This window comes from Anolis carolinensis, chromosome 6, assembly GCF_035594765.1.
Source record: "Anolis carolinensis isolate JA03-04 chromosome 6, rAnoCar3.1.pri, whole genome shotgun sequence".
Taxonomy (NCBI): domain Eukaryota; kingdom Metazoa; phylum Chordata; class Lepidosauria; order Squamata; family Dactyloidae; genus Anolis; species Anolis carolinensis.
Genome location: NC_085846.1, coordinates 10,624,248 through 10,751,658, shown reverse-complemented (window position 1 = coordinate 10,751,658; position 127,411 = coordinate 10,624,248). Strand labels below are relative to the sequence as shown.

Below are 127,411 nucleotides of genomic sequence, written 5' to 3'. Positions count from 1 at the left end.
TTGGATGCCACCATCTCATCCCAAAAGCTGGAAGGTGGATTGGGATGCTTCTGGAAAGTTGTATAATGGGACATCTTTTATATAGGAGAGGACCGCCTATGGGGCTTAACCATCTCTGAAATGAGAACAATGGACAGCCCAAAAGAATATAACAGAAGTCTGTGTCGCGGTGAAATTGATAGGGTTCTGTATGAAGCAACAGAAACAACCCCTTTGCAGTAGAAACGCTCCCCCTCCGGTTAAGGAGAATACTTACACAACTTGTCTTTGTAGTAGATAGATAATACTTTATACAAGGAATATTTACAGTATAGCAGAAGACTGCGATTCTTCTCAAGTTCTTTCAGACACTCCCAGGTAGCTGAAATCTTCTTACTTGAAAAAGGCTCTCGTTGGTCTTGTTTTCCAATTCTTCTGTGTCTTTGCAACTTTCTCTCCAACAGCAACTCTTCATGAAAACAACTCCTTCAACAACAACCCTCTAACATAGGCATGGGCAAACCTTTTTGCCTTGGGGCCACATTGCGGGCTGGCCTGGAGGGCCGGGCTGGGAAGGAGGTAGGTTGTTCGAAGGAGGGGGCAGGGCAGGGCCTGGGTCACCAGCATAAGGACGGGACTGCTTGGCCCATCCTTATGCCAGAAAGAAGGCAGGACACATGGCAGCTGCCCCAATCCTCCTCCCCTGATGCTCAGACTATTCTTTTGACATTATGCCAGGAGAGAGTGAGACGCAGTGGCCAAGAGTGCTCCGGAGGGCTCTCAGCGACCACGTGCCTTCTTTGCGCTGTCCTCCCAGCAGGGGACCTTGCACTGTCCTTATGCCAGGAGGAGGATGAGACATGCAGTGGCTGAGAGCACTCCAGAAGGCTCTCAGCTGCTGTGTGCCTTCCTTCTCCATCTTTTTGCGATTAGGATGTGGCGGGCTGCGGTGTCCTTATGCCAAGAGGGAAAATGAGGAGGGCCTGAGGTAATCCGCATCCGGCACCCGGGCCTTAGTTTGCCCATGCCTGCTCTAACACCAACCCTCAACAATAAAGCTTTTTACTACTTTAGTAACTTTTCAGCTGCACCATCCTGGCCGTCGATTACACAAGTGGCTTGATTCTTAATGCCTTACATTCACTTACACCTTCTTATTGCTACTTAAGAAATGACATCCTGAATAATTCTGACAGTCTCCACTTTTTAATTTTCATCCCAAGCCAAAAAGAGGTTACTTTTTCATTGCTTAGCCCTCCAGTCAAGAGTGGGCCAGCGGAAGGGGTATATGGGTAGGTGGGGAAGGGCTGCGGGTGATCTTAAGCGCCCGGCAAAACAGGACGGCTTCTTCGCCAAAGCCCAGCCGGTAATGCCACCAGTAGAGCTTCTGCCTGGGTTGCAAGATCACCCGGAGAGGTTCCCCTTCTTCGGCCACCGCCTCCCATTCTTCCTGTTCGGTCTGCACTCTCATCCCGCCATAAGCAGCAGGGAGGGAGAACTGGGCTTGGAGAAGGGAGATGGCCAAAGAGTCAGAATCGGCTGACCCACACGCCTGGTACTTTGGGCCGAAAGCCGACTTGAGGTAGCCAACCCGCCGGGTGATTTCGTGGCTGCTGGGCATGGGCATGTCAGTGGCGTTGGAGATCAGTTTGATACATTCCCAGGCACCGAAAGCCGGCCCATGGATGAGAGCCAGGCCCCCAGGGAGGAAAGAAACCACATCAGGGTGGATTGAGAAGGTCTCCTTGTCTCCCGTTGTGGCAAGCAGGTGGCCACAAAGGCGGCTCTCGTGCATCCCAAAGCAAGAGATCTGGGTGGCGCTGGCACCGTAATAATACAACCCATCCAGAAACGGGCCTTCCAAGGGGAGCTCCTTAGCTGCAGTCACAGTGGAAAGGTCAGCCACGGAGAGAGCCACGCCACGCTTGAGAAAGAAGACGAAGAAACGGCCCTCGCAGGAGGCGTAATGGTCACCCCCTTGACAGCTGGGGTGCAAAGGCACGGCGTTGGAGGGAGGCTCCGAGTTCAAGTCCAGCACTTTGCAAAAGGAATCCCCATCGAGGAGGTAGATGGCTGAACTGGTGGGGTCCCCCACATAGTGGCCCTTGCCGCGGCAGGCCGGGTGCAGATCCCACACCTTGATGTCCTGCCCTGAGGAGAAGTCCAGCACTTGAAGGTAGCAACCCAGGTCTGAGCGAACGATGAAGGAGCCGTGGCGAGTGGCAAATACATCCGTACCGGGACAAATGGTCCGGGGAGCGACAGCAGCCATGACACCTATGAATGATAAGGATGGAGAAAAATGTTCCTTATTTATATAGAGTAGACTCTCCATTGAACAGAACTTAAGCAATCAGAAATCTCAAGCAACCAGCAAAAAACAGAAATAATACTTTGAATTATATATTAATGGAATTGCAATTTGTCTTTATTTGGTCTTAATTACTGTCATCATCATCATAAATGATCCCTCGTATCCGAATCTGATTGCCTTCCAAGTGTTGTGGCTTGGCAGTGGGTCTGTAATTACTGTATTTCCATATTCATATCAAACCAATTCAGAGTTGGCCACGTATGGCCATGTCCCAGAAGCATTCTCTCCTGACGTTTCATCCACATCTATGGCAGGCATCCTAGGCAAGGGAGGTTTATATATCTGTGGAATGTCCAGAGTGGGCGAAAAACTCTTTTGTCTGTTGGAATATTGCAATTAATAAAAATAATAATAACAATAATAACAAATTTATTTTTGTATGCCGCCTCCATCTCCCCAGTAGGGGACTCGGGGCGGCTCACACAGGGAACAAGCCCAATATAATCACATAAAATCATAAAATAACAATTTAGACATCAGACAACACAATTTGAAAACAATTTAAACAAGTCATAATTAAAACTGACATAGTTAAAATGTTAAACAATCATCCAGGCATTAAAGGTCCAATATGGGATAACATCTGGGCGATAATCAAAACTGATTTAGGGAATGTCTATTACAAATAGGATATACATCAAATAGATACAACAGGGAGGGAAGATAAATCTGAACGGAAATCAAACTAAAAAGTAAGCAGGGCAAGTTTCAGTGTAGATATGGACCAGGTTATAACGGACTTGTCTACTCAAAAGCACAACAGAACAGCCATGTTTTTAATTGCTCCCAGAATTAATCGCCTTGATTAGCCTTGTAGCGTCAAGGCCTAGCTGATTCCTCCCAATAAAGGATTTCCCCCAGGCAGGAATCAGTCAGGCTTTGAAGCTGCAAGGCTATTCAATGATAATCAAGCTGGCCAGTGGCAAAATTCGCACCTGCGTCCAACAGACTAGAGTTCTTTCTCTCATCCTGGACCTTCCACTGATACCGTTTTCCCTAAAATAAGACATCCCCAGAAAATAAGACCTAGTAGAGGTTTTGCTGAATTGCTAAATATAAGGCCTCCCCCGAAAGTAAGACCTAGCACCGTTTGTGTTTGGAAGCATGCCCGCCGAACAGAACACCAGCGCATGCAGCTTTGGTAAATGTACGTACCATAGAGTGTTGTACATGGAAATAATGGTAGTAATAGGAAATTCTTGATAGGATTCAGTTTGTCTGGTTCTGCTGGTTTGTGATGACAACTACTGTACAGTATATAATAAATGTTCATTTTTTTTGTTCAACAATAAATGTGAATTCTTCTTCATGGAAAAATAAGACATCCCCTGAAAATAAGACCTAGAGCATCTTTGGGAGCAAAAATTAATATAAGACACTGTCTTATTTTCAGGGAAACACGGTATCTAAACCTCCCTTGCCTTGTTTCCAATATACTTCACAAACTCGGAGGATGCTTGCCATAGATGTGAGTGAAACGTCAGGAGATAATGCTTCTGGAACATGGCCATACATATAGCCCGGAAAACTCACAGCAACCTAGTGGTCCCGACCATGAACACCTTCGACAACGCAATACAGAGTTGACAGTATGGCATAGTATGAGGCATACCGTGTTTCCCCAAAAATAAGACAGTGTCTTATATTAATTTTTGCTCCCAAAGATGTGCAAGGTCTTATTTTCAGGGGATGTCTTATTTTTCTATGAAGAAGAAATCACATTTATTGTTGAACAAAAAATTAACTTTTATTATATACTGTACAATAGTTGTCATCACAAACCAACATAACCAGACAAACTGTGAATCCTATCAAGAATTTCTTGTTACTACCATTATTTCCATATACAACTGGTATGTACATTTACCAATCCTGCATGCTCTGGTGTTCTGTTTGGTAGGCGCTGGGCATGCTTCCAAACAAAAACTTTGCAAGGTCTTACTTTCGGGGGAGGCCTTATATTTAGCAATTCAGCAAAACTTCTACTAGGTCTTATTTATCGGGGATGTCTTATTTTCAGGGAAACAGGGTAGTATTAGGCTTACTTTTAATAATAGGCATCTTGGAGTCCAAATAGATGCTGGTTATACATGAGTTGTCATGGCTTCATTCAACCTCCAGAGTGAGAGGGAATATTTTATTTATTTAGTTAGGAATTGTGGGAGATGCAATCCAAAACACCTGGAGGGCCCAAGTTTGCCCATGCCTGTTCTATAGTGTAGAGAAACCCATAGATCTGCCTTCAGTCTTAAAAACTGAAGTTTGTGTTCAGAGCAGGAAGGTGTTTAGAGTCTTTGATGATCTAGCTTTTGCAGCTAGATCTTGGAAGCTGTAGTTTGACAAGGTCGTGAGCCTTCCCTGCCAAAAGAGTGCAGGTGCCTCGCCAAACTACAACTCCCAGGGTTGCATAACCTTTTTTTTTTCTTGGGAGGAATGGAGGGAGGGAGGGAAGGAAGAGAAAGTCTGCAATGCAAGCCAACGCACCTCTTCACCCTGAGATCCAGTCCTTGCTTCCTCTCCAAAGCAGAATCAGTCCCTCGATTGCGCATGCGCGGGGTGGTTGCAAACAACCCTCTATACTGGGCTCCTCCTCTTTGCAAGAAGGGCCTGGCAAAAGCAAAGCGAAACTGGTGTGTGTAGCAATGGCTGCAAGTTCAATGCAACGCAGGGTCAGCCAAGATCTCTGGGTGCAGGAAAAAGGATTCCGACAACACATTAGGAGCTGTTCAGCAATGGAACATGCTGAAAAGGATGCTATATAGCAGGCATGGGCAAACTTGGGCCCTCCAGGTGTTTTGGACTCCAACTCCCACAATTCCTAACAGCCTACCGGCTGTTAGGAATTGTGGGAGTTGGAGTCCAAAACACCTGGAGGGCCCAAGTTTGCCCATGCCTGCTATATGGACTCTGTGATCTACACTATAGAATGAATGCAGTTTGACACCACTTTAAAACTGTCAGGCCTCAATGTTATGGACTCCTAGGGGTTGTAGTTTGATGAAGCATCAGCACTCTGGCAGAGAAGGCTCAAGACCTTGGAAAACTACACTTCCCAGGAGGTTCAGTAACATTTGACTCTGCCGTAGAATTATTTTGGGGACTGCATTCCACAGGATCCCCCAATGTTCCCATTGTAGTGAGAATTGTCTGCAATAGAGTTAAAATAATAATAATAATAATAATTGGGTGCCGTGCCAAAAGATCTCAGCCGGCATTTGGAAACAATAGACATTGACAAAATTACGATCTGCCAACTGCAGAAGGCCACCCTAATGGGATCTGCACGCATCATCCGAAAATACATCACACAGTCCTAGACACCTGGGAAGTGTTCGACTTGTGATTTTATGAATCGAAATCCAGCATATCTATCTTGTTTGCTGTGTCATACAATTAAATAATAATAATAATTATTATTATTATTATTATTATTATTATTATGCTTTATTTATAACCCACCTTCATCTCCCCAAGGGGACTCGGAGCAGTTCATGTGGGGACCGAGCCCAAGAATCAGCAAATAAAAACAAAACACAATAACAGCCTATATAGTTAAAACAATTTTTAAAAAGTTATTTGGAGATTATATTGTCCAGAATTTCCCAAACATTGTGGCCTTGTTTGGTTGGCGGGAGGGTTCTGGTCCATTTAATCCTTCCAAAATAATCCTTTCCAAATTGTTATGATGGGTGCACAGCACTGACATTGTTGGCATTGGGTTGCTGTGGGTTTTCCAGGCTGTATGGCCATGTTCCAGAAGCATTCTCTCCTGTCGTTTTGCCCACATCTATGCCAGACATCCTCAGAGGTGTGTGGTATATTGGAAACTAGGCAAATGGGGTTTATATATCTGGAATGTTCCAGGTGCGAGAAAGAACTGTTGTCTGTTTGAGGCAGGTGTGAATGTTGCAATTGGCCAGCTTGATTAGTACTGAATAGTCTTGCAGCTTCAAAGCCTGGCTGCTTCCTGTCTGGGGGAATTCTTTGTTGGAACGTGTTAACTGGCCCTGATTGTTTCATGTATGGAATTCTCCTGTTTTCTGTGTGTTGTTATTTATTTACTGCCCTGATTTTACAGTTTTTTTAATACTGTTAGCCAGGAAGCAGCCAGGCTTTGAAGCTGCAAGGCTATTCAATGCTAATCAAGGTGGCCAATTGCAACATTCACACCACCCTCAAGCAGACAAAGGTTCTTTCTCCCACCCGGTACATTCCACAGATATATAAACCCCACTTGCCTAGTTTCCAACAGACCTCACGACCTCTGAGGATGCCTGCCATAGATGTGGGCGAAACGTCAGGAGAGAATGCTTCTGGAACATGGCCATACAGCCCGATAAACTCACAGCAAACCACTGATTCTAGCCATGAAAACCTTCGATAACACACTGCTGGCATTCTTTGTAGTGAGACTTGCTGGTACAAAAAGAGCCAATTGGAGAATGAAACTTTGTAAAAAGCACTTTATTTATGGTAAGTTTTGCACACTGAGACACACATGAAGAAGACACACATGAGACACACATGAAGAAAATATTTTGGCAATAATATTCCATTTTTTTGTATCAGGAGCTACTTGAAAAACTGCAAGTTGCTTCTGGTGTGAGAGAATTGGCTATTTGCAAGGACGTTGCTCAGGGGACTTCCAGATGTTTGAGCTCACCCACTCTCTCCAGATTTGAACCTCAGGCCTATTGGTCAGAAGTCCTGCCAGCACAAAGGTTTAACCCACTGCACCACCAGGAGCTCCATTAATATTCCAATGCGGGAAAGGGTAGGCAACTATAGAATTGAGCAACAATTGGGTTAAAATTTAGGAGGAAGGAGGCAAAGGGATCCCACTGGGAGGATCGTGGCTGTTGGTGATTTCGATTTTTCTACAAAACAAAATGACCTCTTTCCCAAGACCCATCTGGTATTGCCACACATAGGAAACTTCATTGGGTTGCAGTGTGAATTGTAGGCTCATCTCGACCTCGCGGGCTTCTTCCCATTTCTCCTGCTTTGTGTCAAGACCAAGACCTCCGAATTGGATGGGTAACGCAAACTGGGCCTTGGCTATTGCAATGGCAACAGAGCCAGGGTCCGGAGAATCCAACAGCGAGGCCATCCAGCTGGTCCCAACATTGGCCAGTTTCTCCTTAGCACAGCCCACCTTCACAAAGATGCCCTGCGTCCTGGTGATGGGCTCATCGGAGTGGTGGTGGATGGTGTCCACCAGTTCCCAAGCGCCGAACGCCGACCCTTTAAGGAAGCCAAGACCACCCGGCAAGAAGCTGAGGAAACTGGGGTGGAAAGAGAAGAGCTCTCCGCTGAAGTTGTCTTTCAGTTGCCAATAGAGATAGCTCTGGTGGCTTTCCATCTTCTCCTTGGACCACGAATGTTGTCCTGGAACAGTGGCAGGGTCTGGTTCCCCCGTGGTCAGGTCTTTCACCGCTGTGACACTGCCTGGGCTGAGGATGATGCCAAAGGATCCACCAGAGATGGCAAAGTAATGCTGCCCATCACAGCAACTGGGGTGCAGGAGACGAGGTTCTTTGCTGGTCCCAGTGTGGAGGTCTTCGGCTTCCAGGATTTTGTTGTCTCTTATGACGTAGATGGAGTTGTGCCATCGGGAGCCGAAATAGTGTTGGCCACCCCTTAAAGAAGGGTGGAGAGGATGCAGATCGGCACAAGGCGAGGTCGGCAAAGGAGGCAGGAGCAGGTAACAATTCAGATCCGGGCGGACAATCACATCTCCAACCCTGGTGCTGAAAATGTGGACGTTGGGTATGTCCTTCTGTGGGGCCATTGCATCCGAGGCCTTTATAGGACAAAGGATGGAAAACAGAGATGGAGAATAGGAAAATAAGTTATTTGAGTTGTATAAACTTTTGTCCTTCCCCCAGTATACAAACTCTCTCTGCTACCGTCACAATGAAAAATAAGAACCAGAGACTCTTCTCGATTTAACGTTTGGTCCATGGGGATTCAAAAGGGTGAGGTATGTGTTTGTCCTGTGTAGGTTTATTTGTAAGAAAACATTGGACAGGAATGATATCCAGCATATTCCTAGTAAGGTTGTATCTACACTGTGGAATGAATGCAATTTGATACCACTTTTAACTGCTATGGTTCAATGTTATGAAATCATGGGAATTATAATTTGGTGAGGCGCCAGCACTCTTTGGCAGAACAAGCTAAAGATCTTATAAAACTCCCATTATTCCATAGTATTGTGCCATGGCAATTAAAATATTTTCAAACTGCCTTAATTATGCAGCAATAGTCTAATCAGTTTTACCTACCCCCATTCCTTTGGAGTATAATAGGAGTATAGTGTCTAGATCAGTAGTTCTCGACCTGTGGGTCCCCAGATGTTTTGGCTCTCAGCTGGTAAACTGGCTGGGATTTCTGGGAGTTTTATGCCAAAACACCTGGGGACCCATAGGTTGAGAACCACTGGGCTAGATCCAGGAAAGTCATGCTACCTCTCCCTTCCACCTTGGCCAGACCACAACTAGAATACTGTGTCCAGTTCTGGGCACCACAATCTAAGGGAGATGTTGACAAACTGGAATGTGTTCAGAGGAGGGCGACTAAAATGATCAAGGGTCTGGAGAACAAGCCTTATGAGGAGTGGCTTAAAGAGCTGGGCATGTTTAAACTGCAGAGGAAAAGGCTAAGAGGAGACATGACGAGGGCCATGCATAAATATCCAAGAGGAAGTCATAGGGAGAAGGGAGCAAGCTTGTTTTCTGCTGCCCTGGAGACTAGGATGCGGAACAATGGCTTCAAATTACAGGAAAGGAGATTCCATCTGAACATTAGGAAGAACTTTCTCACTGTGAGAGCTGTTCAGCAGTGGAACTCTCTGCCCCAGAGTGTGGTGGAGGCTCTTTTTTTGGAGGCTTTTAAACAGAGGCTGGATGCTCATTTGTCGGGGGTGCTTTGAATGCACTTTTCCTGCTTCTTGTCAGGGGGTTGGACTGGATGACCCATGAAGTCTCTCCCAGCTCTGTGATTAGCAACCTGCGACTATAATGTCCTACTTTCTACTTAGGTCAAACAGTTTTAGATTTGCCAGGAAATTTAGTATTTTGCCATGCAATGCTAGAACTAAATTAATATACTAAGGATAGTGGTATACTCATTATCCAATTAAGGACTTAATTCTTCCAAGGGGAATAACTGAAGGCACCAGATCCCTTCTGCTCTTGGAAGTTAGGCAGGGTCAGCTTTGGTTTGTACTTGGATGGGAGACAGACAACGAATCCCAGGTGGTGTAGGCTATATTTCAGGGGAAGAAATAGGCAAATCCATCCTTGAATATTCCTAAGAAAATTATGAAATTCATGGGGGCAATTTGAAGACAACACACACTCAAACATTCTTTCACATTTTCTAGATGCCATACTTCTTTTTTTAAACAAATATACTCTTTTTCGCCTTTTAAACAACCATATGCAATTAGGTAAACATGACACAGATACAACCTTTGCCCACCTAGAACAATGAGTTACCAGCCAGAGGTAAACGTTTACCTATTGAAGTTATGCCTGATAGCACACTTGTGAAAAGGAAAGAGATTTCACCATTAAAAATGGAAGACACCCTGTGTTATACTATTTTCAACCTGATTAGCCTTTCCCGGTAATTTGCAGCTTTTGAAAAACCCCTCCATTTCCCAAGCTTATACAGATTCTATCCACCCACCCTTCTATCCCCAATTCTTACACTTGTTAAGTTGCACGCTGGTTGTCAATGTTCTTAGTCTATGCCAGTTGAAACATTTTGTTTCCTCCTTCCAGCTTTGGTCTCTCCTCTTTAACCAAAAGTGTCTTCCTTGGGTATCTTCTCCTTGTCTCCGGCAGTGCCATGTACTCTTTTCTCTTCACTAGTTGTGACTGAAGGATACCAACTTATCACCTTCATGCCCAAATTCTCTTGAGATGAACCCCCCCCCCCCTTTATCTGCTAAGTCCATAAGGCAAAGGGCAGCTATCAGTGTTTTGCACAAGGCTTATCTGGATGTTCAGCAGAATTTGAGAAGAGGCAAGAGCATGTAAACTTAGAAGAACTTTCTATTGGGGAACTTACAGAAGAGTTGACTCCATCGAGGAAGGCACAGTCCTACATTTACAAGGCCTGAGCAACACAACAGATTTTTTTTCATGTCAGGAGCAAACAGAGTTGCTTCTGGAGTGAGAGAATTGGCCGTCTGCAAGGACGTTGCCCAGGGGACACCCGGATGTTTTGATGTTTTACCATCCTTGTGGGAGGCTTCTCTCATGTCCCCACATGGAGCTGGAGCTGAAAGAGGGAGCTCATCCACACTCTCCCCGGGTGGGATTCGAACCTGGCAGCCTTCAGGTCAGCAACCCAACCTTCAAGTCACGAGGCTTTTATCCCCTAGGCCACCGGAGGCTCCAAGACAACAGATGATTGAAGATCTTGGAGTACCATTTGTAAGGTTGCCGTAAGCTGAACCCAACTTGAAGGAAACAACAGCAAGGGCTGCCTTGCTTTACCCCATGATTAAAATTACACACATAGGGTTCATCTATGCTGTAGAATTAATACAGTTTGACACTGCTTTCCTGTTCTGGAATCCTGGGAGTTGCAGTTTCATAAGGTCTTTAGCCTTCACTGCCCCACCCTGCTACAACTCTCAGGATTGACCCATAACATTGACCCATAGCAGTTAAACTAGTGACAAACTGCATTAATTCTAGAGTGCAGATGCACACCCAGTTTGCTTCATCTTGTTCCAATCAAGTGGAAGGCATGTCTTATGCCATCCTCTTTAGTCCATTTATGAGAATATGTGTAGTAAGTAACTTCCCAACCTTTATGCACTATCTAGATCAGATTTCTCCAGGAAGTTTGACCAGCTATAATCAGTAAACCCAGACTTCCCCAACACCATACTTCCTTCATATGTCTTGGACTACAGCTCCTACCATCCCCATCCATCTTGGCAATCTAGAGGGAACATTGATTAATTAATTAATTAATTAATTTACAGTATTTATATTCCTCCCTTCTCACCCCGAAGGGGACTCAGGGTGGATCACATTATACACACATAGGGCAAACATTCAATGCCCATAAACACATCAAACAGAGACCAAGACAGGCAGATGCAGAGGCAATTTTAACTTCTCCTGAGGGGATGTTTGATTCTGGCCACAGGGGGGAGCAGCTGCTTCATCATCCACTCTGACGGCACTTCCTCATTCCAGGTCGTAAATTAGTTAAACTTGCCTCCCCACTTTTTTTTATAAGTGGTACCTTATTTCCTACTTGATTAAGGAAGACTGTCCGTGTCTCAGTTACAGAACTGGATTGGAAGAGATCCTCAAAAGATCATGTCAGAGAAGTTACTTTTACAGATGACAGTGCTCAAAATTATCAAGCCTGTATGGCCAGTACGAATTCTGGCTGCCCATACTAACCAGTTGATTTGTGAGCTATCCTTTAAAAAGAGTGATTTGTCTATGCTCCAGTATCGACCAGCTCCAAAATCTTATCACAGTATAACTATATTAACAATTTCATTTCTCATCAAAAGTTTTCCTCGGGAGGAGGCAGAATTTGTTCATCTTTGGGCTTCAGGGTCTTCTCGAGTTTGATTCCAAATTTCTCACTGAGTACTGCTGGAATCTCAGAGCCATCCAGGGCGGTCTCTGTACGTTCTTCTCCTCTTGTAGCAATGAGACGCCAACCTATGTAGGTCAGGCGCCCACCATCTTCCTTGTGCAAGGAGCAAAAGGATTTGCATGGGAAAATGGAGCTGGGTGAAGTCTGGTGGTAGAGGCACATGTCAGTAAAGTCATCCAGTTTCTTCTCTTCAAGGGTGAACTGATATAAGGGCCTCCCCTCTTTTCCAGACAGAGCCCGTCTCTCCAAGACCCAGATGTTCCCTGTCAGACCCAGCTGGAAAATACCACCATCCTGGACTTGCTCCACATTTGGTTTCAGCACTAATGGATCCATGAAGCCTTCACCAAATCCAACATCACAAAGTAGTTGGCGCCCGTCCAGCTGAACCCAAATCACCAAGTGGTCCAAGGGAGGACCGTAAAGCCCAGTGAAGCGGTTTCGGACACGTCCAGACACACCTTTGGCCTCAAATCCCAAGGCTTTCAGTAGCCACAGGAAAAGACCATTCAGCTCATAGCAGAAGCCGCCTCGGTGACGCCGGACAATCTTGTCATAGATGTGGGGTAAATCCAGAGTGATGGGCTCTCCACAGTGGATGCTGAGACTCTCAAAGGGCACCGAGAGGAGGTGGCAGCGGTGGAGACGAAGCAAGGTCTCCCCAGATGGCTGGGTAGGACCTTGGTACCCGATGCGTTGCAGGTAACAGCCAACATCCATGTTGAACTGGACAAAAGCAATGGAGGAGGCGAGGAAGAAGTTGAGTCCAGATTTGTTTCAGACCTCACTTTCAACTTCTTCAGTTGCTTAATGGATTTCAGTTCCTTCGGTGGGTTTCAATTCTTCTTGAGCAATTTGGCAAAATGATGCTGAACCCTGGAATTGTCAAATGCTGGTTTGTTGACCTGATTCCTCCTCCCTTTCTCTAGAAATCCTGGGATTTCTGGACAGTTTTTGCTCTGCGGTTACAGCTGTTAGTTTTTGCTCTCCAGGAAGGAAATGGGAGAGCGCATGTGAGCACAGGAGTTAAACTCCACCTCTCTCTACCTTCGTTCCCAGCTTTATGGCAGGAATTTAACCCTTTTGTAGTCTCCGACATCCTAGATTCACGAGTGAAGAAGATCAGTGGCATAATGGCCAATTTTAATATCTGCATTTTATCAGTGGATTTTAACTTGTATTTTCACTCTGTGTGTCTTACTGTATGTCTTTTAATAATGTTTTTTCTCTTGTTTAATGATGTTATGTCCTGCCTTGAGACACAGGAAGAGGTGGGTAATAAATTTATTATTATTATTATTATTTTATTTTATTATGACACAGCAAACAAGATAGATATGCTGGATTTCATATCACAAAATCACAAGTCGAACACTTCCCAAGTGTCTAGGACTGTGTGATGTATTTTCGGATGATGCGTGCAGATCCCAGCAGGGTGGCCTTTTGCAGTTGGCAGATTGTAATTTTGTCAATGTCTATTATTTCCAAATGCCGGCTGAGATCTTTTGGCACGGCACCCAGTGTGCCGATCACCACTGGGACCACCTGCACTGGTTTCTGCCAGAGTCTTTGCAGTTCAATCTTGAGGTCCTGATAGCGGCTGAGTTTTTCCTGTTGTTTTTCGTCAATGCGACTGTCACCTGGGATGGCAACATCAATGATCCAAACCTTTTTCTTTTCCACAACTGTGATGTCTGGTGTGTTGTGTTCCAGAACTTTGTCAGTCTGGATTTGGAAGTCCCACAGTATCTTTGCGTGCTCATTTTCCAATACTTTTGCAGGTTTGTGATCCCACCAGTTTTTTGCTGCTGGCAGGTGGTTACTTGAGGCATAAGTTCCAATGGATCATTTGGGCCACATAGTTGTGCCTCTGTTTGTAGTCTGTCTGTCTGTTGTTATTGTTATTATTATTATTATTATTATTATTATTATTATTATTATTATTATTATTATGACACAACAATCCATCTCTCTGCGCATTTGTATGAGTGAGTGAATGTGTATGAAAGACAAATGCATGAAAGAAGCCAGATATGTGCGCAACTAATTACAAAGACTTATTGGGACTTGTTTGGAGAGAAACTCATTTGGATACAAAACAATCTGTTTTGTGGTAACCATAAAGCAAAATAAAACAAAGCCGTCTAAAGAGTTATACTTTTAACAGTCAACCAAAATGCACAAACCATTTTGTGCAATCTTTAGAAGCTCCACTGGCTTCTTTATCAGGAAAAATATATTTTAAAAAAAAATTCAAGAGAAGAAAAATGTGATGGTCTTTAAGTCTTTGCTTTTTAAAAATGTAATGAGAGGGCTTTGAGTGAGCAGGCACACATGCGTAGTGTGTGTTCCGCGAGTTGCATGGAGCTGTAGGGAAAAGCCCAATTTGGCCCGCAGGCTGGGGTTTGCCCATACCTCATATAAAACATGGTATCAGAGCCCTTACTGCATTGCACTATCATCTTGCAGACCTGGGAATGCATGCCCAACTCTGAGCAAGGACAAGTTTTCAGCCATATAATACAGTTCCCAGTCGGACTTTGAGAACAAATGACAAATAACATATATTTTCAGCCTATCTTGAATTTTCATCCCAAATAACTTATATACTCATCTCGAATAGACTACTGCAATGCGCTCTACGTGGGGTTGCCTTTGAAGACTGTTCAGAAGCTTCAAATAGTCCAATGGGCGGCAGCCAGATTGCTCACCAGAGGAACACATTCCCCGTTACATTGGCTCTACTGGCTGCCAGTCTGCTACAGAGCACAATTCAAAGTGCTGGCTTTAGCTTATAAAACCCTAAACGTTTCCGTCCCAGCTTACCTGTCCAAACGTATATCCCTCTATGATCCACCTCGTAGGCTAAGATCGTCAGGGGAGACTCTGTTTTTGATCCCACTTCCTTCGCAGGTGAGGCTGGTGGGGACGAGAGACAGGGCCTTCTCAGTGGTAGCCCCTCGACTATGGAACTCCCTCTTAAGCAAGATTAGATCAGCCCCATCCCTCCTGACCTTCAGGCAAAAGTTAAAACCATAGCTTTGGGGCCAAGCCTTTGGCTAGTAAATTTGAACAGTGCAATAAAAAACTACGAAATAACACAATGAAGAATGGAATGGCCCTAGAATATGACTTGGATTGTGTGATTTTAACTGATGTTTTAAAATTGTTTGGCTTTTAATGTGTTGTTTATTTACCAATATGTGTATGTGTGGCATCAAATCATTGCCTTTGTAAGGCCGTTCTGAGACCCCTTCAGGGTGAAAAGGGTGGGGTACAAGCGTGGTAAATAAATAAATATTTGTGAATAAATATTTTTTCCTTCTATCTCCTAGGTTGGTGGGCATGAAAGCCCATAATGGTTGTGGCCAAGACACACAGAACAATGGTTAAGAATACGATGCCAAACATGGTTTGTCGCAGAATACGAATCACCTTCCCAAATCTTCCAATGGAAAGGAAGGGGCAGAGAAGGCAAAACAAAAGCAAGACGCGCAAAACAAATGTAATGTTCCAGTTATTAGCCTTGACAAGAGGAGTATGACAGTGACAAATATAGACCCAGGTCACTAAAATGGCAATTGGAGAAAACAAAAGGGCATAGCCAGCCAAAGCTGCTCCATACGTTGACTATGGCTTTTGTTTGGATGCTGCTCTGTTGAGTATTTCTCATACTGATCTACAACTCAAATCGAGGAAAGAAATCTTTCAGTATTTCTACTATGGAAGTTCTAGATTTCATATGTTATCACCACTACTTTTGCTAGATTCCTCACCCTACCCCTCCCCAAACACCTCTATTTTTGTAAATTTGGTGGAGGTTTTTTGGTTTTTGGAATTTGCATATAATGCATAATCTTGGAGGTGGGTCCAAGACTAAACACAACATTGATTTACCTTATGCACATAGCCTGAAGGTAGATGCATACACGATGTTTTTAATAATGTTCTGTATGAAAAAAGTTCATGTACACAAAATCATCAAAAAGCCAAAATGTGACCCTCTCAGCTAGCCATGCAGACTGTTTTGGAGAATTTTGGAATTCTGGATAAAGGATGCTCAGTCTCTACTGTGAAAGTGCTTCTAGTTTAAATGTTTTGTAAAATTCATTCTAAGGAACTTGGCAAACCCAATCTGGCATGCAGCCGGAACAGTTGTTTCTGGATAATTTACCATGCCAGGACACAATCTTTTTTGATCAAAGGCCTCAGGTTGACAGTGAGAGATCTCTGCAGTCCCAGAGTTTGCATTTGCTCTCTTGGAAATGTGACATTCTTCCGTCCAGGCAGTTATTTGTAGAGGCCAAGGGAAGGGCTGTGGTAGAAGCACATGTAGGCATCACAGAGCAGCCGTCGGGCACAAGCGGGCAAGGATTTGGGGTCCAGGCTCCGAAGCTCCTCTGGGGACATTTCTAAGTAGTCTGCCACCTCTGAGCAGGGTGTGACACGTGGGATGTTAAAGCCATTCAGGCCACCTGGAAAAGAGTGAAGACGGGATAAATACAGGATGAGAAAAGGATAAATACAGTTATACACTGGATGTCTTCCTCTGGATGTCAGACTCAAAGCGACTGAAATGAAATGCTTTAATGAAAGAGACTATATCGCTCTATACATTTGGACATACTAGGGCAGGGGTGTCAAACTCATTTTCATCGAGGGCCACATCAGCTTTACGGTGCCATTGAAATCCTAGATGGGAGAATCTGTGGATACAGAGGGCCAATTACAATTTTTTTAAACATAGTGATCAGTAGTGGTGTGCATTCAGGAAAAAGCTTGCCTTGTTTCATTTCTGGCTTTTGTTGTGGGGCACGATTTATTTTCGGAAAGCCTCCCAAAATTGGGAGGGCTGTTTTTTATTATTTTGTTTTGGGGGTTTCCCACCCACTGGCTCCCCTTCCTGAGGCATTTGGATGCCTGGCGAGCATTGCGCTTCTTCTCTTCCTCCTCCTCCCTCCCTCCCTCCCTTCCTCATGCCCGCAATGCCCTGCATTAACTCACAGGAGTCATGGCCAGGCAGCCCCACATCCAGATCTCAGCAAGCAAGCAGGAAGGAACCACTGCCCCTCCCTCCTTTCAACCCGGAGAGTGTGGTGGGCATGGGAATCACAGCCGTGCAGCCCCACATCCAGACCTCAGCATAATGGTGAAAGGAACCACCTCTTTTCCAGGTGTGTGGGTGTGTGACTGTGCCAGCACTCGGCTGCAGGCAGGCACTGAGAGGTGAGTGTACGCTTTCCGGCCCTGCCTGTGCCCCGCCACACACACACTTTCTTTCCAGGGAGAGTTTGTGTGGGGTGTGGGGTGTGCAGGCATGCCTGGAAAGCTTGTGTGCCTCTCAGTGCCTGCCTGCAGCTGAGCACCTGCACAGTCACACACCCACACACCTGGAAAAGAGGTGGTTCCTTTCACCATTATGCTGAGGTCTGGATGTGGGGCTGCACGGCTGTGATTCCCATGAGTGAATGCGGGGCATTGTGGGTACGAGGGAGGGAGGAGGAGAAAGAGAAGTGTGCATGCATGAAATTTCAACTCCACACGAAAGCAGTCTTTTATGTCAAGCTGAGTTTCATGTGGGGAGGGGAGGCTTTCTGTTTCGTGCTTCCAAATAAACAAAAGATACGAAAGACACAGAAAAAACGATAAGAACGAAGTTTGTGCACATGTCTAGTGATCAGTGCTCTTTAGTGTACTCTGGACGGAATCAGTGCTTGCCATTCTTCACACCACTGGTTTGGGGCCAGGCTTGGTAGGCTCTTCAGTGGTCCTCCTTACACGCCACAAGAGTAGTGTCTTCACTCCATACAGAGTTCTATCCATTAAGGCAGTAGTTCTCAACCTGTGGGTCCCCAGGTGTTTTGGCCTACACTCCCAGAAATCCTAGCCAATTTACCAGCTGTTAGGATTTCTGGGAGTTGAAGGCCAAAGTATCTGGGGACCCACAGGTTGAGAACCACTGCATTAAGGAGAGAATGTGTGGTACCTTACCTTCACGGTCAGCCATGCTGTCGAAGAAGAGCCATTGGTGGACATCTGGGCCTTGCCGGGTAAAAGCTACATAGTGGCTGGTCTCGATGCAAAGGACACCAAAGAGCTGCATGGTCTGCCGAGGAATTATTTCTGGCAGGGACCCAGAGGGGGAGAGTTCCTTGGGCAGATGCAGAGGGCGCGGATGGTGGCTACGGCGGGCACGGTGCTTGTGGACCTGCAGAACCAGCCAAGGGGTAGAAGAAAGAGATTTTTCCTCAGTAAATAGAAAGCTTCCCAAAAGACCACCACAGACACCACTTTTTCCAAAATACATATATAAATAAAATATCTCTCTCACTTTCCTGATATTATTTATTTATTTATTTGCTTTCCTGTTTACTCAATGGAAGTCAAAATAGGTTAAGAACCATCAAAATACAGATGGCTTTTGCAGCACCTTCCAAACCTAAAAGTTTGGGGTTCTGTCAACTCTGGATGGAGTCAAGCAGAGTGTTGTTAGACTAAATGTCTTGCAACAGTCCATCCAATTCTATGTGTCCATGTTCAGCAGAATTCTCCCTTGCACTAAGAAGCAGAACCAAGCATACCTGCTGACTGCAAACCCTGCAGAACTGTTTGATGCGTTGAATGCCAAAGCTGGGGTCTCCATAGCAATCCAGACATTCATTCACAGCCAATTCTTGGCAGATTGAGCACTCCCGAGGCGCTGCAATGGATTAGTGAGATATACTTTGTTCAGTCAAAGAAGTAGACAAATAAATGAGTTTGAGGGCAAATCAAGCCCAATGCCTTTTGAGAAGCCAAAAGAAATAAACTGAGGTTGTTGTACTTTGGACAGCTCATGAAAAGAGATGACCCACTGGTGAATGCTCTGTAAATCTCAAGACAATAGGTAACAAAGAAGACCATATTGCAAATGAACTGATTCAACCAAGGAAGCTGCAGTGTTGAGTTTGCAAGATTTGAGCAAAACTGTGGATGACCGCAGCTATTTGAGGTCTCATGTTCATTTGTGCAAGCCTTCAAGTCATCTCTCAACTTATGATGACCCTATTAATTTCATGGTATTCTCAGACAAGAATGACTGGTTTTCCCGGCTATCTCCTCTGAAACATAACCTCCAGCATTTGGTATTTGTTGGCTGTTTCCCTTCCTGCTTAGCTTCCAAGACCTGATCTGGTGCCTTTAGGGTATATAGTAGCCGTAAGTCAAGACTAAATTGATGGCAATTAACAACCACAAAGAAACGGAGATCTGGAGCAAGGAGAAGAATGACCATGGATAACCTGCTTTCCTTCCAGGAGAGCTAGAGATAGAAGGTTTTTGCAAATTAAGTCTAATTTCTCATTCCTTTCTCAATATCCTTCTAGTCTACTCCCTCTGTGCTACCCCAAACAAAACATCAATGGCTTTCCCTTCTTTCAGTTTCAGCCCTTACTTTCTTCTAGGAGGTCAGTGAGGTCAAGTTCCAGGCTGGGCTGAATGGTGCGGAAGGCCTTGAAGTTCTTTCCATTCCGTGGCATCTGGAGGATGAGGCAGGAGGGGGCCTACCAAAGGTGAAAGCCAGAAGTGAGTAGGAGAATGGATACGGTTATTATGGATGGGGCCTCCTCCACAAAGCACCCCTTTCAGGTTATTTAAGACCTTCTACATTCCCCAGAACTCTTCTTAAAATGGCATTCAGAAGTGACACACTATTACTCTTAACTGAGAATTCAGATAAAGATAGAAATGCTTTGGAAAATGAAAGGGGGTGGAATTGGAGGGTGGAAAGTACCCATGTTCTCATTAATGACACAAGAGTTGCCCTGGCGTGATAAGTCATGATGGCTTTGTTCACTTTCATTGAGAAGGAAAAGGGTCAACAAAGTTGTCTCCCACAAGGGACTAACAGGATTGGGAGTGTATCCCCAATGTCATCATGACTTCGGAAAACTAAGGTTATAGTATCACCTCACTGCAAGCTCATATGTAAGAGCATGAGGGGCAATGGAAATAGAGGCAAGTTATTATTTAATATCTTTATTAAACAGAGATAAATATTTGAGTTGCAGTGAGTTTTCCGGGCTTTATGGCCATGTTCCAGAAGCATTCTCTCCAGAAATAATCTGCCCCGAGTTCCTTTAGGGAGATAGGGCAGAATAGAAATAAAGTTTTATTGTTATAATTATTATATTATGACGTTTCGCCCACATCTATGGCAGGCATCCTCAGAGGTTGTGAGGTCTTTTGGAAACTAGGCAAGCGGGGTTTATATATCTGTGGAAAGTCCAGGGTGGGAGAAAGAACTCTTGTCTGTTTGAGGCAAGTGTGAATGATGTAATTGGCCACCTTGATTAGCAGTTAATAGCCTTGCAGCCTTGTTTCATGCCTGGAATTCCCCTGTTTTCTAACTGTTGCTCCTTATTTACTGTCCTAATTTTAATTATTTTTTTAATACAGTAAAGCAGGGGTCCCCAAACTTTTTAAACTGGGGGCCAGTTTACTGTCCCTCAGACTGTTGGAGGGCCGGACTACAGTTTTTTAAAAAACTACGAACAAATGTATATGCACACTACACCTATCTCATGAGCCTGCTTTTGGCTAATAAGATGGTCAATGTCCAGTTCCATATTTGATCCCCCAGGCAGGAATCAGCCAGGCCTTGAAGCTGCAAGGCTTTTCAATATTAATCAAGGTGGTCAATTGAAACATTCACATTGGCCTTTAACAGAGAAGAGTTTTTTTTCTCCCACCCTGGACCTTCCACAGATATATAAACCTTCCTTGCCTAGTTTCCAACAGACCTCACAGCTTCAAAGAAATTTAGCAATGTGTTTCCTTTAGGAATACTGCTGTATGACTACTATTACAACAGCAGCAGCAGCAACAACAAAAAATACTAATAATAGTATTTTAAATGTATGATAAAGCTCAACTCAGTATTTCTCTTTTTTTTCAGAGGCCCCTTCCACACAGCCCTATATCCCAGAATATCAAGGCAGAAAATCCCACATTATCTGAGTGTGGACTCAGATAACCCAGTTCAAAGCAGATATTGTGGGATTTTCTGCCTTGATGTTTTGGGATATAGGGCTGTGTGGAAGGGCCTGTAATATGTGAAGAAAGGTGACTTAGGCCCCTTCCACACAGCTGTATAAAATCCCACATTATTTGCTTTGAACTGGGTTATATGCCAGTGTGGACCCAGATAACCCAGTTCAAAGCAGATATTGTGGATTATCTGCCTTGATATTGTGGGTCACATGGCTGTGTGGAAGGGCCCTTAGTGGCTAAATGCATTGCGTAATTATAGCAGAGTGATGTCACTTTACCTGCCTTGGTTCCATCCTATGAAACACTGGGATCTATAGTTTGGTTTATAACCATTTCCCATGTTGATCACCTTTGCCTGGACACCTCCACTGTGTCAATATACTGCATTTCCTGGGTTGACTTACTAGAAGCAGCTTTGTTTAACCCAGTCTGGGAAAGACGCCTGTGGCTTTTGTGGCTTTCCCCCAAAAGTTTGATTTCATATTATTTTGTTTTATCCTATTTTCCCTTGCAGTTTTTATATTAATTTTCAACTTTTAATTTCCTCTTAATCTATTGCAGTGTGGGAGGAGAATTGTATAATTATGTTATACAACCAATTTTAAATTACTTTATAGCAATTTTTGACATGCTAAATGCCCCTAGTTGATTCCTGTCTGATATGGGTTGAAATTCTGTGTTCTTCTTGAATTTGAAGGCTTTTAGTGATTGTTAAGAAAGGTTGTTGTGAGTTTTACAGCCTGTCTGGCTATGCTCCAGAAGCATTCTCCCCTGACATTTCGCCCACATCTATGGCAGGCATCCTCAGAGCCTCTGAGGATGCCTGCCATAGATGTGGGTGAAATGTCAGGTCAGAATGCTTCTGGAGCATGGCCAGACAGCCCGGAAAACTCACAGCAGCCCAGTGATCCCAGCCATGAAAGCCTTCAAAACAATGTTTGTCTTGATGACTGAAGCAGCGGGCGGGGGAGGGACTTTAGGGGCCCACTCGCCTTTCTCCTTTTCCTCTCCTTTCTTCCTCATCTTCCAAAGCGGCGGGCAGAGGAGGGCCCGCTCGTCGTTGTCCTCCTATTCCTATTCCTCTCCTGCCTTCTCTTCCAAAGCGATGGTGGAGGCTGCTTCGGGAGAAGAGGAAGGAAGGCGAGGAAAAGGAGGAGAGCGAGCAGGTCCTAAAGTCCCTCCTCTGCTCGCCTGCTGCCAAGCCAGCAGAAGCAGCACCGCTTAAGAAGAAGCAGTACAGTAGCAGCAGCAGCCTTCCTCCTCTTGGCTGTTCCTCCCTCCCGCCCAGGGTAGGCCGCGGGCCGGATAGATGGCCTCAGGGGGCCTCATGTGGCCCGCGGGCCTTAGTTTGGGGACCCCTGCAGTAAAGTCTCACTTATCAAACATAAACGGGCCAGCAGAATGTTGGATAAGCGAATATGTTGGATAATAAGGAGGCATTAAGGAAAAGCCTATTAAATATCAAATTAGGTTATGATTTTACAAATGAAGCACCAAAACATCATGTTAGACAACAAATTTGGCAGAAATTTGTAGTTCAATACGTAGGTATGCTATGTAGTAATTACTGTATTTATGAATTTAGCACCAAAATATCACGATATATTGAAAACATTGACTACAAAAATGCGTTGGATAATCCAGAACGTTGGATAAGCGAGTGTTGGATAAGTGAGACTCTACTGTACTAGTAGACAGATTTTGTTCGTTTTCATGGTTTCCTCCTTTCTGTTGAAATTGTCCACATTCTTGTGGATTCCAATGCCTTTTCTGACATTCTCAGGGGAATTCCAGACAGGAAGCAATCAGAGCCAACTAACACTTCCCAACAAAGGATTTCCCTCAGGCAGGAAGCAGGCAGGCTTTGAAGCTGCAACAATTTTTAAAAAATTCTGAATGCCACCTAGTGGCTGTTTTAGTCATTTACACTAATCTTTTAGCAACAAATTGCAGGGTTTACAGTGGACTCTGCAGAAAATGCTTTAGTTGTATTTCATAAAAATGAAAATCGGCTAGTTAAGACAACTTTACAGTCACTGATTTATTATCACCAAAGGATTGTTTTCTGTATCTATTTTATATACAACTGAGATTGCGTAAAATTTTCTTGGCGGAAAGAGGCCGAAAGGGGTGGAAAAGGTTTGAGAAGTCCTGCCTTTGCAGAGCAGCTAAGGAACACGGACACATGCCACCACTGCTACCACCTTGCCACATCTGACTCTCACCTCTGTGAACTTGAGGTCTCCAGTGACCAAAGACCCCTCCAGAAGCTCTTGCACTGTGGGCACTACTTGAGGTGGGTGGTCCTCAACAAATATTTGGTAAAAGATGCAGCCGTGGGGATCTTGACCAGCCGAGCTGGGAGGGAAGGGGACAGAAAATAAAGTCAGAAGGAACAACATCAGAGAAACTAGGTAAGTGGCAAAGCGAGGGTGAAAGAGATCTGTGAACAAACATAACTAAGTTATAATCCACTGACTTTCAAATTCATTTTTTTTCTTCCACACAGTCCTGAGCTCATAAACTCATTAATTTATTAAAACAATGCTAAACTTTTATTCACCCTTTCATGCTCTATCAGTATGGCTAACCTTGCAAAACTGTGATGAAAACAATGCAAACTCCTCTGAAAGTTGCCAAAAGGAAGAAAACAACAGAAGACTGCCCATTAAAATTAATCATCCAATTTAAATGCCTTAAAACACTAGAGGTTTGGAGGTGGCAACAAAACATTTTCAGTGTTGATGCCGGTTTTCTCTCCATGGGGATTCCTGTAATTGCGTCTTTCTCATGTGGATACAGAGAACACCTGCGGTGATCTTTAATTATTTCTGTTTTGTCCATCTCCCCCATCACCAGTTTGATCACTCTTGGATCAAACTGCACATTACTCTTTGTGGAAGTTTCAAGTTTTTATGGTCACAAAGAAAAGCCTGAAATTGTGCTGACAAGATAGATAGATAGATAGATAGATAGATAGATAGATAGATAGAGAGATAGAGAGATAGAGAGATAGAGAGATAGAGAGATAGAGAGATAGAGAGATAGAGGGATAGATAATTATGGAGATAGATAGAGAGATGGAGCACTTGATGAACCAACCTGGACATCATATTATTTGAGAATACAGAAATGCTGGACCACTCTAACAACCACCATGTCAAGCTACTCAAAAAAGCCACTGAAATCCACATTGAGATAGAGATAGAGATGGATAAATGGATGGCTAGTCCGACTACAAAAGCTAAGGCAGGGGTCAGGCAGGAATTGGGAAAGAGGTATTAAATAGGAATTGAGGCTTGGATAACTCTTCGGTCCTCTGTACGAAAAGCAGAGGCAACAACAAAGAGATAAGCAAACACTATAAAGGTTCAAAAAATAAAAAGCAATGTGACATGTAAAGGCCACAGAAATAGTCAGGCCTCTCTGAGTATAGAGCTATCTTCTTTCTATGTGAAAAAGATAAGCAAATACTATAAAGGTTCAAAACATAAAATGCACTATGTAATTTAGAGCATCATGTATAAACATTATTACCTGAGAGTTAACAACAATAATGAAAATAATAAGTACAGTCAACTGTTGTAATTCACAGTAGTATCTTCCAGACTGTAATGTTTAAAGGAGACTGTAATTATCACATAGAAAGAAGATAGCTCTATACTCAGAGAGGCCTGACTATTTCTGTGACCTTTACATGTCACATCTCTTTTTATTTTTTGAACCTTTATAATGTTTGCTTATCTCTTCGACATTGTCTAGTATAGACATTTGTGTGTATTTATCACAACAACAAATATATAGCCTGTGTCCTTCCATATCATATGCACTTAAAGCAGGACGAACAGCCTTTAGGTTTCAATATGTTGTTGTGTGCCTTCAAGTCATTTCCCACTTACAGCGACCCTATAATAAGATCATTTTTTCCAGAATTGGGGGGTGTCTTTATTTTCTCTGAAACTGAGAAAGTGTGACTCTTCCAAAGCCACTCAATGAGTTTCCATAGCTGAGCAAGGAATTGAACCTTGGTCTTGACAGTAGTAATGCATAGCAGACTACAGATATAGTAGTAGTCTACTATATCACACTCTTATGTACAAGTTGAAATTTTTATTCCATGATGAACGTGGTCTTAAATTGTGGAATTTTCTGTTTTGTTTTTGCATGGATTGAACACACAATCCTATACAGCAAGCATGGGCAAACTTGGGCCCTCCAGGTGTTTTGGACTGCAACTCCCACAATTCCTAACAGCCTACCAGCTGTTAGGAATTGTGGGAGTTGCAGTCCAAAACACCTGGAGGGCCCAAGTTTGCCCATGCCTGCTACACAGCATGACCCTTATACCCACAGCTTATATTCTCTTTAGGAATTTTCTAAGTCCTCCACGTGATTCTGCCAGACATTACCCTAGAGTTACCTAAAAAAAAATCTTAATATAGCATTACACATAGAATCCTGCATCTGTTGTCCATGAAAAGTTATACATTACTATTTATTTTTCCCGCTTGGGCTCAAAGGTGCTCCTGAATGTCTTTAGGCTAAAACAGTCTCTCTCTCTGAATACAATCCTGTATATACATCAAGGAGCAAAGGAACTTTAAGCTCACCGGATCTGAAAGAGTGGCTCCATTTTCAGTACCCGGAACAGAAGGGTAAGAAATTCTTCTGGGTCTACAAAGGAAAAAGGGAGATAAAATGCTGTAACAGGAGGAAGGCTGATACTTGGAGCCTCAGTCCAGAAAAATCCCCCCAACTTAACTATCACTCTGAGGTTTTACATTGTAATCCTATATCTTCTTTATGAACATTGATGGGACGACAGCTTCAGAGTCCTTTTTTTGTTAACTTGGTGTATGACAAAATGTAAGTACTGTATTTTAATGTAAAAAAATACATATTTTCTCTATAGTTATGGGCAGGATCCAGATTCAGATCTGCACTGTACAATTACAGAAGTTCGCCACAACTTTAATTTTCATGGGTTGGTAGCAAAGAATCCTGGAATTTGTAGTATAGAATTCTCTGCAAAGTATGTTTCATTCTGCTCAGTTACAAATCCCAAGAACTTCTGAATGCTATAAAACTGAACTTTTCAAGGCAGCTGGGCATCTTGGAAGCACACTATGCATGTATAAATCCCTGGATTCATTCGGATAGGTTCATGATAATTTTAATTATATGACAATGATAGAACGGTGTGATATACACCTTTAGTCAAACCAAGTAAATGTCTGTTAAGTCTTCATAATGCAGAATCAGGCTGTGGGAGATGCTATGGTTTCACCACATCTGATTTTCCTTCAAAATTGCTCACATACCTCATGCTTGAACATAGACAGAGTTCACAAACCTTTTTCCTCGCTGGTGAAGCCTGAGGAATGCCCAGCTTTTTCCAAAGCCTTCCGTAGAGCCATGATTTTGGTAGCACAGACGTAGCCGTTCCTGTTCTCTCACAAACACAAAGAAACAATGAATGTGTGGTCTATAAGTTTTTCTTTTTAAAAGGAAACCTATTCCCCCCAAGTATCACCATCACAATCTTTATTTATACCCCCTCCCACAAACCCACACACAATTTCATGTAGAGTAAAGTCTCACTTATCCAACATAAACGGGCCCGCAGAATGTTGGAAAAGGGAATATGTTGGACAATAAGGAGGGATTAAGGAAAAGCCTATTAAACCTCAAATTAGGTTATGATTTTACAAATTAAGCACCAAAACATCATGTTATACAACAAATTTGACAGAAAAAAGTAGTTCAATATGCAGTAATGCTATGTAGTAATTACTGTATTTACAAATTTAGCACCAAAATATCACGATGTATTGAAAACATTGACTACAAAAATGCGTTGGATAATCCAGAACATTGGATAAGTATGTGTTGGATAACTGAGACTCTACTGTATTCTAAAGTTGCATGTAGTTCAAAATATGGCCTAAAGATGCCCATTTAGTCTGGTTATTTGCTACAGCATCAATAGATAAATGGGATCAACAGTGTAAATCAGAGCTTTACAAACTGTGTTGTCATGACACGTTAGTGTGCCGGTTGCATTGTGTCGCACAAACATAATGAGAAATGACAAAAATCTTATATAAATCACATATTTTAGGCACAAAGCAAGGCAACTGAGGGAAGCTAGAGTGGTATTACAGACCACCCATTTCCAAAAAAAGTAAAATCCATATGCTTTTCCTAATTTTGAAGATAAAAAACAATGGTATCTGCTGGGATTTATGTTGGACTCACCATGGATACCAACATTTATAGATGCTCAAGTTCCACTATATACAGTGATACAGTAAAATGGAGTATCTAATATAAAACTAGCTGTGCCCGGCCACGCGTTGCTGTGGCAAAGTGGTGGTGGTATTGGTTAAAAATTGTTGTGTAATTTTTATTTGACGTTATTTGTATTTTTAAATTAATTTTATTGTAAGATATCTTTTTATTTATTATATTTTATTATTTTCTTGTATTATTTTTAGTTATTTTCTGTTATTATAGTATTTTATTGTATTAATTTTTTTAGTGTTTTTAATTATTTTTTTAGTGTTTTTTATTATTTTTGATTGGGTTGCTAGGAGACCAAGTTGGAGGAGCTTAGCCTTCTAACTGGCAGCAATTGGATAAAAGCAATTATTCCTCTCCCTCTAATTAGGACTTTATTTTTCTTTTCTTTTTGTTGTATCAACCTAGAGCTGTGGATGATGGGTTGTGTTGTCAAATTTAGAGGTTGGGGGGCCTGTAGTTTTGTTGTTTTGTGGGTCGCCGTGATGCCATCACTCTTTTATATATATAGATGATTTTTTGGGGGGAGGGGGGAGTATTTTCAACTCATAGATATGTTGACACAAAATCTATGACTATCAAATCGGAAGAGAAGTTCCTTATTCAGGAGACAAGAAGTAGCTAATTATTATGAATTTTACGTAGTTCCCTTTTCGAGCATTAAAAATTCAGACACGGATATGTTGCTTGAGTGTCCAAAACTCTCCATGTTGTGTTTCTTGAAATAAGGCTGAGAGAATGTGACTTTTTGCCCAAAATAACTAACAGGGTTTTCATTGTTGAATATGGTTTCAAAGCACAGTGCCCCAAAATCCTAGTCCAGAGATGCTTAAATATGCTGGATGATCTTGGGCATGTCACACTCTCTTAGCCTCCATGGAAGGAAAACAAATTGCCTCTGAACAAATCTTACCCTGAAAACCCTTGATAGGTATGCTTTATGGTCAAGATATAACTTGAATACACACAACACAGTAGTCAGGTGTTTTAGCACGGAGAAGAGAAAACACAGACTCACTTGCGCAAAGGGTTGACTATCTCTGTTCGGAGCAGATCTCGAGTCTCCGTGTAAGATTCCCCGTCGTTTTTGTCTGCTGGGCGGAGGAGCATCGAATCCAACACAGAAGTAAAAGTGAACATACTGTAAATGGAAAAAGGATCACTGATGTTGGGATGTCAGTTCAGTTCTTTTCAGTAATATGTTCCCCAAAACATCAGACTGCTTGCCATCAGCCACAGAAATTCTTTCCAACAATTAGGATTTTCACGATATCTGGTCACTAAAAATGGGGACCACAAGGTCATATTGCTGCCTTCTGAAGCTGCTGAAAAGTGATCCAGATTCCCACTATCCTGGTCTAATGGAAGGATTAGCATTATTAGCAACACTTTCCCCTCACTTTCATCTGGTTTTCCAGTGTCTTATATCTGAGCCTCTTTAGGATTTATTGTCTTAGGAGTCACAAAGGACAGCCTTACCAGAAAAGAGTGGCATCCAGATAGCAGGAATTGCAATGCCCCTGAATGCCCTTCTTCCATCCCGAGAGATGCTCCAAGGCCTCATCGCCCAATGGAGGTGGAGGTGTGTCTTCTTCCACTCGCGCACTGGCATAGACCCGGAAATCTGGGTGAGGAGAAGGGAGCAAAATGACGCAGGATAGGGATGGAGCCACTTGCCCCCCCCCCCCCCGCCCTCCATGTGGATCCACCCCTTACAGATGTCACCATTCACCAATGAACACCAGGTGGTTGGGGTTGGTGGCATGCCCATCTCAACAACATCTACAGGACCACATGTTTCTCCACTCCTGGAAGAGAACATGCTAGCTTCATTTCCCAAGTTATGCATCAGTCAGTCTTGAAATCCAGTTTGGGAATTGTTGTGCGAAACAGACACTTTGTGGCTGTTAAAGTGGTAATAGCTATCAGCCCCAAACAATATTATATGAGGGTTATCCAGAAAGTTCAGTACGTTTTGGAATTAAAAACAAACAAAGTATAGGATAAAACATTTACCATATTCAGTTGAAAGCCAGACCCAAATACTAGTTTTCACCATAGTCCCCACTGAAATCTAGGTAGTTATCATAGCGATAAAAGTGTTTGAAAAGCCCTCCCCCCGCCCCCAAGATTTCCGCCTGGCTTGCGTCCTGAACCAGGCTGGTTTCCCTTCGCTCAAATGGTGGAAGGTTTTTTGGGACATGAAAGGTGTGCTTCTTGAAAAACCTTAAAAGAGCACCTTCTTTGCAAGCATCTGCAAAACAAAAGAGCGATCGGAAAGCTGAGCGCACCATTTGACAGCTGAGAGAAGGGAAACCAGCCTGGTTCAGGACGCAAGCCAGGCGGAAATCTTGTGGGGGGGGGGGGCTTTTCAAACACTTTTATCGCTATGATAACTACCTAGATTTCAGTGGGGACTATGGTGAAAACTAGTATTTGGGTCTGGCTTTCAACTGAATATGGTAAATGTTTTCTCCTATACTTTGTTTATTTTTAATTCCAAAACGTACTGAACTTTCTGGATAGCCCTCGTACCCTTGTTTAACAATATGCCCTTGTTTCACCCCAGAATAACACATTAAAGATAATAACATTACACTTGGTGTGCCACATTTGTGGGTTTTACTTTGGAGGATCTGATTACACTTTTTTTCCCGTCAGAAGCGACTTGAGAAAATGCAAGTTGCTTCTGGTGTGAGAAAATTGGCTGTCTACAAGGACATTGCCCAGGTTATGCCCTCATGTTTTGATGTTTTTACCATCCTTGTGGGAGGCTTCTCTCATGTCCCTGTATGGAGGTGGAGCTGATAGAGGGAGTTCATCTGCACTCTCCTCGGGTTGGATTCAAACCGACAACCTTCAAGTCAGCAACCCAACCTTCAATTCAGCAGTCCTGCCAGCTCAAGGGTTTAATCCACTGCACCACTTGGGGCTCCAATCTGATTACACTGGTCAACACAGATTTTGGTGCCTCAAATTTTAGCCCTGTTTCTAGGTATATTTGACCCACTGATTCCAAAAATGGTACCTGTTTTCCCCTATCAGCTCTAGTTTTTGAGATACAGAACATATTCCATCTATCAGCTGCCATCTACTCGCCTGCAGAAAACCATGACAACCATATCTAAGAAACTAGAGCTCTGGTTTATGCCTTACCCAGGGAGTTGCATCGCAAAACAGGATTCTCTAGATGCTGCACAGCACCAAACCGAGAATCGGGACGACAACGGCGTAACTTGATAAACAGTGCTTTGTTTGGCTGGCAGTGGAAATAGCGAATCCCTCGGTATTGCCCATCGGTACAGCCTGAAGACAGTGGCTCCTCCTGGAAAGTGTAGAAGGCACACTGCATTAGCGATATGCTATAAAGTCGATATGCCTTGCCTTTTTGAATGCTTGGAACGGGAAACGGCAGTGGTGCCCTAAGGCGTCATGGGTGCTTTCTCTTCTCTGTAAAATGAACCTCCGGGCATATACACTAGTGTGGTATATACCCGAGGTTGGCTTATATATGGTACATACCATTTACCATATTACTATTATCACTGCAGAAGGCAGATTTGAGGCAATTCAACTCTTTGCTCCTCTACTGCAAACCTTTTTTTAATCTGGTTTGCAGGACTGAATGTCCCATTGCCTCCCTATTGGCACAAAGGCATGTGGAAATATAGAACAGTAAGATATCTCCAATTCATCTAGCTGTGATGAGAAGCTGAGCATATGCAAATTATGCAAGCATATGCCAATTAGATTCTACAAATTCCACCTGGACATATCCTCATTCTTACCAGCTCCAGCCCAGCAATGGTCTCGGCTACATCAGGCAGCTTCCCAATCCAGCGGATCACCCCATAGATTGGTGGGTTGTTAACCTCCACCACGGAGTTGATTTCTAGGAGATGGTGGTTATACTGTTCATCACTGTCATCATCATCATCCTCTTCCTCCTCTTCTTCCTTTTCCTCTTCATTCTGTTCCAGCTCTGAAGTTCCCACTTCTTTCTTCTGTGGATCATCAGAAAGGATTCCTCTTGGGATTTCCTTTGGAGAACACTCCTCCATCCTGGGAGGGTAACGGATGGAGGACAAGGACAAGTGATCCTCATATTCCTCTGAGATGGATGGAGATGAACGGTTGGCCAATATCTCAGGACTTCTATCAACTTGTTCTTCAGGGAGGCAGAGATGGTAGGAGGAAGAGAATGGAAACACATGAGATATTGCAACAACAACAACAATATTATAATAATATACTTTATTTATATTCTGCTCTATATCTCTGAGGGGACTCAGGGCAGATTACAGAACACATATACAGCAAACATTCAATGCCATTATACAATTAACAAGGACAGATAATACATAGACAGAGGTAAAGGCTTTTCCCATCTTTTCCATTTCCAGCATCTGGAGGCTGTGCTTGGAGGAGGGGTGGGGGTGGCTGTTGCTCCATCTTCCATGCTGAGGAGTTTTGTCATCCTTAGATGTCCACTGAATTGCCTTATGAGCACCTTTTGTAACCTCCCCGCTTTTAAAGGAGTATCTATTTATCTACTTGCATATCTGCTTTCGATCTGCTAGGTGGGCAGGGAGCTGGGGCTGATGACGGGTGCTCAACCTGACCCGGGCTTGAACTGCTGATCTTTCGATTGGCAGGATTTTCTGCAGCTTAGCGGTTCAGCCCACTGAGTTAAGAAGTAGAATACATAATACTACTCGTGTGACCGCAATACGCATATCCACAGTTTCACTCATCCATGTCTGGAAAAACAACATGTCTAAGAACTTGCTAAGTGCTCCAAGCAATTCTGTTGTAAACCTCTCACAAAAGCAACCCCATAAGAATTATATCTGCCTAAAGCAGAATTAATTTTGTCCCAATGTGACAAAAATCTGATGAAATTAAAGAAGGTGGGAGCCATTTATAACCAAATTTACTTTGGAATTTGGGGGTTCTGAAAAACAAGGGGATCTGAAACATCCCCCCCCCACACACACACACCTCAATTAAAGTATTACCACAATGGAGCACCACTGTTGTACTGCTGGACAAGCAACAAAACAAAATACGGGATGATCAAGCATGGTGGCAAGAACAATCCCAGCATCTGATCATTTGTGGATAGAATCATAGAATCATAGAATAGTAGAGTTGGAAGAGACCACATGGGCCATCTAGTCCAACCCCCTGCTAAGAAGCAGGAAATCGCATTCAAAGCACCCCCGACAGATGGCCATCCAGCCTCTGCTTAAAAGCCTCCAAGGAAGGAGCCTCCACCACGGCCCCGGGGAGAGAGTTCCACTGTCGAACAGCTCTCACAGTGAGGAAGTTCTTCCTGATGTTCAGGTGGAATCTCCTTTCCTGTAGTTTGAAGCCATTGTTCCGTGTCCTAGTCTGCAGGGCAGCAGAAAACAAGCTTGCTCCCTCTTCCCTATGACTTCCCTTCACATATTTGTACATGGCTATCATGTCTGGATAAATGGGAAAAGTCACTACCAAGTGAAATGCACATCTTGAACTTGTCCCAGTTTTTTTGCCATAGTCAATTTACTCCGCTGTTTTAGGAAAAGGGTTCACAACCAATGCACACACCCCCTCCATTCAAATACAAACCCAACAATAAAAAAACATTGTGTAATATATACATTTGCCAGTAATGCAAGCAGAAACCCAAACGGCTTTTCCAGAACTGCAGACCTGACTGGGCTCACCTTTAAATACTTTAGAAATTGGAAGAAGCATCCCAAACTCTGGAGACGGCATACGGTAGAGGACGTGGTCTTTGAAGTGGCCATCCCATGAACCCACTGGCTGGTCCTAGAAGGAAAATGTAAACGTGGCTTGTAATTCTCTAGTGTTGGCTGTTGGCATGGGGAAATATAGAGTTTGGAACTATCTCCATGGGCAATGGGGACAGTATCTTGGAATGCATCCTCTGGGGTGGACAGTGCAGATAAATGTCCCAGGTATGAATAGTTTTCAGTTTCTCACTTCTTAAAATGCTAGGAATTTGGAAAAATTTTGTTCTGGGGAAAGAATTTGAATGGGGAGGGCAATACTCTTACGTGCATTGCTCCACATCAATATCGATACCAATCTTCTTACCAAAAGAATCCCTACGAAGACCCCGGTTTCCAATTTCTTGGGAAGATGGTCACAGTACACCACGGTGCCGGTAGGGGTGCTGTCCTCCATCCTGAAGAAGACACGGTCCCCAATCTCCAACCCCGGAGAGGACAAGGGGTCTCCTGATGTCAGCTGGATCCGAGCGCATTCCCGGGTCCGGTCTCTCGGAGGTGCTGGTGGGCTGCCCTCTGGCGAGTCGTCTGGCTCAATTCGATTGGCAGGCACAAAGACGCCGCAGTTTTCCCGGCAAGAGAAGAACTTCTGTCCTTTGAAGGAACCATCGGTGAAGCCTCTCCCAGCAGCAGAACCCTACCATGAAGGGGGAAAAGACTTTAAAGGTGTTGACGTCTTTTTCTTAAGCTGCATCTAGACCAGTGTTTCTCAGACGTTTTGGACTTCAGCTCCCACAATTCCTAATAGCTGGTAAGCTGGCTGGGATTTTTGGGAGCTGAAGTCCAAAACATCTGGAGGAACACAGTTTGAGAAACACTGATCTAGACTATAAAATCAATGCAGTTTGACACCACTTTAGCTGCCATGGCTCAATTATATGGAATCATTGGGCGTGATGTTTGATGGGCCTTCAACACACTTTGGCTAAAGACCTAAAACTGCAAATACCATGATTCCATAGCATTGAGTCATAGCTGTTAAAGATGTCTCAAACTGCCTAAATTTTGCAATGTAGATGAACCTTAAGACTCTGGAGACCATGGAAACATATTAGATAACTTTGGGCAAGTCACACTCTCTCAGAATGAATAATACTGTATTTGTTCAATTCTTTGATGCCATTGATAAGACACACAAAAAAGGCCATGTATATATGTATGTAGATATAGATATAGATATAGATATATATGAATGAGAATGATCCACAATTATAAGACACAGCCTATATAAGATGTTTTTTATGGGGGGAAAGCACATCATAGGCTGGATCACTGCCCTATATCCTAGGATCTGATCCCAGATTATCTGCTTTGAACTGGATTATATGAGTCTACACTGCCAGAAAATCCGGGATAATCACATAATCTGAGATCAGATCCTGGGATATAGGGCAGTGTAGATTCAGCCTTAGAATCAAAGAAATACAATATTCAAATAGCAATAGGATATTTCAGGCGCCGACAATGTTCCATTGCTAGTGGTGTCCAACTGCATTAATTCTACAGTGTAGAAGTACCCTTACACTCACTCACAGGTAAGTAGGTTAGACTGGGGCCTCTTCTGCACTGCCATATAAATCCAGATTATCTGCTTTTGGATTATTTGCAGATAATCCAGTTCAAAGCAGATAATATGGATTATTTACTTTGAGAATCTGGATTATAAGGCAGTGTAGAAGGGGCCTGAGACACCTACAACATTTGCACACAATGCTATCTGGATGAGCAGAGAGGTCCTGTCCTCATAAGAACTCACCACCAGCTCCACTCCAAAGATGACACTCGTATCATGCTTGCTCTTGTCGATGGGTCCCCGGTATCGGATGATGCCCTGAACTTTCCGCCCGGAGGCGGACGTGATTTGAACCTTGACCCGGTCCCCTTTCCGAAGGGTGCTCAGTCGGCGCATCAACCGCTCTTGTTTGAGGAGAGCCAGACGTTCGTCTCCATTGGTCACCGCCTCCAGGAGACCCGACTGGGACCCGCTCAGCTCCCAAGTGGCCCATGGAGGCACCCAGACCATTTTTTCTGTGTCCACAATCTTGGCCAGAAATGTTCCATCTGGGGAGCTTCCTTGGGCGTCTTCTTGGCTCAAGAGGCTGCCTTTGGATACCTTCACCTCTTCTCCTGCAGTTGTTTCTCCCATAAAGCCTTTCATGACAATGAAGAGTCGGCGGGGCTTCATCACTATAAAGGAAGAAGAAACTTACTATTTATTGGGAGTTGTAGTTTGGTGAGGTGCCTGCATTCTTAGGCAGAGAAGGATAAAGACCCTTGAAAAACTACAAAACCCAGAATTCATCAGCATTGATCCTTGGCAGATAAAGTCCTTTCAAACTGCATTACGTCTACACTCCTAGTCATTCCTAGAGATGTATATCCTCAGATTAAAAAATAGCCATTTTGAATCGCCACCCCACTTTCATGGAAATCCTATGTCCCTAAACCTAGCAAACATGGAGGGCTGGTTGCATAATTAAGAAATGTGGAAAAGTTGCTCCTGAGTGGAAAATTGGCGGAGTCAGAAAAGTGAATTTTCCTTAGTGGTGATAGTTAACTACAGGCAATTCCCAAGTTTCAAACATCCAATTTACAAATGACTCATAGTTAACAGTGTGTGTGTGTGTGTGTGTGTGTGTGTGTGTGTGTAAAACAACAGAAAGTGAGAAAAATCTACTCTTCACTTCATTCCAGGAGTGAAGGGAAATTCACTCCTGGAAGCATCTTGCTGAAGCTTTATCCCCAATCCTTGTTTCCACAACAACGTAATTTTGTTCAAAATCTAATTATCACAGGGAAAGTGAGGTGAAATCTTCCAATTAGGGGCACAGACAAAAAAACAAACACCACAGGGGTGTTAACTCTTCCCTATGCTATCCAAAGTGCTCCTGAGGTGATTGTTTTGCTGTCTGTAGGTGTGTGTGTGTGTGTATGGCTGTGTGCGTGTGCGTGTGTGTGTGTGTGTGTGTGTGTGTGTGTGTGTGTATATATACACACACACACACACACACACAAAAGTATATACAGTATACCTGTTCTGGCTTACAAACAAATTCACCTTAAACCTAGCTAAAAGTAAAGTTTTTCCCCTGACATTATGTCTCGTCGTGTCCAACTCTGGGGCTTGGTGCTCATCTCCATTTCTAAGCCGAAGAGCCAGCGTTGTCCGTAGACATGTAGCCGGCATGACTGCATAGAGTACCGTTACCTTCCCACTGGAGCAGTACCTATTGATCTACTCACATTTGCATGTTTTCAAACTGCTAGGTTGGCAGATGCTGGAGCTAACAGCAGGAGCTCACGCTGCTCCCCAGATTCGAACCACTGACCTTTCGGTCAGCAAGTTCAGCAACTCAGCGGTTTAACCCACTGCGCCACTGGGGGCTCCAAGAACAAGCCTACAGAACCTACTGTCAGGTTTGATACAAATCGCAGGACCATTAAACAATTAAAAATAAAAACATTGCAAAAACAGAAAAGGAACACTTAAAAATATTTTTAAAGGCCAAGTTAAGAAAAGGCCTTGTGACGTATTTGCTAAAAGCAGTGAGAGAATTAGTCATAATTCTGTTTTCCAGAATCTGGAAATAACACTCGGTAAAAAAGTCCTGTCAAGGCTGCTAAACAGTTTTTTATGAGCAACTGTGTCCTTGAAATAAGTTTCTTCTTCAGAACAATTAAAGTGGAGCAAAACTGCATTAATTCTACAGTGTAGATCAGGCATGGGCAAACTTGGGCCCTCCAGGTATTAGGAATTTTGGGAGTTGAAGTCCAAAACACCTGGAGGGCCCAAGTTTGCCCATGCCTGGTATAGATGCACTGAAAGTGGAATCATGCTGCTGCATTTGTGCAGTGCAGACATTCCAGATTATTTCCCAGCACGTAGGTGGATCTGTGTTGGTTTGTGAGAAATGAGAAGCACTAACATTCATTTCTGCTCCTGCATTACCAGCACTCAAATTTGTTTAACCCACAAAGAAATGGGAAGGGAGAAGGAACAAATGAATACCTTCATAAGGAGTGATGAACCCTCTCAATCCTTTCTTCTTCTCGATCACTTCTTTTAGGCTTTTGATATACACTTTATCTGAACATTAAGGAGCCGCAGTGACGCTATGGGTTAAACCCTTGTGCTGGCTGAACTGCTGACTTGAAGGTTGGGTTGCTGGCCTGAAGGTTGCCGGTTCGAATCCGCCAGATGGGGTGAACTCCCATCTGTCAGCTCTAGCTTGCGGGGACATGAGAGAATCCTCCCAGTTAACACATCCAGGGGTTCCCTGGGCAACGTCTCTGTAGACGGCCAATTCACTCACATCAGAAGTGACTTGCAGTTCTCAAGTCACTTCTGACACAATAAAAAAAATCTGAACATTTTGCTTTGCTGTTGGTACAATTATTTACTCCCCCTGCCTCCGTACTTCTGTGTGGTTATGTTTACACACATACATTTTAGATTGTACACCTCCAAACACTTTAGATTGTTTATTTTTAAAGTGACACATATTTTGGATGTTGCTATATAAATAAACTGCAACAGAAACAACATCCATAATATTTCCCTTGCAGGACTGCTGACATAGTATCAATACCGCCACTTTGTAGCAGAGCTCAGGAAATAGATAGCTTCCACTCAAGTACAGTAGAGTCTCACTTATCCAAGCCTCGCTTATCCAAGCTTCTGGATTATCCAAGCCATTTTTGTAGTCAATTTTTTCAATATATCATGATATTTTGGTGCTAAATTCTTAAGTACAGTAATTACAACATAACATTACTGCATATTGAACTACTTTTTCTGTCAAATTTGTTGTATAACATGATTTTTTGGTGCTTAATTTGTAAAATCATAACCTAATTTGATGTTTAATAGGCGTTTCCTTAATCCCTCCTTATTATCCAAGATATTCGCTTATCCAAGCTTCTGCTGGCCCGTTTAGCTTGGATAAGTGAGACTTTACTGTAGTTGTGTTGGACTACAACTCCCACCTTAGCCATGTTTCCAAGGGTGATGGGGTTTGTAGTCCAACACATCTGGAGAAGCAAAGAAAAAAAAATGTATTTATTTATTTGCTACATTTATATGCCGCCCTTCTCACCCTGAAGGGGACTCAGAGCGGCTTATAAATTAAATTTACATACAATATTATATTAGCATAGTACAATACTGGTAATAAATTACTATATTGCACAGTATCAATATATATAAATGAAAAACAAAGGCAAATATATAGCATTTCTCTTATCCAGAGGACTAATTGGTACAATTAAGCTGCCTCTTCCTTTTGTACAACTTACCTGGCAAAGTTGGCTCAACTTTTTTGGGGTAGCAAAAGCAAGTAGTTTCCCATCCAGGACAAAACTTGCTTGACTAGAGGAAGTGGCTCGTGTGTTTTGCAGAAGCGGAAGGCGAAGAGAAGCCACGCCAGGAAAGAAAGAGAGAGCCAATCAAGGCGAAGAGGTGGGGAGAAAGGAAGAAAGAAAGAAAGAAAGAAAGAAAGAAAGAAAGAAAGAAAGAAAGAAAGAAAGAAAGAAAGGAAAGGGAAAGGGAAAGGGAAAGGGAAAGGGAAAGGGAAAGGGAAAGGGAAAGGGAAAGGGAAAGGGAAAGGCAAGAGCAAAGCAAAGCATCTACATCAGGCATGGGCAAACTTGGGCCCTCCAGGTGTTTTGGACTCCAACTCCCACAATTCCTAACCGCCGGTTCAGTTAACTCTGTGGCTAAAATGTTCAATGCAAATCTGCAAATTCCATCCTTCTATATTATTTATTTATTTTATTTTATTTACATCACTTTTACCCCGCCTTTCTCCCCAAGGGGACCCAAAGTGGCTTACAATAAATAGGCAAAAATTCAATGCCTAAAAACAATGTAAAAACAACTATTCATATAAAACAATCTACAAACAACAATTCATATAAAACAGGTACCATTGCAAAATAAAATCACATTATATAAAATGATGTGATTATGGCAGTTAAAACCCTTGGTGGGCAGCAGGTTAAACCGCTGAGCTGCTGAACTTGCTGACCGAAAGGTCAGCGGTTCGTGTCCAGGGAGCGGGGTGAGCTCCCGCTGTTAGCCCCAGCTTCTGCTAACCTAACAGTTTGAAACTATGCAATTTCTAAAAGATGACCAAGGTTCCTTCTACACTGCCATATAATCCAGATTGTCAAAGTTGATAATCCACATTATCTGCTTTGAACTGGATTATATGAGTCTACACTGCCATATAATCCAATTCAAAGTAGATAATCTGGATTTTACATGGCAGTGTAGAAGAGGACTAAGGGTGCCTCTAGCCTGTTGGAATTTGATGCAGTTTGACACCACTTGATTTGCCATGGCAAAATACTATGGAATCCCAGGAGCTGTAGTTTTGCCAGGTTTTTAGGCTCCTTTGACAGAATGCTTGTGCCTCACCAAACTATACATTGCAGGATTCCATAATTTGAGCCATGGTAGTACAAGTGGTGTCAAACTGCATTAATTCAACAATGTAGATCCAACCACCCGATAGAGAGAGAGCGAAAAAGAGAATTATAGTACGTCACTTTCTAAATATATGTCATGGCCCTTGCACTATGTAATAAATTTATTTTGGGCAGTCTGGTGAATTCCAGCAACAGCAAGTTGCCCCTGCGCCCACAGAAGTCGCCCACGCAGGAGGTGTGATTCAGATATACAGAAATAGCCAGGAAAGTCACTTCTTGTAGGAGGGGAATCCCTAAAGGGTGGAAATAATCCCTAAAGTGGGCCAGTGAGAATAGCGCATGCTCAGCGATAGCGGAATAATGTCTCAATGTGTGCAGAAATGCACCGTAGGGCAGATGGAAGATCGAAGGGCATTCAGAAGGATATGAATGAATGCATTATGGATGGCTGTATGCCACTCTTTTCACTAGATGGCAGCAAGGAATAAAAAATTGGGCAAGGTGGGGAATTTTCCCATGCTTCATTTATGACAGCATAAATGGGGGAAACCTGTGTCACTTCTAGAAGTAGTTGGAGTCCAGTTCCAATCAACTTTTTTGCCACTGTCCGGTATAATGATGGGAAATGTAGTCCCACATCTGTCAGAATGAAAGTTAATTTCTCTTTTTTTTTTTAGCTGCCCACTCACAAGTCTTGCTAACCTAGACTGTTCTAATAATGGCCTGAGATGAGCAATTTGGATTCCCCCCACAGTTTACATGTCTATATTTACTGGGTAATTTTTCTGGGCTGTATGGCCATGTTGCAGAAGAATTCTCTCCTGACGTTTCGCCCACGTCTATGACAGTCATCCCTAGAGGTGATGAGGTCTTTTGGAAACTAGGCAAGTGGGGTTTATATATCTGTGGAAAGTCCAGAGTGGGAGAAAGAACTCTTGTCTGTTGGAGGCAAGTGCGAATGTTGCAATTGGCCACCTTGATAAGCATTGAATGGCCTTTCAGCTTCAAAGCCTGGCTGCTTCTTGCCTGGGGAATCCTTTGTTGGGAGGTGTTAGCGGCCCTGGATTGTTTCATGTTTAAGCGGCTCAGGGGGAAAAGGAAGGGGCCTGAAGCTGTTAGTAATGGTGGGAATTGACGTCCAAAACTTTGGCAAAGTTTGCCCATGCCTGCTCTAGCATGACCATTTCCCACTTAGAATTTGAATAGTGCAGTAATGATTACCAATGACATGAAACATTCTTGATCAGGAGCAGTGTATCTGTGTGTAGCAGTTGCTGCAAGGACTATGGTAAAGTAGGGCTAAAACTTTGCATGTTTTGTTTATCCACTTCTTGAAAATTGCTGGCTGTCTACTGTTAGAAAGTGGAAGCCACATAGTGTCTCCTGCCCATCTCTATGCATGAACTAGCAGAAGTTGGGTTGGATGGAGTTAAAGGGATCGTCTGCTGTTAATTAACTCTGCCGGAATATAAACAATACAGCTATAGAAGGACTATGTGGTCTATTTCAGACTTCATACCTCTGAGAGAAGAATGTCCATGTTAACTCATTCTATGCATTGCAAAATATGCGAACAATTTAAACAGAGGCATTTTGACTGTCACTCCTAGTAAACAGCCCTTGTGTTGTGAAACACCATGCATAAGAGTATTCCAGAGGATGTTGAATCTATTATTGAAATTTGAGTTAATATAAAAGTAAATTCCACTGATTAAATAGGTTTGTTCTAATTGGAGCTATAATTGGGATTCAGGTCACAATGAAGTTACAATGAAGATGATAGTGTTGTTGTTTTTTGCTTTGAAAACCATCAAGATTTGTCTATTGTACTAATGGACAGACTGTTTCCACAGTTTTTTTTCATGTCAAGAGCAATTTGAGAAACTGAGAGTCACTTCTGGTATGCGAGAATTGGCTGCCTGCAAGGACGTTGCCCAGGGGATGCCCGGATTTTTACCATCCTGCGGGAGGCTTCTCTCATGTCCCCACATGGGAAGCTGGAGCTGACAGACAGAAGCTCACCCTGATCCCCGGATTCGAACTGCGACCTTTTGGTCAGCAGTTTTGTTGGCACAAGGGTTTAACCCATTGTGCCACCCGAAGCTCTGTTTCCACAAATGATCCATCTCTGAACTTATGAGCACCAAATATGGACTAATGGTTTGAATTCTGAACTGAACCCCTCACTCAGCCATGTCATGCTGTCTCAGCCTCAGATGAAAGCAAGGCCAAACCCTCTCTGAACAAATCTCACCAAGAAAACCCTGTGATCGGTTCACTTTAGGGTTGCCGTAATTTCGAAATGGTCTGAATATTTTTCCTGTAAGGAGCTCCATGCAGTCATGCCAGCCACATGACCTTGGAGGTGTCTATGGACAACGCCGGCTCTTTGGCTTAGAAATGGAGATGAGCACCAACCCCCAGAGTCAGACATGACTGGACTTAACATCAGGGGAAACCTTTACCTTTACCTTAAGGAAATCTACTGTTCTGGAAGCTGTTCAGTTAAGGGACATGTCAATGGTTAATAAATTATGTTTACGGCAGAATAGTAGTTTTGAGTATTGCACCAAGGCTCTATGAGACCCGGATTGAAATCCCTGCTCAGCCATGGAACTCAATGGGTGATCCTTGGGCAAGGCCATGGCTCAGCAATGGTTAGAACAACACAACAACAACCACAACAACATCCTAATGATGGAGAAAATGCAGCAGGCATTTCCCCCTTCTAATGTCTCCACAAGCAGAAAAGGATTAGAACAGAGGTTGTGGTTTGGTTTTTGTTTTGTTCCAGCAGATTGGCAACGGCAGAGGCTGTTTTGGGGTCTGCGTGCCAAAATTGGCCACCCCCGCGTCTCATTCGTGTGCATACTTTTCTTTGCTGGGTCACATTTGTATCCCATTTTCCCTTCAAAGAATTCAAGGTGACATCCATGGCAGCAAAACTATAACAACAAGAGCAGCAAACACCCACACATTAATTACAACATGTAGCCTTGCGGCCAGGACACCAAGGTTGGATGTGCATGAGTCAGTGGCTTTGTTTACATCGCAATCCTAAACTCCAAGAGAGCCTCTTGTGCTGGCTGAACTGGCCGGCTGATGTTTGAAGGGCAGGGACAGTCGGTGTTACGCAGGACAGACTCAATAACCTCATTCAGTGCTTCTCCACCTTCCTAATGCCGCGACCCCTTAATACAGTTCCTCATGTTGTGGTGACCCCCAACCATAAATTTATTTTTGTTGCTACTTCATAACTGCAATATAGCTATTGTTATGAATCATAACGTAAACATCTGATATGCAGGATGTATTTTCACTCACTGGACCACATTTGGCTCAAATACTTAATATACCCAATTTTGAATACTGGTGGGGTTAGGGGGCAGATTGATTTTGCCATTTGGGAGTTGTAGTTGCTGGGATTTATAGTTCACCTACAATCAAAGAGCATTCAGAACTCTACCAATGATAGAACTGAACCAAAGTTGGCACACACAAACCCCATGATCAACAGAAAATACTGGAAGGATTTGGTGGGCATTGACTTTGAATTTTGGATTTGTAGTTCACCTACATCCAGAGAGCACTGTGGACTCAAACAATGATGGATCTGAACCAAACTCTGCAGAAATACTCAATATGCTCAAGTTTGAACACTGGTGGAGTTTGGGGACAATAGACCTTGACATTTGGGAGTTGTAGTTGCTGGGATTTATAGTTCACCTACAATCAAAGTGCATTCTGTACTCCACTAATGATGGAGTTGAACCAAACTTGGCACAAATACTCAATATGCCCAAATGTAAATATTGGTGGAGTTTGAGAAAAATAGTCCTTGGCATTTGGGAGTTGTAGTTGCTGGGATTTATAGTTCACCTACAATCAAAGCGAATTCTGTACTCTACTAATGATGGAGTTGAACCAAACTTGGCACAAATACTCAATATGCCCAAATGTGAACATTGGTGGAATTTGAGAAAAATAGACCTTGGCATTTGGGAGTTGTAGTTGCTGGGATTTATAGTTCACCTACAATCAAAGCGCATTGTGAACCCCACTAATGATGGAGTTGAACCAAACTTGGCACAAATACTCAATATGCCCAAATGTGAACATTGGTGGAGTTTGGGAAAAATAGACCTTGGCATTTGGGAGTTGTAGTCGCTGCGATTTATAGTTCACCTACAATCAAAGAGTGCCTTGAACCACACCAACAATATAATTGGTTCAAACTTCCCACAAAGAACCCCCATGACCAACAGAAAATACTGGTCTTTGGTGACTCCTCTGACACCCGCCTCACGGCCCCCCAGGGGTCCTGACCCCCAGGTTGAGAAATGCTGCCATAAAGGCACCAGCTGTTAGGAATTGTGGGAGTTGCAGTCCAAAGCACCTGGAGGACCCAAGTTTGCCCATGCCTGGTGTAGATGCACCCCCTGATTAAAAGAGCCCTTAAACCTGTGTATAAGCCAGCATCCATTATTGGTATTGGAGTCCCATGGATGGCCCTTTCCTAGACAAGGTAGGAAGAAACGAGAAAGCTTGAATATGGTAACCAATGAAAGTAGCCGAGAGGAGTAACTAAAGAGCAAGTGATATCTGTACTTTATCTGCCGATGCCTTTTTTACTTCCAGCATGAACTTATACTGGCAGAAGGATTTGTTAGCTGAGATCAGCCAGTACAAGAACTGGAAAAAAGTGATTAAAAGGGTTGGGGAAAGGGAGTAGATGATGCCAAATCCACACCGCCTCCGGCTCAGGGACACAGCCATCATGCCAGCAGAAAGTCAAGCCAGGGACAAGGTAGTCCTCAGCCATTTCCAAAATTCCTAGGCAGGGAGGGGATCCAATACGGCTTCAGCTGGCCTCGAGTCAGCAACGCTAGCTTTCAGCCCTAAAAGTGTAATATGAGTTCACCAAGATGGCTATCTTGATGAACTCATATTGTACTCTTAGAGCTCATCTGGGTGGGCTGGAAATATCAACGTTCCTCATTTTATTCCAGTACTTTCTGATTTTTTTTTTTTTTGAGTGAAGGGAGATCTACCTGGCATCCTCCACATCCTGAAGTATTTCCTAGGAAATGCCACCACTTATCTGAATCTGTTATTGTATTCTCATCCTCCGAGTCTCTTTAACTCAATATTTCCTGAAATTATAACTGCCTGTCTATGAGTGCATCTAGGTAAAGGTAAAGGTTTTCCTCTGACGTTAAGTCTAGTCGTGTCCGACTCTGGAGTTTGATGCTCATCTCAATTTCTAAGCCAAAGAGCCAGCATTGTCCATAGACACCGCCAAGGTCATGTGGCCAGCATGATTGCATGGAGAACCATTACTTTCCCGCTGGAACAGTACCTATTGTCCTACTCACATTTACATGTTTTCCAACTGCTAGGTTGGCAGAAGCTGGGGCTAACAGCAGAAGCTCACCCCACTCCCCAGATTTGAACCACCGACATTTTGGTCAGCAATTCAGCAGCTCAGTGGTTTAAGCCTCTGCTCCACCAGGGGCTCCAATGAGTGCATCTACACTGTACAAGTAATGCAGTTTGAAAACACTGATTGAGATGCAAAGTAGTTCACACCAGTTCAAATACCTCATTGCGCAGTGTTGTCGAAGGCTTTCATGGCTGGAATCACTGGGTTGCTGTGAATTTTCCGGGCTGTATGTTTCAGAAGCATTCTCTCCTGACATTTCGTCCATATCTATGGCAGGCATCCTTGTGAGGTCTGTTGGAAAACTAGGCAAACGGGGTTTATATATCTGTGTAAGGTCCAAGGTGGGAGAAAGGACTCTTGTCTGCTTGAGGCAAGTGTGAATGGTGCAATTGGCCAGCTTGATTAGCACTGAAATCGGACTACACAGAGAAGCCATTGAAATCCACAAGTATGTGGACAATTTCAACAGAAAGGAGGAAAACATGAAAATGAACAAAATCTGGCTACCAGTATTTAAAAAACTCTAAAATCAGGACAGTAAATATAGAAGACAGAGGAATTCCAGACATGAAACAATCAGGACCAGTTAACATCCCCAACAAAGGATCACCCAGGCAGGAATCAGCCAGGCTTTGAAACTGCAAGGCTTTTCAATGCTAAGATGGTTAATTGTACCATTTACACTTTCCTCAAACAGACAAGAGTTCTTTCTCCAACTCTGGAGATATATAAACTTCACTTGCCTAGTTTCCAACAGACCTCACAACCTTTGAGGATGCCTGCCATAGATGTGGGTGAAACGTCAGGAGAGGCCAGACAGCCTGGAAAACTCTCAGCAACCCAGTGATTCCGGCCATGAAATTCTTTGACAACACATTGTTGTTGTTATTATTATTATTGTATGACACAGCAAACAAAATAGATATGCTGGATTTCGTATCACAAAATCACAAGTCGAACACTTCCCAAGTGTCTAGGACTGTGTCATGTATTTTCGGATGAAAATGCAGATCCCAGTAGGGTGGCCTTTTGCAGTTGGCAGATCGTAATTTTGTCAATGTCTATTATTTCCAAATGCCGGCTGAGATCTTTTGGCATGGCACCCAGTGTGCCCATCACCACCGGGACCACCTGCACTGGTTTCTGCCAGAGTCTTTGAAGTTCAATCTTGAGGTCCTGATAGCGGCTGAGTTTTTCCTGTTGTTTTTCCTCAATGTGACTGTCACCTGGGATGACAACATCAATGATCCAAACCTTTTTCTTTTCCACAACTGTGATGTCTGGTGTGTTGTGTTCCAGAACTTTGTAAGTCTGGATTCGGAAGTCCCACAGTATCTTTGCGTGCTCATTTTCCAATACTTTGCAGGTTTGTGATCCCACCAGTTCTTTGCTGCTGGGAGGTGGTACTTGAGGCATAAGTTCCAATGAATCATTTGGGCCACATAGTTGTGCCTCTGTTTGTAGTCTGTCTGTGCAATTTTCTTACAGCAGCTGAGGATATGATCAATGGTTTCGTCGGTTTCCTTGCACAGTCTGCATTTTGGGTCATCAGCTGATTTTTCGATCTTGGCCTTAATTGCATTTGTTCTGATGGCTTGCTCCTTATTATTATTATTTATTATTATTATTATTATTATTATTATTATTATTATTATTATTATTTTATCCTGTTTTTATCTCTGTGATTGAGACGCAAAGCAGCTCACACCAGTTAAAACGACTCTGAAGACCAGGGGTCAATTCCTCCATCATATAGACCCATGGGTGACTCACATACTCCGAGCCTCATAAAAATACATGAAGTTGGAAATTAGTTGAAGTCACACAACAACAAACAATTATTTTAATAATAATGAATGCGTAAATGGTCCCGTCCTGCTTCCTGGAGGATGGACAGACCAGGGCAGGGGCGGTTTAATGGTTAAACTTGGGGGAAACAACATGAAATAGAATTGGAGGGAGGACATGGATTCGGACGTTACGAAGAAGAGACAGTATGTACTTTTCATTCTGGCTCAATGAAAGGAAAAGTGATGGAGAAAATACCAGGGGATTAAGAGACCAGGGCTCCAAGATCTTCTCTGATGATTCCATAGAGGGACCTCTTCCAGCCTTGGACCATGCTCTTCATGCATCGATTAGATATTGCAGATCTTCCTTCTTTCTTTCGTCCAGTTTGGTGGAAACCCTGGGATTGCCTGGCTTGTTAAAAAAAGAAAGAAGGAGGGTGTGGGGAGGGAGAGATTTACTGAGAAGTAATTTCCATGTCAGGCTGCTTGCAACATGGCTTAGAAGCCAGACAGATGTTGGACTCGGAAAGAGACACCGAAAATTGGGGAGAGTTGGAAGGGCCGATTGAGGTTCGGTTGGTGGGCCAGAAAGGAGGAAGGGAGGGTCCTCCAGACATCCTTCTCTCCAGGATGGGGCAGCGAGGTTCCCCAAAGACCCAAAAGGCCCGGCCCTGACCACAAGCCCCCCCTCTTTTCCCCTGAAAAGGATTTCAAAGGAGGCCCACATCTCGCCTCCGCGGGCCTGCATGCTAGAGGACGGGTGGTTTTGATTAAGTAAATGAAAAAGGAGGCAAACGCGTGCTCCGGCCCTGGGATGGAGTTCTGTTTTTGCAAAAGGGCACATGCGTCACTCTCCCTCGTGGGCCAGGGAAACGGGAAACTGTGGCGGGAGGTTAACCCAGTGGGTTTGAGACAGCTAGGAAAGTTCGAGGAGGTTTTCAAGCAGAAGCTGGATGGCCATCTGTGGGGAGTGCTCTGATTGTGTATTCCTGCATGGTCCTTGCAGTCCTTTCCATCTGTATGATTCTATCATTTTAGAGCAGGCAAAGGGAGGCATTGCCAACAGCATTGAAAGTCTTTGTATGAAGTTAGAATAACAGGGGATGCGGGGACAGGAAACAACAATTACAGTAGAGTCTCACTTATCCAAGCCTCGCTTATCCAAGCCTCTGGATTATCCAAGCCATTTTTGTAGTCAATGTTTTCAATATATCGTGATATTTTGGTGCTAAATTCATAAATACAGTAATTACAACATAACATTACCACGTATTAAACTACGTTTCCTGTCAAATTTGTTGTATAACATGATGTTTTGGTGCTTAATTTGTAAAATCATAACCTAATTTTCCTTAATCCCTCCTTATTATCTAAGATATTCGCTTATGCAAGCTTCTGCTGGCCCATTCAGCTTGGATAAATGAGAGTCTACTGTAATTTAGAATCATAGACTTGGAACAGACTCCAAGGGGCATCTAGTTCAACCCCATTCTACCATGCCGGAAGACACAATCAAAACCCTCCAGGCAGGTGGTCATTTAGAGAAGGAGACTCCACCAGACTCCCAGGCAGAATAATTGTATCCCATTGCCCACAGTTCCTGCCGTCAAGACTTTCTTCCTAATGTTTAGGTGGAATCTCTTTTTCTGCATTTTGTCACTTGGAAAACCCAAGTGGCTTTCACACAATGGCACAGTCATGTCAGTTAAAGTGCTGTCAAACTGTATTAAGCCTACAGTGTAGATTCACCCGAAGGCAACTATTTTTTTTCATGTCAGGACTTGAGAAACTCCAAGTCACTTCTGGTGTGAGAGAATCGGCCGCCTGCAAGGACGTTGCCGAGGGGACGTCTGGATGTTTGTTGTTTTACCATCCTTGTGGGAAGCCTCTCTCATGTCTCCATATGAGGAGCTGGAGCTGACAGAGGGAGCTCATCCACGCTCTCCCTGGATTTGAACCGGCAACGTTTAGGTCAGCAACCCAACCTTCAAGTCATCAGCCCTGCTGGCACAAAGGTTTAACCCATTGCGCCACAGGGGGCAACGATAACTGGACAACAATGTTGCAGATCCTAAGTCTCTCATTCAGTCTTCCAAAGGGAGTAGAGACAGGCTCCCACACATATCCAGTCCAGAGAGGCCCCTTCCACACAACCGTATAAAATCCACTGGAATATATGGCAGCATGGACTCAGATAACCCAGTTCTAAGCAGATATTGTGGATTATCTGCCTTGATATTCCGGGTTATATGGATGTGAGGAAGGGCTCTTAATTCCCTGGAAATCTGGGGGATGCGGATGAAGTCAACACCGTTCGGCATGCGCAGAGTGCATTTCTCAGGATGTATCTACACTGTAGAATTAATTGTTTTGATCGCACTATTAACTGCAATGGCTCAATGGTATGGGATGCTAGGATTTGTAATTTGGTGAGGCACAGAATTCTTTGGAAGAAGGCTAAAGAACTTGTAAAAATGCAACTCTCAGGACTCCATAGTCTTGAGCCATTGCAGTTATAGTGAGGCCAAACTGCATTTATTCTACAGTGCAGATGCATCCCTAGATGGCCGAATTATTACATTCCACCCCACATCCCATGGCAGGGAACATCCAGGTTTGTGTGTGTGTGTGTGTGTGTGTGTGTGTCAGGAGCGACTTGAGAACATTCAGTGGAAACATAATACAGATTGGGATGTTGTGTGGTTTTTGGCCGTGTGGCTATCTTCTAGCAGCATTTACTTCTGATGTTTTGCCTGCATCTGTAGCTAACATCTTCAGAGGATTTGAAGATGCCAGCCACAGATGCAAGCAAAACATCAGGAGAAAATGCCATACAGCCCGAAAACCACACAACACCCCAGTGATTCCGGCTGTGAAAGCCTTCAACAATACATAATACATTATTCATGCCCCCCGACAGTAAGACAGCTTCAACATTTTCAGTGTGGGAGAATGATATCCGTATTGCTCCATTCAAGATGACCAGCTCTATGAATTTGCTGCATCAAAGAACCCCAAGACAAAATCCAGCAATGTGAACATTGGTGCTTGAAGTCCTATGTTCAATGCTCACTCTCCAGTGAGGCAAGGCAACAAACTCAGCCTCAGGCAGTTGTGCTTAAGAGGCGGCAGCAAGGCCTCGGTTGCCTTGGTGGCTCTTCTGCAGCTGGGAAACAGCTGGATGGGTCTCCAAAGAGTCTAGCCGCCCTTCCCGCTCTTGCTCCAGAGACTCTCACTGGGCTGGCCCCTTTCTGTCTGTGGCAAGTGCCCCATAACCAAGCAGCAGCCAGGCTGGCTCTTTGGAGAGTCCCGCTGTCTGCCTTCCCATTGCGGCACCAAATGCCGCCGCACCAAAGGGACCAGTCTGGCTCTCCCGAGAGGGTCATTGGCAAGCTCTCCAAAGACAGGCACGCCACTCACCCACTTTCCACAGAGAAACATCTGGCCCATCGCTCCCCCAGGGTGCATCTACACTGTAGAACAAATGCAGTTTGACACTTAAACTGCCACGGCTCAAGGCTATGGAAGCATGGACGTTGTGGTTTCACATCTTTCACTTCCTCTGCCAAATAAACTACACTTTGGCTTTAAAATCACACTTTGCAACACGGACATATTAAATGCAAGATTAGCTATCATCCCACTATCATGCAAAATCTCCATTTCAGTCCTCTAACTTCATTGGCCCATTTTCAAATTCACATTTTTAAAAAATATAAGAGTTAAAGGGTTCTTAATAGTTTAAAAACATATCTAATTTGATGAGGCACTGGCAGTGTCTGCTAGGGAGAGCTAAAGACCTATCAGACCAACTGCTAGGATTCCATAACATTGAGCCACATCAATTAAAGTGGTGTAAATCTACATTAATTTTGCACTGTAGACGCACCCCAATATCTCATTATGAAAATACTCCCAGGCCTATATCGCTCATTATAAGAGAGTTCACCTGTTTGAGGGATGGAAAGTCGTCAGAGAAGTATTACAAAGTCTGCAATAGTCCACGTTTAGAACAACACTATGTAACAAAATGAGATTTTATTTTCTGTTCCTGGTTTGAAAATGTTATTTACTGTTTAATTGTGCAGCACTCACTTTGAAAGTAGTTGCTATACTCCAGAAACTTTGTTTTTGTGTCTAAATTGGTTGAGACCCAAGGAGATATTTATTGAAAAGCTATAGCCAAATGTGCTGTAGGATGTCCGGCAAAAACAAAGTTTTTGGCAGTTTAATAAACTTTCCCCATGTTTTTATGATAGAACCAATTAGGAAATGACATTTATAACCCAGGAACAAAGATCATTACATAGTGTAATGTATAACAACACTGAGTTACGAGTATAATGGATACTTAACCTGAATTGTGCCATCCATCCTCCATATCCCTGGGTTCCAAATCCATACATTCAATGATCCACAGACCTCTGAGGATGCTTGCTACAGATGTGGGAGAAACGTTAGGAGAGAATGCTTCTGGAATATGGCTGTACAGCCTGGAAAACTCACAAAAAACAGATCCACGGCTTGAAAATACGTATTTTTTAATTTAAAAAGTAACCCTTGTCTTTGTCTTTTTATATAAAGGAGACTGTTTTTCTATGTCATTGTACATAATGGGACTTGAGCATCCATGGGTTTTGGTATCCATAGGGGAACAAGGGGTATCTTGGAGCGTTCTGCCCCAAATGCCAAATAAAAGCACTACTAATGTCAATTAACCTACCCCTTTAGTTTTCTGTTAAAGTTAACATATTGTCTGCATTTGTCAATTACGTGACACACACATTTTGGTCTTTACAGAGAGGCCAGACTCCCAAATACGGCATTTATTTTTGTATCTAGTTTAGCCTACATAAAAAGGAAAAGCTTTCCACCACACAAATGGAGGACCTCCCCGATAATAAGGAACATGTGCCCAATTTGTCTGAGGATGCTAGACTGGGGAAATTAGATCTAGGATATTTCCTCTCACTCATTTTTCACTGCCATGGCTCTATGCTATGGACTTCTGGGGAGTTGTAGTTTTAGAACAGGCATGGGCAAACTTCAGCCCTCCAGGTGTTTTGGACTTCAACTCCTACAATTCCTAACAGCCGGTAGGCTGTTAGGAATTGTGGGAGTTGAAGTCCAAAACACCTGGAGGGCTGAAGTTTGCCCATGCCTGTTCTAAAACTACAACTCCCCAGACGTCCATAGTACTGACCCGTAGCAATTAAAGGGGAGTCAAACTGTATTAATTCTACAATGTAGATGCACCCGCCAGGAGGCGGATATTCATGGATAATTTGCAACACGGAAAGCATTTGTATCCATCCAGGGGGTGCTGTGGTTTTAAACTTTGAATATGTTTTAGTGATTTTTAAAAATACTGTCTATATTAAATTCTATTTGAATGTTTGCGTGTTTGTCTATTTTAAATTGTGTGCTAATGCTTTTATGTTAAGCAACATAAAAAGAGAGATAAAGTGGGGTATACATACAGTAGAGTCTCACTTAGCCAAGGTTCTGGATTATCCAAGGCATTTTTGTAGTCAATGTTTTCAATATATCATGATATTTTGGTGCTAAATTCGAAAATACAGTAATTACAACGTAACATTACTGCGCATTGAACTACTTTTTCTGTCAAATTTGTTGTATAACATGATGTTTTGGTGCTTAATTTGTAAAATCATAACCTAATTTGATGTTTAATAGGTTTTTCCTTAATCCCTCCTTATTATCCAAGATAGTCGCTTATCCAAGGTTCTGCCAGCTCGTTTAGCTTGGATAAGTGAGACTCTACTGTAAATATAATAATTGGGTTGCTGTGAGTTTTTTGGCCTGTATGGCCATGTTCCAGAAGCATTCTCTCCTAACGTTTCACCCACATCTATGGCAGGCATCTTCTGAGGTTGTGAGGTCTGTTGGAAACTAGGCAAGTGGGATTTATGTATCTGTGGAATGATGTCCAGAGTGGGAGAAAGAACTCTTTGTCTGCTTGAAGCAAATGTGAATGTTGCAATTGGCCACCTTGATTAGCATTGAATAGCCTTGCATGGTTGTGTCTTCCTAGATGACAGAATGAGGTTGGGTTGGATGGCCCTTGGGATTTCTTCCAATTCTATAATGTTCTATGAGACTAGGAAATTAGGGCCCTTTGGATGCTAATGCCAAAGTATCACAGCACCTCCTGCTTTAGGGATGGCCATCTGTTAGGAGGGCTTTGGTTGTGTCTTCCTAGATGGCAGAATGGGGTTGAGCTGGATGACCCTTGGGATCTTTTCCAACTGTATAATGTTCTATGAGATTAGGAAAGTGGGGCCCTTTTCATGCTAATGCTAAAGTTTCACAGCATCTCCTGCTATTATAATAATAATAATAATAGTAGTAATAATAATAATAATAATAATAATAATAATAATGATAAACAGAGGCACAACTATGTGGCCCAAATGATTCATTGGAACTTATGCCTCAAGTACCACCTCCCAGCAGCAAAGAACTGGTGGGATCACAAACCTGCAAAAGTATTGGGAAATGAGCACGCAAAGATACTGTGGGACTTCCGAATCCAGACTGACAAAGTTCTGAAACAGAACACACCAGACATCACAGTTGTGGAAAAGAAAAAGGTTTGGATCATTGATGTCGCCATCCCAGGAGACAGTCGCATTGACGAAAAACAACAGGAAAAACTCAGCCGCTATCAGGACCTCAAGATTGAACTTCAAAGACTCTGGCAGAAACCAGTACGGGTGGTCCCGGTGGTGATTGGCACACTGGGTGCCATGCCAAAAGATCTCAGCCGGCATTTGGAAACAATAGACATTGACAATTTACTATTTGCCAACTGCAAAAGGCCACCCTACTGGGATCTGCACGCATCATCCGAAAATACATCACACAGTCCTAGACACTTGGGAAGTGTTCGACTTGTGATTTTGTGATACGAAATCCAGCATATCTATTTTGTTTGCTGTGTCATAATAAAATAATAATAATTTTATTTATATCCCGCCTCCATCTCCCCCGAAGGGGTCTCAGGGCGGCTTACAGCAAAATCAGATACAAAACAATAACAAAATACGAAACATCAAAATACAATAACAAAAACCGGTCATAATATATACACAATAACCGAAAAAACAGAAACGCAGTATTAAGACATCGAATTAAAAACAATGAGGTTGCAATAGTGGATAAGCAAAGTGCACATTATGAGTTGCAAATTCAGAAATAAAGTGCAACAGATTCAATGAAGGTCACATTGGGTGGGACTAATACAAAAGGTCGAGGAGTATAATTGTAATTATGATGGGGATGGGCGATCTTAACCAAAGGCCTAGGGATGGCCATCTGATAGGAGTGATTTGATGGTGTCTTCCTAGACGGCAGAGTTTGTGCTGGGTGGCCCTTGGGATCTCTTCCTACTCTATAATTACACCCAGACAGTTGGGCCCCTTTTCAGGCTAATGCCAAAGTTTCACAGCACTTGCTGCTATCGGGATGGCCATCTGTTAGGAGTACTTTGGTTGTGTCTTCCTACATGGCAGAATGGGGTTGAGGTGGATGGCCCTTGGGATCTCCTCCAACTCTATAATGTTCTATGGAACCAGGAAATTGGGGCCCTTTTAGGGCTAATGCCAAAGTTTCAAAGCACCTCCTGCTATATTATATCACTTACTCTTTAGTATAGATCTGTCTTGAAGTGCCAGAACGGGGCGTGTCCACAGGCTTTTATAGTAAAGTAGGCGTGGCCTAATACAGAGGTGGGCGTGGTTTTCATAGCTACCGCCCAATGAGGCTCCAGGTGGGCTGTTCCATTCGGAAGGAGAAGAAGAGGGGAGGACTAGATTCCTTCCTCCTCCTTCCTTTTAGAACAGCCCAATTCGCATTCTTTCCCCCCTCTCCACAATTCCCCCCTCCCAAAGTGGGCGTGGCTTAGTTTGACACATGGGGGCGTGGTTTGGCTTCCTATTTTTGAACCCAGCCAATCAGCAAGGAGCAGCAGAGCGGGGGGGGGGGGGGGAGTCCTTGAAGGAGAGGGAAAAGTTTTTTCCAACTCGCCCCTCCTTCTTCTCCTTAAACTTTTTTTTAAATATTCAAATATTAAAATCCAAGGGAGGCAGGAGGAGGCACTAAAACCAATTCTGGTCCCCAGGTTTATTTTTTATTTTTGGTGTGGGGAAGATCAAGAAACTGGATCACTCCATTAGGTTCCATTGCCCCGCTTTCCCCACTTCTTGGGGGAAGAAAGAGGAAATCAGGATGGGAGCAGCCAACTGTGAAGATGAAGACCTGGAGTTCAAGCTCATTTTTGGAGAGGAAGAGAAAGAACCTCCTGCCCTGGGAGTCCCCTTGGATTCAGGTAAAAAATAAAAGAGTATTTCTTTGTGTCTGTCGAAGGCTTTCATGGCCGGAATCACTGGGTTGTTGTGAGTTTTCCAGGCTGTATGGCCATGTTTCAGAAGCATTCTCTCCTGACGTTTCGCCTGCATCTGTGGCAAGCATCCTCAGAGGTTGTGAGGTCTGTTGGAAACTAGGCAAGTGGGGTTTATATATGTGTGGAAAGTCCAGGGTGGGAGAAAGAACTCTTGTCTTTGCAATTGGCCAACTTGATTGGCATTGAATATTATTATTATCAATATTATTTATACCCCACTTTATCTCTCACAAAGGAGACTCAATGTTGCAACTGGCTAACTTGATTGGCATTTATTATTATTATTATTATTATTATTATTATTATTATTATTATTATTTATACTCCACTTTCTCTCTCCCAAAGGAGACTCAATGTTGCAGTTGGCCAACTTGATTGGCATTGATTATTATTATTATTATTAATACTCCACTTTATCTCTCCCAAAGGAGACTCAGTGTTGCAGTTGGCCAACTTGATTGGCATTGATTATTATTATTATTATTATTATTATTATTATTATTTATACTCCACTTTATCTCTCTCCAAAGGAGACTCAATGTTGCAGTTGGCCAACTTGATTGGCATTGATTATTATTATTATTATTAATACCCCACTTTATCTCTCCAAAGAAGACTCAATGTTGCAACTGGCCAACTTGTTTGGCATTAAACATTATTATTATATTTATTTATACCCAACTTTATCTCTCCAAAGGAGACTCAAAGTGGCTTAGCATAAAAACATTAATGATGCAAACATTAAAACAGAATTAAATCTAAACAATACAGTATTAAAAAATTCAGTTAAAATTCATTGAAACATATTTCAAAGTTTCCCAATCACAAGTAGCTCCAGAACAAAACTACTTGTGATTGCACCTGGCTAATAAAAATGCAGAAACTTTAACAGGAAGTTCAGCTGCACATGCTGAATAGCCTTTCAGCTTCAAGGTCTGGCTGCTTACTGCCTGGGGGAATCCTTTGTTGGGAGGTGTTAGCTGGCCCTGATTGTTTCCTGTCTAGAATTCCTGTTTTCTGAGTATTGTTTTTAATTTACTGTACTTATTTTAGAGGGGTTTTTTTTTGTAATACTGGGAGCCAGATTGTGTTTATTTTCATGCTTTCCTCCTTTCTGTTGAACTTGCCCACGTGCTTGAGGATTTCAATGGCTTATCTAACTACATGATAGTGGTTAGAGTGGTCCAGCATTTCTGTGTTCTCAAATAATATGCTGTGTCCAGGTTGGTTCATCAAGTGTTCCGCTATGGCTGACTTCTCTGGCTGCGATAGTCTGCAGTGCCTTTCATGTTCCTTGATTCGTGTCTGTGCAATGCTGCTGCGTTTGGTGGTCCTTATATAGACTTGTCCACAGCTGCATGGTATATGGTAGACTCCTGCAGAGGTGAGAGGATTCCTCTTGTCCATGTCAGACTACAAAGAGAAGCCATTGAAATCCACAAGCATATGGACAGCTCAGAAAACTCACAGCAACCCAGTGATTCTGGCCATGAAAGTCTTCGATAAGACCAAAAAAAAAAGTATTTCTTTATTGAAATGAAGGCAGTATGTTCTGGTGTCCCTGATGCAGCCACAAAATTGTATATATATATATATATATATATATATATATATATATATATATATTTAAAAATAGGCTAAAAGTGTTGGCATAGATATTCTTACCTTCCTACACAGCTTGAGAATGTACATAGTCCAAACCCTAAATGGTAATTTAGCCTTAATTAATATTTGCAGGCCTTTCATAAAGATGAGTGATGTGTGCCTTCCAAAGCTTCTTTTTTTTAATCGCAGGGAAGAATGTGGGCGAAAGAGTGAGCAAAAGATTTATATTTTTGTTCTGTTGACTAAAGGAGTGTCTACACTATGGAATTAATGCGGTTTGACACCGCTTTATCTACCATGGTTCAGTGCTCTGGATTCCTGGAAGTTGTAGTTTTGCAAGGTTTTTAGCCTTTTGGGGAGATAAGGCAGGTTACAAATAAGTATCACGATTATTTGATACACAACAAGATGAGTACACAGCAAACAAGATCACTATGCTGGCTGTTGTATTGAATAAAGTGTCTAGGACTGTGTGATGTATTGGCAAATAATGCATGCAGATCTGAGTAGGGTGGCCTTTTGCAGCTGACAGGTGGTAATTTTCTCAGTGCCAATTGTGTTTAAGTGCAGGCCAAGGTCTTTAGGCACTGCACCCAGTGTGCCGATCACCACTGGGACCACCTTTACTAGCTTGTGCCAGAGTCTTTGTAGTTTGATCTTTAAATCCTCATATCATGTCAGCTTTTTTAGTTGATTCTTGTCGATGCTGCTGTATTATTATTATTATTGGGTTGCTGTGAGTTTTCTGGGCTGTATGGCTAGGTTCCAGAAGCATTCTCTCCTGATGTTTCCCACATCTATGGCAGGCATCCTCAAAGGTTGTGAGGTCTGTTGGAAACTAGGCAAGTGGGATTTATATATCTGTGGAAGGTCCAGGGTGGGAGGAAGAACTCTTGTCTTCCTGAGGCAAGTGTGAATGTTCCAATTGGCCACCTTGATTAGCATTAAATGGCTTGCAGCTTCAAAACTTGACTACTTCCTGCCTGGGGGAATCCTTTATTGGGAGGTGTTAGCATTGAATAGCATTGCAGCTCCGAAGCCTGCCTGGTGGCATCCTTTGTTGGGAGGAGTTGAGAACACAGAAATGCTGGACCACTCTAACAACCACCATGTCAGACTAAGAAGCCATTGAAATCCACAAGCGTGTGGACAATTTCAGCAGAAAATGAATACAATCTTGTTACCGGTATTAAAAAACACTCTAGAATCAGGACAGTAAATAAAGAACAACACTCTGAAAACAGAGGAATTCCAGATAGGAAACAATCAGGGGCAGCTAACACCTCCCGACAAAGGATTCCCCCAGGCAGGGACAACCAGGCTTTGAAACTGAAAGGCCATAGAATGCTAATCAACGTGGCCGATCGCAACATTCACACTTGCCTCAAACAGACAAGAGTTCTTCCTCCCACCCTGAACATTATTCCACAGATATATAAACTCCACTTGCCTAGTTTCCAACAGATCTCACAACCTTTGAGGATGCCTGCCATAGATGTGGGCAAAATGTCAGGAGAGAATGCTTCTGGAACATGGCCATGCTGCCTGGAAAACTCACAGCCACCCAGTGATTTAACTACACATTATTATTATTATTATTATTATTATTATTATTATTATTATTATTATTATTTTCTGCCAAAGAGTGCTGGGATCTTATCAAATGACAGGTCTCTTCATTCCATAGCATTGATCCATGGCAGTTAAAGTGGGGTCAAACTGCATTGATTCCTACAGTGTAGATGTCCCCAAAGAGAAAGAGAAAGAGAGAAAGAAGAGGCAGAGCTCTATGTCAAAGGGACGGATAAACTGGTTTTGCAGATGCTGTGTGTCTGTACAAAGAGAGAAGTCATGCTGTTTAATGATCAGGTATGTTTAATGATAAGTCTTGCTACAAACTTGTCTGTTGGTTTTAAGTGACCCATGCTCTGCTAGCCTTGGCTGCAATGCGGTGATTTAATCCTTGCCTACTCTGTCAGGTTGTTGTAAAAAGCGTATTTAATGTCCGAGGCAGAGAAAGTAGTTCCATAAATCTGGGCTTGTTTGAAAAGTATGCAGCATGGTAGTAATCATGGTAGGAAGAGCATGCCTAGGCACCGGTGATGGAAAATATTGTGAAATATCTCAGCCAGACTATTATTATAATGGCACAGCAGCTCTTCCAGAACATTTTAATAGTTTGTGAATTAGGCTTCCATGATCATTGTTGTTCACATCTGCCTGCAAGTGGTGTAATAAAAGCATTTCATGTTATGGCCAGATATTAGGGCCCTTCCACAAAGCTGTATAACCCAGAATATCAAGGTAGATAATCCACAACATTGGCTTTGAACTGGATTATTTGAGTCCACACTGCCATATAATCCAGTTCAATGTGGATTTTATACAGCTGTGTGGAAGAGGTCTTCTACACTGCCATATAAAATTATCAAAGCGGATAATTCACATTACAGTAGAGTCTCACTTATCCAAGCCTCGCTTATCCAACGTTCTGGGTTATCCAACGCATTTTTGTAGTCAATGTTTTCAATACATCATGATATTTTGGTGCTAAATTCATAAATACAGTAGAGTCTCACTTATCCAAGCCTCGCTTATCCAAGTTTCTGGATTATCCAAGCCATTTTTGTAGTCAGTGTTTTCAATATATCAAGATATTTTGGTGCTAAATTTGTAAATACAGTAATTACTACATAGCATTACTGCGTATTGAACTATTTATTTCTGCCAAATTTGTTGTATAACCTGATGTTTTGGTGCTTAATTTGTAAAATCATAACCTAATTTAATGTTTAATAGGCTTTTCCTTAATGTCTCCTTATTATCCAACATATTGCTTTATCCAACATTCTGCCGGCCCGTTTATGTTGGATAAGTGAGACTCTACTGTATCTGCTTTGAACTGGATTATATGAGTCTACACTGCCATATAATTCAGTTCAAAGCAGATAATCTACTAATAATTTTATATGGCAGTGTAGAAGGGCCTAAGACAGCAGCGAAGTGGTTTGAGCATTGGACAATGGCTCTTGAGACCTGGGTTCGAATTCTTTGCTGTGCTATGGAAATCCATTAGGTAACCTTGGGCAAGTCACACTCTCTCAGCCTCAGAGGAAAGCAGCAGCGTCCTCTCTTTGAACAAGTCTTGCCAAAGAAATCCTGTAATCGGAATTAGGAATGGCTTGAAGGCACAATGACCGAATCTAACCTAAAACTAGGAAATGAAGCAATTTCCTAAATATAGATTCCACCTAAATATTAGGGATAATGTTTTTATTCTGTGTGATAGTGGAATTCATTGTATGGGGCTATTGTGGAATCTCCATCTTTGGGGTTCTTTAAACAGAGGTTGGATGGTCAGGAGTGTCTTAAGTGTGCAATGCTATTTGACAGAATGGGGTTCAACGCGATGGCCCTTAAGGTCCCTTCAAACTCTAACATTCTATGATTTTATGACTTTACAGATGCATAAGTTATCTCTATAACACTGTGTAACAAAATGTGAAAAATGTTCTGTTCCTGGGTTGGAAGTATTATTTCCTATTGAATTGTGTGGTACTCGCTTTCAAAACAGTTGTTACACTCTAGAAACTTTGTTATTGTGGCTGCCACAATAATGAATCAGGTTGCTGTGAGTTTTCAGGGCCAAATGGCCATGTTCCAAAAGCATTCTCTCCTGACGTTTCGCCCACATCTATGGGCATCCTAAGAGGTTTTGAGGTCTGTTGGAAACTAGGCAAGTGGGGTTTATATACCTGTGGAATGATGTCCAGGGTGGGAGAAAGAACTCTTGTCTGTTTGAGGCCCGGAAAACTCACAGCAACCCAATGATTCTGACAACAAAAGCCTTCGACAACACATAAGTAGAGTCTCACTTATCCAACACTCGCTTATCCAACGTTCTGGATTATCCAACGCATTTTTGTAGTCAATGTTTTCAATATATCATGATATTTTGGTACTAAATTTGTAAATACAGTAATTACAACATAACCTTACTGCGTATTAAACTACTTTTTCTTTCAAATTTGTTGTATAACATGATGTTTTGGTGCTTAATTTGTAAAATCATAACCTAATTTGATGTTTAATAGGCTTTTCCTTAATCTCTCCTTATTATCCAACATATTTGCTTATCCAACGTTCTGCTGGCCTGTTTACGTTGGATAAGTGAGACTCTACTGTATGTTGAATTGGTTGACACTCTGTGAGATATTCATTAAAATCTATAGCAAAATGTGCTGCAGGATGGTCCGCAAAAGCTTTCCCCATGCTTTTATGATAGAACCCAATTAGGAAATGACATTTATAACCCAGGAACTAAAATCATGTTACGTAGTGATAGTCTCTAAATCAAAGTTATGTTTTTGTAGACAAGTGCCAAAATTAGAAAAGTTTCCCTAATGCTCATCACAATTTGCGTAAATGTTTGCATTTCTAAGGCTTTCCCCACTAACTTTTCTTTGGGTTGCTGTGAGTTTTCCAGGCTTTATGGCCATGTTCTAGAAGCATTCTTTTCTGACGTTTCACCCACATCTATGGCAGGCATCCTCAGAGGTTGTGAGGTCTGTTGGAAACTAGGCAAGTGAGGTTTATATATCTCCCAGGGTGGGAGAAAGAACTCTAGTCTGTTGGAGGAAAGTGTGAATGTTTCAATTAGCATTGAAAACCCTTGCAGTTTCAAAGCCTGGCTGCTTCCTGCCTGGGGGAATCCTTTGATCGAAGGTGTTAGCTGGCCCTGATTGTTTCATGTCTGGATTTCCCCTGTTTTCAGAGTGTTGTTCTTTATTTACTGTACTGATTTTAGAGTAGCCAGTATTAACTTTTCTTTTTTTAGCTGTCTTGTATTGGGCATTTTCTTTTTCTGACGCTTTCTTCATCTTTAAAAGTCAAACTGTTCCCCTCCCAATTTTTTTGGGAATAACTCTCAGTGGTGTTGTTATTTTGGCTGGTTCTGCTGCTGCGGCACCTTTAACAAATTTAGTGGGACTTGAGCCCTTCTTTCGTGGGCCAAACCCCACCGCTGTCGGATGCTTGGAAAGCGGTCACGTCAGACAGCGAACTTAAAACTCAAAATATCACGTTTGGAAATCCAGGCTTTGCCTTCCAAAATGGAAAAATGTGGGTTGCGTGACATGGATTTCTACAGGCGTAGCTGAAAAATGAGCAGGGGAGCCGGCACTGCAGGGAGGGGACGGGGAAGAGGAGGAGGCGGTGGTGGTGGCGGCAACCGGGAGTGCATTTCCCCTTTCTCTGTTATGATTTTCCTCTTTTCCAAGATGAAATTTGGAACTCAAATATCCCCCCGGCCAGTTCTTGCCATTCTCCATACTTTTCTTACAATTCACAGTTGGAATGACCGCATCTACACTGTAGAATGAATGCAGTTTGACCCCTCTCAAACCACCATGGCTCAGTGCTGTGCAATCGTGCGAGCTGTAGGGTTGTTGTGTGGTTTTCGGGCTGTCTGGCCATGTTCCAGAAGTATTCTCTCCTGACGTTTCGCCCACATTTATGGCAGGCATCCTCAGAGGTTGTGAGATATAACACACAACAATCCTGTGATTCTGGCCATGAAAGCCTTCGACAACACATGTGAGCTGTAGTTTTGCAAGGTCTGTTGCCTTCACTGCTGAAGAGTGTTGGTGCCTCACCAACTTAAGACTCCTAGGATTCCAGAGCATTGAGCCATCACACCAGAGCATGGATCCACTTTAAATCTGGTTTCTGCCTCCTGCAGAAATCTGGGGTTTGTAGTTTGGTGAGTCCCAGGACCTGTCTGGCTGAGCTGTTTAAAGGCCCCTTCCTAAAGTGGATTTAAAGTAGCTCCAAACTCTAGTGTGTTGAGGTCCAAAGTGAGGTCAAACTGCATTAATCCTACAGTGTAGATGAGTCATGGACAAATTTGGCCCTCCAGGAGTTTTGGATTTCAACAGCCTCAAGCCCTTTCCTTTCCCCCTTATCCACAGAAGGGCCAGCTAACACCTCCCAATGAAAGATACCCCCAGGTAGGCTTTGAAGCTGCAAGGCTATTCAATGCTACTCAAGCTGGCCAATTGCAACATTCACACTTGCCTCCAACAGGCAAGAGTTCTTTCTCTCACCCTAGATAGACAGTATAAACTCCACTTGCCTAGTTTACAATATACCTCACAACCTCTGAGGATGCCTGCCATAGATGTGGGCGAAACATCAGGAGAGAATGCTTCTGGAACATGGCCATGCATCTTGGGAAAACTCACGGCAATCCAGTAATTCCAGCAATGGAAGCCTTTGATAACATATCTTTAATGTCTTTAGTTTCTTGCTGACTCTCTGCCTTTTCTGGGTTTGGACATATGATAGTCAAGGGCTGGATCTATACTGCCCTATAGCTCAGGATTTGATCCCAGATTATCTTCTTATCCCAGACTATCTGGCAGTGTAGACTCATATAATCCAGTTCAAAGCAGAATCTGGGACTGGATTCTGGGATACAGGGTAGTGTGGGACCAGCCATGGAGAAAATAATGGGGCTCGGTTGCAGCCAAGTTTGTGTCCCCAAATTATCCTTATCATGTGTTATCGAAGGCTTTCATGTCCGGAATCACAGGGCTGTTGTGTGTTTTCTGGGCTGTAGGGCCATGTTGCAGAAGCATTCTCTCCTGATGTTTCGCCCACATCTATGCCAGGCATCCTCAGAGGTTTTCTGCTATAGATGTGGGCGAAACGTCAGGAGACAATGCTTCTGGAACATGGCCATACAGCCTGAAAACACACAACAATCTTATCCTTATCTTGGCACTGCAGAAACTAGCAATCCTATATGAACTATAGGAAAGTTTGTGGTGACCCATGATCTGCTGCATGTCTGATGGCTTAATCCTTGCCTACTCTATAGGGTTGTTGTAAAATATTTTGTAATTTCTGCCTGTTTCTGTGCCCTGAATGGGTTTGGGCACATGATGGTCATGGAGAGGATAAAGGGGGCTCAGCTGGAGCCAGGCTTGTGCCCCAAATATCTTTGCCCTGGCACTGCAGAAACTGGCAACCCCATAGGAGCCGGAGGAAAGGCGGAGGTAGGAAACTGGGATGTTCCCCCCTCTTTCCCAGCGAGAAAGGTCAAACTGTCTTTGGGTATGCAGCGTCTGGTCCAAATGAAATCCAGATGGGAGCCGAAAAGGGCCTCAGGATCCCACAGCATTGAGCCCTCCCTAGACTGGCCCTGGGCCTTGAAATCCCCACCGGAGGGGAGCAGAGGTGGGATTAAAGAAGGGGGGGGGGGCAAATGGGGAAGGGGAGATGCCTTCCCTCCCCCACACCCCCTTCTCTTTCTTTCTTTCTTGCATACGGTTTCAACTAGCTTCTTGCAACAGTGCAATTTTCCTTTTCGTCTTGTTTCCTCAGCAACTGGGGTCCCTGCCAAGGGAGCCTGGGGCTTTGGGAAATGGCCCTTTAATTGGGTTCAGATGGCAGCCCCTCCTTGGCAGCCTTGCCCCCCTCTCTCCCCCCCTCTTTGCCTTCATACCTTCCCCCCCCCCCTCTTGGGTTTGTCTCCTGTCCACAAAACAGGGTGGAGGCTTGAAGAAGACTGGGCCAAGCTTGGGGAAAACTTTCTAAACCCCTTCTCCCTTTGCCAAAAGTTATCCGAAAGTATTTGTTTCAAAGGTGGAAAGTGGAGGGGGAGGGCTTTTGGACTTTTTCTTCTACTCCCCTTTTTTTGGATGGAGGCAAAGTACAAGCTCAGGATGGAGAATAGAAGCACATTATGGTCCTCCTGATGTTGGATGCCGGCTCCCATCAACCGACCTGGTGGGGATGGTAACCTGCCAGATGTTGCCACCGGGTTACAAATCCTCCCACCCCTGCGGAGCAGAAAAGCAAAAACATCCCTCTTCTAAACAAAACATGTATTATTTGCTGCTATTTATGGCGTGACATTGACATCCTGCTTTCCCTCCAGCAAACTCAAGGAAAACGGTTTGGCTCTCTGAGTTGCTGTGTGTTTTCCAGGCTGTATGGCCGTGTTCCCGAAGCATTCTCTCCTGACATTTCGCCCACATCTATGACATGCATCCTCAGAGGTTATGAGTCTGTTGGAAACTAGGCAAGTGGGGTTTAGATATCTGTGGAAGGTCCAGGGTGGGAGAAAAAACTCTTGCCTGTTGGAGGCAAGTGTGAGTGTTGCTCAACGCTCTGGAATCATGGTATACAATTGTAGTTTGCTGAGGTATCAGCACTGTTTGGCAGAGAAGGCTTGTAAAATTATAAATCTCATGACTCCATAGCATTGAGCCATGGTGGTTAAAATACTGTCAAACTACATTAATTCTATAGGAGTCCTGGTGGCAAAGTGTGTTATTAAATAACAACTTGCCTCTATGTCCATCATAGGGGCCCCTGGTGGCACAGTGTGTTAAAGCGCTGAGCTGCTGAACTTGCTGACCAAAAGGTCCCAGGTTCAAATCCCGGGAGAAGCGTGAACGCCTGCTGTTAGCTCCAGCTCCTGCCAACCTAGCAGTTCGAAAACATGCCAATGTGAGTAGATCAATAGGTACTGCTCCGGCGGGAAGGTAACGGCACTCCATGCAGTCATGCTGGCCACATGACCTTGGAGGTGTCTACGGACAACGCCGGCTCTTCGGCTTAGAAATGGAGATGAGCACCAACCCCCATAGTCAAACATGACTGGACTTAACGTCAGGGGAAACCTTTACCTTTTACTACATTAATTCTACAGTGTAGGTCAGCATTTCTCAATCTGGGGGTCGGGACCCCTGGGGGGGTTCATGAGAGGGGTTTCAGAGGGGTCACCAAAGACCACCAGAAAACACATCTTTCTGATGACCTTAGGAACCCAAATCCCTCCAATATTTTTTTGTTGGTCATAGGAGTCTGTGTGCCAAGTTTGGTTCAAGTCCATCATTGGTGAAGTTCAGAACGCTGTTTGATTGCAGGTGAACTATAAATCCCGGCAACTACAACTCCCAAATGTCAAGGTCTATTTCCCCCAAACTCCACCAGTGTTCACATTTGGGCATATTGAGTATTTGTGCCAAGTTTGGTCCAGATCCATCATTGTTTGTGTCCACAGTGCTCTCTGGATGCAAGTGAACTAAAACTTCAAAAAGTCAATGTCAATGCCCACCAGACCCTTCCAGTATTTTCTGTTGGTCATGGGAGTTTCTGAGTGCCATGTTTGGTTCAATTCCATCATTGGTGGAGTTCAGAATGCTCTTTGATTGTAGGTGAACCAGCAACTACAACTTCCAAATGACAAAATCATTCCCTCCCCCGCAATCCCACCAGTATTCATATTTGAGCATAATGGGTATTTGTGCCAAATTCGGTCCAGTGAATGAAAATACAACTTGCATATCAGATATTTACATTACAATTTATAACAGTAACACAATTACAGTCATGAAGTAGCAACAAAAATAATTTTATGGTTGGGGGTCACCACAGCATGAGGAACTGCATTAAGGGGTCACAGTATTAGGAAGGTTGAGAACCACTCGTGTAGATGCAGTTTATAACTCCCATCAATCCTGGTTGCCACAGGAATATGGGAGATGCGGATTAAAAACATCCAAAGGACCACAGTTTCCCACCCTGGCCATATGAGAAAGCAAGTGAAGCAGCATAATCTGAAAAATGTTATTCCAAATATTTGTTTGTTTAAGGAGAACGAATCTCTTCTTTCTTTATTTCACTTGTGTACTGTGGGTGGTTTTTGTTTTTAAACAAACAAAACCTGCTATTTATACACATCTGACAAGCTTCAATTTCCTAACTGTCTTCTGAGATGGAGAAAATGCAGAGTATGCAAAGCTGGATCCTTCCAGGGCATATCATGGGTTCATCTGTACTGCAGAATTGATGCAGTTTGACGCCACTTTATCTGTTATACCTCAATGCTATGGCATAATGATGATGAGGCACCAGTACTCTGGTAGAGAAGATTTAAGACTTTGTAAAACTACAACTCCACGATTTCATAGCATGGATCTGTGGCAGTTAAAGTGGTGTCAAGCTACATTAATTCTACAGTGTAGATGAAATCTATATAAAATCTAAACATATCCTCCTCGTTTCTTCCTTTGGGTTTTTTTATAGTGTCAGAAGCAACTTGAGAACATACTGCAAGTCGCTTCTGGTGTGAGAGAATTGGCCGTCTACAGAGACGTTGCTCAGGGGATGCCCAGATGTGTTATCATCCCACTGGGAGGCTTCTCTCACGCCACCATAAGCTAGAGCTGACAGACAGGAGCTCACCCCATCTCGAAGATTCAAACCGGCGACCTTCAGGTCAGCAACCCAACCTTCAGGTCAGCAGTCCAGCTGGCACAAGGGTTTAACCTATTACGCCACCACATAATTCAGCTTGATCACCTGCACTTGAGTTTACTCACAAGTATCAGCTCATATATTGGGAATAATAGATTTGCATTTGTTTTTTGTCACTTACAATGTGACACCTTTGTTTTCTGATGGTCTAATGAACACAAATTTCATTTTGTGCATAAATGTGTTAAGAATATTGTCTAGAAAATTACCTTCAGGCTATGTGTACACAAAACATAAATTAATTTCATGTTTCTATTTGGTTCCTATCTCTAAGATACCTTATTATGTATGCATGTGAAAATACAAGTATTCCAAAACCAGAAAGAAATCCAAAACATTCTGGTCCCAATAATTTCAGATAAGAGATACGCAACATATATAATTCAGTGTTTGCAAGGGGTATTGTACTACAACTCCCAGAATCCTTTATATCTTATTATGTATGTACCATATATACTCGAGTATAAGCTGATCCGTATGTAAGCTGAGGCATCATTATTCTAACCTTCTTCAATGTAAATGTGCTTACGTATCCTTCCAATAATAATAAATAGAGTAAAATATTAAATGTAATAATAGAGTAGAATAATAAATATAACAGCAATAATAAATAGAGTAAAATAATAAATGTAATAATAATAATAATAATAATAATAATAATAATAATAATAGAGAAAAATCATAAATGTACTGTATATACTAGAGCAGGGGTCCCCAAACTAAGGCCCGGGGGCCAGATGACCCTCCAAGGTCATTTACCTGGCCCCTGTCCTAAACTTTAGACTTAGGGTTGACCTAAGTCTACCTGGTCTTTCGAGGTCTTTTTGCTTACCTATGGCCTTATGAGATCGTCTAGATGGTTTTTGAAGGTCTCATTGCTTAGCTACGGCCTTATGAGACCATCTAGATGGCTTTTGGAGGTCACTTTCCTTACCTATGGTCCTATGAAACCATCTAGATGGCCTTTGAGGGTCCCTTTCCTTACCTATGGTTTTATGAGATTGTCTAGATGGCCTTTGGGGGAACCTTTCCTTACCTATGGTCTTATGAAACCATCTAGATGGTCTTTGTAGGTCTCTTTGCTTACCTATGGTCTTAGGAGATTGTCTAGATCAGGGGTCCCCAAACTAAGGCCCATGGGCCGGATGTGGCCCTCCAAGTTCATTGACCTGGCCTCTGTCCTAAACTTTAGACTTAGGGTTGACCTGAGTCTGAAATGATTTGAAGACACACAACAACAACAATCTTAATTTTGGACTATTTCATCCTAGTCCGGCCCCCTAACAGTCTGAGGGACTGTGAATTGGCCCTCCACTTAAAAAGTTTGAGGACCCCTGTACTGGAGTAAAAGCTGACCCGAATATTAAGCCGGCCAAAACCCTCACTCACTTGGCTTACACTCGAGTATAAACGGTATATGCAAATATAGGTATTCTAAACTCCAAAATGCTTCTGGTCCCAAGCATTTTGGATAAGGAATATTAAACCTGTATTAAAACTAATTATTTATATACACGTGTGTGCGTGTGTAAAGTGTCTTCGAATCAAATAAATACGATATATATGTCAATAATGGCTGGATGCCCCTTTTTATTGGAACAGTGAAACTATTCTGGGTTTTACTCTAAGTGATTAAACCTTATCTTCAAAATAGGTTCCAAACTTTGTATAGTTTTGTAATGCTTTGAATTAGGACATGGGGCCAATCCACCACCCCATGGACAAGGAAGGAAAAAAGGAAGACAGATTCCACCTAAACATGAGGAAGAACTTCCTGATGATAAGAGCTGGAGTTCAGTGGGGTCTCTTATCTTGGGAAGTTTTTAAGCAGAGGCTGAATGGTTATCTGTTGGGAGTGTTTGGATTATGTGTTCCTACCTGGCAGAACGTGGTTGGACTGGATGGCCCTTGGGATCACTTCCAACTCTTGTATGATTTTGTGGCTCTAAGCCATGAGCACTGGCCACCCTCCAAATTCTGCTGCCTGTAATAAACTAGGTATGTACTCCACCCTGCTCTGGTCAAGGTATATCGTTCCTGAGGCCAATCCAGTTATTTTGACACCCACGTCATAAAACCCCACAGCCGCCTCCCTTTCTCCCTGGCAGTAAAAAATGTGATGATAATAAATTAGGAACTGCAAAGTTGGCAGCCTTTTCACCTTGCCCCAAATATGCCGTCTGAGCCTCCTGCCTCCCTCTGCCCCAATGCTAGGGCTGGCCCTGCTCTCCAAATTTTTGTCTCCATCTGCGGTACGAGGTCAGGTTGGACATTGCAGTGTTCTTTTTTTAAAACAGCCATATTTGTGGTCAGATAATGATGAATGAATTACTTTTTTTAAAAAAGCAATCAAAAAGAGGCTTTAAATTACCAACAGATGTTTTTAAACAGTTATAATAGAATGTCTGTTCTCTTACAAAAGAGCTGTATATTAACCAAGATTACATTAAGGCGGGCCTCAGCTACCCGACTGCTGGTTGTTAGAGGGGATACTAAAATGAGTGAATTATACAATCAGAGAGTTGGAATGGACTCCAGTGACCATCCAGTCCAACCTCTTTCTGCCATGCAAAAAGACACAATCAAAGTACTCCCGACAGATGGCTGTCCACCCCTCCAGGAGTTTGAGTTAGTAATGGGCGTTCTGTGTGCCAAGTTTGGTCCAGGTCCATCATCAGTGGAGGTCACAGTTTCCCTGGTTGTGGGTGAACTACAACTCCCAAAAGGAAGATCAGTTCCCCCAAAGCCCCTCCAGTCATCCAATTTCAACATATCAGATATGTGTGACAGGTTTGGTTCAGTTCCATCATTATTTGTGTTCACAGTGCTCTCTGGATGTAGGTGAACTACAACTCCCCCAAATCAAGGTGAATTTTCCCCAAAGACGTCCAGTATTTTTTGCTGGTCATGGGGGCTCTGTGTGACAAGTTTGATCCAATTCCGTCATCGGTGGCGTTCAGAGTGCTCTTAGATTGCAGGGGAACTATACATCCCAGTCCCTACAACTCCTATAAATCATGGTGAATTCTCTCCAAACGTCTCTCTAGTAGGTTCAGTTGCTGATCAATTCCTTTGTTTGCTGTGTGCCATAGAAATGCATAGGAAAGGGTTATGGGAGAGGCAGTGGGCGGGGTCATGCAAATTCCACACCAATTGAGAGAGTCAGAAACACTGGGCTGTCTGTGGTGGAGGAGAAACAGAAAATGTAGGATGAAATTGTCCCCGAATGAAAGCCTTCATTTGGGTGGTGAGCAATATGGTGTTTATGGAGGATATTGGCAGGGCTCTTGGACATGTTCGTGACGCTCGCTATAACCTGCAATGTCATTGGAGCGAGGCCACTGATGTCTCCTGGGGAGTGGGAGCTATAGCTATTTATGGAAATGGGTGCTTGTCTGTGTAAGTGGACACCCCAGCCACACACATACATACATATATATTTTCACTTTTATTATGTGTATAGATAGATGGCTATAATGTTCCATCTCAACCTTAGATTTAATCCAATGTAGGATTTATATAGGTGCTGATTTTGTGCTTCTGTCTTCTTTTTTCCAGACCTGGATGCAGACAACCTCCCTGTCTATTGTTCCCTTAGTCTGGGTGACCCGCCGCCCTATGCCTCTCCTCTAAGCATCCCATGCCCATTGCATCTTGGTAGCAGCCGTGCAGGCATGCATTCCCCTCCTCCCCGTCCGGTCGACTTAGATGGCGACACTTTTGAGAGCCAACCGGCTCGGCGTGTCCGTCTAGGAGGCTCCCGGGTCCTGGAGTGTCCCAGCATCCAGATCACCACCATTTCTCCAAGCCGACGGTGCGAGGAAGATGACTGGGACTCTTCCCCCCGCGATTATCTTCTTCTGGAAGCTTTTGGGGGCTACCGAGAATCAACCTCATCATCCGGCTTCTTTACCCCAAGTCCGGCCAGCAGTGGTAGTGTATCGCCATGGAGCTTTTTCTCAGACGATGAAGCCCCCGCCGGAGATGATGTGGAGCATGAGTTGAATGAGGCGGCTGCCCGATTTGCCCTCAATTCTCCTTTGGGTTCTCCTCGGGGTTCGCCAAAACCGTGGTCATCGGCCGAGGAGTCTTGGCCGGGCTATGGGGTCAACTACTCCCCGAGTCGTGGAGCAGAGGACGGGTGGATGGTTCTGGGCCCTCGCCCAGCTTCTCCTTGTGGTAAGCGGCGTTATTCCAGCTCCGAAACACATTCCTCTGCCTCTCCATGCTTGTCCCGGAGGGGCAGCCTTGGAGAGGAAGCCACAGGGGAGTCTGTGGAAGCGAGTGGCGATGGAGCCACCTTCAACTCTACTGGAGCCCGGTTGGTGGAAAGCATCCCCCAAAAAGCACGGAAGACTTCAACGGAGCAGACGGTGGCACTGACCCGGAAAGAAGATGGGAGTTGCAATGGAGAGGATACTGGCAATGGTTTTGGACTTGGAATGGCCCGGAAAGAAGGGATGGATTACCTCGCCGTACCTTCACCACTGGCCTGGTCTAAGGCTCGGATTGGAGGCCACAGTCCCATATTCAGGTAATAAAAAGCAACATCGAACATAGAAGCGTAGAATTAATCATAGAATCATAAAATCATACAACAGCTGGAAGATTATATTTATTTATTTAGTTATTTGTTTATTTGTTTGTTACAGTATTTATATTCCACTCTTCTCACCCCGAAGGGTACTCTGGGGTGATCACAGAACACATATATGAAAACATTCAATGCCAATTATAACAATGACAAGGCAGACAACAGATAGAGGTATATAGGCTTTTCCATCTTTTGGCATCTTTAGAGGCTGTGCTCGGTTCTGGCCAACAGGAGGTTCTGTCGCTCCATCTCCCTTTCAAAGAGCTTTCTTTGTTCGTAAACTTCCTCCTTTTTTCTGATCAATACCTCCCCTCTTTGATGTGGTTTCTATTTATCTACTCACATTTGTTTTCGAACTGCTAGGTAGGCAGAAGCTGGGCTAAAGGTCAGGAGCACACCCTGAGCCGAGCTTTGAACTCTCAACCTTCCGGTTGGCAAGATTTATTGCAGCTTGGTGATTACCTTGCTGTGCTAAAGCCCGGAAGAGACCACAAGGGTGCGGTGCATAAAAACACAATCAAAGCTATCCTGACAGATGGCCATACAACCCTCTGCTAGGAGACCTCTGGGCAGCATATTCTATTGTTGAACAGCTTTTATTGTCAGGGAGCTTTTCCTGATGTTGATTTGGATCCCTTTTCCTGCAATTTCTATCCATTGCCCCCTTGTGTTCTAGTTTCTAGTGCAGCAGAAAGCAAACGTGCGTTTTCCTCAATGTGACATCCCATCAAATATTTTAAAGTAGCTATCATTTCCTCTCTCAGCTTTCATTTCTCCGAGGAAAACAATACCCAGCTTCTTAAGAGCTTGGCATTCAGACCTTTGATCATTTTGGTCAACCTCTGACCAAAATGGTTGGGCCAGGCTTTAGCACAGCAGGTTAACCACCAGCTGCAATAAATCTTGCCAATTGAAAAGTTGGCAGTTCAAAGCCTGGGTTGGGGGTGAGCTCCTGTCCTTCAGCTGAGCTTACTGCCCACCTAGCAGACCAAAAACAGCTGTAAGTAGATAAATAGGTGCTGCTTAATGCAGGGAGGTATTTTAATGGCACTATATGGAAATAGCAGAAAAATATTGGTGATTTAATCAAAAGGAGGAAGTATGTAAACAGGACTCTTCAGCATGATGGATGGAGCGACAGCATCCACTCGTGGCCGGAATCGAGCACAACCTCCAAGACACCGAAGATGGGAAAAGCCTAGATACCTCTATCTATGTACTGTGTCTGTCCTGTCAGTGTATAACAGCATTGAATGTTTGCTGTATATGTGTTCTGTGGTGCGCCCTGAGTCCCTTTCGGGGTAAAAAGGGCAGAATAGAAATACTGTAAATAAATAAATCTTTTCCTGAAAGCGTTCCACTAGAAAGACAGAGCTGCAAAAATTGCTGAAAAAAAATCCTTAGCTCTGTAAAGTAGGAATCATACCTCCTTCTAGATATTGTAAAGCAGGACTCCCATCATCCCTGGCCAGTACAGCCAGTAGTTAGGGATACTGAGAATGCCACTCCTGCAGTAACATCATTTATTTATATGGCACCATCACCGTGTATGAGAACTGGGCTCCACCACATCCTGGTGTGGACATTCAGTGGCAGAAAGGCAGGAAGGAACACTTTAATGGGTTTTTTTAAAAATTGTCTTGAAACTTCCCTGCTTTGAAAAAGCCAAAGGGTTTCAAGAATCACAATTCTTGTTCTACCACAAAAATGTGGGTGTTGTTTTTTTTTTTTCAAACTACCCTGCAGCCAATTTTTGGCAAGGTGACTGGAGTTATGAAAACGAACAAGGACTGCCTATTGCTTTTTCTTGCTCTGTTAACTTCTTAGCTCGTAACTTGGTGGGAGACAATAATGAATGCCATTGATACTGATTAACAGTGTTAAGGATATTAAATATTGGGTTGGAGATTAATAAGGACATGGTCAGGCAAGAAGGACTGCGACTAGGGCAGAGTTTGTAAGCTGGAAAACACAGTCTGAAGGTATAAGTCACACAATAATAAGTTTCTGTTAGTCAAAATAAGGCAGAATCATACAAACTTAAAGGTACTCTTTAAAGACCTTCCAGATTGTGTCTTCTTGCCTTTGCCATTCATGAAAACACATTCCAAACCCTCCCGACAGATGGCCATCCAGCCTCTGCTTGAAAACCTCCAAAGAAGGAGACTCCACTGGTCTCTGATATATTCTGGATCATTTGATGTTAACTGAAAATTCCTATGTAACATCTAATTTTTGTGTAAACCTTACTCATGACATTTTTTGAATAATACTATATACCCTTGAATATAAGCAGTTTTTCAACCCCCTTTTAGGGCTGAAAATCCACCCTTGGCTTATAGTTGAGTGAGGATCCTGGCTAGCTTATATTCGGGTCGGCTTATACTCGAGTATATAGGTAATTAGAGTTGGACAGTCGTATCTTATTAAAGTCTTATTTTCTTAAATTACAGTTTTATGTAAATTTTCAAAAACATTTAACCTACTAATGCCTCAATTAATATAATTTTATTGGTATCTATTTTTATTTTGGAAATTTACCAGTAGCAGCTGCATTTCCCACCCTCATCTTATACTTGTGTCAATAAGTTTTCCCAGTTTTTTGTGGTAAAATTAGGTGCCTCAGTTTATATTTGGGCTGGCTTATACTCAAGTATATACAGTATCCCAGTAGTCTTTAATTTAAAAAAAATGTTCAAAAAGAAATGTCAAATCAATATGAAAAATCAACTTTGTATCAATCACTCTTGTAAAATGTTGACATGTGTAGCTATTCCTGGTAGCGATAGTTGTAGCAAATAATAATGGTGATGGTGATGATGACCCCTCTATTCTGCCTTGGTCTGGCCACACCTGGAATACTGTGTCCAATTCTGGGCACCACAATTGAAGGGAGATGTTGACAAGCTGGAAGGTGTCCAGAGGAGGGTGACTAAAATGATTAAGGGTCTGGAGAATAATCCCTATGAGGAGCGGCTTAAAGAGCTGGGTATGTTTAGTCTGCAGAAGAGAAGGCTGAGAGGAGACATGATAGCCATATACAAATATGTGAGGGGAAGTCATAGGGAGGAGGGAGCAAGCTTGTTTTCTGCTGTCCTGGAGACTAGGACGCGGAACAATGGCTTCAAACTACAGGACAGGAGATTCCACCTGAACATCAGGAATAACTTCCTCACTGTGAGAGCTGTTCGGCAGTGGAACTCTCTGCCCCGGACTGTGGTGGAGGCTCCTTCTTTGGAGGCTTTTAAGCAGAGGCTGGATAGCCATCTGTCGGGGGTGCTTTGAATGAGATTCCTGCTTCTTGCAGGGGGTTGTACTGGATGGCCCGTGAGGTCTCTTCCAACTCTATGATTCTATGATGATATTTTTAAACGAGACTTTAAATCAAATAGTTAGCCGTGTGTGGTTTAATTTTAAAATCCATTTTAAATTTGGTTTTTAAGGGTTTTTTCTTCTTCATGGAACCACTACTATGCTTTGTGCAGAACCCTATGGTTCTGCAGACACAATTCGGGAATTTCTGCTTGGAAACTTTATGGTCAACTTCCAGTAGAATGACAGTCCCTTTGATTTCACAGCATTGAGCCCACGGCAGTTCAAGTGGTGTCAAACTGCACTAATTTTACAGTGTGGATGCACCCCAAGCTCCTCCAGACCTGCCTTGGTGAGAGATGGAGTAACTGGGGAGGAGTTGGGTTGGAGGCAGGAGAAAGCAGAGGCCTGGATCCCCGTTCTTCCACCCACCTCTTCCAGCCGGTCTGAATTTGCCAGCTGCACTTTCCGCTCTTTGGTCTGGCTGCCAGAGGTTCTGTTGTATAAAAACAACTTGTCAAGCCAGCCCAGGCAGAAGAAGGGCTGGTGTCTCCAGTTACACATCCCAGACCCGGGTGTATGGTGGGAGGGAGCTGGCATAAACATGCCGTGGCTCCTTCCCTGTTAAGGTAAGCAACTGGGTCGGAGGAATTCCTCCGCCATGGCAGTGGATTGGTTTTATCATGACCTTCGAGTTGGAGCAGCTTTTCTGACTCTCCCCAATTGGCCCAGCTCTGTTTTTCCCATTCCAAAATCCATTCATTGTCTTTCTTTCCATGATGGATTTTTGTTTACTGGTTATTAATGTCTAGACCAGCGAGCGGTTCACAAACTTTTTCAGTCATGGAACCCTTCCGAAGACTTTTCCCCCTACGGAACCCTAACTCTATTATGAACCCGCGATGTTATTTTCTTCTTTCATCTGAGTGTTTTGTACAAGGTAGTAGGTTTGGAAATAAACAAAAAGCATTTTAAACATAACCACAGACCATTATTTTGGTATGAGAAAATATTGGATATAACCACAAACTGTTTTGGCACAAGGAAATACTGGATTGACACTCAAGGCGATGAATGGGATTGTTTAATTTTTGTAATTCAAATAGTTTTCAAATTGGGCTTTATACCTGATAGCTAAATACGTAAATTCTGGGCAGCATGCAATTTATTTTTAATTTTTTTTGGTGTAAGCATAAGATGAAAAATCTGATTTGAATCAATAGGTGGACATGAAGGGGAGCATTGCTTGGATAGCCTTTCCGGCTACTATCAGATAGACATCTATTAATCCTACCCAATAATCATTCATGTGTACAGATTCAGTTTTGTTTTTAATTTCAATAAGATCTTCATATGCCTTCACGGTCTTAAAAAAAAGATTTTTAAAAAGGTTTTTTTGTGGAATTCCTACAGTACTTTTGTAGGACCCTATGGTTCCATCTAAGACAATTTGGGAACTGCTGTTCTAGACCATAGCTATTCTCATCCAAACAAATGCCATATTTATTTGATTCTGAGATGCTATTGATTGTAAGACACACTCATTTTAGTACCACTCCATTTTTCCAGTTCTAAGACATATCCCCCCCCCCCCCCGAATATAAACTTTAAGCTTGGCCACTCATTAAATATTGAGAAAACCAAAGTGCTCTTCTAGCAGTCACCAGCCAACCCTTCTCTCCTGAAAGGGACTCAAAACAGCTTAACATAAAAGCATCAGCATAACCATTTAAAATATGCAAATATACAAACATTAAAACGGGATTAAATATAAACAGTATTAAAAAATTCCCAGATATGTGATGGTTTGAGGCTTGGAAGAGATATGGAGCCTAGGAATGGACCAAGGGAGTAATTTTCTTTCCATTATGAAAGTGTTCTCGCAATTTCACAAGAGAAAGATGAGTTACACTGGTGCGATTTGATTGATTGTTCTTTGCTACTGCACTATATAACTTTTGAAAAGCTATCTCTCATTGGCCTCACCCGCCTTTGGACACAATCTAGCCTTGCAATGGGGCATTCGATCACCAATCATGGATAGGCTGGGAAGAATTAAATGTCAGCGGACATTGGCTGCGAGTGATGCGGGAACCATCAGTGAAAGGCTGTAATGCTTCCCTGCTGTGAGTCGTCTGCAGCACCATTTCTCCCCAATGAAACTTATCTTCTGGCAGCATCCTGTGCCAACGCTTGGCACCGAAAAGTGCTCTTGAGGAGCCTTGGAACGCTGCCTCCTTCTGGCACAGACAACGTCCTACTTACTACTCCCACTACAATCTTTTTCAAAACACTAAGACCTATTCAATTTAGGAAAATGCAAAAGAAAAGATAGCTGCAGGGTATGCTCATTACACACAGGACTTGGAAAAACCATTTGGCCTATTGTTCCCAAATCCCCTGGATAATGTGGCCAAAGCTGAGGGATTCTGGAGTTAGAGTCTAAAAAACTTTCCTAAGCATTGAGTTATACAGGTTGAGTACCCTTTATCTGAAGTACAGGAAGTCTCCAAGTTACAAACAAGAGAGGTTCTGAATTTTTAAAATTTAGCTTGTTGTGAAAACAAGGATTGGTGATAAAGCTTCAGTGGAGACACCTTTTCCCCATGAGAACACTTTCAGGAGTGACACTGCCCTTCCTTGGGGGTAGATTTCTCTCCCTTGGTTGTCTCACCCCCATTCTCAGCAATGAAATATTTGTAGCTCGGGATCTGCCCGTATTTGGGATATTTTTCTGATTTTGCAGTATTTTCTTGCAAAATAATGAGATATCTTGGAGACAGGACCCACGTCTGAACATGAATTTAATTTTACACTTTATAGACATAGCCTGATGCTAATTTTATACTCAATATTCTTAATAGTTTTGTGCACTAAACAAAATATGTGTATGCTGAATGGTCTGAAAATGAAGGTGTCACCATCTCAGCCATCCATGTGGACAATTTTGGATTTTGTAGTATTTTGACTTTTGGAATAAGGGATGCTCTACCCATATGTCAGTTTTCGTTATGTCATATGAAAGCTGACTGGCACAACCTGGGGATCACAACCAGATGCCCTTGCATTTTGCTACTCTGCTGCTGAGAATGTATGCCCAATATGGAACACATCACACCATGTTAAAACAGTGGTTGTGGTTCTTGATGAGACATGCCACATTATCACAGGATGTCTACGCCCTACACCACTGGAGAAATTATACTGTTTAGCCGGCATTGCACGACCTGACATCCGTCGGGAAGTAGCAGCCAATAATGAAAGGACCAAGGCAGTGACATCTCCGGCCCATCCCCTGTTTGGATATCAGCCAGCACACCAACGCCTGAAATCAAGAAATAGTTTTTTAAGATCTACAGGGATACTTGCAGGAACACCTCAGCAAGCAAGAGTCCAAGAGTGGCAGGGTAAAACCCAGAACCTCAATCAGTGGCTGACGCCGGAAGAGAGACTCACTCCTAGACACACAGAAGACTGGGCAACTTGGCAGGTGCTGAACAGACTGTGCACTGGCGCCATGGGACGCAGAGCCAACCTTACAAAATGGGGCCACAAAGTGGAGTCAGCAACATGTAAATGTGGAGAAGAGGAAACCACAGACCACCTATTCCAATGCAGTCTGAGCCCTGCCACATGCACTATGGAGGACCTTCTTACAGCAACACCAGAGGCTCTCCAAGTGGCCAGATACTTGTCAAAGGATATTTAGTATAATGCCAAGTTTTTAACTTTTGTTTGTATTTTTAAATACATTACAACTGTCCCTTGGTTCGCTTCCGATAAAATAAATAAATAAACCCATATGTGGTTTGCTTGAGAGCTAATAGCAAGTGGTTTTTTGCCTTCCTTATGTCTCATCTCTAGAAATGGACATTGCCCAATATAATTGACAATACTGCAAAGGTAAAAAGCAGGACCAGTCCTACCATAAGGTAGAGTGAGGCAGCTCCCTCAATTAGCAAATTTCATTTAAAAAGGCAACAAATTGTTATCTATTTTATTTGTTATTAATGCATTATTTGTGCCAGGGAATTGAGAGGTATTTGTGGGATTGTCTATTTCATGTGACAGGTTTTTGGTACTTTGCAATTCTGGAATGGGTGGCTGGGAATGGACCCATTTGCTGCCTGGCCTCAGGCATCAAAATACCTTGGGCCATCCCTATTTTGCATATGTTTATTTAATGCTGCATCTTTGGAAATACTCTGTGCCAAGAGCAGTTCACAAAACAAAAGCAATATCTGTCATTGTCATATGTTAATTCAGTTAAAAGTTTGCTGAAAATGCACAAAAGATTTAATGAACTAAACATATACTAGTACGTCAGTTAACTTTTAGTGCCAATAATACCAATAAGATAATTGTGTTGTTGGAGGCTTTCATGGACAGAATCACTGGGTTGCTGTGAGTTTTCCGGGCTGTATGGCTATGTTCCAGAAGGTAGAGAGAGAAGGCTTCTGGAACATGGCCATACAGCCCGGAAAACTCACAGCAACCCAGTAAGATAATTACATAAATTAATTCCTAATACTGTTCGTATTAAGACACCTCCAAGCAAGATGTCTCAGTAATGAAAGAACTAGAAAGATACAACTAAGGATTGATAAGGTAGAAAGTTACCTCTAATAAATTCTTGACTTACCTGAGTTTTTTTAAAAGATAAGGAGTAACCATGTGTTTCAAAAGCATATGATTTTTATTTTATTAGGATAAGAAATAATTGTTTATCTACTTTTGGTTTAACTAATAACAATTTAGTTACTTTTAATATAACAATAATAATAATAATAATAATAATAATTTATATACCGCTTTTTCTCCCACAATGAGGACCCAAAGCGGCTTCCAACATGTTAAAATACAGTACAAAGTCAAACTACAGTCAACATATAAAACACTATAACAATCAATCAAAACATAAACAAATAGTTAAAGGCAAGCTACCATAATGGTTTTGGGGACCAGTTTCCTGTCAATCCAGAAATTGTACAGACTGCCAAAAATAGAAGAGAGAAAAGAAAATTGGAAATGACAGGAAATCCATTTTAGATTTTGGAAAAAGAAGGCTATTTTTTAATGCTAAGCAGTAGGAATGGAAAGAATATGCTCTACTATCCATTACCTACTCAAAAAGCGGGTTTCCTGACAGTTGGGAAACCCTGTTGGAAAGAATAACAGAACAGTGAGACTTTTGCTCAGTTTCCTCCCAAGATTCTCATGTCTTGAAATATTCCAGATTGGATTGCCAAAGTGAAAACCGGACCTGGCTTCTGTCCTTTTAATGGTTATATAGAAAACAGGTGTTGTTTATCATGCAACCAGGTAACCAGCAACACCTGCTGAAATCTCCCCCTTTTGCACAACCATTAAAAAGTGCTAGAGCTGGCTGCATTTCCAGTCTGGCAGTCCTAATTCGAAGGAATAGAGAAACGTATAGATTTTTATACAAAAAAGATGGTGTTTTGTGTGCAAGATCTATTCCATTCAAAGACCCATGTACAAAGTGGTGTGAAAGATTCCTAACTGAAATGACTGCGAGGTCATGCCGATCTAAATATTGACCTGAATAGGTCCAAGGAAGAACTTGGAAACAACTTTGCTACAAAACATTTTGGAAGATTATATTTAGAAACATAACTTGTCCAGTCTTGGATATAAAGCAACGTCTTCTATTCCTGTCCCCTTCACCATTGCTATTAAAGGTGCACGAGCCCCTTTGCATCATATCATTTTAGGTGGCAATGGTAGGTGGAAGCTTAGCAAGATCACATTCTGTGTCTAAACGTCCTCTTTGCATGTCCTTCAGGTCTTCTGCTCTCCCACCCCTGGACTGGCCCCTCCCCAGTCAATACGAGCAGTACGAGCTGAAGATCGAAGTGCAGCCTGGAAAACACCACCGAGCCCATTACGAGACGGAAGGCAGTAGGGGAGCAGTGAAGGCTGCACCAGGAGTACATCCTGTGGTGAAGGTAATAGGGACAACAGTATGAGGAGAAGAGGTGGTATAAGGGCCTGTGTGGTGCTGTGGTTGCAGTGCTGGACTGGGAGGACTGGGTTCACAGTGTCACTTGGCCATGAGGTCGTCATACTAGCCTTGGATGAGTCGCTGTCTCAGAGAACCGTGTACTGTGCATCTTACTTTTTGGAGCTGGGCTATAAACGTGGCCTAAATAACATAAAGGGATCGTATCTTATTTAGGAAGCTATGCAAGCTCCGTCATGGTCAGTACATGGATGGGAGCGCCTGGTGGTGCAATGGGTTAAACCAGGCATGGGCTAACTTTGGACCTCCGGGTGTTTTGGACTTCAACTCCAACAAGTCCTAACAGCCGGTAGAACTAGACTAGAACTTTGATAGACCAGGGTTCAAATTGCTACTCAGGTATGGAAACCCATTGGGTGACCTTGGGCAAGTCACACTCTCTCGGCCTCAGAGGAATTCCTCCTGAGCAAGCCTTGCCAAGAAGGTTACCATAAGTCAGAAATGGCAATAATTAATGACAGGATTGACCTTAACTTCATTTTACTACATACTAGGCAGGTGCGCCTCCTTGTGGCCAGAGAGTGGAATGTAAACCCTGGTCGTGGGCCAAAAGTACCTCTGAGCATGAGCAGAATGTTTTTGTGGATATTGCATAATCTCAGCCTCATCTTTTTTTTTTAAAGGGAAAATCACAGGTTGACGCGAGGGCAATATCTCCACAGGGCTTTTTAAATGCCGTAATTTAATTGGACATTTTTCTGCAAAGGTAGTCCAGAAGGAAAAGGGAACCTTTCCCCTCTTATTTTCCTTCTCCATTTTTTTTTGTTTTCATTTTCCTTTCATGGGCAGGGTGGGACAGTTTTGAAAGCATCCATCCAGTAATGTAAAAAATGAGAACTATTCCCACTTCAAAGTGTTTCCTGACTGCATGCACACGCAAGAAGGCCAGAAACAGAAAGAAAATAAGACAACAAATGGAACAGATTTTGTTTATAATGAATTGCAAAACAGATGCCCGCTAAATTTAGGTTCAGTAAGTGCAAAGGTTGGTTGGAGATGGGAAAGAGTGAGTTTGCTTGTCAGAAAGAGAAGAAGGACCAGGGGTACTTGGTCTGTGGCCAGTTAACCCTTAAACAAAACCTCTCCTACAGTTTATTGCAGCTTTCAATTTAACCCAATTAGGGTGCATCTAAAATGTAGAATTAATGCAGTTTGATATCACTTTATCTACTATGGCTCACTGTTGTGGAATCATTGGAGTTGTAGTTGTACAATGTCTTTAACTTAATGTGTTGTCAGAGGCTTTCATGGCCGGAATCACTGGGTTGCTTTGAGTTTTCTGGGCTGTATGGCCATGTTCCAGAAGCATTATCTCCTGACGTTTCCCCCACATCTATGGCAGGCATCCTCAGAGGTTGTGAGGTCTGTTGGAAACTAGGCAAGTGGGGTTTATATATCTGTGAAATCTCCAGGGTGGGAAGAATAACTCTTGTTTGTTTGAGGCAAGTGTGAATGTTGCAATTGACCACCTTGATTAGCATTGAATAGCCTTGCAGCTTCAAAGCCTAGCTGCTTCCCCTGCCGGGGAATCCTTTGTTAGGAAGTGCTAGCTCGCCCTGTTTGTTTCCTGTCTGGAATCTCCCTATTTTCTTAATGTTGTTCTTTATTTATTGTCCTGATTTTGGAGTTTTTTATACTGGTAGCCAGATAGTCTTTAGCTTATTCTGCTAAAGAGTGCTGGTGCCTAACCAAACTACAGATCCCAGAATTCCATAGCACTGAGCCATGGCGACTAAAGTTTCGTCAAACTCCATTAAGTCTACAGTATAGTTGCACCCTTTTGTGATCTTTATATGTGTGGTCTTTTTAAATCAGGGTCTTCGGACTTCCTAGTCCAGAAACATCTCTTCCCAAGTCCAAAAACCTTTCTCCCCTTTCGCTTTTATTCCCACCCTCCTGTTTTGAACTTTTTATTTTGTGTAGGCTTCAGTCTTCTCTTCCCCGAGCGCATTTCCCTGGAACCGGGATCTTGGGTCTGCCCTTTCCCACGCTCTAATTCCAGAATCGCAGGGCTGGTCTCCTCCGCATCCATCCCTCTGCGTCACTCGTGGTGAAAGACAGGGATAACAAGCTGGTCTGGCAAGGGAGAATATAGGAAAATACCTCCCCATGGGCCTTTTTTTTCTTGACGAGTTCTATTTTTCTTTGGTGGGTGTCCCAGATCCAGCATTTTCCTTAGAGGATATACCCTTGCGTACTCATGTGTAAGTCTAGAAAGTTAGCCATGGGTCAGTGTGAGGGCTGTAACTTTTATCAAGAAGGGAATATCCTTCTCTGAGGAGAGTTGTGAAAGGCAAGAGTCAATCCCAGAAGAAACTAAAAGAAGGACTACTGTCTTCTACTCTTTCTGCCTTTTTTGAATACCTGGGCAGGAAAATGGTTGCGGTGTCCAAGGGTAACTAGCACCAATGCATTCCCTCCCTGTGGAATGATACTTGACTTATCCATGGGTCATATCAAAGTCCATAATTTTGTTCCTAAAACCTCCCCTTGACTTACCCATGGATCATTGTCAAAGTCCAGCACTTATACATGAGGTCGACGTATACATGAGTATATACAACAACTTGGTGTCTTTCCGTGGGTTGTATCAAACTCCATCACATTGGATCCCAAACCTCCCCTCAACTTATCTATGAGTCATATCAAAACCCATCAACTTGGCCCCAAAACTTACCTTTAACTTATTCATGGGTCAATGTCAAAGTCCATCACTTATACATGAGGTCGATTTATATATGAAGTTGACTTATGCCTGAGCATATACAACAACTTGGTGTCTTTCCGTGGGTTGTATCAAACTCCATCACATATGACCCTCAACTTATCCATGGGTCATATCAAAACCCAACAACTTGGCTCCAAAATTTACCCTTAACTAATTCATGAGTCATTGTCAAAGTCCATCACTTATACATGAGGTCAACTTATACATGAGTATATACAACAACTTGGCGTCTTTCCAAGCTGTTTCCTAACCACTGTTGCCCCTGAAGTTCTCATTTTTCCATGTTTTGAAAAGTTGGCATAAATTTGTTCAGATAGCAAGACAATCTTGCATGTCATAGACCACATTTAAAACTCCATTATATGGTCAGTGTAAACTCAGTGAGGTTTAATTGCATTATATGAGTCTATACCAGTCATGGGCAAACTCTGGCCCTCCAGGTGTTTTGGACTACAAGTCCCACAATCCTAACAGCCCACCAGCTGTTATGAATTGTGGGAGTTGAAGTCCAAAACACTTGAAGGGCCAAAGTTTGCCCATGCTTGGTCTACACTGACCGTATAATGCAGTTTCTATATGGCAGCTTAGATGGGTCCAAAGAAGGAGGGAGCAGAAGAAGTAAAAAGGGAGTGTTTCCTTTAAGGCTGAAATCGACTGCAGCTGGAAACCTTGGCTTCTTATTAAGAACATCTGCACAGCGCCTGCGGCAAGACCACCGAACGAACGGCGGATGTCTCCCACTGCAGTGGCAAGTGCCAAAGCGGGCGATTGGTTAGAGGTGGTAGAGGTGGAAGAGAGGCGCTGCTATAAAACTACCCCTTTCATAGAATGGAGATCCGATTTGCAAGTTTGCTACTAAAGGGTTTATTAACCCAAGCAGAGAATTAGCACAAGGAAGTCCGACTTAAACTGAATTGCACTGAATAGGATCTGAAATGATGATAATCAAGTTGCAAGAATAAAAAAGAAATATCCAACTTACCACAGCCTAACAAACTTTTCTCCTAAACTGTTATGTGTTTATGACCATTTTGTGATGCCCTATGGCCTTGGGCAAACAAATGTCCTATAGTTAAGAATTTCTTTGAAGTTTGGATGCCTACAAATTAAACCTTTTTTTTACTCAGGTCTGTGTTATGCCCCAGTTAGTATTTTCAGGAGTTACTTTTTTGAATACTCAGAATTGTAATTTCAGTGGCTATACTAGCCACCTGGTGGGATTCTGAGAACTGTAATACTCATATTAACTGTAATACCCATTTTAAATTGCTTAGATTTTAGCTTGTTTTTGTAAGCCACTCTGAGCTCTGGGGGAGTGTTTTTAAGATTTTTTTTTAAAAAAAAGATATTTTAAAGATGTTTTTAAATTGTTAGATTTTAGCCTTTCTTGTAAGCTGCCCCGAGCCCTAGGGGAGTGGCGGCATATAAGTTTAAATAATAAATAAATAAATAAATAAATAAATAAAATATTAGAGTCCAAAAAAGATAACTTTACAATGTCCCAGTTCTATCTGTGATTGGAAGAGTTTGAACATCCTTTTGCCCAATGTAGAGCATTGGCTGTAAAGTAGGCACTTGTTTTCTGTTGGGTTTGGTTCTAGATGGCTGCTCGAGTCTCATTCTATACAGTGTTATATAATTACATTTTGGAATGTAACACACACACACACACACACACACAAGTAGGTAAAGGTTTTCCCCTGACATTAAGTCCAGTCATGTCCAACTCTTGGGGTTGGTGCTCATCTCCATTTCTAAACTGAAGAGCCAGTGTTGTCCGTAGACACCTCCAAGGTCATGTGGCCGGCATGACTGCATGGAGCACCGTTACCTTCCTGCCGGAGTGGTACCTATTGATCTACTCATATGTGTATGTTTTCAAACTGCTAGGTTGGCAGAAGCTGTGGCTAACAGCAGGAGCTTACTCCGCTCCCCAAATTTGAACCTACGACCTTTGATCCACAAGTTCAGCAGCTTAGTGCTTTAACACACTGTCCCACTGGGGGCTCCTATATATATATATATATATATATATATATATATATATATATATATATATAATTGTCCCTCTGCAATTGTCTCTCTGCATTTGTGAGTTTGACTTTTGTGAAGTTTGTTATTTTTTGTCGATATGTTCTGTCTAGGAATCTCTAGCTCCTTTAATATGATTCTGTGGTCAGCTTTCAACAAAGGTTGTCCATAAACTCATGCTGGAAGACTTAGAGATTTTTCCATTCCTGGTATTTTTTTATCATGTCAGAAGCAAAGCGACTGCAAGTCGCTTCTGGTGTGGGCTGTCTACAAAGATGTTGTCCAGGGGATGCCCGGATGTGTTACCATCCTGCTGGGAGGCTTCTCTCATATCTCTGCATGGGAAGCTAGGGCTGACAGATGGGAGCTCACCCCGTTTCATAGATTTGAACCACAAACCTTTGAATTTGAATCACCAACCTTCAGGTCAGCAGTTCAGCTGGCACAAGCGTTTAACTCGTTGTCCCACCACGGCCACTGGTTCCTGGTTTGAAAATGTTATTTCCTGTTTAATTGTGTGGCACTTACTTTAAAAGTAGTTGTTATACTCCAGAAACTTTGTTTTTTTGGCTGCCACAAACTAGGTTGGATTGGTTGGGATTCTATGAGATATTCATTGAAAAACTATAGCAAAATATGCTGCAGGATGTCCTGCAAAAACAAAGTTTTTGCAGCTTAATAATCTTTTCCATGTTTTTAAGATAAAACCAATTAAGAAATGACATTTATAGCTCAGGAACAAAAATCGTGATGCATAGCGTTACTTTACAAATCATATATTTTTAGAAATCTAAATGAAAGCTTTTTGTGAATTATGTTGTGACCCCATACATTTCATTATTCCAATTTATGTATGTATCACTGACAAGGGATTTGTTTAACCTCCAGTTTGCTAGTAAAACTGAATCCCTGTGTCACAAATGATGCATGTCTAATAAGTGTGTCATCAATATGAAATGCTTGCAAAGCTCTGGTCTATAAGGGTTTGGTAGCATTAACTCACTCAGCATTGGCAGCATGACAAGGGCAGATCTGAAACAAGAAATCCCCAAGCACAGAAGTGATTATGGTACACATAAACTTGAGAATCAGGCTGTGATTGGAACAGATATGAATATGAAGGATTGGTTGGAACAAAGGGATTTTAAAATATGAAGGACTGAACTTTTATTGTTATCTTTTCCCCCTCAACCCAAGTTTATAGGCTACGATGAGAAGCCGCTCACCCTGCAAATGTTCATCGGCACGGCAGATGAACGCAACCTGCGCCCGCACGCTTTCTACCAGGTCCACCGCATCACGGGGAAGATGGTGGCCACCACCAGTTACGAATCCATCATCAGTGGCACAAAAGTCCTCGAGATGCCGCTGCTCCCAGAGAACAACATGTCTGCAAAGTGAGTCCTTCTTTTGCAAACACAAAGGGTGGAGATGTATTTCCCAGACCCTCCATGTTTAAGGGATCCTTGAAAGAATACTAATTCAGTATGGAGTAAGATCCCGGTGGCACAGCGGGTTAAACCGCTGAGCTGCTGAACTTGCTGACCAAAAGGTCACCAGTTTGAATCCAGGGAGCGGGGTGAGCTCCTGCTGTTATCCCCAGCTTCTGCCAACCTAGCAGTTCAAAAACATGCAAATGTGAGTAGATCAATAGGTACTGCTCCAGTGGGAAGGTAACGGCCCTCCATGCAGTCATGCTGGCCACATGACCTTGGAGGTGTCTACGGACAACACCAGCTCTTCAGCTTAGAAATGGAGATGAGCTATATTTTGGGGGAAAGTATTTAGAGAAATAGATGCTATAATGGATAAGAAGATAGGAAAAAGTGCAAGTATTGCATTGTTGTTATTATATAATGTCAAGAATTTGAAAAAAAAAACAGAGAAGGATGCAATAAATAATATGTTAATGGCAGCAAGGCTGTTGATAGCAAGGAACTGGAAAGGAACTGGAAATAAACATACAAATAGAAGAATGTTATAAAGAACTATGGAAATTAGCAATAAATGACAAGTTAACATGTAGATTAAGAATTAGGTATAGAAGGAAAATGACTTTGATGAGGTTTGGGGAAAATTTATTGAGAAGGGTTTAAAAGAAGTAGATGGGAAATTACCTCCACAAGAAGAAATTGTATTTTAGAAAGAGAATGTAAATTGAAATGGCTCGGGGGGGGGGGGGGCACAGAGGTGAAAATAAAAGCATACAAGATATATATATTTATATAGTTGATGCAATGAATTAAGAGTGAAATATAAGAGTATTGAAGGTATTGATGTATGGATGTATTTTAAGAAAACTAATAAAAAATTTAAAAAAAGAAAAAAAGAAATGGAGATCATCACCAACCCCCAGAGTCAGACACGTCTGGACTTAATGTCAGGGGAAAACCTTCACCTTCACCTTTAATTCAGTATGAAGGTAAAATATCCTCTGACCTGGGTGGTAAAGAGAGCTTGATAACACTATGTAACACAAAAATATTGTTCCTGAGTTATAAATGTCATTATCCAATTGGTTCTATCACAAAAATATGGAAAAAATTATTGAACTGCAAAAATTTTATTTTTGCGGAACATCCTGCAGCACGTTTTGCTATAGTTTTTCAATAAATCTCTCATAGAATCTCAACCAATTCAACATAGTTTGTGGCAGCCACAAAAACAAAGTTGCTGGAGTATAACAACTGGTTTCAAAGTAAGTACCGCACAATTAAACAGGAAAGAACACTTTCAAACCAGGAACAGATTTTTCAATTTTTTGTTACATAGTGTAATGATATAAAGGTGAAAGGACGGAGGGGAGAAAATACTAACTGAATCATGAAAGTAGAGGATAATATTCTGTAATAACAGCCAAATATACATGTTCGTAAGAGAATAAAATGGAGGGGATTAAGAACTTTTCTCATAGCAAGAAAGGAGGTTCACCTGTCTCAGAGTGCATCCACACTGTAGAATGAATGCAGTTTGATGCCACTTCAAGTATGATGGCTTTCTGCTATCGATTGCTGGGAATTGAAGTTTGGTGAGACACTAGCACTCTTTGAAAGAGAAGGCTAAAGATCTTGTAAAACTGCATCTCCCGTGATTCCATAGCATTGAGTTACGATAGTTCAAGTGGTGCCAAACTACATTCATTCTGCCATGTAGATGCAGCCTCAGTCTCGTAAATCTAGCTTGAAAAATCTTCCTTCCTAGTTTTATTCTTCCTTTTTTGACAAGTCCTTTGGCCTTTCCTTTGCAGCATTGACTGTGCTGGGATCTTGAAGCTGCGGAATTCGGACATTGAGCTGCGCAAGGGCGAGACGGACATTGGGCGCAAGAACACGCGGGTGCGCCTGGTCTTCCGGGTCCACGTGCCGCAAGGGAATGGCAAGGTGGTCTCCATCCAAGTGGCCTCGGTGCCCATCGAGTGCTGTGAGTAGCCATTGGGGGCAAAACAGGGAGATTGACAACTGCCTGAATCAAAGATAGAACCGTAAAGTTGGAAGAGATCATAAGGGCCAATCGGTCCAATGCCCTGCCATGCAGAAACATATGATCGAAGCACTCCCAACAGATGGTCATGCAGCCTTTGCTTGAAAACTCCGGAGAAGGAGATGCCACCTCACCCTGAGGCAGCATATTCAACTGCTGAACAGCTCTTACCATTGCTAATGTTTAGGTGGAATCTCTTGCCCTGAAATTTGAACCCATTGCTCCATGTACTAGAGCAGCAGAAACAGGTTTGTTTCCTCCTCAATGTGACAACCTTTTAAATGTTTAAACATGGCTATCATGTTCCTTCTCAGCCTTCTTTTTTCTAAGCTTAACGTACCAAGCTCCCTAAGCCTTTCCTCATAGGACTTGGCTTCTAGACAATTGATCATTGTGGGTGTCCTTCTCTGGACACCTTCCAGCTTGTCAATCTCCTTGAGTTGTGGTGCCCAGAACTGGGCAGGAGGTTATTTCAGTTGAGGTCTGACCAAAGCGGAATACAGTGGGAGGGACTATAACTTCCCTAGATCTAGGCCAGTGGTTCCCAGCCTTTGAGTGTTTTGGACTTCAACTTCCAGAAATCCCAGCCAGTTTACCAGCTGTTAGGAACTGTGGGAGGAACACTGAAGTCCAAAACACGTGGAAGCCCAAAGGTTGGGAACCACTGATGTAGGCACTATATTCCTATAGAATCACTTTGGCTTTTTTAGTTGCTTCATCACACTGTTGGCTCATGGTTGACTTGCAGTCTACTAAGGCCCTTTCACATGGGCTGTTGTCAAGCCAGATGTCACCCATCCTATACCTGTGGCTCCACCCTCGCCATATAGAGTCCCATTGATTGAAAGGGATGGAATGGCGAAATGTAGAGTTGGATGTATTACCTGATTGTGAGCTCAATTTATCTCCCACCTTCCATCCCGAAGGCCCTCTTTGTTCTCACCTGCTTCCCTTGCTTCTCCTTATAGCCCAGCGCTCAGCTCAGGAGCTCCCCCAAGTGGAAAACTACAGCCTCAGTGCCTGCTCCGTCCATGGCGGTGAAGAAATGGTGATCACCGGAGCCAACTTCCTGTCCGACTCCAAGGTTGTCTTCATTGAGCGAGGCCCTGGTATGCAGCCTATGATGTAACCTTCATGCTTACCCTTGGCTTACTTTGGAACCCTGGATTGCTTTCAAACTGGGCATGTTCCCTGCTGTATTATGTATATTGTTTTATGTTAATTGACATTGTTATTGTTTTATAATTGTTTATGTTATTTTACTGTATTTTGTATACTCAGTTGCACAACTACAGTAGAGTCTCACTTATCCAACATAAACGGGCCGGCAGAATGTTGGATAAGCGAATATGTTGGATAATGAGGCATTAAGGAAAAGCCTATTAAACATCAAATTAGGTTATGATTTTACAAATGAAGCACCAAAACATCATGTTAGACAACAAATTTGGCAGAAAAAGTAGTTCAATACGCAGTAATGCTATGTAGGAATTACTGTATTTATGAATTTAGCACCAAAATATCACGATATATTGAAAACATTGACTACAAAATGTGTTGGATAATCCAGAACGTTGGATAAGTGAGTGTTGGATAAGTGAGACTGTACTGTACATGCTTTGCAAGCCGCCCTGAGTCCCTTTCGGGAGATGGTGGTGGGATATTAATAATAATAATAATAATAATAATAATAATAATAATAATAATAATAATAGTAGTAGTAGTAGTAGTAGTAGCAGTAGCTATTAGGAATATTCATGGTGCATTTCCCAACTGAAAAACACAGCTGAGGAATAATACAAAAATGAGAATTTTTGCACAGTTTTATTTTGCATATTACAATATGTAACACGATTTTTGTTCCTGGGTTATAAATGTCATTTCCTAATAGGTTCTATCATAAAAACAGGAGGAAAGTTTATTAAACTGCAAAAAGTTTGTTTTTGCAAGACATCCTGCAGCACATTTTGCTATAGTTTTTCAATGAATATTTCATAGAGTCTCAAGCAATTCAACCTAGTTTTTGGCAACCACAAAAACGAAGTTTCTGGGGCATAAAAAGTACTTTCAAAGTAAGCACTGCATGATTAAACAGGGAATTACACTTTCAAACCAGGAACAGATTTTGTTTTCAAATTTTGTTACATAGTGTTATTCATTCATCCTGAACTCTTTTAGAAAATGATCATGTAGGGGAAATATTAATTGTGCAAAAATGGTGTGTTCCTTCAACCCTAAAAAAATGTATCTTTTGATCTTCAGTGAGAAAACATGTTGTGTTGAGACACCCCATGGGAATACTTTATATATCTGTGGAATGTCCAGGGTGGGGCATTCCATAGATATATACACTGCAAGATATAGAAGCTGCAAGGCCATTCAGTGCTAATCAAGGTGGCTAATTGCAACATTCACACTTGCCCCCAACAGAGAATTCTTCTCACCTGGACCTTCCACAGATATATAAACCCCACTTGCCTAGTTTCCAACAGACCTCACTACCTCTGAGGATGCCTGCCATAGATGTGGGCGAAACGTCAGGAGAGAATGCTTCTAGAACATGGCCAGACAGTTCGGAAAACTCACAGCATTCCACTGTATTGTAATGCTTTTAATGTTGGCTGCTTTAAGTCTTTTTAAGGAGAGAAAAAGCGGGATATAATAATAATTTGGATGTCAGATTTCCTCCTCCCCAGAGTTTGTAATGTTTCTATATCATCACATGATATCATTGATGTGGGACCCAAGTCTAAACACAAATTTCAAATTATCTTTTATTTATACCTTCTACACATAACCTGGAAGTGATTACAATATATTCATAATTTTGTGAATGAAATAACATTTATGTATATTTGAGCCATCAGAAAGTAAATGTGTCACTATTTCTCCCACTCATATGGACAGTTTTGGATTTTTGGTCTCCAGATTTCTGGATAAGGGATGCCTAATTAAGATCTAATTAAGATTCTATGGAATAAATCTAAGGATGGATTTACACTGCCATTATATGGTTAGTGTAGACCCATGTAATGCTGTTCAATGTAGATAAACTACATTACCCAAGTACTGATGATATAACTCAGTTGCCAACTATGGCAGTGTAGATTCAGCCAAAGTGTTCCCACTTCTCAACGTTGCTGTCTGGTATCTAATTTCTAATCCTTTAGTTCCTATGACTGTGAATAAATCGTATTTCTTTACTTGTTTGTGTTAGATGGAAAACTGCAATGGGAAGAAGAGGCAAATGTGAATCGGTTGAAAAGCACAGAGGCAAGTATTCCAAATTTGGGTTTTGGCATGAAGGCAAGTTGTTGGTGGGTGAACTGTGGCCTGGATTCACCTTTAAGGAATAGGGATTAGGGATTTTTGGTGTGGAGCACTGGATGGAGAAAAGGGAAAGCCTTTTAATTTAGGGAGATGATGGAAAGGCAATGGTGGCTCGTGAGCAAAACCATTCCTGGTCTTCATCCAAACTTTAAAGGTACTGAAACCTATCTCTAGTATTGGCTTGGTGGGACAGTCAATCTATTGTGATTTTAGCCTGAGCTTTGCAGATATGTTTATGATACTAATTTTGGCTGCAAGTGGAGCATGTGTAGGATAGAAGGAACACCCTAAATTCCAGCATGACTACTAGGATTGGTAGATCCTCCAAAAGAAATACTTCCAAGGGTTGTTGTGTGTTTTATGGGCTATATGGCCATGTTCCAGAAGTATTCTCTCCTTACATTTCACCCACATCTATGGCAGGCATCCTCAGAGGTTATGAGGTAAATGACACTTTCCTCACAACCTCTGAGGATGCCTGCCATATATGTGGGCAAAACATCAGGAGAGAATACTTCTGGAACATGGCCATACAGCCTGGAAAACACACAACAATCCAGTGTTCCCAGCCATGAAAGCCTTTGACAACAAATTCTTCAAACTCTCTGCAGTAATTGTCTCTTTATCAAGTTTCTCTGCTCTCGCAGGCTTCCCTGACCCTCACAGTCCCGGAATACAACAACAAGCGAGTATCACGACCGGTTCAGACCTATTTTTATGTTTCCAACGGCCGCCGGAAAAGAAGCCCTGCTCAGTCTTTCAAATACTTACCTGGTAGGTAAAAGGCACACAAGTGGAAGATGAAGGAAGAGGTTATGAAAAGTAGAAGTGTGGTTATTCAGTGCTATCGAAAAGGAGAGAAAAATACTAAATGCAGTGAATATAATTGTCTCTGCATTTCTGTGTTTGTAGGTTAGTATAGTTTATGTGTGCTTGTTAATATAGAATGTGTAGTTAGTTATGATTTAGTTTTGTAGTATGTTGTAGTGGCTAGTGCAGTTAATCCATACTTATAGTAATAAATATATTATACATATCAACCATCTTTTGCATAGTTTTTGTTCTCTTACTATGACCCCCATTTACACTGACCATTTAATGCAATTTCAAACCAGTCCTGTGAAGTTGATTACACAGGAACTCCTGGAAACAGTCTGAAGCCACAGATCACTGATGTGCATTAACGGCTTTCTTTCATTCACTTTTGTGTGTGTTGTCTGCCCACTGCAATTTGAAGCTACCTTCCAATTACATTAAATGGCACAAGCCAAAAAGTATTTTTCATCAGATATAATTTTAGGTCATTCTTGTAGAATTTTCAGTGCTGAATTCAGATCTGTGTTCATTTTTTCTCTATTATGTCTAGTTTTTGCGATGAGGCTAATCAAATAATTCATTTACGCATGATATCAATTAGATTCTATTGATATCACTGCGTAAATGCATTAATTATTCAGTTAGGCTCATCGCAAAAACTACATGTGATAGAGAAAAAATAATCCCAGATCTGAATTCAGCACTGAAAATTCTACAAGAATGACCTAAAATTATATCTCATGAAAAGTACTTGTTGCTTGTGTTGCATGAATATGATGCGAAATGTGCAGACTTTACAGTAGTTCGCTGTCATGTACCATTTGTCATACTTATGTTGCTTATCCAACATAAACAGGCTGGCAGAACGTTGGATAAGCGAAAATGTTGGATAATAATGAGGGATTAAGGAAAAGCCTATTAAATGTCAAATTACATTAAGATTTTACAAATTAAGCGCCAAAACATAATGTTTTACAACAAGTCTGCCACTTGTTTGAGAGCGTGGCTGCACTTACGTTGTTGTTGGGAATATTGGCCTGCAATGCGTTGCTGTCTAGAGAAACAGCTGTGGATCTGGGTAGGAGGCAGACTGCGTTGGATAATACAGAATGTTGGATGAGCAAAGGTTGGATAAGCGAGACCCTACTGTATTTTAAAAAGTTGACGTGATGGAAAAGAAATAAAGACATGTTTAAAATTGATTTAAACTGTGCTACTCCAGACTGGACTACTGCAATGCGCTCTACGTGGGGCTGCCTTTGAAGACAGCCCGGAAATTACAATTGGTACAAAGGTCAATGGCCAGGTTAGAGCAGGCATGGGCAAACTTTGGCCCTCCAGGTGTTTTGGACTTCAACTCCCACCATTCCTAACAGCCTATCGGCTGTTAGGAATGGTGGGAGTTGAAGTCCAAAACACCTGGAGGGCCAAAGTTTGCCTATGCCTGTGCTAGAGTCACATTGCTAATATCTTCTTTCATCCCCTTTCTTTTATCTCTTTTCCCTAGTAATCTTCAAGGAAGAACCACTGCAGGACTCCCCACACCATAACTTCCCCCATGTCTCTCAAAGCAGTCATTTCTCACCACAAACAGCCCCGGGAGCTATGGATTTCTCGCCCTCGAGGCCACCCTTCCCGTACGGCCCAGACCACTCTCCCCCCTGTTCTCCTTATGGTCCTGAGTGGAGTCCATGCTCCTTCCCAGCCCCTCCGCGCTACAGCCCCACTTTCCGGTTCCCCTCCAACGAGCCCTACAGAGGGGCTAACCTTTCTGTCCCACTCCTCGCCCCACCAGCGTTGCCCCACTTCCACGCTCTGGAATGCCGCCCACCCCACTTCCAGCCCCCCGGCTCACCGCTTGCCCCTCCGCCTCCAGGGCAGGCGGAAACGTGTGGCAGGGAGAGGACCCCAGAGTGGGCCGACCCAGAACCAGGGTCCGAGGAGCACGGCACCAAGGGAAAGTCGGGGTTTGGCGATGGCTTCCAGGAGAACATGCCCATCCACGAGATCACGCTGGAGGAAGGTAACTCTAGGGATGTGAAGATTTCCAAACTTTCTTTCTCTGCAGGCTTCATTTTGAGGGAAGGAGAAATTTCCACCACCCTTCCACATTTTCCAAGTTTGAAATGGGATAAAGTAAAGTATTTGCAGAATATTTATTTATTTATTTATTTACAGTATTTATATTCCACCCTTCTCACCCCGAAGGGGACTCAGGGCGGATCACATTATACACACATAGGGCAAACATTCAATGCCCATAAACACATCAATCAGAGACTGAGACAGACAGACGCAGAGGCAATTTAACCTTCTCCTGAGGGGATGTTCGATTCTGGCCACAGGGGGGAGCAGCTGCTTCATCATCCACTCTGACAGCACTTCCTCATTCCAAGTCGTAAATTAGTTAAACTTGCCTCCCCACTTTTATAAGTGGTACCTTATTTCCTACTTGATTGATGTAACTATCTTTCAGGTCAGCAACGAGCAGGGGCTATTTTTTATTTTTAATTGACGGGTGCTCACCCCGCCACGGGCTGGCCTTGAACTCATGACCTCATGGTCAGAGTGATTTATTGCAGCAGGCTGCTCAACAGCCTGCACCACAGCCCAGCCCCCATCCTTTCCAAACACAAGCAGGGTATCTGTTGGGAGTGCTTGGATTTGGTGTTTCTGCATGAGATGGGCCTGGATTGGAAGGCCCTTGGAGTCTTTTCCAACCTATGATTTATCTTGAAGTTGTTCACCTCTGCAAATGAAGGGTCTAGAGACCGAGAATCTATGTAGAAGGAGGGAAGGTCAGCTTTGAGAGATCTTGGGGACTCACATACATCCTTTGGGCCTTTGAAGGCTGTACTCTTACACCTAGAAACAATAACTTTTCTTCCACTTTAAAATGGCACTTGTACCTTTTAGATGTCATGGAGTAATTATACAATAGTTTTGTCCTGTTTTAGGTCCAACAGACAGGGAGCCGCAATGGCACAATGGGTTAAACCATTGTGCCGGCTGGACTGCTGACTTGAAGGTTGGGTTGCTGACCTGAAAGTTGTCGGTTCAAATCCACAAGACAGGGTGAGCTCCCGTCTGTCAGCTCTAGCTTGCAGAGACATGAGAGAAGCCTCCCAGCAGGATGGTAACACATCTGGGCGTCCCCTGGGCAATGTCTCTGCAGACAGCCAATTCTCTCACACCAGAAGCAACTTGCCGTGTGTTCTCAATTCACTTCTGACACGATTGAAAAAAAAGGTCCAAGAGACTACATTGCTTTCTAAAATAGGAAGTGACTAAAGTTTTAAATTTACTTGTTATCTTTAGAAGGGGGCAATGAAATGCTGGAGGTCACACTTTACCCCCGTCATAAATGGCTGTGTTCAATTTGGAATGGGTAGATTTCTAGAATATGAACTATCACAGTCATTCCATAGATTCTTTTTTGTTGTTTCTGATCAATGATGGTTTTTTTTTTCTGTGTCAGGAGCGACTTGAGAAACTGCAAGTTGCTCCTGGTGTGAGAAAATTGGCCATCTGCAAGGACGTTGCCCAGAGGACGCCTGAATGTTTTGATTTTTGACCATCCTTGTGGGAGGCTTCTTTCATGTCTCCACATGGAGCTGGAGCTGATAGAGGGAGCTCATCCACGCTTGTAGCTGACATGAAGCCTAGAAAGGAAGCTCCATGTTAATTAAGCTCTAATTTGGAGCCCAAGAAGGTTCTTCACTAGGACCTACCTTTGAGGCAGAAGTATAATTCAACACAACATCAAAATCCATGCATGTGACCAAAGGAGCAAGCACGTTCCTCATTGTTATTGTGGCTTACTTATACGTTTGAGATCAAATAATGGAATAAATTATATTTAGCTCATTATGTGTTAGCAAGCAATGCCTGGCCTCCAGTACTAAAATTCTGCTGCTAAGAGCAAAGTTTAAAATATTATTTACTGGGTTGCGGTGAGTTTTCTGGGTTGTATGGCCATGTTTTTAAATTCCCAAGATTTTAACTGCTGCCTCACAGTGGCAAGGTTTCTAAATGATGTCTGCAAACTGAATGTTTGACAAACATGAAGTTTTTTCTATTGTTTTTCTATTGTATAATATACTCTGTATTTTACACTGTCTTGATATACATATATGCCAATAAAGGCTTATTGGAAATTGAGTAATTGGGTTTGCCTTGTGTTTTCCACACAGTAACTGAGATCATCGGCAGGGACTTGAGCGACTTTCCCGACCCACCCTGTGAAGGAGGACGGAGTTGAGAAAAAACATATCCCAGGACTTTCCAAAGGAATCGGAAGCTTGACTTGGAGAAAATTCAATGTCATTGAAAGATTGCCATAAACAACTATCATGCTGGTTTGGGGGGACCCTGATATTTATACATTTATTGTTGTGTTTTTTTTAACTTACTGTTTCATGTGTTCTTCCGTCCTTTTATTTCTGCTGGTGCTTATGTAAGATGTAGCATAGTTCAAAAAGGGCCAGAAAAAGCAGAGACTCCCCTGGCCAAGTCTTCTGTCCTCCAATGATGTCCAGTCACAAAAACAAAGGATCAACGGGAGTCTTGTCACTATTGTTGTGTTCTATAGCTGTCTCTTTTCAGATCTGACCATCAAGAGATGCTGGATTCTGAACTAAAAGTGGGCCTGCACAACTGACTCTTATGGCTCCTGAGATGCTGAGTCTTTCTTTTGTCTTAACTTCATTATACATCCTTCTATATCTTGTGACAGTGGGTTTCAGGAGATAACATTCCCAGCAGGGCCACTAGAGCTGAACCCTTCCATCTTCTGGATTGTTGCATCAGTTAATGCAATTGTCTCCTATGGTACCTGCTCTTTCTGACTTTACTACCATCATCCACTCTGTCCCTCCATCCAAATCACCATCCATTTCTTTTGACATTTCCTATAATAGAGGGGTTTTTATTGTCCATCATCCCAGCTTGATGTTTTATTTTTGTTGGTGTATCCAATGGGCCTAAAAGCAGTCATTTTCGGATTCTTTCCAAAGAGTCTTGGCAAAGGTTCCTTGATATAAAACATTTGCTAATTTTCTAGGCCAGTGTTTCTCAAACTATGTTCCTCCAGATGTTTTGGATTTCAGTTTCCAGAAATCCCAGCCAGCTTACCAGCTATTAGGAATTGTGGGAGCTGAAGTCCAAAACATCTGGAGGTGCACAGTTTGAGACTACGGTGTTGAAAGGTGCTTTGACATATCAAGATGCTCATTTGACAAAATTGTCAACTGCAGTGAGGTCTATTCTGTGCAAAATTAATGTTTGTGGGGGTTTGGACCATAAAATAGCTTTTCTGAGTAGGTAACATCATATTCTATGCAGAAGATAAGACTTTATGTTAAATATTATGATATTTGCATGGCAGAGTAACATTTTCTGCACAGAATTTTGTTCTGTACAAAAAACTTACTTTTTTCTGGGATGGTTGTTTTCTATGCAAGAATGTGCCCCAAACTAAGTCTTTCTTCCTATGCAAGAATGCCATGTGCTAATTTTGTGCAGAATACTGTATTTCTTCAATTGTAAGACACACTCTACTTTCAGGACCAACACTACCAACAGAAATACATAGGATATACCTGTGATTCTAAGACACACCACATTTTTATAGATGTTTACATAGGGAGGAGCCCCGGTGGTGAAGTGTGTTAAAGCACTGAGCTACTGAACTTGCAGACCGAAAGGTTGCAGGTTCAAATCCCGGGAGCGGAGTGAGCACCCGCTGTTAGCTCCAGCTTCTGCCAACCTAGCAGTTCGAAAACATGCCAATGTGAGTAGATCTATATGTACCGCTCCGGCGGGAAGGTAACAGTGCTCCATGCAGTCATGCCAGCCACATGACCTTGGAGGTGTCTACGGACAACGCCGGCTCTTCGGCTTAGAAATGGAGATGAACACCAACCTCCAGAGTCAGACATGACTGGGCTTAAAGTCAGGGGAAACCTTTACCTTTTACCTTTACATAGAGAAAAAGTGTGTCTTAGAATCGAAGAAATACAGTAGTTTTAGACTGTGGATTTAGACTGTAATGGCGCTCCATGCAGTCATGCCGGCCACATGACCTTGGAGGTGTCTACAGACAACGCCGGCTCTTCGGCTGAGAAATGGAGAGGAGCACCAACCCCCAGAGTCATACATGACTGGATCTAATGTCAGGGGAAACCTTTACCTTAGACTGTGGATGGTTTTAAAAAATGATGCCATTTGCACCAATGGCCAGGGGTAACTGTGTCCCATTTCTCCACCCATACATTCAAAAAGGCCAGAAGTGATACTACTGGGTTGCTGTGAGTTTTCCGAGCTGTCTGGCCATGTTCCAGAAGCATTCTCTCCTGACGTTTTGCTTCCATCTATGGCAGGCATCCTCATAGGTTGTGAGGTAGTACATTTACAATTTGTCCAAATTGTAAAGGTACTACCTCACAACCTCTGAGGATGCCTGCCATAGATGTGGGCGAAACATCGGGAGAGAATGCTTCTTTAACATGGCCATACAACCTGGAAAACTCACAGCAACCCAGTGGTACCCCAATGCTGAATCTCTTCAGAAGTTTTTAACTCAACCGCTTTGGATAGCTCCTTAAATATTGGACTAAAATATGTAATGGAAGACAACCCCCACTTATCCTCCATTTCTCATTAGGTGCCTTATGTTGACGACGCATACACACTAGAACACACTTCTTTTCTCTGCAAGTGTTCCTTGGCTGATATCGTGAGACTCCTATCTAGTGACTCTGATTGGAAATGATTGTTCTTCACTTCTTACGGCATGTTTAATCCCACAAATCTCTACCTCTGGGCCATCTTTTTTGTGGTGCAATGAACCTTCTGAAAAATTATTGCTGTTTTCCCCCTATCTCCATCTTTGCCAATCTCTCTGTTCCAGATGGGTTTGGGCTGCAATGGCATACTGTTGTCCTTTCTAAGATAAACTGCTGGCCAGTTACAAGAAGGAACGACACCCAAATAAAAGGAATAAGGCCAAGTTTGTTTGCCTTTATTTGTCAGGTTTCTAGCAAGGAAATGGGTGACATTTTATCTCCATTGCTTTCATTTGTGTTCACTCTAAAACTGGCAGAAATTGACTATAGTGCAAGCATGGGCAAACTTGGACCCTCCAAGTGTTTTGGACTCCAACTCCAACGCTAGGCTGTTAGGAATTGTGGGAGTTGGAGTCCAAAACACCTGGAGGGGCAAAGTTTGCCCATGCCTGCTATAGAGTTACTTTGGAGAACCTAGGTACATTTATGCTGTATAATTAATGTAGTTTGGCACCACTTGAACTGCTATGGCTCAATGCTATGGAATCCTGGCTGTTGTAGTTTGATGTGGCACCAGCACTTTTTGGCAGGGACGGCTGAAGACCTTATAAAACTACAGCTCCCAGGATTCCATAGCATTGAACCATGGCAATCAAACCGGTGTCAAACTGCATGTATTCCCCAGTATAGATGCAGAGGAATTAGAGAGCTGGAGATCAGTGGGATGTTTGGACTGCATAGCTACAAATGCTAAATTTCCAGAACATTGAAACTAGATGCTGGGATGATGATGATAATAATAATACGAATAATGATACGAAATAATAATAATACGAGTAATGAACCAAAATCCAGCATATCTATGTTGTTTGCTGTGTCATACAATGTCGTTGTGTCAATAATAATAATACTTATTTATACCCCGCCACCATCTCTCCGCGGGGACTCGGGGCAGCTTACATGGGGCCAAGCCCAAACAACATAATTAAGCAGAGAAACAACAACATAAATACAATTCACAGTATAAAAGATAAAAACAATAATACAATATAAAACAGGAATATTATAACAATAATATCAGTCAACCACCAGGCACAATTCTATCGACTTCATAGGTGGAAAGACTGAAGCAGTGAAACGTAAAAAGGATAGTATGGTATGTAATGTGTGAGTACTATGTTAGTGGCACTTGTAAAAGTTGTTTATATAGAAGATAACATTACATTACTAACATAGTACTCACACATTACATACCATACTATCCTTTTTATGTTTCACTGTAGACTATAGACATCTGTGTTTTGAGGAAAGACTGAAGCAGCCATGCAAGAATAAAATGATAAGTTAATGTGCATAGATAATAAGGACCTAATAAAATACAGGGTAGGGGTATAATACCATCTAGGGTAGATTATCCAATGGTTGTCTCACCAAAGGCCAAAGGTATTCATAACAATAATATAATAATATACTAAAGTCATATTCGGCTCTTATCTCCCCAAGGGGACTCAGAGTGAATTACAGATACATATACATGGCAAACATTCAATGCCATTATGCAATTGACAGAAACATATGATACATAAACAGAGGCAGGTGTCTTTCATTTCCGGCTGTGCTCAACTCGGCCATGGGGAGGTGCTGTTATTCCATTCTTCCATGCTGAGGTGCCTGTCCATTGAACCGCTGACACGTTTTTCTGGGGCACTTTTTTCCTTCCAGCTATCTACTCACATCTGTTTTCCAACTGCTAGGTAGGCAGAAGCTAGACTGATGGCGGGAGCTCACCCCACTCGTGTCTTGAACTGTCAACCTTATAGTCATGATCTTCTGTAGCTGGCGGTTTAACCTGCACTGCTATGGCTTTCTCTTTTGAAATGGACGTCTGGGGCTGAGACTGGCAAAGACGGGGAACCCCAAAGAAGGGAATGAAATGTGCCGCACAAAGCAAAAGGGTGCTTTGAGGTTTGGGAATATGCAAAACGTTGTTTTCTCCCATCCCTTTCCCAAGATCTTGGCCCTTGGCATGGTATCACGAACCGATCAAGCAACAAGACAGCTTGGAAAGTTACTTTTTCAAAATGGGATTGGTGCCTATTACTTGTTGCAATAACATTATGTAACAAAATTTAATGAATTTGATACGAAATTCAAAGAGTAACGATAATTTTTCACATCCCTAATACCTACTAGTTAGTTACATAGACAGGAAACTTCTACAACTCCCCAAATCACTCTGGATTAGCAATAAAATGTCAAGTTGTTTTTTAAAAAACTTTTTGTTTTCAAATACATTACAACTTGTACTATCGGTATGCTTATGACATGATAAATAAATAAAGCAATAGGATGACCCAAACCACAAACAATTCTAAAATACCCCCCAAAAAGGAGCATTTGGAAGTAATAAAAACCATTACAAACTTCATGACTGACAGAATGTCACTCTCCTGCCTTATATGATTTTGAGTCCCTTTTCAATCCAAAGTAACAATAAGATACTGGGAATGTAATAATAGCCATTACTTTTGAAATGTATTGTCACTTCAGGAGTAACAGTGTTAGTTGTAACTCAATGCTTCCAAGGTTTGTAAGGAAAATCTACACATCCCAGCATCTTGGGATTTGTAGTACCTTCCCCCAAGCTCTACCTAGACTTAAGCCATAGGGCTGAGGAAATGGGTTAACCAAATGCGCCAATGTTTTCTCAAAGGGAGGAGTGGTTAGTGGTTGTATTTGTTAATATATATATATATGTATATGTATATTTTTATATGTATTTCGAGGAGCGGTGGGAATGTTCTTTTGTAATTAAAGACGTAAAGGAAATGGCACATCTTGTGCAATTGTGTGTGTGTTTATTTGTGTGTACATGTACATTTCTGGTGACTGGAGGCAGCTGAATAAAGGGAAGTTCATAAAAGCAGAGCAAAGAAGGGTAGAAAATGTGGAAGTTGGTTGACGATATTCAAATGCAAACAATGTTCCTTTTTTGCTGCCCAAACAACATGGAAGGAAAGTCACTCCAAGCTTGAGAGGAAACCCAAGATGCATACCTATGGAATGCTGTCTAAGGCTGCATCTATACTACAGGGTTAATGCAGTTTCACGCCATTTGAGCTGCCATGGCTCAAGGCTATGGGATCATGAGAGATGTACATTTATACGGTGTTTATTAACCTTCTTTGCCAAAGAATGCTGGTACCCCACCCAAATACAGCTCCCAAGATTGCATTTCATTGAGCCATAGAAGCTCAAGTGGTGTCAAACTGCATTAAGTCTGCAGTGTAGATACACCCACAGCCCCTGGCAAAATCTGTATACGTAAACAGTTTGCATAACCACACTGGGAGCCATCATAATGTGGTACTTTGAGTGATGAACTCTGGAAACCAAGTCTTGAATACCTGCAGACCCATTTGGTGATCTTGGGCATGTCACACTCTCTCAGCCTCAGAGGAAGGCAATTACAAACCATCTTGGATTACACCTGGAGAAGGAAACCTTGTCCTAGGTTGCAAAAGGCCTTCTGAAGCATCTCCAATTTGGGCGTTGAAGTCTCCACATATAAGGATTAATGATTCATAGGTTGTCATAAGTTCACCTCTGGGTTGCCATATTATGGATACTACTTAAAGGCACATATCCCATCTTCCGAACTGAGAATAAATAATGTTTCCTTTATTTTAGGAATTCCCCCTCTTTTGCTAAACCTCTACTTTTATCTCTAGGCCAGACTGGGAGCTCAAGGGTGTATCTACTCACTGTAGACTTAATGTAGTTAAAGCTGGATCTACACTGCCCTATATCCCAGGATCGGATTCCAGATAATCTGATTTGAACTGGATTATATGAGTTTCCACTTCCAGATAATATGTGATAAGCAGATAATCTGAGATCCAATCTTTAGGCGTTCCTCAGAGGGCATGGTCTCCAGACCTATGATCATTTTAGTTTCCCTCTTTGGCAAAGAGACTTTGCATAACCACAACTCCCAGGAATCCATAGAGTTGAGCCATGGCAATTAAAGTGTCAAAATCGATTACACGCCCTTTATGCCAGGATTTCCAACTTTTGGGCCCCCGATGTTTTGGACTTCAATCCCCAGAAATCTCAGTCAGTTTACCAGCAGTTAGGAGCTGTGGGAGCTGAAGTCCAAAACACCTGGAGGCCCAAAGGTTGGGAATCCTGGGACAAAGGGCAGTGTAATCGATCCTTTGGCACTACTTTAATTGCCATGGTTCAGTGCTATGGATTCCTTGGAGTTATGGTGGTGCAAAGTCTCTTTGCCAAGGAGAGCAACTAAAATGATCAGAGGTCTGGAGTCCATGTCCTCTGAGGAACATCTAAAGAACTGGGTATGTTTAGCTTGTAGAAGTGAAGGCTGAGAGGAGACATGATAGCCATGTATAAAGATGTCATAGGATGCTATAATGAAGAGGGAGAAGGCTTGTCTACTGCTGGCCTGGAATCCAGGACGTGGAGCAATGGGTGCAAATTAAAGGAAAGGAGATTCCATTGAACATCAGGAAGAACTTCCTGACAGGGTTGCTGTGAGATTTCCAGGCTGTATGGCCATGTTCCAGAAGCATTATCTCTTGATGTTTCACCCACATCTATGGCAGGCATCCCCAAAGGTTGCGAGGTCTATTGGAAACTATGCAAGTGGGGTTTATATATCTGTGGAAAGTCCAGGTTGGGAGAAAGAACTCTTGTCTGTTTGAGGCAGGTGTGTATGTTGCAATTAGCCAGCTTGATTAGCATTTAATGGCCTTGCAGATTCAAAGCCTAGCTGCCATAGATGTGGGTGAAACGTAACGATAGAATGCTTCTGAAACATGGTCATATAGTCTGGAAAACTCACAGCAACCAAATAATAATAATAATAATAATAATAATAATAATAATAATAATAATAATAAGCCAACTGCAAAAGGCCACCCTACTGGGATCTGCACGCATCATCCGAAAATACATCACACAGTCCTAGATACTTGGGAAGTGTTCGACTTGTGATTTTGTGATACGAAATTCAACATGTCTATCTTGTTTGCTGTGTCATAATAAAAAAATAATAATAAATCTTGTTTGCTGTGTCATACTGTGTCTTTATGTCAATAATAATAATATGGTGGGATCACACACCTGCAAAGGTCGTGGAAAATGAGCATGCAAAGATACTGTGGGACTTCCGAATCCAGACTGACAAAGTTCTGGAACACAACACACTAGACATCACAGTTGTGGAAAAGAAAAAGGTTTGGATCATTGATGTCGCCATCCCAGGTGACAGTTGCATTGACGAAAAGCAATAGGAAAAACTTAGCTGCGATCAGGACCTCATCTTCAAAGACTCTGGCAGAAACCAGTACAGGTGGTCCCGGTGGTGATGGGCACATTGCGTGCCATGCCAAAAGATCTCAGCCGGCATTTGGAAACAATAGACATTGACAAAATCACGATCTGCCAACTGCAAAAGGCCACCCTACTGGGATCTGCGCACATCATCCGAAAATACATCACACAGTCCTAGACACTTGGGAAGTGTTCGACTTGTGATTTTGTGATATGAAATCCAGCATATCTATCCTGTTTGCTGTGTCATAATAAAATACAGTAGAGTCTCACTAATCCAAGCTAAACGGGCCGGCAGAAGCTTGGATAAGCGAATATCTTGGATTATAAGGACTGATCAAGGAAAAGCCTATTAAACATCAAATTAGGTTATGATTTTACAAATTAAGCACCAAAACTTCATGTTATACAACAAATTTGACAGAAAAAGTAGTTCAATACGCAGTAATGTTATGTTGTAATTACTGTATTTACAAATTTAGCCCAAAATATCACGATATATTGGAAACATTGACTACAAAAATGGCTTGGATTATCCAGAGGCTTGGATAAGCGAGGCTTGGATTAGTGAGACTCTACTGTAATAATAATAATAATAATAATAATAATAATAATAATAATAATAATAATAATAATAATAATAATAATTTGGCTCCTTTTCTACACTGTTAACAATTGGCTAATATGGCAATTAAGGATGCATCTACACTGAATGCAATTTGAAGATACACCCATGAACTATTCAATGGTAACTTGCAAGATTTGTCTTTTCACCCTGGCAGCAATGAAAATTTGGGCCAAATTTACTGCTGATATTGTAAGTTGTTGGAAACTAGCCAAGTGGGGTTTATATATCTGTGAAATAATGTCCAGGGTGAGAGAAAGAACTCTTCTCTGTTTGAGGCAGGTGTGAATGTTTCAATTGGCCCCTTTGATTAGCATTGAATAGCCGTTCGGTTTCAAGGTCTGGCTGTTTAGTGTCTGGAGAAACGTTTTTCCTGAAAGGTCAAGAGAAAATGCTTCTGGAACGTGGCCATACAGCACGGAAAACTCACAGCAATCCAGTGATTCTGGCCATGAAGGCCTTCGACAACACATTGAACTTTCTGACTGTAAGAGCTGTTCAACAGTGGAACTCTCCGCATCGGGGTGTGGTGGAAGCTCCTTCCTTGGAAGCTTTTAAACATCTGTCAGGGGTGCTTTGTTTGTGCTTTTTCCTGCACGGCAGGGGGTTGGACTAGTCCATGCATGGGCAAACTTCGGCCCTCCAGGTGCTTTGGACTACAACTCCCACAATTCCTAACAGCCTACCGGCTGTTAGGAATTGTGGGAGTTGCAGTCCAAAGCACCTGGAGGGCCGAAGTTTGCCCATGCATGGACTAGATGGCCCATGTGGATGATTCTATGATTCTAGGAGTGCTGGTGCCTCAGCAAACTCCAAACCCACGGAGCCCATAGCAGCTCAGGTGGTGTCCAACTGCATTCATTCTACAGTGTAGACGCACCCTTGAGAGGCAGGAAAGCAAATCATTTAACAAACAAGCTGAGCAGACGTGAAAGAGAAAGTAAACCGCTGGAAGGGAAGCTGCTGGAAGGCTGTTTGAGCAGGAAGAGAAGCGGAAATGAAGAAAAGGCCAGCCATGTCTCCCAAAGCCTGAGGCCAGGCTCCCTTGCTCTCCAGGAGAGACAGAAAGAAGAGACAGAAAGGTACTGGGAGAACTGGAGATCAGTGGGGAAAGGGTGAGAGGGAGGGAGGAAGGAAATGCAGAAAGAGAGACAGAGAGAGAGAGAGAAAGGAAAGAAAAGAAAATAGGGCTCTTCACTTTTCTCAGTTCGCCCTGTCTGCACCTAGGCTGTGGAATGCAGAGGCTTGATGGCCATCTGTCAAGAGTGTTTTAATTGTGCATGGAAGAATAAGGTTGGACTGGATGGGGGTCTCTTCCAGATCTAGGATTCTTTTAAATGTCTATCTTTCATTTTGTGTATTTTAATACGTATTCAATGTCAAACTTTTATTTGTCTAACTTTTGTGTAGTTTCATATGTATTTTATGGAAATATGTTTTAATATGTGTATTCTGTGAAGTGTTGATGTGTTTTGATTATGTGTTTTGGCAAATGTTGTAACCTGCCTCGAGCCGTGCGGAGAAGCAAGTACAAAATAACATTATTATTATTATTATTATTATTACAGTAGAGTCTCACTTATCCAACATAAACGGGCCAGCAGAATGTTGGATAAGCGAATATGTTGGATAATAAGGAGAGATTAAGGAGAAGCCTATTAAACATCAAATTAGGTTCTGATTTTACAAATTAAGCACCAAAACATCATGTTATACAACAAATCTGGCAGAAAAAGTAGTTCAATACACAGTAATGCTACGTAGTAATTACTGTATTTACGAATTTCGCACCAAAATATCATAATATATTGAAAACATTTACTACAGAAATGCGTTGGATAATCCAGAACTTTGGATAAGCGAGTGTTGGATAAGTGAGACTCTACTGTATTATTATTATTTGAAACACAACAAGTTGAGTCCACAGCAGACATTCTGCTGGCTGTTGTATTGGATCACACGTCGGACACTTCCCAAGTGTTTAGGACTGTGTGATGTATCGGTGGATAATGCGTGCAGATCCCAGTAAGGTGGCCTTCTGCAGCTGGCAGGTGGGGATTTTGTCAGTGCCGATTGTGTTCAAGTGCAGGCCAAGGCCTTTAGGCACTGCACCCAGTGTGCCAGTCACCTTGACTAGCTTGTGCCAGAGTCTTTGCAATTCGATCTTTAAAATCCTCATATCGTGTCACCTTTTCTAGTTGTTTCTCCTCAATCCTGCTGTCACCTGGGATTGCAACATCGACAACCCTTACATTGTTTTTTAACACAATTGTGAGGTCAGGAGTATTGTGCTCCAAAACCCTGTCTGTCTGAATTCGGAAGTCCCAGAGTAGCTTGACATGTTCATTCTTTGTAACTTTTCCCAGCTTGTGATCCCACCAGTTCTTTGTTGCAGGCAGATGGTATTTGATGAGTCCCTCCGGGTGAGAAGGGCGGGATAGAAATATTTGAAATAAAAAAAAAATTGTGGCACAAGTTCCAATGAATCATCTGAGCAACAGTGTTATGCCTCTGCTTGTAGTCTGTCTGTGCGATCTTTTTGCAGCAGCTGAGGATGTGATCTATTGTTTCATCTGCTTCCTTGCAGAGTCTACATTTGGGATCTGTTGTCAACTTTTCAATTTATTATTACTATTATTGTTATTATTTTCTATGTACACAATAGCAGAGCACACATGCATATTAGGTCCAAGTGTCTGGGATTTGTCTCTTGAGTATCTGGGCATCCTCTGGGCAATGTCTCTGTAGACAGCAAATTCTTTCACACCAGAAGCGACTTGCAGTATGTTTTCAAGTCTCTTCTGACTTGATAAAAGAATCTTTTGCACAGAAGTCTATACAATTTCTATACCCATCTCCCCAGTGGAAGGGAATACCAGGGATTTTTGCAATTCTCGATTGCTGGTCGCACTTTTGGGACATCCTTAGGACAACTCATGTGTGCCGAAAAACATTTGGTTCTGCTATATGAAAAATTGGCTTTTAGACATTGGCGTCTGTTTGGGTCCTTTTAAAAATAAAACGTGCCTTTTCAGCATGAAAAACATATTTTTTTGTGCATCTAAAAAAACCCAAAACCAACCACATGAATTTCCAAGCAAACGAAATGTCCTGAAATAAGTCTTGAACTACAAACCTCTGGAATAGTTTATAGCTGTTCTCTTTCTCTCTGGCGGGATTTCCTTAGTGTTGGGACATCCTTTGTAACAAGCCAGAAAGTAATAAATATTCATCCCATTCCTATTAACAATAGCAAGCCCTTTCTAAACGAGGCGGCTGAAATCACGACGGCTCCAGGGTTGTGAAAGCCAGAGCGCCATAAATGGGCACATAAAAGGCTTTGACTGCACGCTACATTTCTGGTGCCGAAGATTGCTGTGCTGTGGCTGAGCTCGAGGAAGCGTTTTCTGCCTTTGTTCTCAATCTGTGTTGCTGAGTCACTAATTTGTACATTGTTCCGTCTGGGATTCGAGTAATAAATGAAAGGAGGTTTCACAAGCTTGGCTTTGGCCCACTCTGGATCTCCTCCCCACCCAAGTTCGTCGCCAGCCATCAACCACATCCCGTGGCATCGAAATCTCATCCATCAATTGTATGCTGCAGACCTGAAAACATTTCATAGATGAAAGTCAGGACAAGCGTGGCCACTGACATCAAAGTGCGGTTAAGATGGCCATTGGCCAGCACACATTTTGGTGCCTCAGATGTTAGCCCTGTTTCTAGAGGCCACGGTGGCGCAATGGGTTAAACCCTCGTGCCAGCTGAACTGCTAACCTGAAGGGTGGCGGTTCAAATCCACGAGATGGGGTGAACTCCTGTCTGTCAGCCCTAGCTTTCCATGTGGGGACATGAGAGAAGCCTCCCAGCAGGATGGTAACACATCCTGGCGTCCCCCTGGGAAATGTCTCTGTAGATGGCCGATTCTCTCACACCAGAAGCGACTTGCCTCAATTCGCTTCGGACACAATTTTTAAAAGCCCTGTTTCTGGGTCTATTTGACCTACTGATTCCAAAAATTGCACCAGTTTTCTCCTATCAGCTCACAGAACACATGCCATATGCCACTCTGCCTTCCCATAGAAAACCATGATAACTAGAGCTCATGTGGTCTATTCAATGCTATTTTCTGAATCAGTGCTCCAAACAACTCCTGGAACAGGCCTAAAAAGACACCTTGACAATATTTTGTTTTTTTGTTTTTTTGGATTGTGTGGCATTTTAATCGCATCTGATAGTGGGATGACAGAGGCATCAAGACACTAATAGAGAGGGCAGATGGGTGGACAATGACAAGTATCATTTCAAGTCATTAATCTGCTTCCTCACCATGACAGAGCGTTGAAAACATCACGGGTGGCATGCGCATAGGGATAAAAATCCTGCAAGACATGGAGTTGGGAGTATTCTGCCCTCCTGTAAAGTGGTTGTCCCTATTCTCCGGCTCTGCAGCCATTTATTGAGATTCTCTTCATATGGTTTCAGTTCCTTGCCCAAGAAAATGTTAAACCTTTCTGCACAGCCTAAGAAAAGATTATGTGTTGGCATTTTTTTTTTTTTGTCGTGTCAGAAGCAACTTGAGAACATACTGCAAGTCACTTCTGGTATGAGAGAATTGGCCGTCTACAGAGACGTTGCCCAGGGAACGCCCAAATGTGTTAGAGCATTTTATCTCATGTCCCTGCATGCTAGAGCGGGGACATGGATTCAAACCAGCAGCCTTCAGGTCAGCAACCCAACCTTCAGGTCAGCAGTTCAGCCAGCACAAGGGTGTAACCCATTGCGCCACCGCAACTCCTTATGTATTGACATGATGTGTGTGCCTGTAAGTTACTTATGGTGACCCCATGAATTTCATTGGATTTTCTTAGGCAAGGAATACTCAAGAGATGGTTTTGCCAGTTCCTTCCTCTGAAACAGAGTCTGTAGCACCTGTTATTTCTTGATACCCCATAGACAAACTATTAGTAGTTGACTGTGCATTGCTTCTATGTTCAGATGGAATCTGGTGCTGTTAGGGTATTTAGGCCATTACATGATGTTCTGCTCACTATAGATGCCTCTGAAGGAGCTTCAAGACTGATTTCAGAGAGGGATTTGATCCCACTACTACCTGCGCCATACCTGTGTGTGTCACCTTTTGCTATTTCACTTGACACTAAAGTCACCTCCGTCTGTTCTTTTCCTCCACATTAACACAGGGTTGAGCATGAACCAAAACTGAGCCACCCCTCATTGCTGGCAGAGGAGCGTTTGCAAAGATGGCTGCTTGCAATGAATTCTACGAAGAGATCAGCCGCGACAGCATCAAAGACTTTAAGTTCATCAGTCAAGGGGCCTTTGGTACCATCTTCCGGGCTCGGCATCAAGACTGGGGAATTGATGTGGCATTGAAGATACTTAGTCGGTAAAAGCAAGGGCTGGAGAGTATGATGGGTTAGCTCATAAAAAATGACTAAATATCATTTGGAGACTGGAAACTCCTCTTTGGACTCTTCTACATTGACCAGGAAAAGGGGGCCTGTTTGGGACTCCTATGCTCAGGGAACACGAAATGGTTGTCAAGACAGTTGCAGCTGGTCCTGGTTAAATTCTGGTTCAACATTTGAGTTTTTTCATATGTTAGTAGAACCCAGAGCAAGCCCATATTAGGCAGCCTTGCCTTGAGTTAAGCCAGATCATCCTCATGTGGTATTTAGCTACTGCAGGGCTGATATATCCTCACACCAACCTAAGAGGTCAGTGTAATGTACTCTTTCATATAGTCAATGGAAAATTATTCCTTGAAGATCTTCAAGTTTGGCTATGAAATTTATCAGGCAGAGACCCCCAGCTTGAGCGTAGCATCAAGACTCTAGACTTTCTAGTGTTTCAACAGTGTGATCCAATCTTGTGTCTCGTTCTGAGCACCACAATTCGAAAAGGATATGGAGAATCTGGAATGTGTCCAGAGAAGCGTGGCCAAAATAATCAAAGGTCTGGAAGCCAAACTTATGAGGGAGCTGGGTATAATTTAGAAGGAACATAATAGACATGCTTAACAATTGGAAAGGATGTCACATTGAGGAGAGGGAAACTTCTTTTCTGCTTCTCTGGAGACTAGGACACGGAGCAATGGATTAAATTGCAATGCAAGAGATTCCACCTAAACATTAGGGAGAACTTTATGAGGTTTTTGGGAGTGGAATACAATAGATTCCACCTAAACATTAGGAAGAACTTTATGAGCTTTTTGGGAGTGGAATAGGCTGGATGAAAGTGTGGTGAAGTCTTCTTCTCTGGAGGTTTTTAAGCAGAGGCTAGATGACCATCTGGCAAGAGTGCTTTGATTGTGTTTCCCTGATAGTGGTGGGTTGGACTAGATGACCCCTGAGGTCTCTTCCAACTCTATCATTATCTGATTCTAACCTTTGCTTCCATCCCTTTGTTCACTTTTCCCTTTTTACGCTGTTGCTTCCCATCTGTCCAGCAGCTCCACTTCTTTCACCCAAAAGGAACTCCTGAGTGAAGCCCGGGCCATGGACAAGGCACGCTTTCTCTACGTCGTGCGTCTCTATGGCATCTTTGTAGACAAACTGCATCTGGAAAGTCCCAGGGTGGGCCTTGTGATGGAGTACATGGAAAATGGCAGCCTATCTGATCTGATGAAACAGGTCGACTTTATTCCTTGGGCCCTTCGGTTTCGCATCCTCTACCATGTGGCTCTGGGGATGAATTTCCTACACAGCCTCAGCCCTCCGTTGTTACATCTCGACCTCAAGTTGGGCAACATCTTACTCGATGCTGTTTTGGATGCCAAGGTGAGTTGTTCCCCTGCCCCCTTTTAAGGTCAAGCACAGGTGTAGCTTTATGGGAGAGTAGCAAACAGGGTCATTGCCCCAAATCACCACCACCATCACCACCATCACCTTTCTTTATTTCCTTACTTTCCTTCCAATTGGGAATCTGTTCAATTTATTTATTGATTTACTGTATTTATATACCACTTTTCTCAACTCTGGGAGACTCAAAGTGGCTCACAACATACCATATATACTCAAGTATAAGCCAACCCGAATAATAATAATAATAATAATAATAATAATAATAATAATAATAATAATAATAATAAACTTTATTTCTACCCCGCCACCATCTCCCCAACGGGGACTCGGGGCGGCTTACATGGGGCCATGCCCAAAACAATACAATATAACAGAATATAAATAGAACAACAAATCATAACACATCGAACAATACAATAAATGATAATATACACTATATTACGCAAAATCAGAAGAACAATAAAACAGGGCGGGATGCATGAACACTAAGTTAAAACTCGGGGTGAGAAAAGGAATAAGAGTAAAAACCACAGAGAACAGGGTCATAAAGTAGTGGTGCAATCTGGCGGACAGAAATTGGAGGAGAGCAGCAGAGGGGATGTAATATAAGCCGAGGAACCTAATTTTATCATAAAAACTGGGAAAACGTATTGACTCAAGTATAAACCAAGGGTGGGAAATGCAGCAGCTACTGGTAAATTTCAAAATAAAAATAGATACCAATAAAATTGCATTAATTGTGGCACCAGCAAATTAAATATTTTTGAATATTTACCGTATTTCAAAGAAAAACAGTAAACTAGCTCTGTAAGTGGAAAAGTAGGGTCAACAAAAACAATATGGTATTAACAATAACTTAACAACAACAACAAAACTTCATTTGTACCCCGCTCTATCTCCCCATGGGGACTCAGGCCGGCTTCCAACATAGTAACAGGCAACATTCAATGCCTATATAAACAATGAAGAGCTAGATATAGATCTATAATTATATATACAGTAGAGTCTCACTTATCCAAGCTAAACGGGCCGGCAGAAGCTTGGATAAGCAAATAACTTGGATAATAAGGAGGGATTAAGGAAAAGCCTATTAAACATCAAATTAGGTTGTGATTTTACAAATTAAGCACCAAAACTTCATGTTATACAACAAATTTGACAGAAAAAGTAGTGCAATACGCAGTAATGTTATGTTGTAATTACTGTATTTATGAATTTAGCACCAAAATATCACGATATATTGAAAACATTGACTACAAAAATGGCTTGGATTATCCAGAGGCTTGGATAAGCGAGGCTTGGATTAGTGAGACTCTACTGTACTAATTTCATATATGCATTTTCCCCTGAAACATTTGCAAGTCCTCTATATATGCATTTCCCTCCTGCATCTATCTAAAATCTCTATATGTATGTGTGTGTGCATTTCCCCTGTAATATTTACAAGCTCTATATATCTGTATTCATATATATCTAGCTAGACATCTCTCTATATAGATAATTATATCTGCATAGAATTTGCAAAGACTTGCAAACATGTGAGGCGAAATTCATATATAAAAATAATGTATACCCATAGATACAGATATACAGGTATATGGAAATCTCTAGAGATCTATATGTATATAGAATTTGCAAAGACTTGCAAACATGTGAGGGAAAATTCATACATAAAATTAATATATAAAGAGAGATACAAATATTTAGGTACATAGGGATTGCAAAGCCTTGCAAGGGGAAGTGCCTACATATCTGTAGCAGAGATTAACAAATATCTCAGGGGGAAATGCTTTTGTAAGATTAATAGGTATATATATATTCTTCTTCCTGACTTGCAAGGGTTTATTTTCCTTTTCAAAACATTCCCTTCATTAAGAGGAGGGAGGCTTTGGAAAAACAAACACACTGATAAGGGAGGAGAGAAATATATCATATATGGCAAACAATAGCCTCCAGGTTCCACTGCCTGGCTTGACCATTATAAGTCGAGGGAGGCTTTTTCGGCTGATAAAGAGGGCAGAAAAACGGTAATAATGACAAAATTGAATGCCAAACATACATGTAAAACCAAATCATATATCTAAAACAGTAAACACATAACGATGCATTAAAACCAATAAAACATTTAATATGAGATAAAAACAACATTTAGATATTACGACAAGAATTAAAACATCTAATATAAACATTAAAATCATATGATCCAAAATCCAATGCGATTTTCTGGCCTATAAATTAAGTAAAATAGCACTAAACACATTTCAAAAGATGATATAACTAAACCCACCCTCCACATTTGCAGGTTTCACTTTTGCAGATTTGGTTATTCACTGATTTAAGTAATACATTCTCTCTTGGAAACTCAAGTGTGACTCTGTGGTCAACTTCTGCCATAGGGCTGTGTTGGAGGGCCTAGAAATTCCTAAATTAGACAGAACACTTCTCTAGGGATTTGCAGGTTCTCCAGCATGATACTGCGGTCAGCTTCTGGCAGAAATTGTTCACAGGGTTGCACAGGAGGGCCTAGATATTCCTAGGGAGGTGTTCTCTTAGGTGAAAAAATAGTGTTTTTTTATCTGTGTGTTGGTGCTGGTCTTGTGTCTTTATGTCCAGCCAATGTGGAGGGCTAACTGTATTTACAAAATTAAAGTACCGTATATACTCAAGTGTAAGCTGAGTTTTTCAGCCCTTTTTAGGGCTGAAAAAGCCCCCCTCGGCTAATACTCAAGTGAGGCTTATATTTAGGTCAACTTATACTTGAGTATATAGGTAATCAGAGTTGGATAGTCTTATCTTATTAAAGTCTTTTTATCTTAAATTTCAGTTTTATGTAAACATTTAACCTACAGATGCCTCAATTAATGTAATTTTATCAGTATCTATTTTTATTTTTATTTTTGAAATTTATCAGTAGCTGCTGCATTTCCCACCCTCGTCTTTTGCTCAGGTCAATAAGTTTTCCCAGTTTTTTGTGGTAAAATTAGGTGCCTCCACTTATATTTGGGTTGGTTTATACTCGAGTATATACGTTAATTAAAAACACATCATTGAGCTGTAACAGAGATAGGGGTGTCAAACTCCATTCATTCTGCAGTATAGATGCAGCAATAGTCCAGTGTGCAAACTTATATACAACGGTGACTCACTTTTATAATGAATGCATCTCATTTTCTGTCATTTACATTTCACCTTATATTCCTCAATTCAGGTGGCTGATTTTGGACTCTCTAAGTTCAAACGTGGGACGTTTCGGAGTGGTAGTCAAGCCTCCGTGGAAGAAGAAGAGTATGGCGGGACACTGGAGTACTTGCCACCCGAGGCTTTTGCTAATCCCTACAAGCCAACCCCTGGCACAGATGTCTACAGGTGAGCGCATGGAATGGGTGCCTCTGTTATGTAGTGAGGCTGGCAGTTAGTAGTACACTTATCTGTAGCATCATAGATCTAAGGACAGTCCCACCTAGAGCTGCCAGACTGAAAGCTGGGGAAGGATCCTTTCCCATTAATGAATTATGGAATCCTTAAGCTGGAAGAGACCCCAAGGGCCATCCAGTCCAACCTCGTTCTGCCATGCAGGAATATGCAATCCAAGACCATCTGACAGATCCATATTCTGCTTTAAAACCTTCAGAGAAGAGACCACCATGGTCCTAGGCAGTATATCCACTGTCAAACCCTCAATAACTTCTTGCTAATGTTTTGGTAGAATAGTCCAATGAGAGGCAGCTAGGTTAATAACTGGGGCAGCGTACATGGAGCACACAACTCCCATGTTGCGTCAGCTCCATTGGCTGCCAGTTAGCTACCAAGCACAATTCAAAGGGCTGATTTTGGCCTATAAAGCCCTAAATGGCCCCAGCCCAGTTTCCCTGTCCAAACGCATCTCCCTCTATGAACTACCACAGAGATTAAGATCTTCCAGGGAGGCCCTGCTCTTGGTCCCGCCACCATCATAGGCACAGTTGGTGGGGATGAGAGATAGGGCCTTCTCAGTGATTGCCCCTCAGCGAGATTAGATCAGCCTCTCTGTGCTGGTACGGCTGTACCAGAAGCTCCGACTTCATTTTCTTGTTGCTAATGTTTGCAATCATAGGACAGGCTGCCTGTCAATCATCAAGTTTGATTCCGCCCCTTTTTCAGGGCTCTGGGAGGGAAGGAGCCATTTTTAAGTCAGTCTCACTTAGGAAGCTAAGCTATAGGACGTAGACCAGCTCGTCCGGTAGAAAGGCTTCATATCTCAAGAACATCTGGGGATATAGAACATCTGAGGAAACAGAAACAGAAATTACAGGGGAAAGGTCCCAAAAGCTCTGGCTGATAGCTTACAGCCTCTCAGCCTCACATCTCCTGAGGGAAACAGCCCTAAGTTTCTAAAGACTCAAAGAGAGAACAGCATCACAGATCACAGATCCATGGAACCCCAACTGAAACATCTGCAAGCCTTGACTGGTAGGTCCACTCGATACCCAGACGCATTTGGAATTGGTAGTGGGTCCCACATCAGCTAGGCCCATATAATAGACAGCCTGGGAGAGGTTATAAGAGGGTTTTCACAGTTATCCAAAGCCAATTGCCTGTCCCCTGGGGACAAGACTGAAAGGGTCAACAGTTTATTAAGGAAACTTTGATGTGTTATTTGACTCATTGAAGATTTATTATTTGTTCATCAATAAAGACTTTGTTATCACATTAAAGACCCAAAGGACTATCCTTGCTTGTTCAGGAAAATTCTCAACAACCTCTCTTTCGAGGCACCCTGGCTTCCCGCTGGGCATAAAGTATACGTCCTATACAAAGACAATAGTTACAGGCCCAGTGCGTGACAGAACACCCTCCCTCTTGTCCTTTAGAAAGATGGTAAAGATCCGGCTGTGGGAACAAGCCTTTGGGGCAGTGCAATGAGCCAATAATAGGAAACCTACTCTACTGATCGGAGCCAGCATAGTGTCCTGAGTTGGTTTAAACAACTGATTTTACAGTAGAGTCTCACTTATCCAACATACAGGCCGGCAGAATGTTGGAAAAGTGAATATGTTGGATAATAAGGATGGATTAAGGAAAAGCCTATTAAACGCCAAATTAGGTTATGATTTTACAAATTAAGTACCAAAACATCATGTTATACAAAAATTTGACAGAAAAAGTAGTTCAGTACTCAGTAATGCTATGTAGTAATTACTGTATTTACGAATTTAGCACCAAAATATCATGATGTATTGAAAACATTGACTACAAAAATGCGTTGGATAATCCAGAATGTTGGATAAGCGAGTGTTGGATAAGTGAGATTCTACTGTAGATATAACTGATTTTAATGTTTATTGTTTTTAATGTTTTACTGTTTGTGTATATTTATAATTATTTTATGTCCCGGCATGGAATGCTTGCCGTATATATGCTGAGTCCCCTTCGGGGTTCAAACTACAGGAAAGGAAATTCCACCTGAACTTTAGGAAGAACTTCCTCACAGTGAGGGCTGTTCGGCAGTGGAACTCTCTTCCCCGGAGTGTGGTGGAGGCTCCTTCTTTGGAGGCTTTTAAGCAGAGGCTGGATGGACATCTGTCGGGGGTGCTTTGAATGCTATTTCCTGCTTCTTGGCAGGGGGTTGGACTGGATGGCCCATGAGGTCTTTTCCAACTCTACTATTCTGTGATTCTATGATTCTAGGGAGGAATATAAATGTTTTAAATAAATAAATAATGAATAAGATAGATCCAATAAGACCACAACATTGGCAGGCTGAGCCATGGCATTTGCCTCCCAATAGTTAGCCCTACTTCAAAAACAACATCCTTGGCACTCAACCTCCCTATTCATAGGAGCTCTGCAAAAGCTCAGGTGATGGAACCATTGAAAATGGCATTCTTGGAGAACAGGGCGGCCTTTGCTAAGAGGGAAGCCATTCTGCCTTGGCTCTAATCCACTTCTTTCTCTCTTTCAGCTATGCGATCGTCATGTGGTCCTTGTTATCAGGCGAGGAGCTTTATTCAAGTGAGCTTGCTCCTTCTTTTATGGTTCCTTTCTACCTGGCAGCCCTCCACATTTGCTTCGATTAGAAGCACAGAACCCCTGCAAAAGTGTATGTGTGTATGTGTGTGTGTGGGAGGGGGGGGGGGTGTTTAAAAAATATATATTTTTAGCTTGAGTGATTATCTCTCTAAGGATCCAGAGTTATTCCAGTGCAACTCGGTCTTACTGAGAGACATAGAGATTCCTAGAGACAATGTATTAATCAAATCCTCGAAAAACGAAGCCTGCAAATGTGGAGGACCAACTGTATGCATGTCTGTGTGTATATGCATGTCTCTATGTGTGCTTTTTACTGATGGCTACCATCTGTGCCTACCCAGATATCCCCGCTGGCGCCTTGCGTTCTCTTCTCAAAATACACATTCCCAAGGGCGAAAGGCCAAGTACAGAAAATCTGGAGAAGATCGATGTGCTGAAGGTACAAGATGTGGTCAGGCTTATGAAAAGGTGCTGGCACAGTGACAAAGTCCAAAGGCCATCCTTCAGAGGTAATGAAAGTCTTGCAAACTGGAGTCTGAGTGGACCTGCAGGACAGTTGAATTTCCTTCTGTACAAAAAATGAAGTTTGGGGGTGCATTTATTTAAATACTAAACCTTCTGAGCCACAGAAAGAAGGCATTTCATCAAAGACCCCATCTATACAGTAGAATTATTGCAGTTTGACCCCACTTTGGCTGAAAGCTATAGAATTGTGAGAGTAGTAGTTTTGCAAGGTAATTTTGTCTAAAAGCCTCAGAAGAGTGGGGTTGAAAACACACAATGAATGCTATTGTTCTGAATGGCCTTCAAAATGGTTTTGCGCTTTCCTTGCATTGTGTTGTTTGTATGTCCATGTGAATGCCAATTTCAAATTGTTCTAAAATTTGGGCTGGGGAGGCAATTTGCGATGCCCAAAACATGAATTGCCAAATGGAACAAAAATGAACATTACTATCTCTTTTTCCATTTTGCTCAGATTGCAGGCAAGAAATGGAGGTTGTATCTTCCTGCTATCAAGGGCACATCATGGCTGCTGTCCATGAAGTTCAGAATATTTTGGTAAGTGGAAAGAAAACCACAGAAATTCTGAGTGTACTTTTGCATCCAGCCACCAAATGGCAAGAGGGGTCTGACTATCGTTTTTTTCCTTTCTCCGGCAATCATTTTAGGATACATCAGTATGTGATGTTTTTTTCCAATGCCCATATGAAGCTCTCTGGGAGTGACAATGGCAGCAACATGGATAGGATTTGTCCTTACTTTCCCTGCTATGACCTTTTTCAAGATGCCGTACACATATTTACATGAAAGTCAACATTATGTGTTGTCAAAGGCTTTTGTGGCCGGAATCACTGGGTTGCTGTGAGTTCTCCAGGCTGTATGGCCATGTTCCAGAAGCATTCTCTCCTGACGTTTCACCCACATCTATGGCAGGCATCCTCAGAGGTTGTGAGATCCTCACAACCTCTGAGGATGACTGCCATAGATGTGGGAAAAACGTCAGGAGAGAATGCTTCTGGAACATGGCCATATAGAACTCACAGCAACCCATTATGGACTCTTGTACCAAAATTAGGCAACTGTCTTTTGTCTATCTACTCTTTTATGTGAGATGTACTTAGTTGGTAGACAAAAGTAAGTTTTGGAACTTTACCAGAGGTCCCTTCAACATTGCCAAATAAAATCCAGATTATCCACTTTGAATTGGATTATATGAGTGTTGATAATTTAGATTATATGACAGTGTAGTAGGGGCTACAATACCTACCAGAAACGAAGGAACCCAACAATGATGAATGCAGGTTACTAGTTCTGTGTGGATAAGCCCATAATTTTTTTAGAAGAAGAGAAAGTCTTTTTGTGGAATAGAAAGATGGAGGAGAGTTTTTTTCTTGGATACATTTCCTTAAGGTTAATCTGTCAAAGAGCATATGCTTCAGGGTCCCCATGTAAGCTGTAGAATCAATTATGTTGGATGCCACTTTAAGTGCCATTGCTCAGTGCTATGGAATTCTGTGAGCTGTAGTTTGGTGAGGCACCTGCACTTTTTGGCAGAGCCATCTAAAGACCTTGTAAAACAACAACTCCCAAGGTTCCATAGCATTGAGCCAGGGCAAATAAAGTGGTGCTAAACTTCATGAAGTCTGCAATGCAGATGCATCTTATGTCAACAAAGGCCACCTTGATAATTAATGGCATTCTTCCCTTTCAATCCTTGGAACTAATTTCGTCTTGTCCTTTTTAAAAGTTGCAGAAAAAAAGTTCCTCAAATTCCCTTGGATTAGAGGAGCGTTTGGAAACATTGCGAGTTGAAGAATCTTCATATAAGCCGAACGGTGAGTACAAATGGAGTTGTAATGTTAAGGTTGTAATGAAGCCAGAGCGGCATAGTGGCTTGACCATTGGACTATGACTCTGGGAAACAGGATTTGAATCCCTGCTTGGCCTTGACTCAAAACTACAGGAAAATGGAACCCACTAAACATTTGAAATAATTTATTGATAGTAAGAGCTGTTTGACAATGAAATTTGCTGCCTCGGAGTGGAGTCTCCTTCTCTGGAGGTTTTTAAACAGAGGCTGGATGGTCATATGTTGGGAATGCTTGGATTGTGCACCTTCTATGGACAAATGGAATTGGACTGGTTGGCCGTTGGGGTCTCTTCCAGCAATATGATCCTGTAAATACTTATTGGGTGACTTTGGACAAGTCACACACTCTCAGCCCCACAAAACCCCATATTAAGCCCCCCCTAAAATTGTTGTAAATCAGCAATGACTTGAAGGCATACAACAATAGAAGACCTATATATATGGAACAATATTGTCAAGTCAAGCTTATCAAGTTTTATTTGACGCTTAGACCATAGATTTTTCACGTATAAGGCAAACAAATAAATACAGGAAAACCAGATTATTAAATACAATATAAAATACACCAGTAAAGGTAAAAGTAAAGATTTTCCTCTGACATTAAGTCTAGTTGTGTTTGACCCTGCGGGTTGGCGCTCATCTCCATTTCTAAGCCGAAGAGCCGGTATTGTCCATAGACACCTCCAAGGTCATGTGGCCAGCATGACTGCATGGAGCGCTGTTACCTTCCCGCAGAAGCAGTACCTATTGATCTACTCACATTTGCATGTTTTCAAACTGCTAGGTTGACAGAAGCTTGGGCTAATAGCAGGAGCTTACTCCACTCCCCGAATTCAAACCGCCAACCTTTTGGTCAGCAAGTTCAGCAGCTCAGTGGTTTAATCCACTGCGCCACCAGGGATCCCTTTAAAATCCTATATAAATAATTAAAATGCTACATAGATCAATGGCAAGATATGCCGTTAAAATACTACATAAGATACTACCTGAACTAGCACGTGCATAATTAAAAACTAGGTAAAACCAAGTAAATAAGCATTATTAAACCTTAAGCTGTGAACACCTTGGATATAAACAGAACTGTTAGTTAAAAGTATCTCTAGCACAGTCAACTGCAATATCAGAAATTAGTCTTCCCCGGATTTTCTGTGCTGCCAGGGCAAAAAGAGACATCTTGTGAGTAACGACAGGCTTAGTGTCAGCCAAAAGGTAAAAAATATTTTCTGACAATATTGGTTTGAAGGAGATCAAGAATAGACCCCAGGATTTTAATTCTTGGCTCAGAATACAGAGGGCAGGAAAACAAATAGTGAGGCAAATCCTCAATTTCCAGGGCCCGCAAACACATAAACAGAGCCAGAAGGGTGCCTGTGTATCTACCATCAATCATCACTGTGGGCATACGTTGAAAACAGGGCTGTGAAGGCTTGCCTAAGTTTTGGAAATGTGAGCCAAGTCAGGTAGATAGCCCTATCATGGTCAAATTTGTACAGTCTGAACCAGTGGGAAAATGTGGAGTTATTAATAGCCTGCCTATCCTGGTGAGCACCGTGATTAAAAATATATTCATGGAGCTTCTCACTTGAGTTCAAGATGGAGAGCTTATCAGACAGAGTGGGGTGAAATTCAAGCAGTTTCTGATATCTTGTATTCAAGACTTTTGCTATTTGTTCAGAACATGCCTTGGAGAGAACCCTAACGGATGAATCTTTTACACTTCTCCAATAATTAAATAGGGTGAAGTGAGCACGTGATCTACTTGGGGGAGACCAACCTCTGCCTGGACCAAGGCTGCCGGGGTGCCCGGTGGGAGTCTCAGTAGTTTATTAAGAAATGTATTCTGGGGGGCCCCAGTTTCAATGTCTGAGACTCAAGACAGCAGCACCATACACAATCTGGGCTGTAACTTTACTCTGGAATATTTTAAGAGCTAGGACAACTAAAGGATCCCCTGCAATGTTGTAAAATCTGAGGATTGCTTATATATGGAACAGTGCTGTGTCCTCTCCAAGAAAAATATTGGGGCTCATGGGTGATACAGTCAAAAAAGGACAACATTTCTAAGCTTTGTCAAAATGAAAATAATCAGCTTACCAATAATTCCATTGTTTCCTTTCAGAAGCTACGCCCCCAGCGACCGTTTCCAAAAGAAAGCAACAAGGGAAACCTTCAACACCGGTGCCTCTTCAGCGTAGCCAGAGTGAATACATTGAGAAAGTAAGGACATGACAATTCAGGATGGAAGGAACATGTGTGATCTTTTTAAAAAACTAGGTCTAAAACTGAGTTTCTTTATAAATAGGAAACTCATTGTTGGAAAAGATGTGAAGACATCTACAGTGTAGAACGAATGCAGTTTGATAATTCTTTAAATGCTCTGGCTCAATGCTGTGGAATCATGGGAGTTGTAGTTTGGTGAGGCTAAAGATCACATGAAACAAAAACGCCCAGGATTCCATAGCATTGAGCGAAGGCAGTTAAAGTGGTGTCAAACTGCATGAATTCTATAGTACAGATCAGTGCTTCTCAACATTCCTAAAGCCATGACCCATTAATACAGTTCTTCATGTTGTGTTGACCCTCAACCACAAAATTATTTTTGTTGCTACTTCATAACTGTAATTTTGCTACTGTTATGAATGGTAATGTAAATATCTAATATGCAGGATGTATTTTCATTCACTGGACCAAATTTGGCACAATACCCGATATGCCCAAATTTGAATACTGGTAGGGTGGGGACTGATTTTGCCATTTGGGAGTTGTAGTTGCTGGGATGTACAGTGTTCCCTCACTACTTCGCAGTTCACTTTTTGCGTATTTGCTGTTTCGCGGTTTTTCAATAAACTCTAAAAGACGATTATAAATCATCAAAAATTACAATTTACAGCCTAAGGAAGGGAGGAAGGAGAAGCCAAAGGGAGAGAAAAGGAGCCCAAGCGGCAACGGGAGGAGAAGGAGGTGATTTACCAACACACGATTGGTTGATAGAGACTTAAAATAGTGTATAACTACTAAAATAATGTATAAATATTAAAATTAATATAGTGTCCCTACTTCGCGGATTTTGACTTATTGCGGGTGGTCCTGGAACGTAATCCCAGCGATAAGTGAGGGAACACTGTATAGTTAACTTAAAGTTAAAGAACATTCAAATCTCCACCAACAATGGAATTAAACCAATCCTGACACACAGAACTGCCATGACCAACAGAAAATACTGGAACGGTTTGGTGGGCATTGACCTTGAATTTTGGAGTTGGAGTTCAGCTACATCCAGAGAGCACTGTGGACTCAAACAATGATGGATCTGGGCAAAATTTGGCATGAATACTCAATATGCTCAAATTTGAACACTGGTGAAGTCTGTGGAAAAGAGACCTTGAAGGGAAGGACAGAAACCCCTTTGGCCTTCTCTGCCAAAGAGGTTTCTAAAACCATTAGAAATATGTGTTTGTGATGGTCTTTCGCGATCCCTCTGACATTCCTTGTGACTCCCCCAGGATTGAGAAACACTGGTATAGATGCACCCTGGGAGAAATAGGGGCAAGCTGATGAGGACTTCAGCTACTGATCAAAGTTGGCATGGGAAGAAGCACTTTTTCGATATACATGAACTGAATGTTTATAGGCCTGGTATAAGAGGCTGTGGCCATTTACGCAAATGATTTTCTTCTTCTAGGAAGCTGAGGAGGCAAGCAATGAAGAGTCCTATCATCCAGAAGTGAAATTTCGGGATCGGCATAAGCCCCCAGGTCTTTCTTTGCCTTCTCCCAGCCGGGATAGATTGCTTTAAGACAAATTGAAACTCAAAAGGGTGCATCCACACTGTAGAATTAATGCCAATTGACACCACTGCTACGGATCACTGCTGTGGACACCTGGGAGTTGCCATTTTAGTAGGTCTTTAACCACCTCTGCCAAAGGGTGCTGGTATTTCACCAACTGGAATTCCCAAGAGACCTCACCAAACTACAATTCCCAGGATCCTATAACATTGAGCTGTAGCAGTTAAAATGGAGTCAAACTGCATTAGATCGACAGTGTAGATGCACTCAGAATCTTCGTTCATGAAATCAGGCCAAGGGCTAAATATAGCCGAAAGGCTAAACCTTGCCTAGATTCATCTCCTAATAAGGAAGTTGCCCAAGGGTCTATGATAAAGATTCTAGCATGTGGACAACCACTTTGCAAGAGGAACTGTAATTTCTTCTTCTCTCTCACTTGGTTCCTAAAGATGGCAAACCACCCCGGCCCCATTCGCACACTTACCTCTACCCATCTTATCAACCTGGATATCCACACTATCCACAGGTAAGAGAATGTTGGGGTATAATATCAGGGTACAGTATCAGGGTTAACATGGCTAGGTGAACTGTAAAGGACCGGAGAATAATTGTGAAAAGTTAGCCAAGGGTGCATCTACACTACAGAATGAATCCAGATTGCCACCACTTTAACTCTCCCATTTTCAGTATATGTGTTCGCCACCCCACCAAGTGGATTCTGGACCAGCATCTCAGGATCATTCCCTTCTGCCACATTTTGTCTACAGAGGGCCATGTGAGTATTTTATAGGAAAATAACACAACCTTCATTGTTGCAACTGATCTTGGGGTGCACCTATACCATATAATGAGTGCCATGGGAGTATCTTATCGGAAAATAACACAGCCCTCATTGGCCCAGCTGACCATGGGGTGCAGCTGCACTGTAAAATGAATGCAGTTTGATCCCACTTCCGCTGTCATGGCTCAGTGGTATGGAATCCAGGGAGTTGTAGTTTGGTGTGGCACCAGCACTTTTTGGCAGAGCTTGTAAAACGACAACTCCCAGGATTCCATATCATTGAGCATGGCAGTCAAAATGGTTCCAAACCTCATTCATTCTACAGTGTAAAGGTTCCCTTTATCTCCTTGAGCTGCAGCTTGGTGGTAGATTTTCTACCCCATTTTTTCCCCTTAAAAAAGCCAAGAATGATTTCTTCTCTCTTCCGCAGATGGCGGCGGCGTCCACTTCTCTGGATACAACGTCTCAGGAATCCAAATTGGAAACAATAACACTATGCACTTCGAACGGACTCAGACACCTGGAAAAAAGCAATAACTAACAATGCAGAGTGCAGATGGTTTCTTATGGACAATTCCCTTTTCTTGGCCTGGAAGGTCATTTGGTCCAAATCGAAATCCCATCATCACTCTTGTCTCCACCGGTTTGCTTTCCGACTATTTGCGTAATTCCGTAAAAATGTTCGTGTATCTAAATGTGACGTATTGTTTGGAAATCTGTTGCTCACCTACCTTGATATAACCCACATATATACATTTGTGGGAGCATTGTAGAAAAAGGTGTTTGGAACCTCCCTGGATAATGTTATGTGAACATTGGTTGTAATTTATGCTCCACCAGCAGATGTCCTGAAACTTGGCCAATCTTTGTTTCTCCTGGAATTTGTATGACAAACATTATCATGTGCATCAGTTCAATGGCTTTGACCGCTGTACAAGTACAGTATATTCCCCTTTACATGGACTCACTATCCATGGATTACCCAGAGTCCAAAAGAAATATAACCTCCGGAATGTCTTTGTGAGTGTCTTTACGTCCTCCAGTGTGATTCTATGGTATGCTTCCAGTTCAAGAATACTCTAAATATAGAGTTTGCTGTTATCCATGCTTTCCAGTATGTATGGTATGGAATATATCCTGGCAGTGAAAGGTTGAGAATAAAATATACTCCTGGCTCTCCATATATCCGGGTTTATTTATTTTATTTATTTCCCACATTTATATCCCTCCTTTCTCACCTGAAGGGACTCAGGATGGCTTACAACAGTGCCAACAATTAGATGTCCATACAAACCAATATAAAACAGCACATAAAACAGTTAAAACTATTAAAATACATTATGAATTAAAAATATATACATTTTAAACATAAAATCAGATCCGTTCTTCCTCATGCTT

At 42.4% G+C, this 127,411-nt stretch overlaps 5 protein-coding genes and 1 long non-coding RNA gene across 11 annotated transcripts; 2 read left to right on the top strand and 4 right to left on the bottom strand.

The window, feature by feature from the left end:
* Nucleotides 1-261: 261 nt before the first annotated feature.
* On the bottom strand, nt 262-4,966 carry LOC103279554 (uncharacterized). The gene is made up of 2 exons (XM_062957252.1): nt 4,838-4,966; nt 262-2,256 (listed from the first exon to the last, which is right to left on the bottom strand). The coding sequence occupies exon 2, from the start codon at nt 2,249-2,251 to the stop codon at nt 1,241-1,243; it is 1,011 nt and encodes a 336-aa protein (XP_062813322.1). The 5' UTR covers nt 2,252-2,256; nt 4,838-4,966; the 3' UTR covers nt 262-1,240.
* A 1,835-nt stretch (nt 4,967-6,801) lies between these two features.
* On the bottom strand, nt 6,802-13,000 carry LOC100563548 (arylamine N-acetyltransferase, pineal gland isozyme NAT-10). Of its 3 annotated transcripts, none has more exons than XM_062957253.1 (2): nt 10,070-13,000; nt 6,802-8,156 (listed from the first exon to the last, which is right to left on the bottom strand). In XM_062957253.1, the coding sequence occupies exon 1, from the start codon at nt 12,713-12,715 to the stop codon at nt 11,900-11,902; it is 816 nt and encodes a 271-aa protein (XP_062813323.1). In that variant the 5' UTR covers nt 12,716-13,000; the 3' UTR covers nt 6,802-8,156; nt 10,070-11,899. The 3 variants fall into 3 exon arrangements, with proteins under 3 accessions (XP_062813323.1, XP_003223899.2, XP_016850871.2); XM_003223851.4 differs by having other exon boundaries at nt 10,070-11,889; XM_016995382.2 differs by having other exon boundaries at nt 11,627-11,889.
* A 2,913-nt stretch (nt 13,001-15,913) lies between these two features.
* LOC103282719 (ubiquitin carboxyl-terminal hydrolase CYLD) lies at nt 15,914-38,564 on the bottom strand. The gene is made up of 15 exons (XM_062957248.1): nt 38,419-38,564; nt 34,880-35,310; nt 33,431-33,760; nt 33,037-33,142; nt 31,114-31,493; nt 30,482-30,650; nt 28,805-28,949; nt 28,344-28,466; nt 26,379-26,470; nt 25,636-25,699; nt 23,251-23,383; nt 19,428-19,536; nt 18,577-18,695; nt 17,987-18,203; nt 15,914-16,470 (listed from the first exon to the last, which is right to left on the bottom strand). The coding sequence occupies exons 2-15, from the start codon at nt 35,306-35,308 to the stop codon at nt 16,286-16,288; spliced, it is 2,601 nt and encodes an 866-aa protein (XP_062813318.1). The 5' UTR covers nt 35,309-35,310; nt 38,419-38,564; the 3' UTR covers nt 15,914-16,285.
* Nucleotides 38,565-46,809: 8,245 nt separating this feature from the next.
* Nucleotides 46,810-51,222, bottom strand: LOC134292600 (uncharacterized). The gene is made up of 2 exons (XR_009999858.1): nt 51,142-51,222; nt 46,810-47,193 (listed from the first exon to the last, which is right to left on the bottom strand). It is a non-coding gene; the product is annotated as an uncharacterized LOC134292600 (long non-coding RNA).
* A 3,584-nt stretch (nt 51,223-54,806) lies between these two features.
* nfatc4 (nuclear factor of activated T cells 4) lies at nt 54,807-98,418 on the top strand. Of its 2 annotated transcripts, none has more exons than XM_003223849.4 (10): nt 54,807-55,135; nt 70,703-71,678; nt 80,857-81,019; nt 87,050-87,249; nt 89,100-89,272; nt 90,301-90,441; nt 92,550-92,605; nt 93,310-93,436; nt 94,986-95,501; nt 97,672-98,418. In XM_003223849.4, the coding sequence occupies exons 1-10, from the start codon at nt 55,036-55,038 to the stop codon at nt 97,737-97,739; spliced, it is 2,520 nt and encodes an 839-aa protein (XP_003223897.1). In that variant the 5' UTR covers nt 54,807-55,035; the 3' UTR covers nt 97,740-98,418. The 2 variants fall into 2 exon arrangements, with proteins under 2 accessions (XP_003223897.1, XP_062840620.1); XM_062984550.1 differs by lacking the exon at nt 54,807-55,135 and adding an exon at nt 58,548-58,684.
* An 8,571-nt stretch (nt 98,419-106,989) lies between these two features.
* On the top strand, nt 106,990-127,196 carry ripk3 (receptor interacting serine/threonine kinase 3). 3 transcript variants are annotated; one of them, XM_062984482.1, is made up of 13 exons: nt 106,990-107,325; nt 111,442-111,647; nt 112,710-113,040; nt 116,273-116,430; nt 119,006-119,055; nt 119,415-119,582; nt 120,050-120,132; nt 121,322-121,409; nt 123,567-123,661; nt 125,127-125,199; nt 125,682-125,758; nt 125,920-126,007; nt 126,444-127,196. In XM_062984482.1, exons 2-13 carry the CDS (start codon nt 111,502-111,504, stop codon nt 126,548-126,550), a joined length of 1,464 nt encoding a protein of 487 aa, XP_062840552.1. In that variant the 5' UTR covers nt 106,990-107,325; nt 111,442-111,501; the 3' UTR covers nt 126,551-127,196. The 3 variants fall into 3 exon arrangements, with proteins under 3 accessions (XP_062840552.1, XP_016850868.2, XP_003223896.3); XM_016995379.2 differs by having other exon boundaries at nt 106,995-107,325; nt 112,713-113,040; nt 123,564-123,661; XM_003223848.4 differs by having other exon boundaries at nt 106,995-107,325; nt 123,564-123,661.
* Nucleotides 127,197-127,411: the final 215 nt, after the last annotated feature.

Excerpts from the sequence above, each read along its gene's own strand:
- LOC103279554 (XM_062957252.1), bottom strand. The coding sequence starts at position 2,251 with ATGGCTGCTGTCGCTCCCCGGACCATTTGTCCCGGTACGGATGTATTT.
- LOC100563548 (XM_003223851.4), bottom strand. The coding sequence starts at position 8,144 with ATGGCCCCACAGAAGGACATACCCAACGTCCACATTTTCAGCACCAGG.
- LOC103282719 (XM_062957248.1), bottom strand. The coding sequence starts at position 35,308 with ATGAAGCCCCGCCGACTCTTCATTGTCATGAAAGGCTTTATGGGAGAA. Across the intron at positions 28,467-28,804 it reads CTGGATGCCACTCTTTTCTG|TATGTTCACTTTTACTTCTG; the intron begins GTAAGGCTGTCC and ends TTCCATTTACAG. Across the intron at positions 25,700-26,378 it reads CTTCACCAGCGAGGAAAAAG|ACCCAGAAGAATTTCTTACC; the intron begins GTTTGTGAACTC and ends TTTCCTTTGTAG.
- nfatc4 (XM_003223849.4), top strand. The coding sequence starts at position 55,036 with ATGGGAGCAGCCAACTGTGAAGATGAAGACCTGGAGTTCAAGCTCATT. Across the intron at positions 55,136-70,702 it reads GGGAGTCCCCTTGGATTCAG|ACCTGGATGCAGACAACCTC; the intron begins GTAAAAAATAAA and ends TCTTTTTTCCAG. Across the intron at positions 89,273-90,300 it reads CTCGGTGCCCATCGAGTGCT|CCCAGCGCTCAGCTCAGGAG; the intron begins GTGAGTAGCCAT and ends TTCTCCTTATAG.
- ripk3 (XM_003223848.4), top strand. The coding sequence starts at position 111,502 with ATGGCTGCTTGCAATGAATTCTACGAAGAGATCAGCCGCGACAGCATC. Across the intron at positions 111,648-112,709 it reads GCATTGAAGATACTTAGTCG|CAGCTCCACTTCTTTCACCC; the intron begins GTAAAAGCAAGG and ends CCATCTGTCCAG. Across the intron at positions 116,431-119,005 it reads CCTGGCACAGATGTCTACAG|CTATGCGATCGTCATGTGGT; the intron begins GTGAGCGCATGG and ends TCTCTCTTTCAG.